Genomic DNA, 121,896 nt, shown 5'->3' with positions numbered 1-121,896 from the left:
TTTGATATATATAACCCTATATCAACTCTTTTATTTCTGGGTGACACAAACAACCGTTATGTGATCAAAACTATTATACTCTCTTTAGCAACTTTGTTGCGAGAGTGTAAAAATATAAAAATAGTAATGTATGTACATCACATAGTTGAAAATTAAAATACATTAATTGTTATGGCTACCGTTGTTATTGGAAACCTGAGTGGACTACTGTGTGTGGTACAATGATATCAACATTTAACGAAGAAATTTGTGTAGAATCAGTATTGACTCTGCAGCTATAAAAATAAAGTGAATGTACTAATTCTAACAAAATAATATGTCTAAGATAAATCCGCCTTGTGTGCCCGAAGGACTCCGCGATATTATGAAAAATCTTACAAAAGAAATGTTGAAGAAAAAACCTTCAAATATTTATGAGTTTTCGGCGAATTATTTTGAGTCTATTAATGAAGAAACTATATTTAAACAAAGAAACTTTGAAATAACACCAAATTATGAAACTATAATTAAAAATAGCAACGTGTCACTACAAACGCAGATTCCTATATCTTTGATTTACGGAATTATTCCTGAAGAGTTAATTGTGCTTATAAAAGAGTTTATTAAAGCTGTGTTACGTTCAAGTCCAGATAATATTTGTGAATTTGCTGTACAATATTTCAATAATTTACAAGAAAAATATTACAGCACCAATCGATTAGTAGAATATGCCTCTTACGAAAACTATCTTAAAACGACTCAGAGATTTTCATTCAACGCAGTTGAAAAGTGTAGTTGTGGTCGAATTCTTACTCAAAGTCGGAGGAAGGAAAAAACAGCTTCCGAATTTGATTCCTCAAATGAGTCCACCGAGATAAGTCGTTTAGATTTATTAACTTTGAATCAAACCAATAATCAGCAATTGAAAACTGTAAAGATAGAATCTAAGAATATTTCTAAAATTCTTTGCGTGTCAAATAAATATTTTCAACGAAACTACTTGTCGGCTATTGTTATTATTCAACGTTACTTCCGTCGTATTTTAAAAAAGCGAAGAAATGAAAAAAAATTTCATAAAGGAAAAGCTATTAAAGCCGAATCATACAAAAATAAAGTTTCAACAGAACTGGTCAGTAAAGTATACAGAGAAACAAAGCCTACCCACAACGAGTGTTTGGGAGATACAAGTTTTACAACGGCAAATGATGGTATTTATTTATATACATATACTTCTACTCAGTATAAAACCTCTGGTTTGTTTGCATTATTTTTCATCATTTTACACACCACCGAGGCGTACTTGGGTTGTGTGCATCGATTTTTTTGCTACAATTGTGCTAGCATTTATTCTTCACAAAAATTTTAAAGTCCTATAAACAGTATTTCAATAATTGTTATACAGAATAAATGTTTTCATTATTATTGGGATTATTTTAATTTATTTAGCATATTTATTAAATTTTATGGTTGTATTAAATGATATTGATAAGTTAGTTATATTATATGTACAAGTGTATAACGCGTTTCAACTAATTTCAAATATTGTATTAAAATAAATACATCCCTGGTTGGTGACACTGCATTTGGAACTTTCAAATTTTAAAACATTTAAAATTGCTATGAAACAATTTAAATAATTTTCAATAAATAACCTTGAAAGAGTATGTCTGGTTCAAGATAGTTCTGGCAATCTTTTCAAGCCTTGGCAATGTTTTTGATAAAATTGAAAGCGATTTCTTTCAGCGAAAAACTTTAAAATGCACTTTTTTTTCTGTCTTTAACACTACATTAAATCAATTTTTTTTAATATAATATGGCACACATTGACGTTAAAAACTTCTATATGTGAAATATAGCTTAAATAAATAATTTCGCATTATTTAAGACATACATATATATAATATTTGGTATTTTATGATTTAAGTTTTACTAAATTTAAGTACTCAATATATACAGCACTGTGGTTTTCACCAAGATGGCGGCTATCTTATCACCGAGACTTTCCCACGAAAAGGTTTTCTACTGTATGTACTGTCTACTTCTACGTAAAAATTTAAATAAGTTAGAGCCTAGAATTCGTGTGTACACTTTTACTTTTTTATATCTCACAACATGTTGCACAGAGTATAATAGTTTTGTTCACATAACGGTTGGTTGTAACACTTAAAACTAAATTAGTAATATCATGTTCCAATAGAAAATTTTAAGTGATTAGATTACATTTAAACGCTTCACAAAACTACCCTGTTCTCACTGCCGTTGGAGATTTAGTTGGAGTGTTTCTGTTCTGTTAGCTAGCAAAGTTTCCGCTGTGAAACTATGAAAATACAAATTATTAGTTATTTTAAAAATTAATTAATTTTTTATTGTCATTCATTGACTTTAGTTTAAAATATCTTCCCAAGTAATTTATTCAATATTATATTGATAAATTTAAAAAATATAATATGGTTGGTACTTGAAAAATCTCAAGCGTTTTTGAGATGCGAAAACACTAATACTGGGATGCGCGAATAATTAAAAGACTAATTGCGTGTTACGAAAAAGTAAGATTCCGATTAAATGAAAATCACATCCGTACGTTTTCACAGTTCAACTACAAGAGAAATCTTTATTTCGTTTTATGGAATCGCTTAGCCTAAATCTTAAAGAGACGGCTTAAAGTAGTGGTAATTGTATGTATATATTACAAAAGGGGTAAGTATAATTATTTTTCGAACTTCCGTTAAACATTGTAATAGATTAATTTAAGGTAAGTAATAGATTAGTTTAGTGCATTATTTAGGTAAGTATTTTATATGTAATAACATTTATTAATTCAATGTTTAATAATTAAATTTTTTAATATATTTTCAAATTCATTTACTTATTATAAGTTTCAGGTGTAAAATATATATACTTGTCGCTTGACGCAACACCACCACCTTAACAGGATCAGATTCCTTCAACATCCATTGGAAGCAAGGCCAGTTTGTGGATGGGGCGCTAAATTGTGCCCGTCTTGGTCGCTACGTCTGCGACTCACACCTTGCCGTCTTGCCCTTCGACGGTTGCGACGACACGTCCTAGTACCCACTGCCGCGGCGGCACGTTGTCCTCGTGGACGAGAATGAGGTCGTTGAGCTGCATATTGCGTGTGGGGTGCAGCCACTTGTTGCGCTGCTGAAGGCCCGTCAGGTATACTTTGGACTACATTAACAGATGCGCTGGTGTTAACGCCTCGCCGTTGTTGGGGTCTTGTCTCAGACGCCTCCTTCAGTTGACGCAGCTTGCGGTATTAGACCACAAAAATCTACGCCACATATAAGAAAGCGTCATATGCGTTCTCGAAGGAGCGCAACCAACGCTTTAGCCCCAACGTGGTGATTTCGAATGTGCAGGTACCTAAATATGTTATAACGAAGTGCGGTTTTTTATTTAGTAATAGCGTATGGGAGAGGTGGATTTAATAGGCGACCTCCTACTCGCATTAATTTAAACGAAAGCGATATAACCGAGTATTCATGCAAAAACGGATTGAGTTTTTGCGGGTTGGGTGGTACCTTTCTGCAATTTTTGAATAACATCCGAAAACTCTGAATGTTGGACCACCTGTGCAATTTTTAAGAAACTCAAGTTTAATTCATCCGAAGTCAGATCCTGGCCCATGGAGGATTTTGATGGTCGTCTGATCCATCGAAATATTTATGCGACCACACGAAGCAATTTTTTATGAGAAGAGACTTTTTCAAAAAGATCCAATATTGAATTTTTCTCAGTGGTCGAAATTAGTGTGAATGTATATTTCTTCTTCTCTAATGCTTCGTGTTCTGGTGAGAGCTGGAAGTGGGTATTGCTTGGCCATAATGCAGGGTCTTCTAGGAGGAACTGTGGACCGCCAAATTATATCGAATTATTGAATTCGTCCACGTTACAACTCCGAGACACTTGATCCGCAGGATTTTGCTTTGTTGGCACATGCCGCCAATGTACTTTGTCAATCAACTCTTGGATTTCGGACACTCTATTTGTGACAAAGGTTTGTAATGAGGATGGATGCGTTTTGATCCAATGTAAAACGATTTCAGATTCTGTCCAAAATGTAATATTTTCGAAATGTCGACTCAACATAGGCGCTACTCTTGACCATAATTTTGAAAGAAGATGTGCTGCCGGGAGCTCGAGACGCGGAAGAGGCTTGGTTTTCAGCGGAGCATCTCTAGACTTTGCAGTAAGCATCATACATTTAATACCACTAGCAGATTGGCTTCGTATATATATTCAGCATCCATACGCCCTTATTGAGGCATTCGCGAAGCCATGTATTTGGCAGATGGCACTCGTCTCTACTTTTACATAACGAGGAATGCTGATTCCTGAGAGCTGCAGTAGGTTGGCTTTGAAGTTCTGCCAGATAGTGTCAATGGAATCGACTCATCCTAATCCAGTTTTTGGAGCCAAAGCTCTTGCAATAAGATTTTCGTAACTAGAGGGCTAGTAATCCAAGAGGTCCAAAAGGGCGAGCAGAAACTGATAATATATTTCGTTTAGTGGCTCGGAGATCATTAAAATTGTCATCTAAGACAAATCGAAACAAGTCCTCTTTCGGCAACCAATGGATTCCTAAAGTTTTAGTGGTATTGTTGTCATTGAAGTTTAATGACATTTCAGTGTAATCACTGTCGAAAAATTTAGGGTGGTTCGAAAACCATTTCGTTAAGGTGAGAGTAATATTTTAATTACCTCACTTCTTAAAAGATCTAGAGACTCAAAAGTTTCGGATCCTGTTAATAAATCACCAACGTAAAAGTCTCTTTTAATGGCCAATGAACCGAGTGGATATTTAATTGTATTGGCATCACTGAGCATTTGCAAACCCCGTGTTGCGAGAAATGGAGCAGGCGCAGTGCCGTAAGTTACGGTGCTAAGTCGAAAAATTTGTATTTGCTCTGAAGGATGCTCTCTCCACACTATGAGTTGACAATTCCTGTCTTCTTCATGCATAATAATTTGTCGGTATATTTTAGTAGTGTCCGCCGTTAGTGCATACTTGTGTAAGCGAAAACGTACAAGAGTTGAGTATAACTCTTCTTGGATGGTTGGACCTACCATCAAAAGTTCTTAAGATGAAGATCGGCTCGAAGCGTCAAAGACAACACGTAATTTGAATGTAGTGCTTTCGGGCCTTAAAACGCATTGATGTGGAATGAAATAGTGTGGCTCACTCGGGATCTTATTGTTCGTTGGGCTCATATGACCCAGTGCTTTATATTCATTCATAAAGTCCAGATACATTCTACGAAGTTCTGGATCTTTCAATATCCTTTTCTCCATGGCCTGAAACCGCCGAACTGCGGTTTCATATGAGTGACCGAGTAATTTACGGTCAGCTTTAAAGGGCATTCTGACTTGAAGCCGTCCTGATGGTAATACTTGAGTTGTATTAACGAAAAAAAATTTCACACTCTTGTTGCTCTGGTGTTAATTTAATGCCATTTGATTCAGAAGGTAACTCTTCTAGAGCCTAAAATTTTTAGACTACTGAATCTATTGACGTTAAGTCTTCTTCAGCTTGGCATAATGTGCTATGTATTCTGGGAGGAGAACTTATATTGCTGGCGTATTTGCCAGATATAATTCCACTCTAAAAGGGTCTTTTGTAATATTGGTTGATTAGGACCATTTTTAATTTGGCCAACAGCTAAAAGATCAAAAAATTTTTATACACCCAATAGGATGTCAACTTTTTTACATTTGTGGAATTCTGGATCCGCCAATTCAATATTGTGCGGAATTTTCCAACCATTAACATTGATATTATGGTCTTGATGATTAGTCGATTAGTTACGCAAACGCTGAACGCGATTAATTTTTCCCCACTTTTGTATTGGAATTGCCAATTCCTATTACGTATAATGTTTTGTGTTGGCGTCGAATTAACAACTTCTCCGCCAAGTCCTCCGTCATGAAGTTGACCTGGAAAACTGAGTCCAGCAACGCTCTCGCAGGCAGGTATTCTCCACATCTGGTCCTCACTTGAATAACTGCCTGATCGACCTTTGTCATTAGTAAATGAATAATTATTGCATTTGTAATTAGTGTTTCGTCGCCCAATGATAGCAATGAATCATATACCGCTGATACTTCGTCAATCATCGATTGCAATGAAAGCGCGGATGGCTTTGGGATGGTTGGCAGCTCAAAAAGTTTAGATATTGTATTGAAAAATATCAAACATTTATTCTCATAAACTTTTTTGAGACTTGTCAACGCTTTCGGATAATTTTCATTCGACATTTGGAACGCTTTAACTGTTCCCAAAGGCTCACCAGATAAACAATTTATCAAATGGTTAAATTTTTCAATATCTGGGATATTTGGATCATTATGAACCAAACTCTCAAACAAACTCATAAAATTTTTAAATTCCGAATATTCTTCCCTGAATTTCGATAAATTCTTTCGAGAAGATCTTAACGATTTTAAGTCCGTCAATTCCTTACTTGGATACAGGTTTGCGATAGTTAGCTTTGGCTTGCTCATTGGGCTTTAATTTGAATTTAAAATTCACGAAAAAATTATTAGGCATAGAAGAATTTAATAGTAGGAATCAAATGGCGAAAACGAAAACGAATTTAATGAATTTAAAATTCACGAAAAAATTATTTGGCACAGAAGAATTTAATAGTGGGAATCAAATGGCGAAAACGAATACGAAAAATATCGATTCCCAAATAACAAAGGCCAAATCGAAAAATACACAAATGAGCAATAGCATAATTGATTAATTTAATCGAAAAATGTTCGAACGAAAATGGAAAAAAATTGCAAAAAACCGACCGATAAATTGCAAAAATTGAAACGAAAAAATTGCGAAAAACGAAAAAAATTAGGTAGTATCACCTTTATTTAAATTAAAGGGCTACCGCAAACCCAAAAATCCCCTTTTCACTTTTACGAAGGTAAATTTATACGTAGTTAAAGTACATATATGTATGTATAACAAATATGTATGTATGTATAATATATATGTAAAGTGAAAAAAAGGGAGAGCCAACAACTGAAAGTGAGCGCTTTCTTTTTTTTTTGTTTGCTTAACTTGAGTTTGCACTGATTTCAGTAATTCGCACTCGTTACCTGGTGCTTAGGCAGTTTGCCTGCGCTTACTTCCCTTCGTCAGCGGTGGTTGCAGCAGAGATGTTAATGTTGCAGCGGCGTCCATGGTGTTGCAGCAGCGTTGATTCCAACGCAGCAGCGAGTATTCCGACGTGGCAGCGATGTAACTGTTCTTGACGTAACAGGACTGGACACTTAGCGGCACTACTTAGTTACAACGTTGTTACCTACTACGTAGGTCTGAAGCGGCACTGGAAGCGGTAGTAGAGGCACTTTCCTAAAATTTTAATTTTTGTAATACGGCACTTTTATACACTTATTGTACTTTTCTATAATTTTTGTGTTTTTAAACACTTTGCACCGATTTAAACAACTTGGTTCAATTTTTGTTTGACCCACTGTACCCGTTGCTTCTGTACCGCTTTCTCCCAAAACTTTGTTCGCTCACCCTCTCCTTATGTATTTCGCTTGTGTATATCTTCTAATATCGTAAGTAAGAACTTTAAAGTGACAATTAGCACATATTTAATTGTTGTTCTTATTTATTTTCTTTTCTTTTTCAGGTATTAGGTAAACGCCGGTAAGTATGTAGAGTACACGTACATATGTTTGTACGTATATTCAACGAAATTTACACTCCACGTCGCGTATATATGTATGTATATAGCTGCAATTTATTGCTAATTATTTAAAAATCTCAAGCGTTTTTGAGATGCGAAAACACTAATACTGGGATGCGCGAATAATTAAAAACCCTAATTGCCTGTTACGAAAAAGTAAGATTCAGATTTAATGAAAATCATGTGCGTACGGTCTCACAGTTCAATTACAAGAGAATTCTTTATTCCCTTTTATGGAATCGCTTAGCCTAAATCTTAAAGTAACGGCTTAAACTAGTAACGGCTTTCGAACTTTCGTTAAACATTGTAATAGATTTATTTAAGGTAAGTAATACATTAGTGTTATAAATGCATTATTTAGGTAAGCAATTTAAATGTAATAACACTTCTTAATTCAATGTTTAATAATTCAATTTTTTAATATATTTACAAATTCATTTAATTATTTTAAGTTTCAGGTGTAAAAAAGATATACATGTCGCTTCACGCAATAGTACTCTACTTCTGAAAGCCAACATCAGCCAGCAGGGATAAAGGGATGTCCAACTTATTTCAGTGTGAGAGCGCCTCAAAATTCGCGTTTTTTATAACATTTCGCATTATCACCAGATCAGACAAAATACTAATATTTGAGCATTTAAATGTATACCCAACATGTATTACGGCTCATAATTATTGTAATACAATTTGATTAATACAAATAATAACTATTTAAATCTCGGTTAGCGATGTTTTGGTATATTAAAACAACAGGTTTTCGAAGTTTCAGTGGTCAATAAAGTGAATTAATACGTATCAACTGGCAAACAATACTTTTTTTTATTTTTTTCCATAGAAAATTAAAATCCCCCTGCTGCGGATCACAAAACATTTCTTCAAATACCTTAAAATTTCGCGTTTCCATTTATATTTATTGTTTTAAGTTCTTATAAGTGATCTTGCACGGCGGTTATAAAGGTCTCCGTCGCATTATATTTTGGCAACATTTCAATCTGGCCTTCCCTCTTTTTCCAATTGCGAAACATCAAAACCTCATCTCGACAAACTGTCTAAGTTTAGGTGGTTACAATCTGTCAAAAAAATGTCACAGCTTCGGTGAACAGCTGCGAAGAATGTTTATTTACAGCTAGTAGGTGCTGGCTGACAGAGATAAGCTATTAAACCTCGCGGATTAGTGTCTGTGGGTATTATGTTAAGATTGTCAGGATGATGAGACGAAAAAATGAGATCGGGTTGGATCAAGCGATAACTTGAGTAAAATTAAGATATCTTAATAAAACTTGGGACCGTGGAAGAGGGTTACACGTGCAAATTGCGAAATCGGACCATCGCACAAATGACTATAAAGTGCAATAACTAAGCTATAAAAGTTAAAAGGAGATCACTACAAGGAAGAGCATGTTCAACCAAATTTTTTGTAGAAAGTGTCTATGGCCCGCTCCCAAAAGCTATATAAAACAATCTTACAGAACACATTTGCTTTTAGTACCCTATCATTCAGCATGGAAATTGATGAAATCGAATATAAAGCATCCCTACCCATACGAATGTTATGTTGAAAACTAATAAGCGTTAACTCACTAACGAAAAACTCCAGAAACACCTACATTTTTTGGTAAAGATGATACGGAAGGGATCCAGAGATGAAGTGGGCAGGAGGAATCCGTGAACTTCAGTTTTTTGCGACAAACTTTAAGTACACTTGTTACTAATGATTAAACTGAATAAAAAGGTTGTGCAAAATCTGATAGACAGATATTAGTAGTTATACATAGGTGCAGTCGCATATTCACATATATTTATAATATATAGTGGAACTTCCATAACTCGAACTTTTGGAGTGGCAATAGCGTTTACAAGCCAAATTTCATACACATTTCCTTCCCTAACTCGAATTTCTATAACTCGAAGTTCTCCATAACTCGAACACTTGAAGTGGCAATAGAAGGCAAGTTTCATACAAATTTCTTTCCAAAACTCGAATTTTTCGACCAGGGCATAACACAAAATTTAAAATTTTACTATCGGAATTTAAAAATAGTCCCTATATATTTTACCTATATATTTTACAGAATTTTTGAAAATTGTATGTTTTAATGAAAATTCTATAACTCGAAGTCTCTTTTTTGTGTATTATGGTGATACGAGTTAGAGAAGTTCCACTGTATGTACATAACTATACCTTCCATAATATCAGTCCCTTCATAGAAAATTGTGTTTGATATTTACATATATTCTATATTTGAACTTGGCGTAAGCCAAAATATGTTTCTTATTTCTAAATCCAATTGAAATTGTCTTGAATTGTCAAAAATAAACATTTTTAGTGGATGCTGATTGATTTCAATCAATATGTCCGAATAATTGAAATCGAAAAATTTTTTAGGCGTATTTAGTTTCTTAAATCAAGTTTCTTTCAATTCCGACATAAAATTGTTTTTATTAATTCGCTCTTATTAACTCCACTTATATGTATGTACAGTAAGCCCCCTTTAAGAGCCACTGCTACAAATTTAACACTTTTGAGGCACCAAAGCTGGGAAGGCACTTAGATGGAAAATGTGCGTGGCGTCGCCCACTTATGGGTCAAAAATCATATCTCAGGAACTACTCGACCGATTTCAATGAAACTTGGTTTGTAATAGTTTCCTAACATCCCAATGATATGTTGTGAAAATAGGCCAAATCGGTTCACAACCACGCATACTTCCTATATACCAGAACTTTGAAGACGATCTGAATCGTTCACTTTACAATATATAAAGTAAGCACTAGTGAAGATATCGGTGCAGAACTTTGCACAAATACTATGTTTATAGTGTGGCAGCCCCATTCTAAAAATCGCCGAATCGACCCCATATATCGAACACGAGGACCTCGGTGCTTCTAACCTAATATTATGGTTTCCAACTTTCAATGGACTTAATACAATATATATGACGAATATGTGGTTCAAATTGTGTATTATATAATGTTAATTAAGTTAAATAAATAAATTGCGAGAGTATAAAATGTACGGTTACACCCGAACTTAGCCCTTCCTTATTTGTTTCTTTTAGAATGAAAATCACGTTTATTTCATAGTAATAACATACATATGTACATGTTTTCCTTCTCAGCGCATTCAATACTAAAAAGACTAAAAGCCACTTAAAAGAGGAAAATTAAAAAAAAATGTTATTTGTGGCTTAAATGTTAAAGGCATTTAAACGGGAGGGGATCATAAGAACGAACACATCTCCTTTGAAGTACTTAAGAATATCTGAGAGCTTTACCGATCCTTTCAATTAAAATGTATTCGTAAACTTCGAGGCCCTTATGTTGCCTTAAATAAATTTACTAAAACACTTGTAAGGTATTGTTAGCTCTTATTACCAAAAAGGACTTAAAATAGAAATAATTTCAAAACTCTATAAACACGTGGTTTATTTCAAAAATCTTTTCCAACCATCGCGTAGTGACAGAAATTACCAATCTGACGCCGCTTTGCCAATAATTCCAAACAAGAAAAGTTTCTGTGTATTATTATTTATTAAAGTAATTATTATTTTTATAATTGAATAACTAATATTTTTAATTTCGTAGAAGATGGTTCATCGGCTGACAAAGAAGACGTATACACGTTAGATAAAAATAAAACCAATTCTGAATCAATTAGTGATGAGAATAAAAACCAGTCAGTACCAATTGATGATACACGAGAAGCTTTCACACCTGAAGTCAAAAACGAAACTGCATCTGACTCTATTGACTATATAACAGAAATTTCTAAGATCCCAACGAATGAAGATTCGCGTACCAATTTAATCAACAAAGAAGATGTAACCAAAGATAATGATGATGTATTTCGTGACATTTCAGCTCACAAAAAAGACGTAACCACATTACATAATAAAAAAAAAAATTTTGAATCAGTTAGTGATGAGAATAAAAACCCGTCTGTACCAATTGATGATGCACGAGAAGTTTGCTCACCTAAAGTCAAAAACGAAACCTCATCTGACTCTGTTGATGATATAACAGAAATTTCAAAGACCACAACGGGTGGAGAATACCGTACCAATTTGGTCCACAAAGAAGATGTAACCAAAAATAATGATGATTCATTTCGTAACATTCCGGCTCACAAAGAAGACGTAACCACATTACATAAGAATAAAACCAATTCTGAATCTGTTAGTAAGGAGAAGAAACACCAGTCTGTACCAATTGATGATGCAAGAGAAGCTGTCTCACCTGAAGTCAAAAACGAAACTGCATCTGACTCTGTTGATATAATAGAAATTTCAAAGATCTCAATGGATGGAGAACGCCGTACCAATTTGATCCACAAAGAACATTTAACCAAAATTAATGAAGATGTATTTCGTGACATTTCGGCTCACAAAAAAGACGTAACCGCATTAGATAATAATAAAACTAATTTGGAATCAGTTAGTGATGAGAATAAAAACTCGTCTGTACCAATTGATGAGACACGAGAAGCTTTCACAATTGAAGTCAAAAACGAAACTGCATCTGACTCTTTGGATGATATAACAGAAATTTCAAAGACCACAATTGGTGGAGAATCCCATACCAATTTGGTCCACAAAGAAGACGTAACCAAAAATAATGATGATGCATTTCGTAAAATTTCGGCTCACAAAGAAGACGTAACCACATTACATAAGAATAAAACCAATTCTGAATCTGTTAGTAAGGAGAAGAAACACCAGTCCGTACCAATTGATGATGCAAGAGAAGCTGTCACACCTGAAGTCAAAAACGAAACTGCATCTGACTCTGTTGATATCATAGAAATTTCAAAGATCTCAATGGATGGAGAACGCCGTACCAATTTGATCCACAAAGAACATTTAACCAAAATTAATGATGATGTATTTCGTGACATTTCGGCTCACAAAAAAGACGTAAGCACATTAGATAAGAGTAAAACCAATTCTGAATCTATTAGTGATGAGATTAAAAACCAGTTTATACCAATTGATGATGCACGAGAAGTTTTCACACATGAAGTCAAAAACGAAACTGCATCTGACTCTATCGATGATATAACAGAAATTTCAAAGACTACAACAGGTGGAGAATCCCGTACCAATTTGGTCAACAAAGAAGATGTAACCAAAAATAATGATGATTCATTTCGTAACATTTCGGCTCACAAAGAAGACGTAACCACATTAGATAAGAATAAAACCAATTCTGAATCCATTAGTGATGAGAATAAACACCAGCCCGTACCAATTGATTATGCACTTGAAGCTTTCACACCTGAAGTCAAAAACGAAACTGCATCTGAGTCTATTTATGATATAACAAAAATTTCAGAGACTACAACAAGTAAAGAATCCCGTACCAATCTGGTCAACAAAGAAGATGTAACCAAAAATTATGATGATTCATTTCGTAACATTTTGGCTCACAAAGAAGACGTAACCAGATTAGATAAGAATAAAACCAGTTCTGAATCTGTTAGTAAGGAGAATAAAAACAAATCTGTACCAATTGATTATACACGTGAAGTTTTTACACCTGAAGTCAAAAACGAAGCTTCAACTGACTCTGTTGATGATATAACAGAAATTTCAAAGAAGTCAATGGATGGAGAACCCCGTACCAATTTAATCAACAAAGAAGATGTAACCATAGATAATGGTGATGTATTTCGTGACATTCCGGCTCACAAAAAAGACGTAACCGCATTAGATAATAATAAAACTAATTTGGGATCAGTTATTGATGAGAAGAAACACCCGTCTGTACCAATTGATGAGACACGAGAAGCTTTCACAATTGAAGTCAAAAACGATACTGCATCTGACTCTTTGGATGATATAACAGAAATTTCAAAGACCACAATGGGTGGAGAATCCCATACCAATTTGGTCCACAAAGAAGATGTAACCAAAAATAATGTTGATGCATTTCGTAAAATTTCGGCTCACAAAGAAGACATAACCACATTACATAAGAATAAAACCAATTCTGAATCTGTTAGTAAGGAGAAGAAATACCAGTCTTCACCAATTGATAATGCACGAGAAGCTGTCACACCTGAAGTCAAAAACGAAACTGCATCTGACTCTGTTGATATAATAGAAATTTCAAAGATCTCAATGGATGGAGAACGTCCTACCAATTTGATCCACAAAGAACATTTAACCAAAATTAATGATGATTCATTTCGTAACATATCGGCTCACAAAGAAGACGTAACCACATTAGATAAGAATAAAACCAATTCTAAATCTGTTAGTAATGAGAAGAAACACCAGTCCGTACCAATTGATGATGCACTTGAAGCTTTCACGCCTGAAGTCAAAAACGAAACTGCATCTGACTCTGTTGATGATATAACCGAAATTTCAAAGATCTCAATGGATGGAGAATCCCGTACCAATTTCATCCACAAAGAAGATGCAACCAAAACCAATGATGATGTATTTCATGACATTTCGGCTCACAAAAACTATGTAACCACATTAGGTAAGACTAAAAACATTTCTGAATCAGTTAGTAATGAGAAGAAAAACCAGTCCATACCACATGAAGCTTTCACACCTGAAGTCAAAAACGAAACTGCATCTGACTCTGTTGATGATATAAACGAAATTTCAAAGATCTCAACGGATGGAGAATCCCGTACCAATTTCATACACAAAGAAGATGCAACAAAAACTAATGATGATGTATTTCTTGACATTTCGGCTCACAAAAACTATGTAACCACATTAGGTAAGACTAAAAACATTTCTGAATCAGTTAGTAATGAGAAGAAACACCAGTCCGTACCACTTGAAGCTTTCACACCTGAAGTCAAAAACGAAACTACATCTGACTATGTTGATGATATAACCGAAATTTCTAAGATCTCAATGGATGGAAAATCCCGTACCGATTTGATCCACAAAGAAGATGAAACCAAAAATATTGATGATTCATTTCGTAACGTTACGGCTTACAAAGAAGACGTAACCACATTAGATAAGAATAAAACCAATTCTGAATCTGTTAGTAAGGAGAATAAAAACCAATCTGTACCAATTCGTTATGCACGAGAAGTTTTTACACCTGAAGTCAAAAACGAAACTACAACTGACTCTGTTGAACTTTCAAAGACCACAACGGATGGAAAATCCTGTACCAATTTGATCCACAAAGAAGATGTTACCAAAAGTAATGATGATGTATTTCGTGACATTTCGGCTCACAAAATATATGTAACCACATTAGGTAAGAATAAAAACATTTCTGAATTGGTTAGTAATGAGAAGAAACACCAGTCTGTACCGATTGATGATGCACTTGAAGCTTTCACACCTGAAGTCAAAAATGAAACTGCATCTGACTCTATTGACGATATAACAAAAATTTCAAAGACCTCAACGAATGAAGAATCCCGTACCAATTTAATCAACAAAGATGATGTAACCAAAGGTAAGGATGATGTATTTCGTGACATTTCGGCTCACAAAGAAGACGTAATTACATTAGATAAGAATAAAAGCAATTCAAAATCGGTTAGTGATGCCATTGAAAACCAGCCTGTACAAATTGATGATGCACGAGAAACTTACACTCCTGAGGTCAAAAACGAAACTGAAACTGACTCTTTTGACGATATAACAGAAATTTCAGAGACTACAACGGATGGAGATTCTCGTACCAATTTGGTTCACAAAGAAGATGTTACCAAACATAATGAGAATGCCAACCATTCTGATTTAAATGAGGATGTGAAAGAAGTTACATCTGGAATTAAAAATGAAATTGACGGTAAACATGTTGCTGGCATAAATGTTATTTTCAAACCCGTAACACAGGAATCATCGCCTAACAGTGGGGCTCACAAAGAAAATTTAACCACTATGTATGTGAATAAAAATTATTCTGTGGAAATTGGTGGTGAAAATAAAAGCAATCCTAAGCCAATTGGTAATATAAATGAAGATTTCCCAGCTGCAAATAAAAATGAAAATAGATTTGTGCTTGTTGATGGCAAAATACATATTTCAAACTCCATATCAGATGCAGCATTACTTAAAAATTTTTATCACGAAGAAAGCGTAACCAAAGATCATGAGTATACCAACCATTCTATTCGAATTGGTGATGCAAAAGAAGATATTACATCTAGATTTGGCAATGAACTTCAATGTGAACCTGTTGTTTGCATAACTGGTATTTCCAAAACCGCAGAAGAGGAAGCATCGTGGAACAATGTGGCTCACAAAGAAGACTTAATCACGAGTTATATGATTAGAAACCATTATGAGACAATTGGTTGTGAAAATAAAAACAGTCCTAAGCCGATTGATAATATAAAAGATGTTTTTACAGCTTCAACTAAGCACGAAACTGAATGTGGATCTGTTGAAGGCATATCTGATATGCCACATTCTTTAACTCATGGAACTTCACATGCTTATTTGGTTCACAAAGAAGATGTAATCCTAATATATGAGAATAAAAACGATTCTGCTCCAATAAATGATTTAATAGAAGCACAAGCTGTGAAATCTGAAATCAAAAAAGAAATTGAATCTGAGGATGTTGCCACCCATTCTAATGTAATCAAAGATGTAAAAGAACAGCTTACATCTGGTATCAAAAAGTATATTGAATGTGGACCTGTTGTTTGCTTAACTTGTGTAACTGCAAGGAGTGAAGAAGTCTCACAGCAGGAGTTACTTAATGAAGACGATGAATGGCGCACAATTGAAAGCGAAAAGGATTTTGGAATGCATTTGGATATGAATCATAGAGAAGCCGTAGAATTGCAATCAGTCGTTACTTCGCAAAAACAAGGTGTGTATGGTACATGATTATGTTAACTAATTTTCATACCTTAATTTTATTATATTTCGTTTTTTATTAAGCTAAGTATAGTTAGTTAAAGTATAGATAATATAATTTTTATATAGGAGAGGGCGCTCCGTGATAATTTTCTAAAACAAAAAGAAAATACATCATAAACAAATCAAAATAAAAAGTGCTTTAAGCCAATCTTAGTTAATAACGCTGAAAGTGTCAAGCAAAACAAAAAAAATCACAAAAATAAAAGTGTGCAATTTATTGTTTTTATTGTATTAAAAAAAAAAAAAAACAAATTATAAGTGAGAAAAATAAGTAATAATATAAGCGCTGCGCAGCCTCACCAACAAAGCCATAGGCATTCTCTGGCAGGTACCTGCAAGCGAGCAAACAGCGAAGAAAAGCATAACGCAAGGTGAGAATGTACAAATCAAAAAAGGTCCATCTGTTCAGATTGGTATTGACCGCTATGTCAATATTAAAAGGAAATTAAGTCCTGTGAAATCTGCGGTCAATCCTAAAAAAATTCAAGGCGGCACTCCAACCAAGAATAAACCTGATGTTTTAAATGGTAACAGATTTGCCGTACTGAGCAATGGTTCTGATGATAATGCGAAGGGTCGCTATGCCAAACCGTATATATTTGCGCGAGCGTAGCTCAAATACTCTTGTTGCTAAATTAAGCGAAATTGTAGGTACAAAAAACTTCCACATAGTGCCTTTAAAAAAAGACGATATAGATGAAACGCAAATACAGACATACATTGAGAAAAGTTTTATGGATGTTGTAAAGTTTTTGTCGGATAAAAACAAAAATTATTATTCCTATCAGTTGAAGAGCTCAAAGGGCCTAGATGTAGTAATTAAAGGTATAGAGTCATCTGTAGACTCTAGTGAAATTAAAGAAGCTCTTGAAGAATGTGGCTTTGAAGTTAAAACTGTCGTAAACATCTTTAACAGAAACAAAGTACCACAACCAATGTTTAGAATTGAATTGATGCCGAATTCTAACCAGCTTAAAAAGAACGAAGTGCATCCAATATATAATTTAAAATATTTGCTGCACCGTAGAGTAACCGTAGAAGAACCACACAAAAGAAACGGTCCGGTACAATGCACCAACTGCCAAGAGTATGGGCATACCAAATCATATTGCACTCTACGCAGTGTTTGTGTGGTATGTGGTGATTTACATCCCACTTCAAAATGTACCCTCAAGAAAGAGGATTTAAATAAAAAATGCAGCAATTGTGGAGAAAGTCACACTGCCAACTACAGGGGTTGTCCTGTTTATAAAGATTTGAAATCGAAGTTGTCACAGGGAATTCAAGCACGACGTAGCCAAATATTACAAACTACAAACTCCCCGTAATGACATTATAGATATCACAGACCATATTCCAAAATCTAGTAATATTAAAAATAATACTGTGCAAGGGAGCTATGCCAATGTTGTAAAAGGCAACAATGTACAAATGCAACCACTGCAAAATCCTCCAAATGGTGGTATTGAAACTATGATTATAAATCTTACGCAATGTATGACGCAATGTATGACACAATTTATGTCTTCAATGCAAAACATGATCCAAGATTTAATAAAATCACAAAACCAAATGCTGCAAACTTTATTAAGTAAAAAATTAGCATACTAAACATTTGTATATGGAATGCTAACGGTGTTAACCAACATAAACTAGAGATTATTAAATTTCTGTCTGAAAAAAATATAGATGTAATGCTAATATCAGAGACTCATCTGACAAACAAAAACAATTTTAAAATACCGGGACTAAGACTGTATGTTACAAATCACCCGTATGGAAAAGCACATGGCGGAACGGCAGTGTTGGTTAGAAATCGGTTAAACCACTATACTCTGGAATCTCATGCTGGTGGTTGTAGCTTGTAACATGCTACCCCAGTTACAAGCTACAACAATATCGTTAAAAAATCGGGGTTGTGATTTAAATCTATCGGCTATATACTGCCCACCTCGTTTTAAACTTACGAACTTAAAGACTTTTTTGGAACGCTAGGTCATAGATTTCTAGCAGGTGGTGATTATAATGCAAAACACATGTACTGGGGGTCACGTCTTATTAATCCGAAAGGACGCCAGCTGTACCAAACCATTATGAACCACAATAACTTTGATATAATATCTCCTGGCAAGCCCACATACTGGCCCAGTGATCGCAACAAAATACCAGATTTAATTGATTTCGCTGTAACCAAAAATTTAGATAGATCGCTTGTGACAGCTGATACATGTACAGACTTATCTTCTGATCATTCACCTGTACTAATAACGTTGTGTGAACAACCCATATTCGTTGAGCCAAAAGTGGGTCAATCATCTCACAAAACGAACTGGTTATAATATAAAAAATATGTGAGTAGTTACATTAATATTGATGTAAAAATAGATACAGAAAGAGATATTGATGAAGGTATAAGAGAATTTAATGATGTAATATCAAATGCAGCTGTCATAGCAACACCAAAAAGAAACAATAAACCGATTAGCCGAAGAAAAGTCACTAATAATGAAATAGAAAAGCTTGTAAATGAAAAAAGGCGAGCTAGACGTGAATGACAGTTAAATCGCTCCCCTTCTACTCAGCTGCAACTAAAATATGCTGTACGAAAACTAAAAACAGCGCTTAAACGTGAGGAAGAATACCACACTCACAATTATATAAAGGAACTTTGTCCAAATTCAAACAAACGAAATTCTCTTTGGAAAGCCCCCAGTCGACTCCAACCTGCCTATAAGAGGCTTGGGTGGAAACTAGGCACGAAGTGACGAGGATAAGGCAAATTGTTTTGCAAATCACCTAGAAAAGGTATTTTAACCTAATTGGCCAAAGAACAGCTTTAAGCTGCCATTCATCTCCAATAGCGCTAACGAGTCGCTTGGGTCTATTCAAACGTTATCTTCTGAAATTATTAAAATCATAAAAGTGCTGAATCCAAAAATGTCGGCAGGACACGATAAAATTAATCCAAAAATGCTAATTGAGTTACCAAATATTGCTTTAACAGTGCTCTCCTTGCTCTTTAACGCTATTTTCAGTTTCGGGTACTATCCAATTTCATGGAAAAAGTCGCAGATCATCATGATAGAGAAACCAGGTAAAGACTTGACACAGCCGTCTTCATACAGACCAATCAGTCTTCTACCCTGTCTTTCTAAAATATTTGAAAAAGTGTTACTATCAAAGATGTCTCCTTTCCTCCATGAAAATAATGTAATACCAACGCACCAATTCGGTTTTCGTGCAAAACATGGCACTGTAGAACAAGTAAATAGAATTACTAACGAAATCAGAAGGGCGTTCGAGTATAGAGATTACTGTTCTGCTATATTTCTAGATGGGGCTCAGGCGTTCGATAAAGTGTGGCATGACGAGCTTTTATATAAGATTAAAAAAAGCTTACCTCTCGAAATGCGTAAAACCTTGGAGTCTTATTTAAAAATAGAAAGTTTACTGTCAAAGTAGGAGACTTCATATCTGAAGAACGACCAATAAGAGCTGGTGTACCTCAGGGCAATAACAAATGCTTAGAACAATCATGTGTTCACCATGGTACATGCGTAATGAAAATATCCATAAAGATCTTGGTATTCTCATGGTAAAGAAAGAAGTAAAGAAAACCAGAAATAAATATTTATCCAAACTCCGAGATCACCCAAACCCATTGGCTAATGCTTTATTACATTCTTGTAATCAATCACGTCTAAAAAGAAGAGATACAGCACACTGAGGAGCAACGTTTCACCAAAACAACTCAATCAATTGGTTGAGCTTGTCTAGTTTTAATTAGAATTAAGATTTTATAACTTATTGTTAGGCTTCAAAGAGCAGATTCAATAAATAAAGAAATATATGAAAAAAAAGTTCTTATATATTTCGCCTAATTATCACCTGCATAGAAGAACAGAAGAAGATAAAAACATGCATGCATAAAAAATATACCAACGACAATGGCAATAGATTTGACAGTTAGTTGCAAACCACCGAAAAATTCATACGGTTCGGTTCACCGGCTCAAGAACAGATTTATGAGAATCTAGAAACCGCGATTTGGTTCGGTTCAATGGGGTTCAGTTCTTATGCTTAGTGATATGAAAAAACACATGTATTGGGTCCTGCGGTTATTGCAAAATTTTAATGATACCATGTTCTGATGTGAACCGTATTTCACTGAGGGCATTCTGCGTCAACCCCAACAAATGGTAGTCAGAAAGGGCAAGAAGTGAGTAATAAGGAGTGCAAGGCAAAACTTCATAGCCGTTGTTTTCAAAATAGTTATGAACCGGTATTGCAACATGATACCAAGCTTTGTGATGATATTTCCCCTGGTTTAATAGCAAATTCCGGTCATTTTTCGGCAACCGCAAGATCCAATTTCTATCACCAAACACCAATGCAAATACGACTTCTTTTCCTAGCGTTCAAGCAGCATTTCATGCAAAATCGTCGTTCAGTCTCAGTGTATCTTATTTCGGCAGTTTCTCCGGGCTTTTCTTGTGTTTGGCAATAAGATTTATCGAGTAATGCTTTCAACTTCTCTTCTTTAGACTTTTTTGGCCTTCCAGGACGTTCTTCGTTTTCCAAGTCAAAACGTTGCCATCAAAAATTCGTAACAGTTTACTATAAGGTTTTGTATTTTTAACAAGTCGTGTATTATTTAACTTCAAAATGCTTACCAGGGACTTACATTTTCAACCAGGGGTAAATAATGATTATCGTTCCGATTTTTAAGTAAAAAAATCAATCACTTAGAATCGTCACACAAACAAAAGGTTAACGTCATTGTAATCCTTTTTGGATGATCTATCAATTTCCACAATGATTTTTTAAATTCAGATTTTTATGATTTTCATCACCATGAATGATTAGTTTTGAGTAATTTTGTAAAAATTCATAAATAATCATCATTTTTTATCAAAAAAATAAATATCATAAATAATCATTATATATGATTTTTTTACTCTCGCAACAAATGTTGCTAAAGAGAGTATTATAGTTTTGTTCACATAACGGTTGTTTGTAACACCCAAAACTAAACGAGTTAGATATATGGTTATATATACCAAAGTGATCAGGGTGAAGAGTGGAGTTCAAATCCGAATGTCTGTCTGTCCGTCCGTCCGTCCGTCCGTCCGCCTGTGCAAGCTGTAATCTATCTTGATGAAACTTGGCATACTTATTTCTTGGCATCATAGGAAGGTTGCTTTCGAAAATGAGCAAAATCGGACCACTGCCACGCCCACAAAATGGCGAAAACCGAAAACACATAAAGTGCCACAACTAAGCCATAAATAAAGCTATGGAAATAAAATTTGGTATGAAGGATTGCACTATGAAGGGGCATATTTGGATGTAATTTTTTTCTTGAAGTGGGCGTGGCCCCACCTCCTACTAAGTTTTTTGTACATATCTCGCAAACCAATAGAGCTATATAAACCAAACTTTCTGCAGTCGTTTTTTTAGCTCCTTCCTAATACAGTCCAAAAATGAAAGAAATCGGATCATAACCACGCCCACCTCCTATACAAAAGTTAGGTTGAAAATTAGTAAAAGTGGGTAAACTCACTAACGAAAAACGTCAGAAACACTTAATTTCACATAAGAAATGGCAGATGAAAGCTGCACTCTGATTTTTTTACAAAATGGAAAATAGGCGTGGCGTCGCCCACTTATGGGTCAAAAACCATATCTCAGGAACTACTCGACCGTTTTCAATGAAACTTGGTTTGTAATAGTTTCCTTACATCCCAATGATATGTTGTGAAAATAGGCCAAATCGCTTCACAACCACGGCTACTTCCTATATACCAGAACTTTGAAGACGATCTGAATCGTTTACTTTACATTATATAAAGTAAGCACATATCGGTGCAGAACTTTGCACAAATACTATGTTAATAGTGTGACAGCCCCATTCTAAAAATCGCCGAAATCGGACCATAGCTTTACAAGGCCCCATATAACGAACATGAGGACCTCGGTGCTTCTAACCTAATATTAAGGTTTCCAACTTTCAATGGACTTTATACAATATATATGACGAATATGTGGGTCAAATTGTGTATTATATAATATAAATAAAGTTAAATAAATAAATTGCGAGAGTATAAAATGTTCGGTTTCACCCGAACTTAGCCCTTCCTTACTTGTTTCATGACCTTTTAGAATGACATGAAAATATTGGAATGGCATCCAAATATCATGAACCGAATTTCATTAAAATTGGTCCATTAGTTCCTGAGGTATGGTTTTTGAGTCATTTAGGCTGTCGCAAAATCATATCTTAAATTTTATCCTTCAGCTATGTTCTAAAAGCACATGAAAAAATAGTACCAAAAAACTTAATAACAATCATGTAATCCAAAAGTGAGTTTTATTTTGAGCAAAAAAAAAAAAAAATAAAAATCATATATAAAGATTGTTTATGATTTTTATTTTTTTGCTCAAAAATAATGATTATTTATGTTTTTTTACAAATTACTAAAAATTAATCATTAACGGTGAAGAAAATCATAAAAATCAATATATAATCATTAATTTGTGATTTTTATAACAAAACTTATAATGATTACGGTCCCTGTTTTCAACCGAACAAAAACATTTTTTAAGTGATTCGAAAGTTAAACTATTTATGTTTTGGAAATGAAAATAAGCAGAGTCCGTTTTCGCTTGTGCAAAAATGCTGCACGGGAAGTATTTAATATTTGAATAGTTATGTATGTACATACATATATATTTAGGGAATGGAAGGTTTTAAAATTTAAAACAAAGCAAAAAATGTACACAGCAAGTCCTAGCTAGATCAAGAGGAGGAGGAGTTAATAAACAGATATCACAGTCTCATTTGGAAGCTGTTACGAATTAGATGTAGTTTCGTAATCAGCTCGATTTAGACAACGGGAGTGGGGCCGAATAGTAAAATAATAAGTAAAAAGTGGCAGAAAGTTTGGAAAAAAGATTCATATGAAGTGAGCCGGCTGAAGCCGAGATAATAGAGTTGGGGCGAGAAAAAATATCTTGTTTTAGAAATCTCCAACTGCAGGGAGGACATTCTTGATTAGTGAATAGATTAAATATAATCCAATCACTTTTTGGTAGGAATATAATATAAGGTTTTTCTAATAAGGCTTTTCTTATCGAATTAAGCTTAAAAAAATACAACCCGTACGTGTACGTTGATACTGATACTTGAAGAAAAAATATTTTACTAATCTAAAATTTAACTTTCGTAATCGCGAATGATATTTATTAAGTTGCTTAGAAATAACAACAAACATTTTTTCACAAAAAAAAAAGAAAACAAACTATTAGTAAAAATACTAAAATGTCGCTATTTTAATAGGTCAGCATAAAGATGAAGTGAATGCTGTGGATGCTGGTGAGGAATGGAAAGAACACAAAGGTAAAATTCTCGTTATTTTAAATTGAAGGGAAAACACGATCTGTTTTTTTTAAATAGTATGTTCTATGAATATACTCGCATACACCGAATTAAAAGAGCGTTGGTTTCTTATACTCTCTTTTACACAGGAAAAAATTACCTTTTATGCACGAATTTTGTAGTTTACTCTTACATTTCATAAATATAAAGGACAAACAGACGATGAAATAATATAAAATACTTGTTCGGCTGCGCTTTAGCAATGTAAACTCCTTGAAAATAGTATTCTTATAGTTTTATGAACAGCTAATTTTATTTAGTTGCATTGATAAATGTGGTTACTATAAGGACATATGTATGTATGCAAATTTTCTTACTACAACTACTTTTCTTATGGCTCTATTTTAAATTGCATCAGATTTGATACACTTAATGAAAGTCACATAAAAATAGCCTAGCCCTTACAGCTCCTGGTGAAACAGTACTTTATGTTTAATGCCTTTTAAATCTGTCTTCAATCAAGATATCACACAAAAAGTACATCTAACGTGTGCCAACTCTAATCTTAAAATTGCGAAAATCTACATCTTTACTAGCCCCTAAATACCTAAAAAATTTAAAAGTTTTCTTTTTCCGAGAAAGAGGAAAATGCTGCCAAATCTCTCGGTGTTGTTCTTGAAAAATTTCTGGAGTGAACACATGAAATCCAATGCTTCAAAGCATTTTCATGTAGACGACCCATTACCTGAAAATTTACAGTAAATTAATAAATAGGTCAAACCCTGAACTACGTAAACCCGTAGACGAAGAAAGCCGATAAGACCTATCTTTTGAGATTTCAATGTAAATGAACATACATAACCGCTTCTACCACCCGCTTCTGCGTACGCTTCCGTAGATATCAATGCCATTCGGATTTTTCCCCTAGAGACGAGTCGGCCACTTCTCACTCTGGAGCAAAAATAATAGAATACAAGAATACGAAATTCGTTTACAGTTAGCTTTTTTTGGTTTTAACTTCCTATGACGTGGCGTAATAAATACCCCCTTGAACGGTAGTACAAATCAATAAAACAAAGCCAAAAGGTGGAAGTGAGCGATAGTGCTTTATTATTATTTAAAATTCTATGTGAAAACAAGTAAAGAAGGGCTAAGTTCGGGCGTAACCAAATATTTTATACTCTCGCATGGTAAAGTGATATACGAGATTTCGTATATATATTATAATATTAGGTCTACAACTTTGCTTCCACCGTTTTCCAATATACATATGTCTCTAGGGTCAAGCACTGGTCGATTAAATCGGTTTTTTTTTATCGATATCGATCTTAGACATTTGTGTCAACATTAACCCAACAAAATATTTTTAGAGATCTGTTTGCATATCAAACTTATTCTCAACTGAAAATGTCACTTTTTGAGCCGAATTCTCGACATTTGCGGGAAATTTTGCTTTTCTTTTTTAATTCCAAGTGGTGAGGCTCATCAACATTTGTAACCGTTTTTATACAAAAAAAAGGCGGAAGCAAAATTGTAGACCTAATAATTAAAAGTATTAAGTTTTACATCCGTTATTTATAATCGAAATATATTAGAGCAAATTTGTTATAATTTTTTTCGAGTTTCGCTTTATACGCTCATAAAATCCTAGTCGCTCATAATTAAAATGTTTATATAAAGTTGATTGTAACTATATTGAGGAATATGAAAAAAAAGCAATCCTTTATTCACATTGAATTCAAATTTTAGTTCTTAAATGAACTTAAAAGTAAGAAATAATATAATTAATTTATTAAGGAAATATAATGTTTTTAAATTTTAAGACAGTCTTATCAACATTTTCCCTAAGCAGGGAACTAAATCCTGTCCTATTTACAGCTTCCTTGGCTGTCTAAGCCAGCGTTTACACGTATATTGGCAATATTATACACAATACTATTTAAACTATTATATGTGTGTAGTTTTGAAATAAAACATAAACTCTACTCAAGTTATTACTGCACAGCTGAAGTTATCTCACGTAACTGTTTGTGACAACGTGGCTTGCTTATACTTGTTTTATAAATATATAAGTATGTGTATACAATACTATATATATTATTAAAATATTCTTTTTCTTTAAACGTAATTAGATATATTTTTACATTTCATATGATTGCAACTAGTAAAACAAAACAAAATTGTACTAAAAATCAATATTTTTCTAATTTTAAAAGATAAATACAATATAAGCGTTTTTTCAGAAACTAAATATTACGTATAATACTTTTTATTTTCGTATAAGTTCGTAGCGAACAACAGCTTTAGTCTACGCCTATTATTTCTAATCTCTCCTAGTCATCGGGCTTCAGCGTTTACGTGATTTTGCAACCGTTTCATTGCCGTTTCGTGAATAACTTCCCGGACCATTTTTATATGAAGATCACGGTGTAGATCTGAATTACATATATACCACGGCTCATCCCCACATCCCCACATTGAATTCCGTATGTCCAAATAGGTTTCAACGTTTGATTATATACGAGGATTTTGTTTGATGTTGTTAGCCGCGATTTGTTACCGATTAACCAGCTTATTTTGTTATATCTTAGATTTAGTTCTGCGACTTGTTTTTGTATGTGCTCTTATTTCAGCTTTGCATCTAGCGTTATGCCTAGATATTTCGCAGAGGTGGAGTATGGGATTACCACATTACCAATATGTAAAGGAATATATCTAGCACTTTTGTTCGTGTAGTTTAAGCGTATTGATTTCGTCTCGTTTAAAGTAATGCACCATCTCTGTGCCCATTCCACTATTTTGTTAATTGAGGATTGCATTCTGTTGGCCGATTCCACTTCATTTTTGCCTGTCGTTATGATGCAGGTATCATCAGCAAATGTGGCAATTGTAGAGTTTGTCGGCGTAGGCATATCGCAAGTGAACAAGATATATAAAAGTGGTCCCAGGATACTTCTTTGGGGTACTCCTGTTTTTATTGCTTGCAATCTGGTATACGATTGTCCCTGCTTGATTCTGAAGTAACGGTTGCTCAAGTAAGATTCAAGTAAGTCAGTCAGATATTGTGGTAAGAAACGTCTTAATTTATAAAGTAAACAATGGTGTCATACTATATCGAATGCCTGAGATACGTCTAGAAAGACAGCTGTGCAAATTAGTTTATTTTCCATCGCATCTTCTATTATGTTTGTTATGCGATGTACTAGATCGATTGTGGAATGTTGAGTCCTAAAACCGAATTGATGAATTGGTATGATACCTTTTTCTTCAATTATATTCTCAAGTCTTTTGATAAGACAGCTTCGAGTAACTTAGACAATATAGGCAACATGTGCACTTTTCCCAGGTTTTTGTACCATAATGATTTCGGATACCTTCCATGACATTGGGACGTATTTAAGATTTAAGCAGGCGTTTATTATCGATGTAAGCTTTGTTAATACTCTGGGTGTTAAATGTTTCAATACATCACTTGTAATTAAGTCGAAGCCGGGAGCCTTTTTAGGCTTTAATCTAATAGTTGGTTGAATTTCGCTTACTTATTGCGTTGCTTCTAGCTGCGGTAAGGTATCATGGAACGAAAATAGACTAAACGTTTTAGTTAGTTTCTCTTTGGGCTTTCTGAGAGGAGTATTAGACAATATCGGTTTCCTGGCATTTTTTACAGCTTTCCGAAGAAAATAGTCTGTATTTTTGTTTTGCGTTAATTTCTTAATATAGCTCGAAATGTTTTGATTTTTAATTTGTTTTATTTTGATACTGAGAAGCTTGGTTAAATTGTTCAGCTCTTTTTTATATTGAGAAAATCGCGTGTTTTTGCCATTTTTTACGCATTTTTTCTTTTTTTACTTATGAGATCCAAAATATCTGCCGGGTATTTAGTATAAAAGTTTTTTTGCTTTAGAACAGGAGTGCTTTTCCATGCCGATTCTTGAATAACTTTCGTAAATTCATAGACTTCATATTCCAGGTGTTGTTATATTTTCTGTAAAATCAATATGTTTGTCAAGCTTTAAAATACTCCCAATCCGTATGTTTATTAGAGAGATATGGTGGTAGCTCGATTCCTTTAAGATGGTCATTTAGAATGAAATACACTGGTGAGTGGTCCGAATTTAAGTCTAAGCCATTGTCTACGGTAATGAAGTCCTTCGATATTTGAGGAATGATAAAAAAGTCGATCAAGTCAGGTAATTTTCTTATATCGGTAGGCCAGTAGGTCGGTTTACCAGTAGACACGAAATCACATCCAGTGTTCATAGCGGCTTTAAAGAGCTCTCTACTCTTTGATGTCGTAATTCTTGAGCCCCTTTGCGATAGTTTTGAGATAAAGTCACCACCCATAATGAATTTTCCATGATGCTTTAAAATAAGCTCTGTATATAAATCATATTTAATATTATGCCTAGGTGGGCTATATATTTCGGTAATAGGTACTTTTCCAATCCCAGAGTCAACCGATATAGTCGTAGTTTGTAATTCAGGAATGCTTATATTCATTTCTCCGAAGTGGTGAATGTTATCTCGAACAATTATTGCACTCCCCCCTCTAGTGTTATTATTTGGGTGATTTGAGCAATACGTCCTGTAGTTTTTACACAATAACAAAAGTCTGATTTGTGAAATGAGTTTCAGATATTAGACATATATCAATATTTTCAAGATGGAGCAATGTCTCTAATTCGTCCCTAAGTTTGAGTAAGTCATTAGCATTCCTGGTCATAATTTTTAGAGGTTTCACTTTTGCTGCCGAACGAAGGAAAAAAGAACAGATTAATCCGCCAGTTGGCAAAGTATCGGCCGATGCCGATTCTTTCATGAACAAATTTATTTAGTAATCAAGTATAGTAACAAAAGAAAAACAAAAACAAATAACATCACAAAATAAGTAAAAAATCAGTTCATATGTAAATATGACGGTGTTTATTAATTCAATTAATATTCAAAACTAAATAACTTATTTTTATAAAATATAGATAGAAAAACAAAGTTTTTCTTTTCACAAAACAAGTTGATACGTCAGCAATATAGCTTTCTTTCATTAAGAACTGAAATATAGCTTTTTTGGGAGGTTCTTTTACATGCACCTCATAGTCCAAACCAGCACCAAATGATTATTACCTGTTCCTGTCTATGGAGAATGATGTTCATTATTTGTCTCAAGAGAAACTTTTAAAAATAGACTCTCCCAGTTTTTGCCAATAGCAACAAGGGTTTCTCTAAGATTGATATTGTGAAATTATCTTTAAAATCTCAACAAGTTGTTGAAAAAAATTTTGTATATTTGAAATAAATCGGATCATACTAATTAATGTAATTATAAATTTAAAACAAAACAAGTAAGGAAGGGCTAAGTTCGGGTGTAACCGAACATTTTATACTCTCTCAATTTATTTATTTAACTTTATTTATATTATATAGTACAGAATTTGACCCACATATTCGTCATATATATTGTATAAAGTCCATTGAAAGTTGGAAACCATAATATTAGGTTAGAAGCACCGAGTTCCTCATGTTCGATACATGGGGCCTTGAAAACCTATGGTCCGATATCGGCGATTTTTAGAAATGGGCTGCCACACTATAAATACAGTATTTGTGCAAAGTTTTGCGCCGATATCTTCACTAGTGCTTACTATATATATTGTAAAGTAAACGATTCAGATCATCTTCTAAGTTCTGGTATATAGGAAGTAGGCGTGGTTGTAAAGCGATTTGGCCAATTTTCACAACATATTATTGGGAGGTAAGGAAACTATTACAAACCAAGTTTCATTGAAATCGGTCGAGTAGTTCCTGAGATATGGTTTTTGACCCATAAGTGGGCGACGCCACGCCCACTTCCCATTTTCCAAAAAAATCAGAGTGCAGCTTTCATCTGCCATTTCTTATGTGAAATTTAGTGTTTCTGACGTTTTTCCTTAGTGAGTTAACCCACTTTTAGTAATTTTCAACCTAACTTTTGTATGGGAGGTGGGCGTGGTTATGATCCGATTTCTTTCATTTTTGGACTGTATTCGGAAGTGGCTAAAAAAAACGACTACAGAAAGTTTGGTTTATAATAGCTCTATTGGTTTGCGAGATATGTACAAAAAACTTAGTAGGGGGCGGGGCCACGCCCACTTCCCCAAAAAAAATTACATCCAAATATGCCCCTTCATAGTGCGATCCATCATACTAAATTTTATTTCCATAGCTTTATTTATGGCTTAGTTATGGCACTTTACGTGTTTTCGGTTTTCGCCATTTAGTGGGCGTGGCAGTGGTCCGATTTTGCTCATTTTCGAAAGCAACCTTCCTATATTGCCAAGAAATAAGTGTGCCAAGTTTCATCAAGATATCTTAATTTTTACTCAAGTTACAGCTTGCACAGACGGACGGTTACCATTATGTGAACCATTACTAAAAAAACTATAATACTCTCTTTAGCAACATTTGTTGCGAGAGTATAAAAAAAGTTCTTTATACTAGGCTTAATATTATCCTCGTGGAGAATGATTGGTTCAGGCAAATATGAATCAAACTGTGTTTTATGAGGCCGATTAATCGGTCGTACTCTAATGATTTATGCGATCCATAACTGTAATATCATATTTGTTCTTTGCTTCCATAGGATAGAGCGACTCTTTTAAAATTGTGCCCCGATAGTAAAATTTTCAATTTGATTTCTAAACGCTATTGCCAATTCAAAAGTTCGAGTTATTGAGATCTTCGAGTTATAGAAGTTCGAGTTACTGTATATAAACTACGGCGGGCCGAATTTTTTTTGCATAAAGCGAAAACTGCAGAAAATTCTAAACAGGACAACCCCTGTAGTTGGCAGTGTGACTTCCTCCACAAATGCTGCATTTTTTATTTAAATCCTCTTTCTTGAAGGTACATTTTGAAGTGGGATGTAAATCACCACATACCACACAAACACTGCGTAGAGTGCAATATGATTTGGTATGCCCATACTCTTGGCAGTTGGTACATTGTACCGGACCGTTTCTTTTGTGTGGTTCTTCTACGGTTACACTACGGTGCAGCAAATATTTTAAATTATATATTGGATGCACTTCGTTCTTTTTAAGCTGGTAAGAATTCGGCATCAATTCAATTCTAAACATGGGTTGTGGTACTTTATTTCTGTTAAAGATGTTTACGACAGTTTTAACTTCAAAGCCACATTCTTCAAGAGTTTCTTTGATTTCACCAGAGTCTACGGAAGACTCTATTCCTTTAATTACTACAGCTAGGCCCTTTGAGCTCTTCAACTGATAGGAATAATAATTTTTGTTTTTATCCGACAAAAACTTTACAACATCCATAAAACTCTTCTCAGTGTATGTCTGTATTTTCGTTTCATCTAAATTGCCTTTTTTAAAGGCACTATGTGGAAATTTTTTGTACCTACCATTTCGCTTAATTTAGCAACAAGAGTATTTGAGCTACGCTCGCGCAGATATATTGGGGGCGGTTTGGCATATGCGACTGTGGTGGTACCCATCGCTTTATCTTCAGAACCATTGCTTAGTACGGCAAATCTGTTGCCATTTAAAACATCAGGTTTATTCTTGATTGGCGTGCCGCCTTGAAATTTTTTAGGATTGACCGCTGATTTCACAGGACTTAATTTCCTTTTAATATTGACATAGCGGTCAATGCCAATCTGTACAGATGGACCTTTTTTGATTTGTACATTCTCACCTTGCGTTATGCTTTTCTTCGCTGTTTGCTCGCTTGCAAACACCTGCTTACTTGTTGGTGCGTTCATGTTTGTTGCTGGCCGTTGTTGACTGTCATTCTTTGCTGTTTTTGTTGTTTCTAAGCTCTGCTTCGGGTGCTGCTCAGTTGATCGCTGTGATGTCTCATCCTTCTCGCCTTTGCCTTGTTTGTTGGTAGGAGCTGGTTTTGCAGGCTCGAAAAAGCTAAATAATTCTCTGAATGCCTACTGCTTTGTTGGTGAGGCTGCGCAGCGCTCATGTTATTACTTATTTTTCTCACTTATAATTTGTTTTTTTTTTTTTATATTTGTTTATTGTTTGCACACTTTTATTTTTTGTGATTTTTTTTGTTTTGCTTGACACTTTCGGCGTTATTGACTAAGCTTGGCTTAATGCACTATTTAAATTGATTTGTTTATTGGGTATTTTCATGTTGTTTTAGAGAATTATCACGGAGCGCATCAAAAACACGTCCGTGTATGTTGAAAGCTATCTGTATAAATGGAACATATATTCCAAGTTTCATTAAGATATCTTAATTTTTACTTAAGTTATCGCTTGCACAGACAGACGGACAGACGAACGGACAGACATCCGGATTTCAAATCCACTCGTCATCCTGATCATTTATGTATATATAACCTCATATCTAACTCTTCTATTTCTTGGTGACACAAACAACCTTTATGTGAACAAAACTATAATACTCTGTGCAACAGGTTGCGAGAGTATAAAAATTGTTTGCTGAAAAAATTTTTGGAATTTGTAAACAAATGTTTTTCATAATATAATTTTATATAAAATAAGCATCGACTGTGAAACACAAATGACTACTACAGTCAATAACAATACTAAGCTAAGATTTTATTTGGGCACAACTTAAGTACGAACTGTGAAACCGGGCATAAATGTTTGAAAAACCATCTAGACAAGTTGGGTCATGGTAACATTCATTTTTCATTTATTCTTTGTTTCTACGGGCATAACTATTGACACATTTTGGTTGCTACGGGCGGGCGGAACGTTTTTCAGTGTTTGAACTATAAAGCGTTATGCAGCGCTCACAGCTTTTCTTTTCAAAGTTTTAGATCATTGAACTCAGACTCAGCACCACTATGGACATGGCATCAGGCTAGATCTTGGTACACGTGTTTCTTGCCCTCATAAGAAGGTTAAGTTCGAAGATAGGCGGAATAGACGCCCACAAAACGGCGAAAACCGAAAACGTATAAAGTGTCATAACTAAGCCATAAAAAAAGCTATTAAAGTAAAATTTGGTACAAACGATTGTTCTAGGAAGGGGCATATTTGGATGTAATATTTTTGGGAAATTGGGCGTGGCCCCGCCCCACTAAGTTTTTTGTATATATGTCGTAAACGACTAAAGCTATATTAACGAAATTTTCAGAGTCGTTTTTTCAGGCATTTCCTTATATAGTCCAAAAATGGAAAGAAATTGGATTATAACCACGCCCACCTCCCATACAAAGGTTATGTTGAAAACTACTAAAAATGTTTTAATTCAGTAAGGAAAACCAACAGAAACCTTAAATTTCATTATAGAGAAGGTACAGAGGAGCTGCACTCAAAATGGTATACAAAATTTTCCGCCCACTTATGGGTCAAAAACCATATCTCCGAAACTACTCGACCAATTTCAATGAAATTCGGTTTGTAATATTTCCCTTGCACCCCAATTATATGTTGTGAAAATAGTCCAAATCGGTTCACAACCACGCTTACTTCCTATATACCAGAACTTTGAACCGTTTACTTTACAATATGGACATGGCATCAGGAAATATAGGTAAGTCTCTCAGATATTTTAAAGAAATTCATAGGGAATATCTTTAATTTAATAATATGTCTCCGTGCCTAAAATACGGGTCATAACTTCACCTAACTTCCATATACCTAATATTAGGGTTTCCAACTTTCAATGTACTTTATACCATATATATGACGTATATGTGTGTCAAATTGTGTGTTATATTAATACAATTAAATAAATAAATTGCAAGAGTATAAAATGTTCGGTTAGACACGAACTTAGTCTTCCTTACTTAATTGTCCTAAATTAGTAAAAATATTATTTTGTACTTACAATAATTATCATCGCGTTTCTATATATGTTATATAATATATATATGTATAACCATATAACAGATCGTGATTTAGCCTTGAATACAATAAGTACAAGCATGTCATTCATAAGCAAATATGTATCTGCATTTTTTCATACTGAAATATTGAAGTTCTTATATAAACTAATAGTTCTGATAGCATAATATATTTAGTTTGCCTAACATCTTTATACGCTAACATTTTAACTTCAGCCGATTGTAGTACAACATCTAATAGAAATATTGATATACAAACCTCGTATGGACGTTGCTATCGAAGAAAAAATTTTGAAATTTGTAATGATAGAAATAAGTCAAAACCACAAAACAAGGATGATGCTCTTATAAGATACTATAATATTGAAAGGCCTGTGAATGAGCGTTTCGCAGAAATTCACTTAAAGTCTTTTAGAAGAGATATTACAATACCATGGTATCTCAATGACGTCTTCCTTGAAGAGATTTCGCATTACGAAGATAGTAATAATAAATGCATGAAGGATATAGAGACAATATCTGGAAGTTATCATATAAATAATACATTACTAATAAATGGAATAGTTGGAGATGAACGTGAAGAAATTGATTTTTCCGATAGTTTAGAAGAACGAAATTTTGAGAAAGACTCTTTAGAAATTAATTCACCGAAAGAGACCGATGTTGATGAGGACTCATTAGAAATCAGTTCAGTAATAGAAGACAAATCTTCGGAGAGACTGAAAAATATTGCAGAAGAAAGGATGGCTACATATTTTTATGGAGTTCATATCCCGTCCAAAAATATTGTTCAAACACAGCCACCTTATAAGAAGTCGACTGCTTTTATCATACCTTTTGAATCCGATGAACCTATTTATTTATGTAAGAACGGAAATTCTAACGATAATCTATCGAATATTTCTCATAATACGGGATGTCCCGAAGATCTATTAGAAAAGATAAAAGATTCCACTATGATTAAAAAAAATACAAATAATTCAACTGAAAAAACAGAAGCTTTTGATTTGTATTCAATTTTTAAACGTGTACCAACATTGCGTGATATTGTACGCTTATATTTATCTAAGACGAATAGAACTAGAATTCCTTGTAATTCAAATTCTACCGATAGAAAGCAAACCGAATTATTGGCATCTGAATATATGGATACAATTATAGAAGTAAATGAGGGAGATATTAAAGAGAACAATGAAAATAATCCCGAAAATTGCTTTTCATCTGAAAATGAAAGTGACTTATCTAGCAGCTGGGCTACATCAAAAGAATCAGAAGAACTAATTCCACGAGAAGAATTTGAGGATATCTTTGAATCATCTACAACCAACCTCAATAATTATGCCGCCACAAGCACAGAACATCAAGGTGGAATATATGAGATTTGCTCATCCGAAATATGTCTAACATATGGCGAATTCCCGTATTTGACAGATAAAGATAAATCAGGTGAAGTAAATAATATATCTGAAAATTACTCAACTCTGAAATAAGGAATGAAAGTATATCTGTAGTCTGTAATAATCGAATAAATAATAAAAAATAAAAACAAATAAATGTAGGGAAGCATGTAATAACATATCTAACAACAAGTTTCATATTAAAACGCAAAACTTATTTCTGATGAGAGATATAAGTGAAGACTATTTTCAAAGGGAAAGAAGTCGCCGATGTAATGCAGTTCAGAGATCATAACCATTTAAAGGCTGATCAAAGAAAAAACAAAAAAACAATGTTAATCAAAATAATTGCAAATTAAAAAAAAGTTCAAAAAACTCAGTAACAGTAAAATGATCTAAGTTAAGGGTAACCACTGTGGTTCAAAGGACTTATCGGCACAACTTGCATAGATATCTTAAAACCCCAAATTAAAAAAAAACTTTGCTTTGGAAATAGGACAAGCATTAAATAAAAATGCTTTCTGTTTTTATATAGGAAATAAAAAATTGTGTGATGGATCTTATACTGCAAAAGAAAATAAACTAAATTGGTTCGTGGGTACAGAACCAATTGAAACATCGGTGGAGCTATATAAAAATGATACACCTTTAGGTTTTACTGCTTTATCTACCAATCAGTCGATGATCAGTAGTTATAATGTAATAGTACCCACTTTAGAAGACTCTGTTAGTACTACTAATGTTACAGCTGCAGGTGAAGTATATAAAAACATAATATTAATTTTTGAAACTGAAATCATTATTAAACTTAATCAATTTTACTCCACAGTAACTCTTTCCATGGATGAGTCACAAAGAGAAGTTCATCAAGTTTCTAATCATGTTTTCACAGGATTGGATAATTCAGGTAAGAGATATTTATATTTTCATTCATTATTAAGTGTGCCAATATTCATAGTATAGTTTTAAAACAGCAATCAAATATGAGCTGCAATATTCTAAAATGTTTCATAGCTGAATTTGTGATAATCACAATCTCTATTTGAATATGTGGATATTCTTTATATTACACAATATTTTGAAAGATTTGACATCGTTTAAAAATTTAACTATAAAAGTTATCAAATCAATGAGTTCTTCGTTAGAATTAATCAGATTGTCCCGGTGCGACATTTTAGTCGAGACTTTAGGCTTTAGAAGATTAAAGAGAATGAATCAAAGGGATTAGGGTGTCGAGTGGAGTTAAAATCCGGATATCTGTCTATCCGTCGGTCTTTGCAAGCTGTAACTTGAGTAAAAACTTGAGATATCTTGATGAAACTTAGTATACGGGTTTCTTGGCACTATAAGAAATTTGCTTTCGTAGATTGGCGAAATCGTACTACTGCTACGACCACAAAATGGCGAAAAGATAAAATGCTATAAGTGTCATGTTGAAAACTGCTGAAAGTGTTTAATTCACTACAAACACCAGAGACCGAAAAATTTATGATACAAATAATATAAATATGTTCATATATACATTTATATATTGGAATTGTATATATGAGTGTAATATATAAATATCTCCTGTCATCAAACAAACAGTCAGCGCACTCGCGTCTTGGCTCCCACGTCATTGTTGACAGCCATAACTTTGAAGTAGTAGATAGTTTCGTATATCTGGGAACCAGCATCAACAACACGAACAATTTCAGCATCGAAATCCAGCGCAGAATCACTCTTGCCAACGGGTGCTACTTTGGACTGAGTAGGCAATTGAACAGTAAAGTCCTCTCTCGACAAACCAAAATCAAACTCTACAAGTCGCTTATCATTCCCGTCCTGCTTTATGGTGCAGTAGCTTGGACGATGTCAAACATCAGATGAGACGACACTAGAAGTTTTCGAGAGAAAATTTTGCGCAAGATTTATGGTCCTCAGAACATTGGCAACGGCTGTACGAGTTATACGACAACATTGACATAGTTCAGCGAATAAAAAGACAGCGGCTACGCTGGCTAGGTCATGTTGTCCGAATGGACGAAAACACTCCAGCCCTGAAAGTGTTCGATGCAGTACCCGCCGGAGGAAGCCGAGGAAGGGGAAGGCCTCCACTCCGTTGGAGGGGCCAGGTGGAGAGCAACCTGGTTACACTTGGGATCTCCAACTGGCGCCGAACTGCGAAGGAGAGAGAGAGAAGTGGCGCACTATCGTGGAATCGGCTATAAAAAAAAATGGAAATTGAGCGGGCTCCGTCCACTTACGGGTGAAAAACCATACCTCAGGAACTACTTGACCACCGAACTCGGTTCGCAACCTCTCTACTACCCTTGTCTTTCATCTCTATCGTTTAGATTGTAAACTATAAATTAAGCATTTCTTAAGATATCAGAACAAAACTTTGCCCAAATACTGCATTTATAGTGCACATCTAAAAATCGCCGAAATCGGACCAGTTTTTAAGGTCCCTGATATCGAACATGAAGACCTTATTACAAGTGACCAATATTTTACCAAAAATATCAGTAAATCTCTCAGATATTCATAGGAGATGTTTTCCAACCGTTGCAATGAGCAGAATCAGGTCAATACTTCTTCTAGTTCTCATATATCTGATATAAGGCTTTTCATACTTCCGATGGACTTTATATAGATATAAAGTGGCTCTTTATTCGGTCAATTCCAAATAAGAACTACATTACAGTTACATGAAAAGCTTACATACTAGATCTTACAAGCGAATGGAGGATGGAGTAGGAGAGAAATTAAGTGTAGAGTTAAGGATTCAGTGTTGTAAAGCATAGGAGTATGATAATAGGATGTATAAACGTAAGGAATATAGTAATAAGATGTGGTGAATATCTTGATACGTAACACCTCCACCCTCAAGAAATTTGCGTATCTGCAAATTCTTAATATAACAATTTTCAATTTATAATCGTATTTAACATTTCTAATAAATTTCTCTGAAATTAATTTATAATCGTGTTTAACATTTTAAATAGTTTTTTCATACATTTCTTAAATTAACTTCTAATCGTTTTTAACATTTGTGATTGGTTTTACATAAGATTCTTAAATAAGTTCTAATCATTTTTGACATTTTTAATTCATCTTTCAGTAATTTATGTTTTTAATGAATTTATAATTGTATTTGAAAATTTCAATTTCATTTTATTTCTTTGTACATTTTTCTTTTTTCATTCGTTTTGAAACTTGTATTTGCGCTTTAATTGTGTTTTATAATATTTTGTTCTTCTTTTATTTGAAGTATCTACCACATAGTTACCATTACGCTCATATTTATTTAATTGTTTGTATTTAGGTTTATTTTTTGCAATTTCTCTGTTAACTACTACATTATCCAACTGATTTGATTCATGGTGTCTTTTTAGATTAATCTGATTAATTTTTTTAATTGTTTCTTCTTCGAATTTTCTAGATAATTTTTGTATCGATTGTTTATCATAATTTTTAATTATAAAATCAATTGGTCTTATTTTTGTTGTTGAGTGTATTGTATTGTTATATGAAGTAAATATTTTTGAAGAGTTTGCCATTTATGTCTTCTGCATTATTGCTTTTAAATTTGAGTTTTCTGTTACAACGATATGTGATTGACACTTTTTGTGTACAACTTTTATAAAAAACTTTTCGTTTTGACCATAACTAAGATAGATTTGATTTTTGTAATAATTAACCAATTTTTCTGTAATAAAAATTTATGTTAAGTTATCTTCTTGTATACTGTGAACTGTCCCGTCTGTGGACCAAGTTTCTTCCTGTTCTTCACTAATATCGTTTTGGATATTTTCATTAATAAATACGATTGCGGTTTTGCAATTTTCACTTCTTGAATTCAAATATTTTGCAAATGTGCCATTAAGTGCACTGTCGGATAATTCGTTTTTACAACAAAATACCTGCAAATTTTCATTTTTGAAATATTTCTTTACTTCATATTATTCTTCTTCACAAAAACAAATCGGTAGTGTTGCATTTTCTGTAACAAGCTTCCGAGTTCTATAATTAACTATAGCGTTTAAGCTAAACAGTACATTGTTTCCCAATATACCGTCGAAGTAATACGATAGAATCGATAAATTGATTTTCTTTTCGAAATGTTTTAAAAAAAAGTATACGCTATATCGTACGTTTGTTGAGACATTCCCGTTTTAAAGTTTAATATTGAAAGTAGGTGATATTATTCTCCATTTTGGATTACAAAGTTTACGATTTATTATGCTACTCATTCATTCAGCACCAGTATCAACAATAAATTTTAGTTTTTCTCAATTTTGTATTTATGACTATATAGGGTAGTTTCCCTGATCTTCAAATTAAATTAAATTTTGATTGTTTTTATTCATGCCTATATCCATTGGCTCAAGTCCAGGTTCTCTATTATAAGAATTTGGTTGAAAATGGTTATGATCTTGTGTCTTATACATATGTCTGGTTGTTAATATTGTGAGTTTCTAAATTTCCACTCATTAGGAAAGATCTTCTTGCATTACCCGTAATTTTGTCTTTAATGTTGCCCATTAACAATACTTTATATTCAGCCGGAAATGGTTCTAAAATAGGCACCATTAAATCGATTCGTTCAATAAAATTAAGAAGAGCGCCTCTATTACCTTCATAATATGGAAGAGAATTTAAATTATTTGAAATAAGCTTTAATTTGTTATTTATGTGTAATTCCTCCATGTTTATAAAATTTTTCTTTTAGTAAATTGTTATGAATTAATCAGAAAATATAGGTATGTACGTAGCAATTGAATTGTTAATAGAACATAGTATTAATACTAATAAAGATTACAATATTTTTAAATTATTAATTATTTTAATAGGTAATACCAATCTTAGAAATAAATAGATGTATACTAATCCTTTTCTGTGGGTGTATTACTGCTGCCGTTTTTCTAAAGTTTTCCTTTCTTTCGTTGCGTTACTTGCTAGCACTAATCGTTTTCGTTGTGTGTATTCCTGCTGCTCTCTTGTCTTAGCTATTTCTTGGCGTCACCTGCTTGCTTTGTCGCTCATATTACCGTTTTGATATTTTTGCTTCTTTATTTCCAGCGTTGGTTGTTGTTTGTAGATTTGTTTCTCCTTTTTTCTTTAGTATTGATTGATTGGTTGGTTATTTTACGTTGTTGTATTTTTTTTCTCTTTTTCTTGAGAATTTTTTTTCAGTTATAATTTAGCGTTATGTACATTTTTGCATGTACAGTGTACAGTTTTACATTATGTTCTGTTTTCTATTTCTGTTCAAGTCTAACTTCTTTGTTATGTACAGTGGTACAGTTTCGCACTTTTTAGTTTATAATTTTTACTCTTTTACGGTATATGTTCTTTTTCTATCTTCACTTATTATTTTACTTTTCTGTACAGTCACCTCGGCTTTAATTTAGTTTTCACATTAACACTAATTGTCATATATGTTTTTTGAGTGTCACTTATGTTTTGTACAGTCACATCGATTTTAGTATAGTTAGTTTTTTATTTTAAATGAACACAATTTTTCGAATATGTTTTTAATTATGATTTTTCCTGTTTTTTACAGTCACATCATTTTTAATCCAGTATTTTATTTGAAATGAACACTGGCCATACCACTTATAATTTTGTATTAGTTTTTTGTTTGATTTTTAATTTACAACATCACTACTTTTTTTCGTATGTTTTCTTTGATTTCCACTAATTATTTCTTTTTATTTGGTACAGTCATATTATTTTTTATTGAATTTTGATTCAAAATTAGCCATATCTTTCGTAAACGTTTTTTAATTACCACTTTTTTTTACAACGATTTATAACAATTTTTTCCGTATATTTTGGTTTTTCAATTTTCATTTATGATTTTTCACTTGTACAGTCTTATCAGTTTATAAGTTTTAGTAGATTCTTATTTTCTTTCCGAATATGTTTCTTTTCTCACACAAATTGTTTTTCTTTTAATTTTCAATTTAAATTTGCAATTTTCGAACTTTATTTGAATTTTTTGTATTTTTGCTTTTTGTTGGCATTGGCACTTTTATTTTTTCGAATTATGTTTGTAATTTCCACTTTTAAAAATTTATGTTCCGTTTTTTCTTTATCGAATTAATTAAAAAAAAATCATAATTGTCAAAATTTACTTTTGATTTCGCGAGACGAGACGTTTACCGACTTTTATTAAAAAAAAAAGTTTATCAAAATTTACTTTTGATGTGCTAATTTTCCATTAGCAAGCGCTTCAAAATTTACTTTTGAATTCGCAAGACGAGACGTTTACCGACTTCGTTAAAAAAAAAAAAATGATTATCAAAATTTTCTTTTGATTTGCTAATTTTCCATTAGCAAGCGCTTCAAAATTTTCTTTTGAAGCCACGAGGCAGGACGTTTACCGACCGCATCCTACCGACTGCGCCAGATATAAAGTGGCTCTTTATTCGGTCAACTCCAAATAAGAACTACATTACAGTTACATGAAAAGCTTACATATAAGATCTTACAAGCGAATGGAGGATGGAGTAGGAGAGAAATTAAGTGTAGAGTTAAGGATTCAGTGTTGTAAAGCGTAGGAGTATGATAATAGGATGTATAAACGTAAGGAATATAGTAATAAGATGTGGTGAATATCTTGATACGTAACAATATAATATTGGATATAATGTCACACGAGTTTACGCAAACCTTTATTGACGGAATTTCCATCTACGAATAACTGCAAAATCGATAAATTTCTTAAGTGGAATGTTACTGTTGATGAAAAGTGGTTCGGCAACGAAAACATCTGGCAGAGAATCATTTATTTTGAGCTACCCCCTACGTCCAAACACAATTTCAACTTGCACTATCAACAATGGGACCGTCTGAAGGAAGCAGTAGCCCAGAAGCGGTCCGCCAATAGGAGAAGAGTTGTGTTCCATTTTGCATAAGTGATCCCGTTCTACGATAACGCTTATATTTGCCCTTATTGGTCAAGCTTTGACAACTAACAGTCTGTTAATGGCAACATTTGTTTTCATATTACCTCTGCTAAAACATATGTTAGCACATATGTTACTCAGAACAAATGTATTTTTTACCATACGGGTCATTATTTGTGTTAGCAGTGTGTTACCCGTAACATAACATCTTTTTCCGCTAACAGATAAAAAAATATTTTCTTTTATTTTTTTGTATTTATTTACTTTATAATACAAATTCAAATACTTATGTAGATAGATACACATATATATCGCATAAACTTAAACAGGTTAAGCTTATTATAAAATTGTTACAATTATAACTAATCATTTAATTTTTAGTAAACTAAACTATACAATTTATATTCTAATTTAACAATTCAAATATAATCTTATTCTATTTTTAACCTAAATATACATATGTAAGTCCATTGCTAACATAGACACGCTTATGTTTTCGCATAGAGGCATTGTTTAACCAGGATTGGCGACAGGATGCCCAACAAATGCTTCAGAGGTCTGTGAAATAATGCATATAGGAAAAACGAAATGTGCTTTAAGTTTTTACTGCTTTTTCAATATTTTATATACATACTTATCATTGGATTTAATGCCGAAAATAAAGTTGTAACTATTGCAAGCATTTTGCAAATCAATGTTGTCAAAGCACATTTGTCACAACAGATTTAATTGCCGAATGTACATATATAAAACTTGACCTTAAGCTTCCAAGCCAACAATCCAATAGACCGCATAAATGTTCCAATCATTTTTATAGTTTACCAAGTGGTGAGCTGATTATAGCGCCGATATGTTGCATTTTGGTTGAATATAATTGTTGTACCACCTAGTCTGTTGCCAATGGAATATTCTGTAAATAATTTCAAATAGACGTCCTAATATACATATACGTACAATTGTTCTTAAATACACTAAATATTGCACTCTTTATTGTATTCAGAACAAGATTCATATTAAATATGTTACTAACCTGAATATATTAATGGGGTTCGCTCCTCAATATTAGTTTGCCTGCAATTATATTAATTGTAGTTATAACAAGTAAGGAAGGGCTAAGTTCGCGTGCAACCGAACATTTTATACTCTCGCAATTTATTGCTATATTTTTATCAAGATAACACACAATTTGATCCATATATTCGGTATAAAGTTCAATAGAAAAACGAAAAGAAAGAAATTTCATATATTAACCGATTTATAAGCTATTAAGCCCATCGTATTTTTGAAAATCCTATAATTAGCTATATGAGAGCTAAGGGAAGTTATGACCTGATTTTAACCATTTCTGATACAGAGACACACTATTAGAAGAACAAGATTTCCTCTGAATTAAATTAAGATATCTGAGAGATTTACCGATATTTTCGGTGTAAAATTACCATAAGGCACTAAGTTCTTCAAATTCGTTATCCGGGGCCTTAAAAAGTTATAATCCGATTTCGACAATTTTTTCACAAGTGATGCCACAGATCATATACAGTATTTATGTAAATTTTTATTTCGCTATCTTCATTGGTTCCTTATGTATATCTTATAAAGTGAAGGAATAAGATGGAGTTCAAAATTGAGTTACATGGGAAGTTGCCGTGGTTGTGAACCGATTTCATCCATTTTCCACACGTGTCATCAATATTATATACCGAATTTCATTCGAATCGGTCGAGTAGTTCCAGAGATATGGTTTTTGACCCATAAGCTTCTCCCTTCTATTTGTTATGTAAAATTGAGTGTTTCTGACGTGTTTCGTTAGTGAGTTAACGCACTTTTAGTAATTTTCAACCTAACCTTTGTATGGGAGGTGGACATGGTGTATTAAGAAGTGGTTAAAAAAAACGACTGCAGAAAGTTTGGTTTATATAGCTCTATTGGTTTGCGAAATATGTACAAAAAACCTATTTGGGGGCGAGGCCACGCCTACTTCCACAAAAAAATTACATCCAAATATGCCCCTTCATAGTGCGATCCCATGTTCCAAATTTTATTTTCATAGCTTAATTTATGGCTTAGTTATGGCACTTTATGTGTTTTCGGTTTTCGCCATTTTGTGGGCGTGGCAGTGGTCCGATTCCGCCCATCTTTCATTAAGATATCTCAATTTTTACTCAAGTTACAGCTATCACGGACGGACAGACGGACAGACAGACATCCGGATTTGAACTTTACTCGTCACCCTGATCACTTTGGTATATATAACTTTGGTATGTATAACCTTATATCTAACTCGTTTAATTTTAGGACTTACAAACAACCGTTATGTGGACAAAACTATAATACTCTCTTAGCAACTTTTGTTGCGAGAGTATAAAAATATTACAAATACAAAACAAATCTACGTATCTACTTACATTTTAAACTGTTTCCTTCGTAGTTATTCTATAAATAGAAAAAATAAGTTAATTTTTATAATAAATAAGTAAGGAAAAGCTAAGTTCGGGTGCGACCGAATATTTTATACTCTCGCAATTTATTGATATAGTTTTTTTTTTAAATAAATAAATACAATTGACCCATATATTCGACATAAAGTACAATGAAGTAAAAAAATCTGAGTGCAGCTTCTTTCTGCTCTTTCTTCTGTAAAATTTTGAGTTTCTGACGTTTGTATGGTAGGTGGGCGTGGTTATTATCCGATTGTATCAATTTTTATGGTGTGTGATGGTGTACGTAAGGAAAACTATTAAACAAAACTGGGCATATTTTACATAATTCAGAACATTCTAACTATACTAAATACAAAAATAATGAAATTTTTTATACTAGACTACTTATTGCGAGGAATGAATGATTAAGTCAAATATAGATCAAAATGTGTTTCATAAGGTGAACCTAAAAAACATGAATTCATATTTTAAACATAACTTAAATCAAAAAGAAAAACCAAATAATTGACATTCGAAACATGCCTATGCTGAATTATAATAAATATTCTCGAAATATTCTCAATTAATTATATTTACTCAATATTAATGCGATTACCCGGACAAACTTGTCTCACAATTTTATTAAGTAAACTCACAATTTTAACCAATAAATCAACGATTTCACGCGTTTTCAGCACCACGACTATGATTTCATTAAAATGACCATTTCGAAGATACGAGAGCACTAATTTTGCAAAGTTTTATTGTGATATCTCTATATACGAGGGCTGCTATATATATTTCTGGCCTAGGCAACACTAAGTGTTGCCAGGTGCAATCTGACATTTCCATTGGAAAGTTTGACATTTTTTAGTATAACATCACTCAGAACGTTTTGTCAGTTAATCGTGAATTGTTTTATTTACAGGGAATTAAAAAATTCATCTAGGCCAAAAAATGGAATTAACTCGTGAACATTTTCGTGCGATCATTTTTCACAACTTTCCACGTGGATTATCGCGACAAGAGTGCATCGCTGAAAAACTGGTACAACGAATTCAATCGTGGCCGACACTCGCTCAAAGACAAATTCCGTGAAGGTCGTCCAAAAACTGCCGTTGTGCCAGAAAACATCGATGCCATACGTGAACTGATAATGCAAGACCGTCATGTAACATACCTTCAGATAGAGGCATGCCTATGCATTTCTCCCACCAGCATACATTCGATATTGCATGAACACCTGGCCGTAAACACGGTTTGTTCTCGTTTGATTTGACAATCGCTTAAAAAAACGCTCAAAAAAGTGCTTCGAAAATTGGTTTGAGCGCATGCAAAAGTGTATAAATCTTGATGGAGAATATTTTGAAAAACAATAAAACCATTTTCGTTGATAAATATTCCAATTTTCATTATTAGGCCAGAAATATATATAGCAGCCCTCGTACATTTGATTTCTATACACTAACAGCCGTTTTCACGAAACAAATTTAAGTGAAAAATAACAAATTTCAGTTTCACCATTTGATTTAATTTTTATTTAAACGGTCACGCTTTGCCATTTAAATATTATTTAAATAGTGTCATATGTAACCATGGTTACGCTTTTCTATCAGCTGAATTCCCATTTGATTACCATTTTGACAAAGAAATACAATTTATTTGTTTACATAAATCAGCTGGTATTCTTACTAACATCCCTGCCTTTTAATTTTTTGGATGCCAAATGTCAATAATGGTGAAACGCAGGAAATTCAAGTGCAAAGTTAAATAAAAATTAAAACTTAAATTAAATGGAACTTAATTTTCAATTAAAAACTTTCGTGAAACCGGCTGTAAATTGAACGAATTTAAATTGTGATACATAAGTAGGTAGCAGGCCTTTTTGTTTTTACTTTCAGCGAGTTTAGTTGATTTATTTTTAACATTGTCCGAGATAGTATGTTTGTACATTAAAACGATCATTTGGAGTGTCCACCCATACTTTTTGCAATTCACAGATCCCACTAGGGAGGGTCATCCTAGTGGGATCTGCTGTATCTAATTATTCTTTTATAACTTTATTTGAGGCTTAGTTAGGGGAAAAAACTATTTTACCCTAAACAACTTGTTGCGAGAGTGTGATATACCCGCTTTATTTATACCATTTTCAGCCACTAAACCAATAATAATAACTGGTATTATATAAATATAATTCCTAGCCTTAGAGGTTCTATGGCAAAATGTCAATAAGTGATGGTGCTTTTTGCAAAAAGTTTTAGTAATTATTTTGAAGTCTGTGTTTCTTAAAAAAATCATTTTTAACATTTTACTTCGCATATCAGTCTACATAATAGGGCAATTTAGAATCTTGTGCATCTGAGTTTGCAAATTATGCAATTGCTAATATTTCCCAACAACTGTGTGGTTTCTTTGCAGCCTTGATTGCAAAACATAAATTCGCAGCTGATTGGTGAAAGAGAACATTGTTTATAAATAAAAGTTTCACATTTTCAATGTAAACATGCCGAACAAAGTTTTAGGGAAAAATTAACTAATAAATAGTTAGTATTGACTCCAGTCTACTTTTAATTTAACATTATTTTTCATTCTTGATAACAGCTGACAATTTGCAAACAGTGTTGCAAACAATACAATGGTGTTTTAGTGTTGCTTATTTACAAGGGTGTAGCAGGAGCATCCTCGTATATTTTGTTAGTGTAAAAGCAAAATTATGCTAGCTATTTTACAATTGCAAGGATGAAGACCATTTGCAACAGATTCTGAATAGCCATAATAATATAACTAATGCAATATTAAACATTTTTTTAAAGGCGAAACGGTTTTGTTGGATAACGAAGACGGTAAACCAGAGCTTTTGACATCAATTGAAACTCGTGTTCCTTTTGAACACTTACAAGAATTTGCAATGGAACAAGGCTCTATATCAATTAAGGAGCAAGAGAAAAATGATAATAATGGAGTGAATTCCTTTTTTCAAGTACCTAAAACTGACGAGATAGTTGAACAAATGCAACAACAACTACTGTATAAGGAGAATTCCTTTGATTTAGACAACAACAAAGAAAGGAAATATTTCGAAGAACATGCTATTTCGTTACTGGAAAACCTGTTAGAAAGTAAACAAAGTACTCCTGATTCAGAAGACGAAATGATTGTAGTTAACCATACTGATAACGATGAGACCCGCGGAAGTTCGGCACTAAGTGATTTTTTAATCATTGGCCAAATGTCATATGAAGAGTTTGATAACGCATTAAAACCTGATATCCCAGACAGTCTTTTAGAACATGAAATCTCTCAATATGATTTACTACAAAGCCATAAAAGTAATAATATAAAAGACCACAGCAGCCTACATTTAGACGAAATTACGGCCGAAAATATTAGACTCAAAATGCTTGCATCTTCACTATCAGAAGCTGAACCAAGAATATCCAAAGCTGATATGTGGAACCAAAATAATACCCATAATAGGGGAACTAAGCTATGGAGCTCCAACGTAAGCACAACACTAACCGATACAAATGGCACCTCGACTGACACTGATACAACAATAATTGTCGATACAACTAAATTACCGAAGGAAAATGAAATACTAGAAATCGCTACAGCACTGCCTGATCACGTGGGAATCAATGAAATGGATCAAGACGAAGCTGCTGCGCGTCGCATGGCTTTCCAAAGAGGTAATGCTCTGCAGAATGATTCGATACCAGACGAAACCCATTATTTTTATTCAGCAGATGAACAACAGAACATATGTAAACGAAAATCTGATTTCTATGCAAAAGGTTGGTATATTATTTAATTTATTAAACGTTTGATCTCGATAATCCCTTCTTTTATTTAAGAGAATCGTACCGAATGTATTACTTTTTTATTATGATTGTTCATAAAGATATGATTGTTAGTTAGGCTTGGATATAGAATCTGGAATGTTGTGTGTGGGCCATGGTGGGTTCATGTTAAGGCTCATTCGTCAGATTAGTACATAGATTTGTACTGCTTTTGTCGTGAAACAGACAAATACAGCCACGTAGCCTTTCATTAGGGTGGGAGACCTTAGCATGGACGCCTTTATTTGAAAAGGTCCAGCATAATCGACACCTGTAGAGGTGAAAGGCAGAGCGCAATTGCAGCGTTCAGGTGGAAGTGCTGCCATAATCAGCGTCCGCTGCTTCTGTTTATGCATAGTGCAGATTTTGCACATGAAAGTGTACTTTTTGGTGGAGGGGAGCATATTGCAAAACAGGAAATAAAACGAAGTATACTCACGATGCCTGTGACCGCTGAAACAACGCCAAAGAGCCCCCGAGATGAAAAACAGCCGAAGCGAAGAACACATCCTAAAAAAAACTAAACCACACATAAGGAAGTGATGAATATTATAGAAGCTAAGTTTCTATAATAAATAAAGATGCAAAAGGAAACAACCCAGTTAAAGGAAACGAAACGGAGATGGGAAAGAAAGATGAATGGATTGACATTAAACGAAAGCCAAAAAAGAAGGAATCTCATAAACCGCCGCCTCGTCTCGATACTATAATTATAGAGCGGACTGGTGAAATGTCGTACAGTGACAACTTAAGGGCAGTGAAGAAAGACGATGCCCTGCAGAAACTCGGTGAAAATGTGGCAAGGATTAGAAAGACGCCCATAGGTGAAATCTTGTTAGCGTTAAAAGAAGCACAAATGAAGAGCACGAGTGAGTTCAAGACCGAAATAGGTGCTAGGAATCGAGGCAAACGAGATCTGGACGAGATCACAACTTAGGAGGATATCGCCAAGGCTATTCGCACCTAAATAACAGAGATACCCAATATTGATAAAAACTCGATCAAGAGCATTAGACCGGCGTATCTAGGAACGCGGACAGCTGTAGTACGCCTACCCGCTCTCGAGGCAAGGGCATTGTTGCTGGGTAGTGAGTAGAATAAGAGCAAAGCAAGACCTAAAGCGGTGTTATAGGTGTCTTGAATATGGACACATAATAGAAAAATTCACCAACACCGAGGATAGGAGTCAGTGTTGTGTCAAGTGTGGAGAAAAAAGCCGTCATATAACGCATGTAAAAAGAAGGGTAGAGAAGAAATGTCCCCTATACCAAAAGGCGTGTAAAAGTACTCAAGTACACAAAAACTCCTCTCATATGAGAGCAATATAAAAATGCAAGTACCACGATATGGATCTCCGACAGCACAACCAAAGCTGTGGGCCTGTGGAGGGAAAACCTTCCAAGACATACTATATCGGGCGAAAATCGATGACATTAATTTTTACAGCTGCTTTATCCCCCAAGTGTACCTCAAAATGACTTTGTAAAAATTTTAGATGACTTGGTTAGAGAAGTCCTGACAACTACGATGAATGTGGTGGCCGGAGATTTCAATGCGTGGGCAATGGAGTGTGGTAGCACCTGCACAAACAGGCGCGGAGACGCTCTAATCAAAGCGTTTTCGTTGATAGACGTTGTATTTCTAAACACCAGAAACCAAAACACATTTGAATATAATGGTCGCGGTTCTGTGAATGATATCACTTTCGTCAGCTGAACTTTAGCGCGGACAACAAATTGGTGAATGTGTGACCTCTATACGCACAGTGACCATCAGGCCATCTTGCTGGAAATTGGAAATTCAACGCGGATTCCGAAGGATCCCACACCTTAGGACGGAAAGTTGGATGAGTTCTTCAAACTCTCGCTAGGGGATAATCTAAGCTGTGTAGGAGATATAGATCGACAGGCTGAGATGCTGGTGAAGCACAATAGTACAGCATGTGATGTTTCTATGTGTAGAAGGAAAAGTGGAACCTACAGAAACCCGTACACTGGTAGAACCAAGAAATTGAAATCTTAAGACGTGAATGCCACCGGGCGAGGAGGACTTACCTGCGAAGTCGAGGATCGTCGGACCACGGCACATTGGCCCCATATACTAAGTGTCCTCGAACGTAAGGCAACTCCGGCTTATTTATTGAGGTTATTTATTGTTTCCAGCTATCTCTCGGATCGGCTGTTCCTGTACGATACAGATGATGGGCAGAGAAAATACACTATAACAGGTTGAGTCCCACAAGGCTCTGTGCTTGGGCCACTGCTGTATGTGTCTTACGATGGGGTTCTATGCCTCCTGAAAGCATGTGCAACGACACAGTATTAAAAATCAAGAATTACGGTGTTGATTACGAGCAGGAAAAAACTCGAAAACATTACGCTAAACATTGACGGCTACAACATCACGACACAGCAGTCGTTGAAATACCTAGGAGTGCTGATAGACACTAGACTTAATTACAAGAATCACATCGATAAAAGTTGTGTGAAAGCGGCACGTGTGATCTGAGCACCACCCCTACAGCACAAAACATTTGCCAAGAAAGCGAAGTCGGTAATTCGTCTTAGCGCTATCAGAGTTTCTTGCGGTTTTCGTACGGGATCACACTAGGCGGCTGATGTGGTAGAGTGTATCATCCCACCAGATCTAATGGCGATGGAACAGAAAAGAGTATTTGACAGATCGAAAATTATAGGCAGACGACTTACAGATAACGAGCGGAAAGACGAAAGACAAAAGAGTCTTAACGAATGGCAGAGACGATAAGACGCGGCAGCAACTTTGAGGTGAACTCATAGGCTTATTAAAAGTGTGCAAGAGTGGGTAGAGAGAGAAGCATGTTGAAACCTATTTCTATCTGACACAATTATTGACGGGTCAGGGCTTCTTTAGAGAGTATCTCTATAAATATGGACCCGACGACGGGACAATCTGGAGAGAGCTGACATAGGGAAACTGACAACGGATAGTGTGACTCCTGATTATATTGTACAATACATGATCCAATCAAAATCTGTTTGGGATAGGATGAAAATGTGGTCTGCGTCAGCTCTACAAGAGCTAAGAAGAAAAGAGTGGCAACGCTGCGAAGGCAGGAGAAGGAACGAAGAGTAGACCAGAAAAGTATGTTTGACGAGCCTAATGGCTAAGCTTGGACCCATGATGCAATGCCTAACGGCAGTTCCGACGAAGTTAAGGGTTTAGTACGTAGGCGTAGTGTTCCGCAAGCCTGAACGACCGTGGGCCCGAATGAGGTGTACCATAGCGAGCATTACGAATCGTGCATTCTGTCCTGTAAAAATGACGGTATCTTTGGAAGATTCTCTTCTTCTTGACTGGCGTAGACACCGCTTACGCGGTTATAGCCGAGTCCAAAACAGCGCGCCAAGTATCCCTCCTTCTGGCAGTTTGGCGCCAATTGGTTATTCCAAGCGAAGCCAGGTCCCTCTCCACCTGGTCCTTCCATCGGAGTGGAGGTCTCCCTCTTCCTCGGCTTCCACCAGCGGGTACTGCATCGAATACTTTCAGAGTTGGAGCACTTTCATCCATTCGAACAACATGACCTAGCCAGCGTAGCCGCTGTTTTTTTATTCGCTGGATTATGTCTTTGGAAGATTACCCCTTTGAAATAAAAAAAAAAACACATTTATATTCACAATTCGTTCTTAGGTTCACTTGCAAAAAATTAAACTTGCGTCATATATATATTCTAATTAGAACATTTCATACTGCAACAAAACCAATTTCATTCATAAGGAACGCACGTCTCCGACAATGCAAAATGCGTGGATTCACCACTCAGCCCCGCACTCCTTTTCTGGGCGCCTGATTATCCAAAAGTCGTTTCAGTATGATGATGACGCGAAATCTTCTAACGAGGATGACAATATTACAATTTTAGAATATTGAAGAGCCATTGAAAATGAATCTTCATCCATCCCGTATATTCAGTCAATTCCATGGAGGCTTGCAAATCAATGTTCAGATGAATGTAAAATTCCCCGCTTAAGAGCCTCCTAAAAATTGAGATATCTTAATGAAACTTAGTACACATATTCCTTGGCACCCTGAGGAGGTTGGTATTGAAAACCGAAAACTTATAAAGAGTCATAACTAAGCCATAAATAAAGTTATGATTTCGTACTTTAATTTCGTACAGAGGATCACATTAGGGGGGTGCATATTTGGGTGTAATTTTTTGGGGGAAGTGGGCGTGGCCCCGCCCCCAAATAGGTCCAAAAATGATAGAAATCGGATAATAACCACGTCCACCTCCCATACAACGGTTATGTTGAAAATTACTAAAAATGAGTTAACTCACTGAAGAAAACACTAAATTTTACAGCAGGAATGGCAGAAAGGAGTTGCACTGGGATTTTTACAAAATGGAAAATGAGCGTGGCGTCGCGCACTTATAGGTCAAAAACCATATCTCAGGAACTACTCCACCGATTTCAATGAAATTCGGTATATGGACATTTCCGAAACAAGGTCCACCACAAAAAAAAATATTAAACATTATTAGAATTACAAAGTTTTTGCATATTTTCATAGGAAAATATTTAAATTTATTTATATTAAATTAATTCATAACTAATTACGAGATATAAGAGAGCCAAGTCGCATATGAGCTACTTTTCTCATTTCGATTTTTCTACTGCATTTGTTTTTCCTCAAAATTGTTAAAGAAACATATCATGTATTAATTTTTGCTTTGTGTAAATCCTTTATATGGGTACAAAGAGCAAAATAAAATGCATAAGAACGCATACGATTGCAAATAACTGTAAGTTTTTGCTCTCCTATTATCATATATTTAATGTCCCGTGCGACATCAAAAAACAACACTTGTTCCCACTGAAAGCAGAAAACTCGCAAATTTTTGGGTATAAACAATAACTTTTTATACAATTGAAATAAAAAAACCTTTTTCAAAAATCGGAAGATTTGTGATTTTGGCAACTACTTTAAATTGGTCACGTGCGACATCGTAGGTGTGGAATTAAAAAAAAAATTATTTTTTGTGTTGTAAAATTTACTTAAGTATGTACATACAAAGATATATTTACATTAATTATTTACATATGAACAAAACCCTCAATGAACAATTCCTCTGAACTAGCTATTTAAACAGATTTTGGCGAAAATTATAGGCTTACAAATCAAAATAAGAGTGCTCATTATAACAAGGTTGTCAGGAGAAAATTATTTGCTGTTATAAGTGATAAGCTAGCACATAACATTTTTATTTTTTGATTAATCTCTTAACTAAAATAAAGCAATCCTTTAGTTGCTTTTCTAAAATATTTATTTTCTCTGATGGTAATTTCTCTCAGATTAAAAACACATTTATATTATCAAGCCGGGTTGATTTTACAAAAAAATTAAAATTCTCTTCAAAAACAAAATAGTACAACTGTGCTTAAAATTAATTTTATGTCATCAGATTGAAAATCATTCCATAATATATAATTTAGATAAAAATGGTTAAATACATTCCAGGTATAGCCCAGTTGCATTTCTTTTGTTCTGATAATCAAGAAGTAAAAACTGCTTCATATTCATAATTCTATTATCATTTCATACTATAGAACATTTTTGTTGTGTTTCTCGTTTGATGATATTTAAGAATTAATACAGTTACTACTTTTTTAAACAATTTTACTGCCCTTGTTGTTAAATAATTCCGTATTATAACAAAATAAACAATAAATATTATGATGAAAAAAAAAATGTCCCGTGCGACATGTCCCGTGCGAATGTGATTACTATTTAATTAAAAAAACTATAAATTATTTTTGGGAGAAATTCATACCAGTTTTAAAGGCATCAATGCACAACATTCTTCAATCAAAAGAATTTAAATATTGCCTCACAATTCACAATTCGCTGAAATAGCCGTTTGAATCGTTGTCCCCCAAAATCGTTGGCGGAAATGCTCATATAATATTTTCTGGACACCCTGATAACACGGATGAAAAATGGGCGAAATTGGTTCACAAGAACCTCTACTTCCCATATAACTCATATTTTTCCATCTGATTCGTTCACTTTATAATATATACATTAGGAACCAATGAAGATCGGGGAATAAAACTTTACACAAATAAATCCTTCGTTTTCGATTTAGCCTATTTTAGCTGAAACTTGGCGGAATGAAACGCAGGCAAATCGAACATTGCATTACTATGAAAGTAGCATATGTCCTAATTCAAGAACAAAACACTGCGAAAGAAATAAATTTAACAACATAGCCGACATTGTCGCTATATTGTGGAATTGAAACATTTTTGTCAACTCTGCGACGATTTGCACAATTCGACGTCAATATGTATGCGAGCTCGTTTGTATATTCTGGGCAAAGTTGTCAGGAGTAAGAGAAGCGGTCATTTACTTATTTGCAACATTTTGCTACAACTCAACAACACACATTGTAGTGTCCGCCGTCTTCGCGCAAAATCACCTTCGACACAATACCATGGGCAGAGGCGTTTCAACTTAGGATTACTTCTTAATGATAGATATTTATTTGTATTGCGAAATATTGGCAAATTAAGGGGTTATTTAATTAAGAATGTATGAGTTCATACTAATTCTTAAATTTTGTTCAATTCTATATAATTTAATGCAATAAAAAATATCATTCATATATCACGGGGCCACTGCGCCCCGATCCTCCTTGCGAGCGATCATCCCACTTGCTTCTTCAACTGTACTCCCATAAAAGCAAAAGTGATGACAAGCGTATGTGTATAGATGAATGTGTGCGTGAATCTGATTTGCATTCATAGGCATAATTCATTCATTTTTAATTTGTAAAAAATTGAAATTTATCAAGCATTTCGTATTCTGTGTCTAAAATAAAAAGCTCTTTTCTTTATAAGTTGTTAAGAAGTAAAATGCTCTTGACAAATAAAATATCTCGCTGTGGATAGTTGTGAAAGTGAATTTGTTGTAATGGATATTTTACGTTTGTCGTTAGTTTTATACAAAGAGGAAAAATATGAACATGTGGATGGCTCGCGTTATTGAGCCGTTTTTATAATATATTAAGAAGTTTATTTTTCCGTTTTTTGTATAAAAAATGAGGGTAATGAGGGTTACATTGACAAATTGTTTTCTATATATTGCATGCTTAGCAAATTTTTGCCAACAAAGAACAAAGTTTAGATTTCGTAGTCCCCAAGGAACTTTTCTGAAGCTAAACATAACAACCAACTAAAGGACATATGTATATAAAGTATTCTACGGCTTTGCGGGGGAGCAGAAGACTATGGACGAACTGGGATGGAAAAGTGAATATATCAATCAAGCAAGCTTCGGAGCATGGAATATTTGCGCACCCTAAGAAAAGTCAAGACCAAAAGCAATGGATTTATTTTGAAATTGAAGTTAAATTATTAACTATTTCGCAACAAATATTGAAATGTATTTGAAAACTTACGTTAAAAAATAATTAAAATCAATTTTTCAATTCAATTCGAATATAATTAGACAGAATCAGCTGTTTCTGTTAACATTATTTTGTTTCCCACACGTGTGGGGAAAAGCTATGCGTATTGAAGCATTTTATTTTATCAAAATTGTCACAGAATACCAAAAAAGTTCTTACATGATAAAAATCTGAAAAAATTTTAAACTTTTTTGTTATTTTGTCAAGTGCACAGAATAGGGCTGTATATGTACGTAAATCTTTTAAAAAAAGATTATTATAAAAGTTTCACCATTACAGAATTCGAACGTAAATGTTCGGGACCGCATTTCTTTAACTCCTTCGCGCTTACAATTTGCGCTATAAGGAAAATGGAAATGCGCGCGCCTTAAGTAGCACGTAGACGATCAATATTATTGATCAATACGTATTGAAGGGCATATTGAACGTGTACGAGGGCTTCAAACATATTGATGGCCCTATATGATTATTGAAGCATATTGATAGGATTTTATATTGAAGCATATTGACGGCGACTATATTGAGGATGGGATCATGTGTAGAAGTTCACGCAAGTGAGGAAAGTTTTTGATTGTTATTCACTTGGGAGTGGCCAGAAACGATTCTTCTCCACATGGTTCAAGCAGCTCACGACTTCCGGTTTTAGACCAAGTATCCTCTGGGTACCCAACAGACATCCGTTTGAAGGCGAGCTAAAGTGAGAAGGCGAAGCCCGCTTATGCGGTTGTGCGTAGGGCTTGGGACCCACCACATAAAAACGAAGTACCAATGAAATATCTACGAAAGCCTCGGATGAGACACCCCCCTTTTGATGACGACCCCTGCAAACGTTTTAAGGATAATGATATAAGGGCATGTACCTGTAATGTCCGGACCCTTAATTGGCAAGGTGCCTCTGCCCAGCTGGTTGATGTCCTCATACGACTCAAGGCTGACATCACCGCCATCCAAGAAGTGCGATGGACGGGACAAGGACGGAAGAAGTTGGGTCCTTGTGACATTTACTACAGCGGCCATATAAAGGAGCGCAAATTTGGTGTTGGATTTGTGGTGGGAGAGAGACTACGTCGCAGAGTCCTGGCATTCACCCCGGTGGATGAACGTCTAGCCACAATCCGCATCAAAGCGAGGTTCTTCAACATTTCGCTGATTTGCGACCACGCCCCAACGGAAGAGAAGGACGATGTGACCAAAGATGCTTTCTATGAGCGCCTAGAACGCACCTATGAGCGCTGCCCCCGCCACGATGTAAAAGTCGTGCTTGGCGATTTTAACGCCAGGGTGGGTAAAGAAGGTGTCTTTGGCACAACAGTCGGAAAATTCAGCCTCCATGACGAAACATCGCCAAACGGCCTGAGGCTGATCGACTTCGCTGGGGCCCGAAATATGGTCGTCTCTAGTGCCAGATTCCAGCATAAGAAAATACATCAAGCTACTTGGCTGTCTCCTGATCGAAACACGCGGAACCAAATCGATCACATTGTGATAGACGGAAGACATGTCTCCTGTGTTTTAGACGTGCGTACGCTCCGAGGACTTAATATAGACTCGGACCATTATCTGGTCGCAGCGAAGATACGCACCCGCCTCTGGGCAGCAAAGAATGCCACAGCCACGAAATACTCTAATCGACTTGTACTCCTGCTCTCTGAGAGCACTCATCAGCATCTCGGTATAAGGGAACTGTGGAACGGCATCTCAAACTCACTGCGTACCGCTGCAGCCGAAACAATTGGTTTTCGGCAACGACAAAAAACAAGCTGGTACGATGAGGAGTGCCGTCTCGCAGCGGAGAGAAAACAGACTGCCTACCTCGCAACGTTGCAAACGACCACAACACGTGCGGGATGGGATAGATACCGAGAGCTGAAGAGGGAAGCGAGACGCATCTGCAGACAAAAAAAGAAAGAGGCCGAAATGCGTGAGTACGAAGAGGTTGAGAAGCTGGCAGACATAAGGAATGCTCGAAAATTTTATGAAAAAATGAAGCGACTTAACGAAGGTTTCAAGACCGGAGCATCCTCATGTAGAGACCAAGGTGGTAATCTGGTAACCGATGTCCAGGGCATACTGGGATTATGGAGGGAACACTTCTCCGACCTGCTGAATGGCAGTGAGAGTACAACACCAGGAGATGGCGAACCCGATCTACCAATCGATGACGATGGAACAGATGTTCCTCTTTCTTTTTTCTTGCGCATTCGCGTCTTGCCTCCCACGTCACTGTTGACAGTCATAACTTCGAGGTCGTAGATAATTTAGTATACCTGGGAACCAGCATCAACAACACGAACAATGTCAGCCTCGAAATCCGGCGCAGAATAACTCTTGCCAACAGGTGCTACTTTGGACTGAGTAGGCAATTGAACAGTAAAGTCCTCTCTCGACGAACCAAAATCAAGCTCTACAAGTCGCTTATCATTCCCGTCCTGCTTTACGGTGCAGAAGCTTGGACGATTTCAACATCAGATGAGACGACACTAGGAGTTTTCGAGAGGAGAAAATTTTGCGCAAGATTTATGGTCCTCAGAACATTGGCAACGGCTGTACGAGTTATACGACAACATTGACATAGTTCAGCGAATAAAAAGACAGCGGCTACGCTGGCTAGGTCATGTTGTCCGAATGGACGAAAACACTCCAGCCCTGAAAGTGTTCGATGCAGTACCCGCCGGAGGAAGCCGAGGAAGGGGAAGGCCTCCACTCCGTTGGAGGTACCAGGTGGAGAGCGACCTGGTTAAACTTGGGATCTCCAACTGGCGCCGAACAACGAAGGAGAGAGAGAGGTGGCGCACTATCGTCGATTCGGCTATAACCGGCTAAACGGTTGCAACGCCAATCACATACATATTGATGCGCATATTTACGTCTACAACGTTTATTGATCAATATGAGCTCATTTATGTGTATAATTTTGTCCCGTTAAGTAGTCTCGACAAGTGCGCAATGGCAGAAACAAGTGAAAGTGAACGTGAATTTATTTCTATGATAATAAATCTTTATCGTGATTTGCCCGAGTTGTGGAAAGTGAAATCTAAAGATTATTTCAATCAAACAAAAAAACAATTAGCATTTAAAAAAATCCATGCAGCACTTGTTGTTTACAAACCTGACTTCACTATAGAAAAAATTAAAAAGAAAATAAACATCTTGCGCACAAATTTTAATAAAGACTACAAAGCAATTGAAAGTGCGAAGCGATCAGGGGCATCAACGGATGCTATTCCAACTCCAAAAGCATGGTACTTTGAAGAGATGATGTTCATCAATGTAATGGTGAGAAAAGCTAAATCTTTATTGGACACCATTGTTTTGATTTGGAGAAACAATCACCAAATATTTTCAAACTCTTGTAAAATTTATAAACTTGCGCGAAAAAAGGCAACCTACCCATGCAACGAACAGTCTCACACTAAAACATCGTATTGACAGAGCTCGTATTGAAGCAATATTGAAGCGTATTGATGCACCTTCATACTGGTACAACCCGCTAGTTTGCTGTTAAGTTCACAGAAAATTTGCTCATTTCGCTGTTAACTTTACAGAAAATTCGCTCATTTCGCCGTTAACTTTACAGAAAATTCAATGCACAGAAGCCATAACTGTAGCCGAATGACTCCTCGTTTCCTTGCTTCGTTTCTCACATTTTTACACGTAAAACAAAAAAAAATCATAACAAGTAAGGAAACGCTAAGTTCGGGTGCAACCGAACATTTTATATTCTCGCAATTTATTTGAATTTGAAGAAATTTAGCCAATACATATATGCGGAATAAAGCTCACCGTATTTTTGAAAAACCTATAATTAGGTATATGGGAGCTAGGAGAAGATACTTTTGAAAAACATACAATGAGGTATATGGAAATGTTACGACCCGATTTTAATAATTTTTGGAACAGAGACACACTATTAGAAAAAAACAATTTCCTCTGAATTAAATTGAGATATCTGAGAGATTTACCCATATTTTCGGTTAAAAATTTATCCATAGGCGCTGAGTTCAACATGTTCGATATCTGGGGCCTTGAAAAGTTATGGTCCGTTTTCGACAATTTTTTCACAAGTGAACCCAGAGATGATATGCACTAATATAAGATGGGTTTCAAAATTGAGTTATAAGGAAAGTAGTAGTGGTTGTGAACCGTTATGTGAACAAAACTATAATACTCTCTTTAGCAACTTTTGTTGCGAGAGTATAAAAATGATGGACATGAGGGAATATAAATAAACGTACATATGTATGTATGTGTTATGATTTATATGTCAGCTGTAAAATTAAATTTATACATAAATACGTATTAATAGTTATAATCATAATTTTTTAGTCATTGCGACAAAAACGAAAACAAACATATAGTTTATTATAAATTTTATATAAATTAATTAATTGTTTCAATCTATAATATAAAAATGAATCGCAAAATGTGTTGCTAAGCGCATAACTCGAGAACCGCTGAAAAGATTTCGCAAATTTTTTTATTAGAATGTTTCTAGAGGTACCGGGATGGTTCTTACGCAGAGAAAAATTAGAAAAATTGCCTGAAAAAGTCTTAAATCCACAATTTACTAATCACCCATTCACACAATTTGTGTCGTTAGTCTCTAAAAAAAGTCGAGAAGGGCTAAACCGATCTGGCTAATTTTAGTTTTGAAATATTTATGGAAGGCCAGGGAAGGATTAGAAAGTATGTAAATATGGAAAAATTGTGAGGAAGATAACAAGAAGATGATTTTATTTTAATTGACAACAAAATTATAAAAAAAAGAAAACAAAAAATAGTAATATTTTGAAAGTTGTCATTGTTGCTTTGTTAAAATATTTTTATCATTGTTCAATTGTATAAGGCTGTGTCGATAGCCCAAAGTAGGGAAAGGCAACCGAACATTTTATACTCTCGCAATTTATTGATGTAATTTTTTTACACACAATTTGAAATAAAGTCTAATAGAATAACAGAAATCAGCATATATAGTACATGAGGGTTGAGGTAATTCCTGAACCGATTTCACTTATTTTCAACACCCAGTTATAATGGGAATAGGGGCAACTTGCCACCTGTTAGTAGGCAGACGGCAATTCGGCCTTGAAATTACTCGTAAATTGCAAATCAACGAAACACCAGTCTGCAAAATCGCCAAAAAAAAGAGCTGTAAAGAAGATTTTCCAGATATTCAAGTCGCTGGAGGTAGTGCACAGGACTTTAAAAGATTTACGCGACAACGAAAATATTTTTGGTGAAGCCATGATTCTGTTGGCAGGTGATTTTCGCAAGACTATTCTTGGATCAACTGTTGCTGACTTTCCCAAATCATTTCCTAAAATCATCTAATTTGTGGCGACATATAAAGAATCGCCAATTAACAAATAACATACGAGTGTTTTTCCAACAATATCATACAGCGATTATAGAAATAGTTGGAAATGGTAGCGACGCAGTTGACATCTCGATGGATTAATAACATTTTTAACAGGTTTCTGTCACTTCATGGCCTCGAAAGAGGAGCTTATTCATCGTGTTTTTCCTGACATGAAACCACAATATAATAAACATAAATGGCTGATTGAATGACCTATGTGGTATTAAAAACCAAAGATGGCAATGATCTCAATGCGACAATTTAGGATTATGTTCCAGGACAGTTGACACAGCTACAAACCAGGATGACGTAGTCAATTATCTCACAGAATATTTAAAATTGACTTGACTATACCCTCCCACTTTGCAATTAAAATTCGTGTAAGTTGGCATCATGCTGCGTAACATAAATCAACCTCGACTTTGTAATAGAACAAAACTGGCTATGAATACGGTGATCAATATCGTCATCGAAGCAATCTTGGCTTCGCCAACTTGCAAATTTGCTAATTTTCTAAATACTTCAATATACGACAAAAAAATTCAAAGTTTAACAAATTATTATGATTAATTTCAAATATATATAGCTATATTGAAAAAATTACTAATGTAATGTATATCTTAGCCACAAAAACGTGTGGCTGGGTCTGCTAGTTTTAAATAAAAAATAAAATATTAACATCTATTGACCAGCAATAATTTTTAATTTTCTTTGTTTCGAACTTCCTTTTTGCACAGCCCAAATGCAGTGTTTTCTTAAAAGTATTAATAACATAAAATCTAAAATTTCTAGTCTATGGTTACAGCACTCCCCACTGAACCATTCGGGAGTAGAATTTTTGCATGATTCTAACATGAAAGCCTTTATGCCTAATTTCTCAGGCTCTAATTTAAAAATTTGTTGAAAAATTATGACATGTTTTACACTAGCACTCATAAGGGCTTCCGATGGAGCAACGAGATTACCGAAATCTGTAAGTGATTGATAGTTTTTGTGAAAAATGAACAGTTCACTAGGAGCAGTTAAAACTTCATCTTTTTTCCTTAATTCCTCGCAACATTTTTCACATTGTAACCTTGGAATGATTTTGTATGCCACATATCCAACAAAATATCTAATTGATACCAGCTCTAAACTAATATCTGACTGGTTACAAAATGAGTCTTCCAAAAAGTAATTCTCATGCAATTGGTCGTTAAAATCGAAATCATATAGCCGGCTGTTATCTTCTTCCTCATTTACAAGCAACTCCGGTTCATTGTCAGAAACGCTAGTAATTACCTGATCCATTGAATCCTGCGTCTCTTCACAGTTGCTAAATGAACTATTTTTTTATAATTTTGAAAGCCAATAACCTGGCTAAAATATTATTCAGCTCAGCTACAGAGGGGTTGGTATTATTACCGCCTTTTTGTCTTAATACAGCAAACATATTTTCTAATTTGTCTTGGTTTAAAGATTTTGTCATAATGAAAAATTTGTCTGAATTATCTTTTAATACTTCTTCGACGATTAGAAGAGCAGATTTTAATGATAATTTCATTCCTTCTAAAAAATATACTCTTTTTTTTCGTCGACAAATTTAACTCCCTCCAAGTAGCATAAGAATAATTGAATAAATTTATGTGGTTCTTTGTTGAGTTGAGTAGCAGACCGATAACAATTATCTGAGTATAATGATCCACTATTCATGCAGTCAAAGATTTTGTCAATTTTTGAAATAAATTCAGCCGTTGATAAAGCTACCGCTTGTGGACTTTGCTTGAAACCCGATGTATCGAAAATAGTTTTAATAGCAGCTTCAACTGTTTTGCTAAACACTTGCGTTGCAAATTTAACTCGCATTTTTTTCAAATGAGTTTGGAAATATGTGTTGTCTAGTCAACTTTGGGCACATCTTGATATTGCAGTTTTCCTCTCGTTCCCACAACTCTTGTATGACTTTAAAACTTACAATGCCATCGGGCGTTTTTAGGTCACATTTCAGCAATCCATTCCGTAACGACTTAATCAAATGTGAGAAATCAAACATACAGTAAATGTTTTTCCCTTCAAAATTAAAATAAGGCTTTTCTGTACTAACCCCAAAATTAGAAAAGCATTCTCGATTAGACGATCCCTGATCGCAAACTAGTACATTTATATTTATGCCAAAGCTACTTATCATTCTCAGAATTTCTTTAATAATTCCACATAAAATATTTGAGGTTAATCCGTTCTCAGAAACAAAATAATTTAAAATTGAACTCCAATTAGAAAACATTGATTTCAGCATAAAAACGCATACCTGCTTACCAATTTTATTTGTTCTCTCGAAGCCTGTACATTCAAATCCGTCAATCAAATCCAGTTTTGAATTATATCTTAATTCCTTTCGAATTGCCATTTCGTCCATCAGAAGTACTAAGTGATTTTCATTTTTTTCTTTTAATTCTAAACACATACTCTTGATGGAATCGAAGGCGAAATTTTTGATACCAGGTTGAAGAAATTTTATTGGAGCCCACCGATTTAAAGTGCTTATGTGTGGCAAATTTAAATTTAATTTATTCCTTAGAAAGGAATAAGTTGACTGTGAAATATAAAATATATTTTGTGCCAAATATTTCACATCATCAGAATATTCCTTTGGCCTCGTGCTTACCAACAGCTTGCAAAATGTTTTGGACTGAGAACTTATATTTTTTAAAGAGTCAATTAAGTTTTGCAACATCCTTAAATTTGCCTTTCTAGATTTCAAAACAGGGAGTTCCTTTGTTCTCAGCTTTGCTTTGATTTTTTTAAAATTCTTTAATAAATCGCTGTATTTTTTTCTATAAAAATTAGATATTCTTGTATTTTTTTCACAGTTATTGCACATAACATCATCGCAGTGGGGTCGCTTCGATGGAATATCTGGTTCCACAAGGTCTTCTTCAGAAAATAAATGATCTTCATCCAACTTTAATGTTGGAATTGCATCATTTTTTATAAAAATTTTCCCAATGAACGTGCTGCTGAAGTGATTATGACAAATATAAAGTTTTTTGACCGAAATAAGATCGGCAGGGGGAAATTTAAATAATTTTAAATTGGGCCAGTGTCTTTTTGATTTTTGGCAACTGCGCACACAACATTTAATTCCAGACCTTGCACTATATTTATTTGTCCATGTAGTATTTTGAATTGCGGCCATACCGTTGCAATTTCAATATAAATACAAAAACAATTAAAAATTTGGAGTATGTATACAAATAAGTTTATTTGGAACAAGCCACGTAAAAACATTTGTAAAAATTTTAAATTGGGATCAACCACGTCAAAATATAGATATGTATACAAACAAAAATCAGAATTTGTTTCAAGCGCAAGGGAGCATACATCCATTCACGTAGAAAATCAATCGCATATTAACATATGCACACATGCTCTAACCAGAGCATATTCAAAACCAAAAGTCAATTCAATGTTAAAATTCTTTTGAAATATACACTGCAAAGCGTCATTGCTTCTGCATTTTTGTTTTTACTCGTAAATACAAAAACACTCTTGATCGCAAATACAAACCATTGCTTCTTTCAAAAAACCAACAACAAAAAACACGACATATTACGAATAGGCAACAAGAATTTACGAATAGGCGCGACGTCGGCGCAATGTAAAGAATATGAAATTTAACATTATTCCGTTGTTCAAGTTCTGCTAACCAAATTCCCCCTGTTGCTTACCGCCCGCACCCGAAACTGAAATTTTGTCATTTGCCATGATGCGCATTCTATATTACTTCATATTCTCTGTCAATACGTATTGATCAATATATTGATCGTCTACGGGCTACTTTAGCCAGTGTTTTGTTCTGATCATTTGCGTCTGTTTGTAAGCATTGTTTCCAGTTCCCTCATGCTGTGATGCACTTTTTTTTCGAAGTGGCGAGTTTTCGATGTTCCCTTTCCCTGTAATTTCGCACTCAAAAAGTTGTTAACAAAAAGAGAGAGTTAACATTTTCTCATTCTTATTATTATACGTTCTTTGGTGTTTGGGCGCTTGCTGTCATGGTGGGTGCATGTTAAGGCTCATTTAGCCAAATTCCTTTACAACATTTTAAAATATAAAGGTGAAAATACTTCCTCACTTTGAGTGAACCCAAAGTTCTCTATTCCTTACTTGTTGACCTTGCAATTGTATTATTAATATTGTATTCTTTAATGTTTGGTATAAAATATTGATAAAATGGATTTCATATTTTCCCTAGTCCCATATTCTTAATGTCAGGCTTCTAGAACTTCTGGTAGCCTCTATATCGTATACATCGAACATCTACGAGTACTCTTACTATAGGACATAATACAATTATCGGTCAATGTGTGTGATATTTTAATGAAATAAGGTGAATATGTTCTTGACTTGTCTGCCATATCATATCGCTCGAATAGTGTCACAACTCAAAAAAGTCGATTTGTCTATAGTCGAAACTTAAAACACGTTTTTCTCGAAACGACTTTTCGCAAAATTACTGACATCATAACTCAACGAGATATTGACCGATCAACTTCAAATTTAAACTGAATGTTATTGAATATATCTACTATACAATGACCTACGATCTTTTTGATTTGTTGAATATTGTCAATTTGGCATTTAAAAAACGACCATTTTTTACCTAAAAAATCGAAATTTTTTTCAGAACTACGCCATTTTGTTAATGTTTGATATCTTCCAATAATCGTAGGTCATTGTATAGGGAATATATATAACTTCAATAACCTTTTTAAATTTTTGTGTATCAGTTACTCATTCGGCCGGAATCATGTCAGCAGTTGGGGAACTTTTTTTTAAATTAATTTAATAATTTTCATGGGTTACACTGGGTTACTCCTTAAGGACAAATATAAGCTTTAAGGCCAATATTCGAAAATAGTAGGTCTAGTAAAAAGAATCCGTTATTTTCAAAGAGATGACTTTTGTCATTTATATCTCACATTGTGAAAGGCGGCAAATAGTGATAGTGACTCAATAGAAACTTCGGAGAAACTTTTTCCATGCACCTTATTATAGTCCAGGCAAGCACCAAGTGATTATTACGTGACCCTGTCTATGGCAAACTTTTAAAAATAAATTAACCTAGTTACGAATGCTTCTATAATAGTGACTTTATGACATTATCTTCAAAATCTCAACAACTTTAAACAAAACTGTACATATTTGACATAAATCGAATGTTTCTAGCAGTACTAAATAAAAGCTTTCATTAATGCAAAATTGTTGAATTTCTTTATACTAGAATTAAATTATCACCATGATGAATTGTTAGTTTAGTCAAATGTGATTCACTGTATTTTATATGATAAACAGAAGAATTCAAATTTTATGTTCCAAAGAAATCAAAAAAGAAAAAATTTTATTTTAGTATAATCCGAAAGAAGTGGAAAGAATCGGCTAAGAATCGGCCAAATATGGCCGATGCCGATACCGATGCCGATGCTTAAATTTGTGGCCGATACCAAGGCCGATTAATCGGTCGGTCTCTAATTTAAAGTTTTAAATTGTCTCTTATTTAGCAAATATAGAAAAATTCCATCAGTTTATTGACAAATCTAGTGACCTGTAATTTATTAAATATAATTTTGAACATAAATGGACCAAATAGAGTTTACTAATGCTTTTTATTGGGCATATTTTTCAGCAATATCGTTGCAATACAAAATGTGTCGTTCTTTCTGAAAAGAAAATAAAATTCACCTTTTCACAATATGTGTTGGACCACAAAAGATGTCAAAATATTTCGTAAAAAAAATTATAACTAACAGCCCTATTTTCATGCCCTCACAGAAATCACCACACTCACTACTGTGAGGTTTTTGAATTTTGTGATGATTACCTTATTCTGGCGACAATTCAAAAGCTCACATTTGATTTGTCAAACGTTTGTCACGTGTGAAAGCAGCCATCACAATTCAAAACCATCTGTAATTGTTTTGTTTTGCATCAATATTTGAAAACATATATGTATGTAAATATTTGAGTATTATAACTAGCATAGATGAACTATTTTTTTTTGTTTGTGCTGCTATTGTTGAAGAGCAGGAAAAATTAGGGAGGGGGTAGGAGGAAAATTCTGAAGGGTCTGTGAGCAAGGTGACCAAGAATATCCATTGGAACCATGGCTGTCAACCCCTGTCGCAGATCCTTCAAATGCATGGGAAGTGCGTTGGAATAAGTTGCACGTCAAAGCACCCAACACCATTGAGAGAGACCTCTCAAAACACCGCATTTTTCATTACAGCTCTGAATCCATTATCAAATTTGTATCTGTTTATTATTTTAAACAGCTGTTTGACCCCAAAATGCTTTTCACCTCAATAGAAATCTCTCAAAATTTTCCTCTCATCTCAGTTATGAGGTTTTTACAGAACAGGGCTGAAATTCTAGCACAACTGAGAAGTGTCGTTTTTGTGGGAAAAACTAATGTAACATAACAAGTTTAAGAATGGCAGATTCTTATATCACGGTTCATTTTCCTACGCATAGGAATGAAATTTTTATACAATATGGACGATGAAATTGCGCACATTACTGCATACTCAACTCAAAAATCGTGTTTTTTGAGTTCTGACACCATTCAAGTAAATGAGCGATATCATTCTATCTATAATAGTTTGATTGTATTTTAAATATTTAGTATATAAAACAAAATATAACGTTGAAGCTAAGTAAATATAATTACTTAAATTTTATTTTAATAATAATAACGAATACTCAACCCGTACACAACATTGTTTAAAACGAAGACTTTCTAGCAACTGAAAATATTCTCCCGTTTTGGCCATTGCAAATTTGGAAAATATAATACATGGTCCTCATATTATTCCTTGTTTGTTAATTAACTATCACTTTATTTATTCTTTTCAGAGTATATATTAAAGTGGCTTTCAAGAAGGCAAAATTCAATGCCAGTACAGATTGACTCAGAAATATTTCGAGTAATTCCAAAGCATATGCGTAAGCGAATCAAAAGTGCGGAAGGATGTAAAACCCATAACCAAGAGTTCCAGGATTAAGAAATAGATTGTTTGTATAGTAAAAATCTAATGGGTGACTTAAATATTTTATTACAATGTATTAATGTAGACATATTGTGAATTAAAAATTTTGTTTGCACTTATACATAAATTAAAGCTTATGAAAATATGTATTCGCATTACCATTAATTGCATACTGTATATGTTGCTTACATACAGTCAAACTTCCATAACTCGAGCTTCTATAACTCGAAATTCTCCATTACTTGAACTCTTGAAATGGCAATAAAAGTAAAATCTCATACAAATTTCCTTCCATAAATCGAACTTTTCGACATAATACAAAATGTAAAATTTTACAAACGAGGCAGAATTTAAAAGAGTCCCTCTTATCGTAAATAGGCGAACAAAAAATATGATATTCGACTTATGGGATGCAAAAACAAAGGCTAGCATACAGAAATCAGGACATGTTTTAACGTATAGATATAAACATGTAAGCGAAGTAAATAAATACACATGTGTATTAAGACTGTATATTTTATAGCTTTTTGAAAAATTGGATGTTTGAATGAAAATTCTATAATTCGAAGTCTCTCTAACTCTAAGTTTTTTGTGGATTATGGTGATTCAAATTAGGAAATTTCAACTGTACTTTTAAAATAAAAATTGTTCTCATCACTCAATTAATCGTTAATATCACCAAGTAAACGAAATTCAAGAAAAAGAGTTTCCCTTTGCTGCCTCACTACCGAACACCGCTACACTTTATTCATGCTAATTATCTTGTTTATTTCGGCTTATGTAACAAATATATTCATAGAAAACACCCCTATTGCGAGTGTCGACTGGCAGTAGATAATCGAATACTGAGCGATTGTCGACTACCGGTGCTGTTGTAATAGCTAATTGATCAATTAACCGGCTTCTGCTCGAAAACCCTTATTAAGATCGATTTACCAAACAAATCAAAAATCTACATTAGTGTTTAATTGAATTTTAATAGACTTGAAATGCAACTCTGCGACAAAGACCGTATTTGTAATTATATATACGTTCTTTGTCTGCGATTGGTAGATCTCGCTGCTAAAAAATATCAATTATATATATATATATATATGGCGTAGAAACCACTTAAGCGATTATAGCCGAATCAATTCGCTGATGAAACTTACCAACTTCTTATGAAAAGCAAAAACAAAAATGTATAACAGTTGATCGGTTAACTTGGAGATAAACTCAACTAGAGATTCAAATGATGCTGTGGATATACATACTTATAAACAAAATACACAAAGCTGCTTCTTTAGCTTCAAGCAACTATAACAATAAAACTTCTCGAACTCAAAGAAACAGGCAACCATATTCTGATGCAGTCTGTGGATTGCTTAAAAACAAGAGGCGACTTCGAAAGGTTTGGCACAACCGTAGGAGTCCAAATGATAAAACAGCATCTAACAAAGCAATCAATGAAAAACATTGAATCAAACAAAGTTGACGTATATAACATCTGGAAGGCTTCCAAATACGTAAAATAGCCTACCGTAAGACAGGATCCGGTTAAAGGTTATTGATGCAGAATTTTAGCAAAGCCAACCATCTTAAAGGAATATTTGAACCAATTAATTTTAACAGTACGATGCAACGCGAAGATGTCGAAGCATGTATCGACTGCCCATGTCCAATGGATAATCCTTTAACGTACGTAAAACTATCAGAGGTCCAGTAAAAAAAGATTCAAAATTCGCATGGACAATCAAAAACCTTAAGATATGCATATTATTTTTGGTCTTGCTTTTAAGAGTAGCTTCAGATTGAGTCATTTCCCCACGCAGTGGAAATGTGCTGAAAGTATAATGATATTATATTAAAGCCAAACTTTCACTCGGATTGCAGAACCTGCCTGTATGAAATTTTCTTCAAAATCTCAACATGTTGTTGAACAAAACTGTACATATTTGAAATAAATCGGATAATTCTAAATAATACAATAATAAATTTATAACGAAAATGATGAAGTTCTTTATATTAGACTTATTATTAACATCGTGAGGAATTATTGGTTCTGGCAAATATGAATCACAGAACAGACCACTTAATATTTTAGGCTTTTAAGAAATCAAGAAAGTAAAAGAAAAATTAATGTTAGTGTAATTTAAAAGAATTAGAAAGAATCGGGAAAATATGGCCGATTAATCGGTCGGCCTCTAGTAAGTAGCCTTTGAGGTTCAACAGGACCCAGAATAGTTTTTAAGTACACATTCAGCCCTAATCTGTGCACTTGACAAATTTTAAAATTTTTACCAAGAAATAAAGTTATTGGTATTATGTGACTATCTTTATAAAATAAAAAGCTCCAGTACGCATAGTTTTCCCCACACAAAATAATGTAAACAGAAACAGTTGATTTCTGTCCAATTATATTAGAATTGATGTGAAAAATTTAATTGAATTAGTCTATAACGTAAGTTTTCACATGTTAGTTAATAATTTTCCTTCTATTTCACAATTCAATCCGTTGCTCATGGGCTAGACGTGAAATTTCTGAGAGTGCGCTAATATTTTATGCTCTGAATCTGGCCCTCTATTTCATGCTAACTATTGTTATTTGGATGAGTGTTTGTTTTAACCTAGCCTTCTTTATTGTGGCATCGTTGATAAGTATTGTTTAAGATTGACCGGTTATCCGCCTTTCTAACCGATTTTGATGTCGAGATATTGACAATTTTACAATTTACTGCATAATTATAACATTTTTTTCTGAAATTCCTTACAAAGTCTAAAAAAGCCTCTTCCCTGACTTGTCCCCTTGCTAATTTTTATTATACTCTCGCAACAAAGTTGCTAGAGAGTATTATAGTTTTGTTCACATAACGGTTGTATGTAACACCCAAAACTAAACGAGTTAGATATAGGGTTATATATACCAAAGTGATCAGGTTGAAGAGTGGAGTTCAAATGCGAATGTCTGTCTGTCGGTCCGTCCATCCGTCCGTCTGTGCAAGCTGTAACTTGAGTAAAAATTAAAATATCTTGATGAAACTGGGCACCATAGGAAGGTTGCTTTCGAAAATGAGCAAAATCGGAATACACAAAGCTGCTGTTAACAGCGATTTCAGTTTTAGCATTGGGAATTCTGTAAAACGAGAAATCGCTGGCACATGAAATAATCATGTGATATTATTATTCAATTTTAATTAAATTTTTATTTCTTTTTATTTTTAATTTTTTTATACTACTTTCTAAATTAATATAATTACTATTTAAAATCTTATTTTTACAAAATTATTAATAAAATGAATGAAAAATTATGTTTATGATGAGCGTCGAACCTGTTGCCCTTTCTCAACTAGGGAATTGATGGCTGGGCAAAATAGGAAAATATGTTTGAATAAAATATGCGAGAATTTATCAATTCATGGTAGACAATTCTGAAAGTCATGTTTTATTAAATTTATATATTATTCAATAATATTTTTATTTCATTTAATTTTCTATCTATTTTTCATTTAATTTTTATTAGATATTTTTTATTTATTTTAAGTTAATTTTTATTTATATCTGATTAAAAAGTTTGTCTTATTCTTAATTATTTAAATAAAATATATAATAATCTATAATACCATTATGAACTCGAACAATCATTGATTTGCCGTCGGCAAATTTCATAACAATGTGTATGTTCAAATATTTTTGCTACCATACGCGTGCAGAAATATATATGTATGTACATACATACGTATAAATGTGAACATACAAATCTACATTCCTCACATTTGTCACTTCGACACATCTTCAAAGAAAACAACTCGCCTACAACAAAAAATTACAACAGCATTTTCATTCATAAACGCAAGCGTCGCGCACATCTCCGCGCATGCCTTGCCCGAAAGCGATTTGTCTGTAGGATGCTAAAAATCACAAATTGAACAATTTCTGATATTTCCTTCAGAAGAGAAAACTGGCAGTGGCCGAGAATCATATTCATATTTCTATTAGAGCTAGCATCTTGTGCTATGGGTTATAAAATATCAATTAAGCCGATCGATTTTCAGCAGCTTTCGTGGTGCGTGTGGTACGCACACATTCGCTTTTTAGAAGGTGCTCGGGTTCGAATCCTGATCGCAGTCTTATTTTTCGCATATTTTTATATTTCTGCCACAATTGATGGCAAATATGAAAATTGATTCTTTTGTGAATTTTGTCAAGCTGCTTGCACTGTTGCCACATTTCACTAGACTTCAGCACCAGCAACGAAATATGATTTCTAATTTTTGCCATCGTCGCGAGGAAGCAGTTTGTCGACACCGACGTGTGCAGCGGGGAAAAGAGTTGACATATTGTTGTTTCTGCTTCTTGATGTTCATAGTTTTTTGTAATGAGTTACTCATGTATGTAAGTTTGTATATGCGTATATGTGCTTTGACGGTCATTCACATTCACATATTCTAATTGGTGCGTTTGCTGTTGCGCATATGAAGGAATGGTGTTGTTGTTCGTATGACGATTGCCAATTCGTAATATTCTACATACATACATATGTACGTACACTTGTAAGTTTGTAGGTCATTCGCGAATATTTGGGCGTTGGTGATTGCTCATACGCAGGAATTCCCTTTTTATGCTTACATACAAATATATTTATGAATGAATGTAGTAGATACATACATATGTAGAAATATCGTGTACGTGCTAGGTTTTTTTGTGATCGCGCATATGACAGATAATATATACATGTGTATATGCATATCTATACATACAAATGCTCATTTATACCTATAATTTTTTTAAAATGTAGCAATTTTTTAAATTTTAACACATTTAATTTATAAAACCGAAATATTTTTTTAATTTCCTGCAAATTCTATTAAATATTTTTCACATTTCATTTATAAATGAAACCGAAATATTGACATAAATTTTTATTTATTTTTCTACAAATTCTTTTAAATATTATTTATGAGCTGAAAAAATTCTATTGATCAGTTAAAATTTATAAAAAGTCAAAATAGTTTATCATATCAAAGCATGGGCATATCACATCAAAATGCCAATCATCACAAATGTTCATTCCCCGGCTGTCAATTCTGTTAAATAATAACGAGTAACGAGCGAATGGTGAATTCCCTACTAGCCAATTATAAGCTCTGTAAATGACCGTATCGAGCATCATACAAAAATCAAAATGCACCTTCTCTATGTTGTAAGTTCTCTGGCACAACCGTAGGAGTCCAAATGATAAAACAGCATCTAACAAAGCAATCAATGAAAAACATTGAATCAAACAAAGTTGACGTGTATAACATCTGGAAGTCTTCCAAATATGTAAAATGGCCTACCGTAAGACAGGATCCCGTTAAAGATTCTTGATACAGATTTTTAGCAAAGCTAACCATCTTAAAGGAATATTTGAACCATTTAATTTTAACAGTACTATGCAACGCCAAGATGTCGAAGCATATATCGACTGCCCATGTCCAATGGATAATCCTTTAACGTACGTAAAACTATCAGAGGTCCAGTAAAAAAAGATTCAAAATTCGCATGAACAATCAAAAACCTTAAGATATGCATATTATTTTTGGTTTTGTTTTTAAGAGTAGCTTCAGATTGAGTCATTTCCCCACGCAGTGGAAATGTGCTGAAAGTATAATGATATTATATTAAAGCCAAACAAATCGGAAAATAAATACCATCATATAGACCAATAAGCTAACTGGCAATATTCTCAATAATACTCGAAAGAATATTTCTGCAAAGAATACTGCCAAAGCTAGAAAGATAATCGATCATTCCAGACTTTCAATTTGATTTCAAACATATGCACGGTACACCAGAACAATGTCATCGTGTTGTGACAACTAACTTAGTAGTCTGTAGGATAAGAAGTATTGTTGTGCAATTTTCCTAGACATTCAGCAAGCCTTTTACAGATAGTTCAATCATTGAACGACGCAAGCCCGACTCATCTGAAATTTGTTTGTGCGATGAGTATGGATGATGAAATCGTTGGTACAAGCAAGAATGTAGATGTACAATAAAAGTAGCCCCAACTATAAATTTGCAATCCAGGAAGTAAAATTTATGGGAAGAAATCGGCAATGGGATGAACACAAGTGTTTAGTTTGTAACAATAGAAGTGCTATCGAAACCACATGCTTACGGAGTGTCATCTCTATTTTTAACATCATTTCCATTAAGCCCTATAACGATATCGTTACCATCTCCTTCGCCTCCTTATAATAAATCGCATCGCATATTCCAGATTCTGACACCTTGAATTACAATCTGCGGGAAAATATATGAAAAAATGCCTTCGCCATCGTGCCCTCACAATTAACAACTCAAAAGGGTGGAAAACGAGGAACACAAACTAGCGAAGTGGATAAGCAAATGAGCGAAGCCATTGAATTATTCAAGAACAGATTGACCAGCAAAGATCAAGATATTATAATAGAAACAATGCTATATAGTCGTTTAGAATAATTCTGATTAATCAGCCAGATGGCAAAATATCGGCCATGTTGCAACGTCAGCAATATAGCTTTTTTCCTTTAAAGACAGAAAGGAAACTTTTTTGAGAGGTTCTTTTATATGCACCTCATAGTCCAAACCAGCGCCAAATGATTATTACCTGTTCCTGTCTATGGCGAATGATATTGATTATGAAAATTTGTCTCAAGATAAATTTAAAAAAATAGACTCTCCCAATTTTTTACCAATAGCAACAATGGTATCTATACGAGTGACATTATCAGGCAGGTTCTGTAATTCTCTTCCGGGTGAAATTCAAGGAAATTCACTTTCAATCCGATATTTGGTGTACTGAATTCCGATTTTGCTTTTCAAATTTCATTTTTATTTTTTAATTTTCACTTTCACTCGGATTGCCTGTATGAAATTTTCTTCAAAATCTCAACATGTTGTTGAATTGAAAATTGTCGAAAATTTAACAAAACTGTGCATATTTGAAATAAATCGGATAATTCTAAATAATGCAATAATAAATGTATAACGAAAATGATGAAGTTCTTTATATTAGACTTATTATTAACATCGTGAGGAATGATTGGTTCTGGCAAATATGAATCAAACTGGGTTTTATAAGGTGAACAGACCACTTAATATTTTAGGCTTTTAAGAAATCAAAAAATTGTGTAAAGTGTAATTTAAAAGAATTAGAAAGAATCGGGAAAATATGGCCGATTAATCGGTCGACCTCTAGTAAGTAGCCTTTGAAGTTCAACAGGACCCAGAGTAGTTTTTAAGTACACATTCAGCCCTATTCTGTGCACTTGACAAATTTTAAAAATTTTACCAAGAAATTAAGTTTTTGGTATTATAAAAGCTCCAGTACGCATAGCTTTATGTGCAATTATATTCGAATTGATGTGAAAAAATTAATTGAATTAGTCTATAACGTAAGTTTTCACATGCATTTCAATATTTGTTGCAAAATAGTTAATAATTTTACTTCTATTTCACAATTTAATCCGTTGCTCATGGGCTAGACGTGAAGTTTCTGAGAGTGCGCAAATATTTGATGCTCTGAATCTGGCCCTATTTTTATACTCTCGCAACAAAAGTTGCTAAGAGAGTATTATAGTTTTGTCCACATAACGGTTGTTTGTAAGTCCTAAAACTAAACGAGTTAGACATAGGGTTATATATACCAAAGGGATCAGGGTGACGAGTAAAGTTCAAATCCGGATGTCTGTCTGTCCGTCTGTCGATCCGTCCGTCTGTCCGTCCCTGCAAGCTGTAACTTGAGTAAAAATTGATATATCTTAATGAAACTTGGAACACGTGTTCGTTCGAAGATGAGCTATAACTAAGCCATAAATAAAGTTATGAAAATAAAATTTGGAACATAGGATCGCCCCCAAATAGGTTTTTTGTATATATCTTGCAAACCAATAAAGCTATATAAACCAAACTTTCTGCAGTCGTTACTTTTCTCCGTTTCCTTATACAGCCGTTTCCTCTTTCCAATGAAAGAAATCGGATAACAACCACGCCCACCTCCCATACAAAGTTTAGGTTGAAAATTACTAAAAGTGGGTTACCTCACTAACGAGAAACGTCAGAAGAAATAGCAGAAGGAAGGAATCTGCACTCAGATTTTTTACAAAATGAAAAATGGGCGTGGCGTCGCCCACTTATGGGTCAAAAACCATATCTCAGGAACTACTCGACCGATTTCAATGAAACTTGGTTTGTAATAGTTTCCTTACATCCCAATAATAGGTTATGAAAATAGGCCAAATCGGTTCACAACCACGCCTACCTGCTGTATACCAGAACTTTGAAGACGATCTGAATCATTTACATTACAATATATGAAGTAAGCACTAGTGAAGATATCGGTGCAGACCTTTGTTCAAAAACTATAATCTGACCATAGGTTTTTAAGGCCCCATATATCGAACACGTGGACCTCAGTGCTTCTAACCTAATATTATGATTTCCAACTTTCAATGGACTTTATACAATATATATGACGAATATGTGGGTCAAATTGTGTATTATATAATATAAATAAAGTTAAATAAATAAATTGCGAGAGTATTAAATGTTCGGTTACACCCGAACTTAGCCCTTCCTTACTTGTTTAACTTTCGGACAATACATATATTTTTTGTATGAGATGCTAAACCTAAACTAAGTTCAATCGGAAGTAAGATAATTAAAATTAAGTATTGTTAAATAAAAAACTGAATTATTTTATATAATTTTTATACTCTCGCAACAAAAGTTGCTAAAGAGAGTATTATAGTTTTGTTCACATAACGGTTGTTTGTAACACCCAAAACTAAACGAGTTAGATATAGGGTTATATATACCAAAGTGATCAGAGTGGAGTTCAAATCCAAATGTCTGTCTGTCCGTCCGTCCGTCTGTGCAAGCTGTAACTTGAGTAAAAATTAAGATATCTTGATGAAACTTGGCACACTTATTTCTTGGCACCATAGAAAAAAAATCGCCGAAATCGGACCATAGGTTTTTAAGTCCACATATATCGGACACGAGGTCCTCGATGCTTCTAACCTAATATTATGGTTTCCAACTTTCAATGGGCTTTATACAATATATATGACGAATATGGGGGTCAAATTTTGTATTATATAATATAAATAAAGTTAAATAAATAAATTGCGAGAGTATAAAATGTTCGGTTACACCCGAACTTAGCCCTTCCTTACTTGTTAAAATAACTTTTGTCCCGATATTTTTATGTATCTACCCTGCCAAATGTTGTTCCGTTTGTACGAACATAAATGTAAAGACGGTCGCATTGAAAAATGTGCTCTAGAGCATATATCAGCTTGGCACAATTCCGATTACTACGGCGCCGCGATCTGAGGGCACCATTGGAGGACGTCCTCCCGATTAAAGAATATATAGGGTTATAGGTACCGCAGACGCCTAGTTTTTGAGAAATTCCGCTTTAAAGATCAAAAAATCAAAATTTTCAACAAGCAATTTCACACACTTTAACACATTTTACGCTCTTTTTTCACTTCAAATATTTGAAATTACATTACTAACATTCAATAAAATTTAAATTTTACATTTATTTAAAGTTTTTTTAAACAAAAATTACTTATTTTAAAAATCACTTTTCACTCTAAGATTTATGTGTACATTTATGTGCACATTGTAGATCCATATATAAATTCATCCATAAATTCCTCTTTTTGCGAAAATTCCTCTTTTTTTGCCAAAATTCCTCTTCTTTTATTTAACAAAATAAATGTTAAAAATCATATCGAGGGCAGTCTCTTATTTTGCTAACACTTGTATTGGCTTGACCAGAAAAGAGTTCTACGCGAAAAAACTTCGAGCACACCTGGTTTTGGCTCGACCAGGGTAATTTTTTTAAAGCGCGGCCGAAGGCCTCCAGTACACAAAGGGGTTCTACGCGAAAAAAAAAACTTTGGACACCCTGGTTTTGGCTCGACCAGGGTTATTTTTTTAAAGCGCGGTCGAAGGCTGCCAGTACTGAAAGGGGTTCTACGTGAAAAAAAATTTGGACACCCCCGTTTTGGCTCGACCAGGGATATTTTTTTAAAGCGCGGCCGAAGGCCGCCAATACAGAAAGGGGTTCTACGCGAAAAAAAACTTTGGACACCCTGGCTTTGGCTCGACCAGGGTTATTTTTTTAAAGTGCGGCCGAAGGCCGCCAGTGCAGAAAGGAGTTCTACGCGAAAAAAAAGTTTAGACACCCCGGTTTTGGCTTGACCAGGGTTATTCTTTTAAAGCGCGGCCGAAGGCCTCCAGTACACAAAGGGGTTCTACGCGAAAAAAAAACTTTGGACACCCTGGTTTTGGCTCGACCAGGGTTATTTTTTTAAAGCGCGGCCGAAGGCTGCCAGTGTAGAAAGGAGTACTACACGAAAAAAACTTCGGACATCCCTGGAATGATTTTTTATATACATACTTGATGCAGAAGAAAGTTCTACGACAAAAAACTATGATATGCAAATAAATAAAACACAGTCATTAAAAAATCTATCATCTATGGTTTCTAACATGTGACAACGCTCGGTTTCCACATAATTGTAATCATAGAAACCTTTTCAACTATTAGTGTGCTAAGTGATTTTAAAAATAAGTAATTTTGCATTAAAGACCTTACAAAAGTTTATATTTTGAATTAAATTGAATGTTAATAGTGTAATTTTCAATATGTGAAATGAAAAATGTGAAAAAATAGTATTACAGTGTGTGAAATACCATGTGTTATTTATAGAAAAAATTATTTTAAACATGAATATTTCAAAAACTATAAGTCCAATAAAGAATATTTATATATTCTTCTGCTCTGGAGAGCGTCCTCTTTCACCCGATACCCAATTTATAGTTGTCAAACCCTGACCGCCAAAGTAATCGGAATCGTGCCATCAGCTTGAAGTTAATTATACTAATCGCGAATTCCGTTTGAGCGCTGTAGTTTTTTAGTTATTGCGGCCCGATCGTGCGGTGTACTGGATTCGCAAACTGATTTTGTCTCTCCCCTGGCAATTCATATAACGTATACTATTAATTTAATTTATTTGCCTTTATTGTCCTCAATTACTAATACTGTGATAATTAAGTGAAATAAATAATTAACCCAGAAAATAATTCAGTCAATTACAACAATTAAATTTTTCATGAAAACGTCTCTCCCCTGTCGTATTTCTCCTGGCAAAATAACTGCCAGGTTTCATGGAAAAAATCAAAGTTTTTTTTGGCCGTTTTCTCTATGCAATTGAAACCTCTTATCGAAGAATCACCCATATAGATGATATAGAATACTATATAATATTGTAACGGATTTCCAAAATCTGTCGTTTACGCTGAAACTCTAGGATTGTCAAATAAAAGTCACACTTTAATGGCTATACACTAATCTTTATTTGTAAATCCTTACAACTTAACACTTTAGTACTCAATACTCTACTTTACAACTCTAACTTATAACTTGTTTACACTTTACTCGACTTCTCTCTCCTTAGAATTGTCCTCACTCGATAAAAGAGTTCTTTTATTAGAACATCTGGCAAGTTATTAATTTCGATTGTCAATTCTAGTTTGTTCTAGCAGAGAACGTTAAATATAGAGAAGGTCCAATTGCGGACCAGCGTGTGAATTGTAACAAAACACGATGAGCGTGTTTCACCTCAACCAGCTCGGAAGGAGAAATTTTAACAGCGTCACGTTAACATTGCTGAGCATTAAATGAAAAATGTGCTCATAGATTTACATTTCTATTATATCGGAATGTTAGCCCGTTTGCTTATATATTGATACATTTATATGCAATCATATGTGCTAATATGATATTTATTTATGACTGCATGCAAAATTTATTCAATTCAAATAAATTATGCGATTTCAGAGGCATATTTGTCGGCATGTTTAAACGGACCTACATATGTATGTAATGTTTTAAAATAATGTTCATACTTAATGTTTATATTTTTATATTAAATGCATTTCTTACAATACTAAAATTAACTACATATTTCATTATGTGAGTCTTGTATATATCTACATGTAAACAAAAGCGCTTACGTAAGTACATATGTAGATGCATATGTATAGACATCTTCCAAAATTCGAATTGTCTCGTTATCACTTATCAGTGAAGGGCATATGCACGCATTGCTACATATGCATATTCATAAATATGTTTGTATGTCATCGACGAAGAGGTAATGCATACACAAACTTACAATCGCATATGCGTACACGTAAGTTTGTCACCATCGCAAAAAATCAAAAGCATTTGCTGTATGAAATTTTCTTCAAAATCTCAACATGTTGTTGAATTGAAAATTGTCGAAAATTTAACAAAACTGTGCATATTTGAAATAAATCGGATAATTCTAAATAATGCAATAATAAATGTATAACGAAAATGATGAAGTTCTTTATATTAGACTTATTATTAACATCGTGAGGAATGATTGGTTCTGGCAAATATGAATCAAACTGGGTTTTATAAGGTGAACAGACCACTTAATATTTTAGGCTTTTAAGAAATCAAAAAAGTAAAAGAAAAATTAATGTAAGTGTAATTTAAAAGAATTAGAAAGAATCGGGAAAATATGGCCGATTAATCGGTCGACCTCTAGTAAGTAGCCTTTGAAGTTCAACAGGACCCAGAGTAGTTTTTAAGTACACATTCAGCCCTATTCTGTGCACTTGACAAATTTTAAAAATTTTACCAAGAAATTAAGTTTTTGGTATTATAAAAGCTCCAGTACGCATAGCTTTATGTGCAATTATATTCGAATTGATGTGAAAAAATTAATTGAATTAGTCTATAACGTAAGTTTTCACATGCATTTCAATATTTGTTGCAAAATAGTTAATAATTTTACTTCTATTTCACAATTTAATCCGTTGCTCATGGGCTAGACGTGAAGTTTCTGAGAGTGCGCAAATATTTGATGCTCTGAATCTGGCCCTATTTTTATACTCTCGCAACAAAAGTTGCTAAGAGAGTATTATAGTTTTGTCCACATAACGGTTGTTTGTAAGTCCTAAAACTAAACGAGTTAGACATAGGGTCATATATACCAAAGGGATCAGGGTGACGAGTAAAGTTCAAATCCGGATGTCTGTCTGTCCGTCTGTCGATCCGTCCGTCTGTCCGTCCCTGCAAGCTGTAACTTGAGTAAAAATTGATATATCTTAATGAAACTTGGAACACGTGTTCGTTCGAAGATGAGCTATAACTAAGCCATAAATAAAGTTATGAAAATAAAATTTGGAACATAGGATCGCCCCCAAATAGGTTTTTTGTATATATCTTGCAAACCAATAAAGCTATATAAACCAAACTTTCTGCAGTCGTTACTTTTCTCCGTTTCCTTATACAGCCGTTTCCTCTTTCCAATGAAAGAAATCGGATAACAACCACGCCCACCTCCCATACAAAGTTTAGGTTGAAAATTACTAAAAGTGGGTTACCTCACTAACGAGAAACGTCAGAAGAAATAGCAGAAGGAAGGAATCTGCACTCAGATTTTTTACAAAATGAAAAATGGGCGTGGCGTCGCCCACTTATGGGTCAAAAACCATATCTCAGGAACTACTCGACCGATTTCAATGAAACTTGGTTTGTAATAGTTTCCTTACATCCCAATAATATGTTATGAAAATAGGCCAAATCGGTTCACAACCACGCCTACCTGCTGTATACCAGAACTTTGAAGACGATCTGAATCATTTACATTACAATATATGAAGTAAGCACTAGTGAAGATATCGGTGCAGACCTTTGTTCAAATACTATAATCTGACCATAGGTTTTTAAGGCCCCATATATCGAACACGTGGACCTCAGTGCTTCTAACCTAATATTATGATTTCCAACTTTCAATGGACTTTATACAATATATATGACGAATATGTGGGTCAAATTGTGTATTATATAATATAAATAAAGTTAAATAAATAAATTGCGAGAGTATTAAATGTTCGGTTACACCCGAACTTAGCCCTTCCTTACTTGTTTAACTTTCGGACAATACATATATTTTTTGTATGAGATGCTAAACCTAAACTAAGTTCAATCGGAAGTAAGATAATTAAAATTAAGTATTGTTAAATAAAAAACTGAATTATTTTATATAATTTTTATACTCTCGCAACAAAAGTTGCTAAAGAGAGTATTATAGTTTTGTTCACATAACGGTTGTTTGTAACACCCAAAACTAAACGAGTTAGATATAGGGTTATATATACCAAAGTGATCAGAGTGGAGTTCAAATCCAAATGTCTGTCTGTCCGTCCGTCCGTCTGTGCAAGCTGTAACTTGAGTAAAAATTAAGATATCTTGATGAAACTTGGCACACTTATTTCTTGGCACCATAGAAAAAAAATCGCCGAAATCGGACCATAGGTTTTTAAGTCCACATATATCGGACACGAGGACCTCGATGCTTCTAACCTAATATTATGGTTTCCAACTTTCAATGGGCTTTATACAATATATATGACGAATATGGGGGTCAAATTTTGTATTATATAATATAAATAAAGTTAAATAAATAAATTGCGAGAATATAAAATGTTCGGTTACACCCGAACTTAGCCCTTCCTTACTTGTTAAAATAACTTTTGTCCCGATATTTTTATGTATCTACCCTGCCAAATGTTGTTCCGTTTGTACGAACATAAATGTAAAGACGGTCGCATTGAAAAATGTGCTCTAGAGCATATATCAGCTTGGCACAATTCCGATTACTACGGCGCCGCGATCTGAGGGCACCATTGGAGGACGTCCTCCCGATTAAAGAATATATAGGGTTATAGGTACCGCAGACGCCTAGTTTTTGAGAAATTCCGCTTTAAAGATCAAAAAATCAAAATTTTCAACAAGCAATTTCACACACTTTAACACATTTTACGCTCTTTTTTCACTTCAAATATTTGAAATTACATTACTAACATTCAATAAAATTTAAATTTTACATTTATTTAAAGTTTTTTTAAACAAAAATTACTTATTTTAAAAATCACTTTTCACTCTAAGATTTATGTGTACATTTATGTGCACATTGTAGATCCATATATAAATTCATCCATAAATTCCTCTTTTTGCGAAAATTCCTCTTTTTTTGCCAAAATTCCTCTTCTTTTATTTAACAAAATAAATGTTAAAAATCATATCGAGGGCAGTCTCTTATTTTGCTAACACTTGTATTGGCTTGACCAGAAAAGAGTTCTACGCGAAAAAACTTCGAGCACACCTGGTTTTGGCTCGACCAGGGTAATTTTTTTAAAGCGCGGCCGAAGGCCTCCAGTACACAAAGGGGTTCTACGCGAAAAAAAAACTTTGGACACCCTGGTTTTGGCTCGACCAGGGTTATTTTTTTAAAGCGCGGCCGAAGGCTGCCAGTACTGAAAGGGGTTCTACGTGAAAAAAAATTTGGACACCCCCGTTTTGGCTCGACCAGGGATATTTTTTTAAAGCGCGGCCGAAGGCCGCCAATACAGAAAGGGGTTCTACGCGAAAAAAAACTTTGGACACCCTGGCTTTGGCTCGACCAGGGTTATTTTTTTAAAGTGCGGCCGAAGGCCGCCAGTGCAGAAAGGAGTTCTACGCGAAAAAAAAGTTTAGACACCCCGGTTTTGGCTTGACCAGGGTTATTCTTTTAAAGCGCGGCCGAAGGCCTCCAGTACACAAAGGGGTTCTACGCGAAAAAAAAACTTTGGACACCCTGGTTTTGGCTCGACCAGGGTTATTTTTTTAAAGCGCGGCCGAAGGCTGCCAGTGTAGAAAGGAGTACTACACGAAAAAAACTTCGGACATCCCTGGAATGATTTTTTATATACATACTTGATGCAGAAGAAAGTTCTACGACAAAAAACTATGATATGCAAATAAATAAAACACAGTCATTAAAAAATCTATCATCTATGGTTTCTAACATGTGACAACGCTCGGTTTCCACATAATTGTAATCATAGAAACCTTTTCAACTATTAGTGTGCTAAGTGATTTTAAAAATAAGTAATTTTGCATTAAAGACCTTACAAAAGTTTATATTTTGAATTAAATTGAATGTTAATAGTGTAATTTTCAATATGTGAAATGAAAAATGTGAAAAAATAGTATTACAGTGTGTGAAATACCATGTGTTATTTATAGAAAAAATTATTTTAAACATGAATATTTCAAAAACTATTCTTCTGCTCTGGAGAGCGTCCTCTTTCACCCGATACCCAATTTATAGTTGTCAAACCCTGACCGCCAAAGTAATCGGAATCGTGCCATCAGCTTGAAGTTAATTATACTAATCGCGAATTCCGTTTGAGCGCTGTAGTTTTTTAGTTATTGCGGCCCGATCGTGCGGTGTACTGGATTCGCAAACTGATTTTGTCTCTCCCCTGGCAATTCATATAACGTATACTATTAATTTAATTTATTTGCCTTTATTGTCCTCAATTACTAATACTGTGATAATTAAGTGAAATAAATAATTAACCCAGAAAATAATTCAGTCAATTACAACAATTAAATTTTTCATGAAAACGTCTCTCCCCTGTCGTATTTCTCCTGGCAAAATAACTGCCAGGTTTCATGGAAAAAATCAAAGTTTTTTTTGGCCGTTTTCTCTATGCAATTGAAACCTCTTATCGAAGAATCACCCATATAGATGATATAGAATACTATATAATATTGTAACGGATTTCCAAAATCTGTCGTTTACGCTGAAACTCTAGGATTGTCAAATAAAAGTCACACTTTAATGGCTATACACTAATCTTTATTTGTAAATCCTTACAACTTAACACTTTAGTACTCAATACTCTACTTTACAACTCTAACTTATAACTTGTTTACACTTTACTCGACTTCTCTCTCCTTAGAATTGTCCTCACTCGACAACTCTTTTATTAGAACATCTGGCAAGTTATTAATTTCGATTGTCAATTCTAGTTTGTTCTAGCAGAGAACGTTAAATATAGAGAAGGTCCAATTGCGGACCAGCGTGTGAATTGTAACAAAACACGATGAGCGTGTTTCACCTCAACCAGCTCGGAAGGAGAAATTTTAACAGCGTCACGTTAACATTGCTGAGCATTAAATGAAAAATGTGCTCATAGATTTACATTTCTATTATATCGGAATGTTAGCCCGTTTGCTTATATATTGATACATTTATATGCAATCATATGTGCTAATATGATATTTATTTATGACTGCATGCAAAATTTATTCAATTCAAATAAATTATGCGATTTCAGAGGCATATTTGTCGGCATGTTTAAACGGACCTACATATGTATGTAATGTTTTAAAATAATGTTCATACTTAATGTTTATATTTTTATATTAAATGCATTTCTTACAATACTAAAATTAACTACATATTTCATTATGTGAGTCTTGTATATATCTACATGTAAACAAAAGCGCTTACGTAAGTACATATGTAGATGCATATGTATAGACATCTTCCAAAATTCGAATTGTCTCGTTATCACTTATCAGTGAAGGGCATATGCACGCATTGCTACATATGCATATTCATAAATATGTTTGTATGTCATCGACGAAGAGGTAATGCATACACAAACTTACAATCGCATATGCGTACACGTAAGTTTGTCACCATCGCAAAAAATCAAAAGCATTTGCTGTATGAAATTTTCTTCAAAATCTCAACATGTTGTTGAATTGAAAATTGTCGAAAATTTAACAAAACTGTGCATATTTGAAATAAATCGGATAATTCTAAATAATGCAATAATAAATGTATAACGAAAATGATGAAGTTCTTTATATTAGACTTATTATTAACATCGTGAGGAATGATTGGTTCTGGCAAATATGAATCAAACTGGGTTTTATAAGGTGAACAGACCACTTAATATTTTAGGCTTTTAAGAAATCAAAAAAGTAAAAGAAAAATTAATGTAAGTGTAATTTAAAAGAATTAGAAAGAATCGGGAAAATATGGCCGATTAATCGGTCGACCTCTAGTACGTAGCCTTTGAAGTTCAACAGGACCCAGAGTAGTTTTTAAGTACACATTCAGCCCTATTCTGTGCACTTGACAAATTTTAAAAATTTTACCAAGAAATTAAGTTTTTGGTATTATAAAAGCTCCAGTACGCATGGCTTTATGTGCAATTATATTCGAATTGATGTGAAAAAATTAATTGAATTAGTCTATAACGTAAGTTTTCACATGCATTTCAATATTTGTTGCAAAATAGTTAATAATTTTACTTCTATTTCACAATTTAATCTGTTGCTCATGGGCTAGACGTGAAGTTTCTGAGAGTGCGCAAATATTTGATGCTCTGAATCTGGCCCTATTTTTATACTCTCGCAACAAAAGTTGCTAAGAGAGTATTATAGTTTTGTCCACATAACGGTTGTTTGTAAGTCCTAAAACTAAACGAGTTAGACATAGGGTTATATATACCAAAGGGATCAGGGTGACGAGTAAAGTTCAAATCCGGATGTCTGTCTGTCCGTCTGTCGATCCGTCCGTCTGTCCGTCCCTGCAAGCTGTAACTTGAGTAAAAATTGATATATCTTAATGAAACTTGGAACACGTGTTCGTTCGAAGATGAGCTATAACTAAGCCATAAATAAAGTTATGAAAATAAAATTTGGAACATAGGATCGCCCCCAAATAGGTTTTTTGTATATATCTTGCAAGCCAATAAAGCTATATAAACCAAACTTTCTGCAGTCGTTACTTTTCTCCGTTTCCTTATACAGCCGTTTCCTCTTTCCAATGAAAGAAATCGGATAACAACCACGCCCACCTCCCATACTAAGTTTAGGTTGAAAATTACTAAAAGTGGGTTACCTCACTAACGAGAAACGTCAGAAGAAATAGCAGAAGGAAGGAATCTGCACTCAGATTTTTTACAAAATGAAAAATGGGCGTGGCGTCGCCCACTTATGGGTCAAAAACCATATCTCAGGAACTACTCGACCGATTTCAATGAAACTTGGTTTGTAATAGTTTCCTTACATCCCAATAATATCTTGTGAAAATAGGCCAAATCGGTTCACAACCACGCCTACCTGCTGTATACCAGAACTTTGAAGACGATCTGAATCATTTACATTACAATATATGAAGTAAGCACTAGTGAAGATATCGGTGCAGACCTTTGTTCAAATACTATAATCTGACCATAGGTTTTTAAGGCCCCATATATCGAACACGTGGACCTCAGTGCTTATAACCTAATATTATGATTTCCAACTTTCAATGGACTTTATACAATATATATGACGAATATGTGGGTCAAATTGTGTATTATATAATATAAATAAAGTTAAATAAATAAATTGCGAGAGTATTAAATGTTCGGTTACACCCGAACTTAGCCCTTCCTTACTTGTTTAACTTTCGGGCAATACATATATTTTTTGTATGAGATGCTAAACCTAAACTAAGTTCAATCGGAAGTAAGATAATTAAAATTAAGTATTGTTAAATAAAAAACTGAATTATTTTATATAATTTTTATACTCTCGCAACAAAAGTTGCTAAAGAGAGTATTATAGTTTTGTTCACATAACGGTTGTTTGTAACACCCAAAACTAAACGAGTTAGATATAGGGTTATATATACCAAAGTGATCAGAGTGGAGTTCAAATCCAAATGTCTGTCTGTCCGTCCGTCCGTCTGTGCAAGCTGTAACTTGAGTAAAAATTAAGATATCTTGATGAAACTTGGCACACTTATTTCTTGGCACTATAGAAAAAAAATCGCCGAAATCGGACCATAGGTTTTTAAGTCCACATATATCGGACACGAGGACCTCGATGCTTCTAGCCTAATATTATGGTTTCCAACTTTCAATGGGCTTTATACAATATATATGACGAATATGGGGGTCAAATTTTGTATTATATAATATAAATAAAGTTAAATAAATAAATTGCGAGAGTATAAAATGTTCGGTTACACCCGAACTTAGCCCTTCCTTACTTGTTAAAATAACTTTTGTCCCGATATTTTTATGTATCTACCCTGCCAAATGTTGTTCCGTTTGTACGAACATAAATGTAAAGACGGTCGCATTGAAAAATGTGCTCTAGAGCATATATCAGCTTGGCACAATTCCGATTACTACGGCGCCGCGATCTGAGGGCACCATTGGAGGACGTCCTCCCGATTAAAGAATATATAGGGTTATAGGTACCGCAGACGCCTAGTTTTTGAGAAATTCCGCTTTAAAGATCAAAAAATCAAAATTTTCAACAAGCAATTTCACACACTTTAACACATTTTACGCTCTTTTTTCACTTCAAATATTTGAAATTACATTACTAACATTCAATAAAATTTAAATTTTACATTTATTTAAAGTTTTTTTAAACAAAAATTACTTATTTTAAAAATCACTTTTCACTCTAAGATTTATGTGTACATTTATGTGCACATTGTAGATCCATATATAAATTCATCCATAAATTCCTCTTTTTGCGAAAATTCCTCTTTTTTTGCCAAAATTCCTCTTCTTTTATTTAACAAAATAAATGTTAAAAATCATATCGAGGACAGTCTCTTATTTTGCTAACACTTGTATTGGCTTGACCAGAAAAGAGTTCTACGCGAAAAAACTTCGAGCACACCTGGTTTTGGCTCGACCAGGGTAATTTTTTTAAAGCGCGGCCGAAGGCCTCCAGTACACAAAGGGGTTCTACGCGAAAAAAAAACTTTGGACACCCTGGTTTTGGCTCGACCAGGGTTATTTTTTTAAAGCGCGGCCGAAGGCTGCCAGTACTGAAAGGGGTTCTACGTGAAAAAAAATTTGGACACCCCCGTTTTGGCTCGACCAGGGATATTTTTTTAAAGCGCGGCCGAAGGCCGCCAATACAGAAAGGGGTTCTACGCGAAAAAAAACTTTGGACACCCTGGCTTTGGCTCGACCAGGGTTATTTTTTTAAAGTGCGGCCGAAGGCCGCCAGTGCAGAAAGGAGTTCTACGCGAAAAAAAAGTTTAGACACCCCGGTTTTGGCTTGACCAGGGTTATTCTTTTAAAGCGCGGCCGAAGGCCTCCAGTACACAAAGGGGTTCTACGCGAAAAAAAAACTTTGGACACCCTGGTTTTGGCTCGACCAGGGTTATTTTTTTAAAGCGCGGCCGAAGGCTGCCAGTGTAGAAAGGAGTACTACACGAAAAAAACTTCGGACATCCCTGGAATGATTTTTTATATACATACTTGATGCAGAAGAAAGTTCTACGACAAAAAACTATGATATGCAAATAAATAAAACACAGTCATTAAAAAATCTATCATCTATGGTTTCTAACATGTGACAACGCTCGGTTTCCACATAATTGTAATCATAGAAACCTTTTCAACTATTAGTGTGCTAAGTGATTTTAAAAATAAGTAATTTTGCATTAAAGACCTTACAAAAGTTTATATTTTGAATTAAATTGAATGTTAATAGTGTAATTTTCAATATGTGAAATGAAAAATGTGAAAAAATAGTATTACAGTGTGTGAAATACCATGTGTTATTTATAGAAAAAATTATTTTAAACATGAATATTTCAAAAACTATTCTTCTGCTCTGGAGAGCGTCCTCTTTCACCCGATACCCAATTTATAGTTGTCAAACCCTGACCGCCAAAGTAATCGGAATCGTGCCATCAGCTTGAAGTTAATTATACTAATCGCGAATTCCGTTTGAGCGCTGTAGTTTTTTAGTTATTGCGGCCCGATCGTGCGGTGTACTGGATTCGCAAACTGATTTTGTCTCTCCCCTGGCAATTCATATAACGTATACTATTAATTTAATTTATTTGCCTTTATTGTCCTCAATTACTAATACTGTGATAATTAAGTGAAATAAATAATTAACCCAGAAAATAATTCAGTCAATTACAACAATTAAATTTTTCATGAAAACGTCTCTCCCCTGTCGTATTTCTCCTGGCAAAATAACTGCCAGGTTTCATGGAAAAAATCAAAGTTTTTTTTGGCCGTTTTCTCTATGCAATTGAAACCTCTTATCGAAGAATCACCCATATAGATGATATAGAATACTATATAATATTGTAACGGATTTCCAAAATCTGTCGTTTACGCTGAAACTCTAGGATTGTCAAATAAAAGTCACACTTTAATGGCTATACACTAATCTTTATTTGTAAATCCTTACAACTTAACACTTTAGTACTCAATACTCTACTTTACAACTCTAACTTATAACTTGTTTACACTTTACTCGACTTCTCTCTCCTTAGAATTGTCCTCACTCGACAACTCTTTTATTAGAACATCTGGCAAGTTATTAATTTCGATTGTCAATTCTAGTTTGTTCTAGCAGAGAACGGTAAATATAGAGAAGGTCCAATTGCGGACCAGCGTGTGAATTGTAACAAAACACGATGAGCGTGTTTCACCTCAACCAGCTCGGAAGGAGAAATTTTAACAGCGTCACGTTAACATTGCTGAGCATTAAATGAAAAATGTGCTCATAGATTTACATTTCTATTATATCGGAATGTTAGCCCGTTTGCTTATATATTGATACATTTATATGCAATCATATGTGCTAATATGATATTTATTTATGACTGCATGCAAAATTTATTCAATTCAAATAAATTATGCGATTTCAGAGGCATATTTGTCGGCATGTTTAAACGGACCTACATATGTATGTAATGTTTTAAAATAATGTTCATACTTAATGTTTATATTTTTATATTAAATGCATTTCTTACAATACTAAAATTAACTACATATTTCATTATGTGAGTCTTGTATATATCTACATGTAAACAAAAGCGCTTACGTAAGTACATATGTAGATGCATATGTATAGACATCTTCCAAAATTCGAATTGTCTCGTTATCACTTATCAGTGAAGGGCATATGCACGCATTGCTACATATGCATATTCATAAATATGTTTGTATGTCATCGACGAAGAGGTAATGCATACACAAACTTACAATCGCATATGCGTACACGTAAGTTTGTCACCATCGCAAAAAATCAAAAGCATTTTCTACAAAAACAACAAGCGCCTCAAACGCATAAGCAGCATCACAAGTCAATATGGCAGCCAATCAACGAAGCCAAATTTTGTAGTAAATACAACAAAAACATTTTCATTCATGAACGCAAGCGCACATTCACTTGGCAAAGTTGCTTCATTCATAAAAGCAACGCCATACACACCTCCCTGCGCATGCCATGTCTACAAACGGCTTTTCGCGACGATGACAAAAATCATAAATTGAAGATTTTTCTAATGTTCCCTCCAGAAGGAAAATTTGCAACATCGCAAAAACCTAGGTACAAAAATGGCAACATAGCCCTTGAGTCGATTTTAAATTTTCAGCAAAAATTCTGTGGCTCGCAAAAATTTATGTCGATATGTTTGCATGCAAATACATATTCATACATATTTACGACAAGCCGATTTTCTACCAGCAACGCAATGTTGCGTCGACGTCGCGCAGGCGGCCATCAATCTTTCGACACATCGAACTTTACAGAGCCGTTTCAAGTGATCCCTCCTAATTATAAATGCGTTAATTATGTATTGTATAGTATTGACCTAGAATTAGCAAATACAAATAATTAAATGTATTTAAATATTCCACCAATATAAAATGGCCTATTTCAATGTACTACAATTGAGTTATGTAAGAAGAATCAAGACATAAAAATATAACGATAATATGAGTTGGGGACCTGGACCTCTTCCCTTCGAACGTGCGACACTGCTTTGATTTGAGAACAAAAAATCACAATTTGCGGCCATTCGTTGTCCGTGGCAACGAAGATTTTACAACAAACCATGAGGCACATATTTACGCACATATGCATGTAAACAAATTTACAAACATTATGCGTATGATTCTTTTGATTTTGTTTACAATTTCAAATTATGCGCGAAAGTTTATTCTTTTGGTATATTATAGAAAATTTTAATAACCAAAGAAAATAAATATACATATGTACATATATAGTATATAATTACATTGTATTTTAGCATATGAATAAAATAATTAATTTATTAGATACTTCAAAGCATTTTAAATAACAATTCATGCATTTTTGCATATGTACGTATATATTTTGATATCAAATATAAACGAAATCATATACAGAGTCGTTTGCGCATTGTATATAGGCGAAACTGTAAGCGTACAGTAATTAGCATTGAAATTAACTTAACTTTTCTCATTTAACACTGAAACCGCTCAATTCTGCTATTTTCGAGCGCGCCGATGTTAAACCTGTGGTGAAACACGCTAATAATTTTCTGTGGTGAAACACGCTCATCTTGGCGAGTACCCCTGCGAAAAGAGGACCACTTTGACAATCGGCACACCATGAACCTTCTCTATATTTAACGTTCTCTGGTTCTAGTGCCATTTTCGTCACAATATAATAATCAATACATATGTACATATATTATGTGTGTACTTTATAATATATGTATTTAAAAATATTTGGAATACAATTTTGATTTAGTTGGTTGTTATGTTTAGCTTCAGAAAAGTTCCTTGGGGACTACGAAATCTGAACTGTCATTTATTGGCAAAATTTTGCTAAGCTGTAAACGTATGCTATATATATTTTTTTTATATTACATCCATTTATTTACAATCTGTCGAATGACAATAAGTAAATACAATTATATCTAAAGATTGACACTGATGCTAAATTGCAATTTGTCCATTAAATACATTAAAGGCATGTGATTTGTACTATGTGTTACTATTATCAATAACATAGTTTTCTATTATATTTTACAACTTATTGAGTAAAGTTAAACTTAAGATCTAAATGGTAAGTCTAGGGGATGCAGCCTTTGCAGCCGTCGAGTATCTTCACTGTTGTCTAGTAGGTTAATGGCGTGTATGCTAGGGTGACAGTCCAATCGGTTAACATATCCAGAACTGAGTTTTTGAATCATCTCGCACTTTATCATATCTAGTATGCTATATATAGAAAACAATTTCGTCAAAGTTACCCTCATTACCTTAAATTTCTCTTATACAAAAAAGGGATAAATAAACTTCTTAATACAACAAAAGGCACAATAACGTGAGCCACAAAAGTAAAATATCCTCATAACAACAAATTATCTTTCACAACTATCCACAACGATTTTATAGATACATATCCATATTTTATAGATTAGATTCGGGATAGGGGCGCATTAAATTACTTCGTAACGGGAATGCAGCCTCTCCAACGAAAAAGTGTGGAAAAGTTTCCGGTGACCTGTCCGACAATGGCACCGGAGGTTCCAAATGGAGTATGTTGAAAAATTTCTAAATATTTACATATTAATAGAAATTCATTATACTCGTATATGAATTGATTAGTGTCCGACCGATACCAAAATTTTGGCCGATGCCGATGCCGATTAATCGGCCAGTTGGCAAAGAATCGGCCGATGCCGATTCTTTCATCAACAACATTATTTAGTAAATTAGCATAGTAACAAAATAAAAACAATGACAAACAACATCACAAAATAGGTAAACAACTCAATTCATATGTAAATATGAAGTTGTTTAGTGATTTAATTAATATTCAAAACTAAATAAATTATTATTATAAGATATATGTTGATAGAACAAATAAGTTATTCGCGTTTTCTCAAAGCGAGTCTGCAATCAGCAATATAGCTTTTTTCCTTTAAGGGGGAATACCGGTGTGACATTTTCAAAAAATCGATTTTTTATTTTTTGCTTATTCGAAAGTTTATAATTTCAAAAATATCCCGTGGAAGGCAAGGTCGTATCTTGAATAGTTTTTGAATGGCAGCGTTCTAAAGAGCAATCGCTCACATGTATTAGCCGCTACAGTCGAAACTTTAATCGCGTTTTTCTCGAAACGACTTTTCAAAATTACTGACATCATAACTCAACGAGATATTGACTGATCAACTTAAAATTTGAACTGAATGTTCTTGAATATATCTACTATACAATGACCTACGATCTTTTTGATTTGTTGAATATTGTCAATTTGGCATTTAAAAAACGACCATTTTTTACCTAAAAAATCGAAATTTTTTTCAGAACTACGCCTTTTTGTTAATGTTTGATATCTTTCAATAATCGTAGGTCATAGGGAATATATTCAACTTTAATAACCTTTTTAAATTTTTGTGTTTCAGTTACTCATTCGGCCGGAATCTTGTCAGCAGTTGGGGTAATTTTTTTTTGGCACCTCCCAAGATAACCCATAACTCCTTTATTATACTCTCGCAACAAATGTTGCTAAAGAGAGTATTATAGTTTTGTTCACATAACGGTTGTTTGTAACACTCAAAACTAAACGAGTTAGATATAGGGTTATATACTGGAGTGGAGTTCAAATCCGAATGTCTGTCTGTCCGTCCGTCTGTGCAAGCTGTAACTTGAGTAAAAATTAAGATATCTTGATGAAACTTGGCACACTTATTTCTTGGCACCATAGGAAGGTTGCTTTCGAGCAAAATCGGACCACTGCCACGCCCACAAAATGGCGAAAACCGAAAACACATAAAGTGCCATAACTAAGCCATAAATAAAGCTATGGAAATAAAATTTAGTATGAAGGATCGCACTATGAAGGGGCATATATGGATGTAATTTTTTTGGGGAAGTGGGCGTGGCTCCGCCCCTACTAAGTTTTTTGCACATATCTCGCAAACCAATAAAGCTATGTAAACCAAACTTTCGGCAGTCGTTTTTTTAAGGCACTTCCTTATACAGTCCAAAAATGAAAGAAATTGGATCATAACCACGCCCACCTCCCATACAAAAGTTAGGTTGAAAATTACTAAAAGTGGGTTAACTCACTAACGAAAAACGTCAGAAACACTAAATTTCACATAAGAAATGGCAGAAGGAAGCTGCACTCAGATTTTTTTACAAAATGGAAAATGGGCGTGGCATCGCCCACTTATGGGTCAAAAACCATATCTCAGGAACTACTCGACTGATTTCAATGAAACTTGGTTTGTAATAGTTTCCTTACAATGATATGTTGTGAAAATAGGCCAAATCGCTTCACAACCACGCCTACTTCCTATATACCAGAACTTTGAAGACAATCTGAATCGTTTACTTTACAATATATAAAGTAAGTACTAGTGAAGATATCGATGCAGAACTTTGCACAAATACTATGTTAATAGTGTGGCAGCCCCATTTTAAAAATTGCCGAAATCGGACCATAGGTTTTTAAGGCCCCATATATCGAACAGGAGGACCTCGGTGCTTCTAACCTAATATTATGGTTTCCAACTTTCAATGGACTTTATACAATATATATGACGAATATGTGGGTCAAATTGTGTATTATATAATATAAATGAAGTTAAATAAATAAATTGCGAGAGTATAAAATGTTCGGTTACAGCCGAACTTCGCCCTTCCTTACTTGTTTTTCAAAATTTTATTAAAATAAAAACTTTAAAATATAGTTGAAAGTACACCTTATAATTCACTAAAATCGCCTAATTTTTAATCGATTATTTTATTTTTTGCTTATTCGATAGTTTATAATTTCAAAAATATCCTGTGAAAGCGGTAAGGTCGTATATTGAATAGATTTTGAATGGCAGCGTTCTAAAGAGCAGTCGCTCAGAGGTATAAGCCGCTATAGTCGAAACTGTAAACGCGTTTTTCTCGAAACGACTTTTCACAAACTTCAAATTTAAACCGAATGTTGAATATATTTTCAATACAATTTTTTCAGAACTACACCATTTTGTTAATATTTGATATTTTTCAATAATCGTAGGTCATTGTATAGGGAATATATTCAACTTTAATAACCTTTTTAAATTTTTGTGTTTCAGTTACTCGTTCGGCCGGAATCATGTCAGCAGTTGGGAAACATTTTTTTTGGCACCTCCCAACACAACCCATAACTCCTTTATTTTTCAAAATTTTTATAAAATACAAATCTTAAAATATAGTTGAAAGTACACTATATTTCCAAAAAACTTCGAAACATTCGACAGGGTACTTTCTTAAAAAAAAATTTACTAAAATCGTCTAATTTTTCATGGGTTACACTAGGTTATCCCTTAAGGACAAATATGAGCATTAAGGCCAATATTCGAAAATAGTAGGTCTAGTAAAAAGAATCCGTTATTTTCAAAGAGATGACTTTTGTCATTTATATCTCGCATTGTGAAAGGCGTCACATAGTAATAGTGACTCAATAGAAACTTCGGAAGCTTGTTTGGGAGGTTCTTTTCCATGGACTTATCTTAAAAACATTAACTTTTAATAATAGATTAACCTAGTTACGAATGCTTCTATAATAGTGGCTTTATGACATTATCTTTAAAATCTCAACAACTTTAAACAAAACTGTACATATTTGACATAAATCGAATGTTTCAGGCAGTGCTAAATAAAACCTTTCATTAATGCAAAATTATTGAATTTCCTTATAGTAGACTTAAATTATCACCATGCTGAATTGTTAGTTTAGTCAAATGTGATTTACTGTGTTTTATATGGTAAACAGAAGAATTCTAATTTTATGCTCTAAAGAAATCAAAAAAGTAAAAAAAATTATTTTAGAATAATCCGAAAGAAGAAGAAAGAATCGGCCAAATATGGCCGATGCCGATACCGATGCCGATGCCGATGCTTAATTTTGTGGCCGATACTGGCCGATGCCGATACCAAGGCCGATTAATCGGTCGGTCTCTAGTAGAAAGAATCGGCTAAGATCGGCCAAATATGGCCGATGCTTAATTTTGTGGCCGATGCCGATACCAAGGCCGATTAATCGGTCGGTCTCTAGAATTGATTTTATATACTGTACCTGTCTTCTATAGCAATCAATACTAACAACTATGAACGAGTATTTCGCATCACATACTGTCGTTCACTAAAACAAACTTTGCACAAACTTAAAGCAGTTCATCAATATTGTCTACTTATTGCTTCCGATTTAATGAATAAAATTGTATGAAATGTTAAATGTATACAAAAAGAACAGCTGATGTTTATATTGTCACTACGGGCTTTGACAAATTTTATTTGCTACGGGCTGGCGGAACGTTTGTCACTGTTTGATCTGAGTCTGTGTCTATGGTGACTGATGAAATAAAAAGATACAGCTCAAACTTATTAGACAACAGCGAGGATACACGAAGACTGGAAACATCAAGTGAAGCCAGGTCACTTTCCACTTGGCCCTTCCAACGTAGAGGAGGTCGTCCCCTTCCGTGGCTTCCTCCAGCAGGTACTGCGTCGAACACTTTTAGAGCAGGAGTGGTTTCATCCATTCGTACAACAGACCTAGCGAGCGTAGCCGCTTAGCCATTGCAAATTTGGAAAATAAAATACATGGTTCCCATATTATTCCTTGTTTATTAAAGGGTTGTATACAGTTAGACGGCGCAAAAAAAAGTGAATTTTTCAGAATTTTTTCTGAGAAAACTTTTTAATTTATTGATCCAAAAATTTATACACATATTATGGTATCTTTTAACTGTATTTTAAGACTTAGTACTAGTAAAAATATTTATTTGAAAAAGAGCTACAGCTGATTTCCAGGAGCTCCTCTCAAATAAGACGTTTTGCGGTGACCACTATATCTCGGAACTGGATCATTTGAAATTAAAAAACCAAACAGATTTCGTTAAAATAATGTTAAATCTAGTAATTAATCGAAGGAATAAGCAAAATAAATTTTTTTGACAAAATGGCGGTTTCTCAAAAAAAAAAATCGATTCTTCACCGAAATTTCGGCCTTAAATTGTTTATAAAAAAAAATATTTATCGGAGAGAAAAAATCTTCGATTAATTGTATGTGTATGTATGTGATTGGCGTTGCAACCGTTTAGCCGGTTATAGCCGAATCGACGATAGTGCGCCACCTGTCTCTCTCCTTCGCAGTTCGGCGCCAGTTGGAGATCCCAAGTGTAACCAGGTCGCTCTCCACCTGGTCCCTCCAACGGAGTGGAGGCCTTCCCCTTCCTCGGCTTCCTCCGGCGGGTACTGCATCGAACACTTTCAGGGCTGGAGTGTTTTCGTCCATTCGGACAACATGACCTAGCCAGCGTAGCCGCTGTCTTTTTATTCGCTGAACTATGTCAATGTCGTCGTATAACTCGTACAGCTCATCGTTCCATCGTCTGCGGTATTCGCCGTTGCCAATGTTCTGAGGACCATAAATCTTGCGCAAAATTTTCCTCTCGAAAACTCCTAGTGTCGTCTCATCTGATGTTGACATCGTCCAAGCTTCTGCACCGTAGAGCAGGACGGGAATGATAAGCGACTTGTAGAGCTTGATTTTGGTTCGTCAAGAGAGGACTTTACTGTTCAATTGCCCACTCAGTCCAAAGTAGCACCTGTTGGCAAGAGTTATTCTGCGCTGGATTTCGAGGCTGACATTGTTCGTGTTGTTGATGCTGGTTCCCAGGTATACGAAATTATCTACGACCTCGAAGTTATGACTGTCAACAGTGACGTGGGAGCCAAGACGCGAATGCGCCGACTGTTTGTTTGATGACAGGAGATATTTCGTCTTGTCCTCATTCACCTCCAGACCCATTCGCTTCGCCTCCTTATCCATGCGGGAAAAAGCAGAACAAACGGCGCGGTTGTTGCTTCCGTTGATATCAATATCATCGGCGTACGCCAGGAGCTGTACACTCTTGTAGAAGATTGTACCTTCTCGGTTTAGCTCTGCAGCTCTTATAATTTTTTCCAGCATCAGGTTAAAGAATTCGGACGATAGTGAGTCACCTTGTCTGAAACCTCGTTTGGTATCGAACGGCTCGGAGAGGTCCTTCCCAATCATGACGGAGCTTTTGGTGTTGCTCAACGTCAATTTACACAGCCGTATTAGTTTTGCGGGGATACCAAATTCAGACATCGCGGCGTAAAGGCAACTCCTTTTCGTGCTGTCGAAAGCAGCTTTAAAATCGACAAAAAGGTGATGTGTGTCGATCCTCTTTTCTCGGGTCTTTTCCAAGATTTGGCGCATGGTGAATATCTGGTCAGTTGTCGATTTTCCAGGTCTAAAGCCACACTGATAAGGTCCAATCAGTTTGTTGACGGTGGGCTTTAGTCTTTCACACAATACGCTCGATAGAACCTTGTATGCGATATTTAGGAGGCTGATCCCACGGTAATTGGCGCAGATTGTGGGATCTCCCTTTTTATGGATTGGGCAGAGCACACTGAGATTCCAATCGTCAGGCATGCTTTCTTCCGACCATATTCTGCAGAGAAGCTGATGCATGCACCTTATCAGTTCTTCGCCGCCGTATTTGAATAGTTCTGCCGGTAATCTATCGGCCCCCGCTGCTTTGTTGTTCTTCAAGCGGGTAATTGCTATTCGAATTTCTTCATGGTCGGGTAATGGAACATCTGTTCCATCGTCATCGATTGGGGGATCGGGTTCGCCATCTCCTGGTGTTGTACTCTCACTGCCATTCAGCAGGTCGGAGAAGTGTTCCCTCCATAATCCTAGTATGCCCTGGACATCAGTTACCAGATTACCACCTTGGTCTCTACATGAGGATGCTCCGGTCTTGAAACCTTCGTTAAGTCGCTTCATTTTTTCATAAAATTTTCGAGCATTCCCTCTGTCTGCCAGCTTCTCAAGCTCTTCGTACTCACGCATTTCGGCCTCTTTCTTTTTTTGTCTGCAAATGCGTCTCGCTTCCCTCTTCAGCTCTCGGTATCTATCCCATCCCGCACGTGTTGTGGTCGTTTGCAATGTTGCGAGGTAGGCAGTCTGTTTTCTCTCCGCTGCGAGACGGCACTCCTCATCGTACCAGCTTGTTTTTTGTCGTTGCCGAAAACCAATTGCTTCGGCTGCAGCGGTACGCAGTGAGTTTGAGATGCCGTTCCACAGTTCCCTTATACCGAGATGCTGATGAGTGCTCTCAGAGAGCAGGAGTGCAAGTCGAGTAGAGTAAAATTATTAATTACTAAAAAATATATTTAAGAAGGTGCTAAAATTTGAGACTAATCGGTCTAGCCGTTTTCGAGTAATGTTGGTCACCGACTTTGAAAACACCATTTTGAGAAAAACGCGTTTAAAGTTTGGATCTTGTACTTCCAAGCACTCTGAAACAACTTTTCAAATTTTTCATTTGCTTGTAACTTTGAAAATATTCACCGGAACGATATGAAATTTTCTATGTGTATTCATAAACATATGTACATTAAGAAAATGAAATAAAAAAAAATCGATTTTTTGAAAATTCTAACTGTATATAACCCCTTAATTAAGTATCACTTTATTTATTCTTTTCAGAGTATATATTAAAGTGGCTTTCAAGAAGACAAAATTCAATGCCAGTACAGATTGACTCAGAAATATTTCGAGTAATTCCAAAGCATATGCGTAAGCGAATCAAAAGTGCGGAAGGATGTAAAACCCATAACCATGAGTTCCAGGATTAAGAAATAGTTTGTTTGTTTAGTAAAAATCTAATGAGTGAATTAAATATTTTATTACAATGTATTACTGTAGACATATTGTGAATTAAAAATTTTGTTTGCACTTATACATAAATTAAAGCTTATGAAAATATGTATTCGCATTACCATTAATTGCATACTGTATATGTTGCTTACATACAGTCAAACTTCCATAACTCGAGCTTCTATAACTCGAAATTCTCCATTACTTGTACTCTCGAATTGGCAATAAAAGTAAAATGTCATACAAATTTCCTTCCATAAATCGAACTTTTTGACCATAATACAAAATGTAAAATTTTACATACAGAAATCAGGATCCAACAAAACAGAAAATTGCAAAACACATGTTTTAACGTATAGATATAAAAATGTATGCGAAGTAAATAAATACACATGTGTATTAAGACTATATATTTTATAGCTTTTTGAAAAATTGGATGTTTGAATGAAAATTCTATAATTCGAAGTCTCTCTAACTCTAAGTTTTTTGTGGATTATGGTGATTCAAATTAGGAAAGTTCAACTGTACTTTTAAAATAAAAATTGTTCTCATCACTCAATTAATCGTTAATATCACCAAGTAAACGAAATTCAAGAAAAAGAGTTTCCCTTTGCTGCCTCACTAGCGAAGACCGCCACACTTTATTCATGCTAATTATCTTGTTTATTTCGGCTTATGTAACAAATATATTCATAGAAAACACCCCTATTGCGAGTGTCGACTGGCAGTAGATAATCGAATACTGAGCGATTGTCGACTACCGGTGCTGTTGTAATAGCTAATTAATCAATTAACCGGCTTCTGCTCGAAAACCCTTATTAAGATCGATTTACCAAACAAATCAAAAATCTACATTAGTTTTTAATTGAATTTTAATAGACTTGAAATGCAACTCTGCGACAAAGACCGTATTTGTAATTATATATACGTTCTTTGTCTGCGATTGGTAGATGTCGCTGCTAAAAAATATCAATTAGCTGATCAAACTTACCAACTTCTTATGAAAAGCAAAAACAACAAGTAAGGAAGGGCTAAGTTCGGGTGTAACCGAACATTTTATACTCTCGCAATTTATTGATGTAATTTTATAAAGACAACACAATTCGACCCATATATTCGGCATAAAGTTCAATAGAATAACGAAAATCATCATAAATAGTATGTGGGGACTGAGGTAATTCCTAAACCGATTTCACTCGTTTTCACCACCAAGATACAACGTATCGAAGACTATACGCTCACTTAATTTAATATTACTTATAATTAGGTATATGGGATCTGGGGGAAGTTATGACCCAATTTTTACCATTTCAGGTACAGAGAGAAACTGTTATAAGAAAAAAAATTCAGAGGGAATGAATTACATTAAAATATCTGAGGGATTTACCTATATTTTCGGTGAAAAATTAACCTTAGGCACTGAGTTCTTCATGTTTGATATCAGGGGCCTTGAAAAGTCATGGTTCGATTTTGACAATTTTTCCACAAGTGATGTCACAGCTCAAATACAGTATTTGTGTAAAGTTTTATTCCGCTAGCTTCATTGGTTCCTTATGAATACATTATAAAGTGAACGAATCAGATGGAATTCAAAATTGGGTTATATGGGAAGTAGACGTAGTTGTGAACCGATTTCGCCCATATTCCACCCGTCATCAGGGTGTCAAGAAAGTGTTATGTACCGAATTTCATTGAAATCGGTCGAATAGTTCTTGAGATATGGTTTTTGACCCATAAGTGGGCGACGCCACGCCCATTTTCCATTTTGTAAAAAAATCTCAGTGCAGCTTTCTTCTGCCTTTTCTTATGTAAAATTTGGTGTTTCTGACGTTTTTCGTTAGGGAGTTAACCCACTTTTAGTAATTTTCAACCTAACCTTTGTATGGGAGGTGGGCGTGGTTATTATCCGATTTCTTTCATTTTTGGACTGTATAAGGAAATGGCTAAAAGAAACGACTGCAGAAAGTTTGGCTTATATAGCTTTATTGGTTTGCGAGTTATATACAAAAAACCTATTTGGGGGCGGGGTCACGCCCACTTTTCCAAAAAAATTACATCCAAATGTGCCCCTCCCTAATGGGATCCTATGTACCAAATTTTATTTTCATAACTTTATTTATGGCTTAGTTATGACACTGTATAGGTTTTCGGTTTCCTCCATTTTGTGGGCGTGGCAGTGGACCGATTTTGCCCATTTTCGAAAGCAACCTCCTCAGGGTGCCAAGGAACATGTGTTCCAAGTTTCATTAAGATATCTTAATTTTTACTCAAGTTATCGCTTGCACGGACAGACGGACAGACGGACGGACAGACATCCGGATTTCAAATCTACTCGTCATCCTGATCATTTATGTATATATAACCCCATATCTAACTCTTATATTTCTTGGTGACACAAACAACCGTTATGTGAACAAAACTATGATACTCTGTGCAACAGGTTGCGAGAGTATAAAAACGTATAACAGTTGATCGATTAACATGGAGATAAATTTAACTAGAGATTCAAATGATGCTGTGGATATACATACTTACAAACAAAATACACAAAGCTGCTTCTTTAGCTTCAAGCAGCTATAACAATAAAACTTCTCGAACACAAAGAAACAGGCAACCGTATTCTGATGCAGTCAGTGGATTTTTTAAAAACAAGAGGCGAGTTCGAAAGGTTTGGCACAACCGTGATAAAATAACACCTAACAAAGCAATCAATGAAAAACATTGAATCAAACAAAGTTGACGTGTATAACATCTGGAAGTCTTCCAAATACGTAAAATGGCCTATCGTAAGACAGGATCCGGTTAAAGAGTCTTGATGCAGATTTTTAGCAAAGCCAACCATCTTAAAGGAATATTTGAACCATTTAATTTTAACAGTACTATGCAACGCCAAGATGTCGAAGCATATATCGACTGACCATGTCCAATGGATAATCCTTTAACGTACGTAAAACTATCAGAGGTCCAGTAACAATGATTCACAATTCGCATGGACAATCAAAAACCTTAAGATATGCATATTATTATACTCTCGCAACAAAAGTTGCTAAGAGAGTATTATAGTTTTGTTCACATAACGGTTGTATGTAAGTCATAAAACTAAACGAGTTAGATATAGGGTTATGTACATCAAAATGATCAGGGTGACGAGACGAGTCAAAATCCGAATGTGTGTCTGTCCGTCCGTCCGTCCGTGCAACGGATAACTTGAGGAAAAATTGAGATATCTTGATGAAACTTGGAACACACGTTCCTTGGGACCGTGAAAATGGGCAAAATCGGACCACTGCTACGCCCACAAAATGGCGAAAACCTATAACACAAAATGTGTCATAACTAAGCCATAAATAAATTTATAAAAGTAAAATTTGGAACAGAGGATCGCACTAGGAAGGGGCATATTTGGATGTAATTTTTTGTGGGGAAGTGGGCGTGGCCCGGCCCACAAATCGCTTATTTGTATATATCTCGCAAACCAATGATGCTATGTAAACCAAACTTTCTGCAGTTTCTTACGTACCTTACCACACACCATGAAAATAGTTAAAATCGGATAATAACCTCGCCCACCTCCCATACAAAGGTTAGGTTGAAAATTGCTACAAGTGAGTTAACTCAGTAACGAAAAAGGTCAGAAACACTAAATTTCACACAAGAAATGGCAGATGGAAGCTGCACTCAGATTTTTTTACAAAATGGAAAATGGGCGTGGCATCGCCCACTTATGGGTCATAAACCATATCTCAGGAACTACTCGACGGATTTCAATGAAACTTGGTTTGTAATAGTTTCCTTACATCCCAATGATATGTTGTGAAAATAGGCCAAATCGCTTTACAACCACGCCTACTTCCTATATACCAGAACTTTGAAGACGATCTGAATCGTTTACATTACAATATATAAAGTAAGCACTAGTAAAGGTATCGGTGCAGAACTTTGCACAAATACTATGTTTATGGTGTAGCAGCCCCATTCTAAAAATCACCGAAATCGGACCATAGGTTTTTAAGGCCCCATATATCGAACACGAGGACCTCGGTGCTTCTAACTTAATATTATGGTTTCCAACTTTCAATGGACTTTATACAATATATATGACGAATATGGGGGTCAAATTTTGTATTATATAATATAAATAAAGTTAAATAAATAAATTGCGAGAGTATAAAATGTTCGGTTACACCCGAACTTAGCCCTTCCTTACTTGTTTTTGGTCTTGCTTTTAAGAGTAGCTTCAGATTGAGTCATTTCCCCACGCAGTGGAAATGTGCTGAAAGTATAATGATATTATATTAAAGCCAAACTTTCACTCGGATTGCAGAACCTGCCTGTATGAAATTTTCTTCAAAATCTCAACATGTTGTTGAACAAAACTGTGCATATTTGAAATAAATCGGATAATTCTAAATAATGCAATAATAAATTTAAGAATGATTGGTTCTGGCAAATATGAATCAAACTGTCTGTCCGTCTGTGCAAGCTGTAACTTGAGTAAAAATTAAGATATTTTGATGAAACTGGGCACCATAGGAAGGTTGCTTTCGAAAATGAGCAAAAACTGACACGCCCACAAAATGGCGAAAACCGAAAACACAAAGTGTTATAACTAAGCCATAAATAAAGCTATGGAAATAAAATTTGGTATGAAGGATCGCACTATGAAGGGGCATATTTGGATGTAATTTTTTTGGGGAGGTGGGGGTGGCCCCGATCAGACGCACTAAATTTCACATAAGAAATGGCAGATGGAAGCTGCACTCAGATTTTTTACAAAATGAAAAATGGGCGTGGTGTCGCCCACTTATGGGTCAAAAACCATATCTCAGGAACTACTCGACCGATTTCAATGAAACTTGGTTTGTAATAGTTTCCTTCCATCCCAATAATATGTTGTGAAAATAGGTCAAATCGGTTCACAACCACGCCTACCTCCTGTATACCAGAACTTTGAAGACGATCTGAATCGTTTACATTACAATAAATAAAGTAAGCACTAGTGAAGATATCGGTGCAGATCTTTGTACAAATACTATGTTTATAGTGTGGCAGCCCCATTCTTAATATCGCAGAAATCGGACCATAGGTTTTTAAGGCCCCATATATCGAACACGAGGACCTCGGTGCTTCTAACATAACATTATGGTTTCCAACTTTCAATGGACTTTATGCAATATATATGACGAATATGTGGGTTAAATTGTGTAATCTTCTTCTTCTTGACTGGCATAGACACCGCTTACCCGGTTATAGCCGAGTCCAAAACAGCGCGCCACGTATCCCTCCTTCTGGCAGTTTGGCGCCAATTGGTTATACCAAGCGAAGCCAGGTCCCTCTCCACCTGGTCCTTCCATCGGAGTGGAGGTTTCCCTCTTCCTCGGCTTCCACCAGCGGATACTGCATCGAATACTTTCAGAGCTGGAGCACTTTCATCCATTCGATCAACATGACTTAGCCAGCGTAGCCGCTGTTTTTTATTCGCTGGACTATGTCTATGTCGTCGAATAACACATCGTCTGCGGTATTCGCCGTTGCCAATGTTTAAGGGACCATAAATCTTCCGCAAAACCTTTCTCTCGAAAACTCCTAGTGCGTCTCATCGGATGTTGACATCGTCCACGCTTCTGCACCGTAAAGTAGGACGGGAATGATGAGGGACTTGTAGAGTTTGGTTTTTGTCGAGAGAGGACTTTACTTTTCAATTGCCTACTTAGTCCATAGTAGCACCTGTTGGCAAGTGATTCTGCGTTAGATTTCCAGGCTGACATTGTTATTGCTATTAATGCTGGTTCCCAGGTAGACGAAATTATCTACAACTTCAAAGTTATGACTGTCAACAGTGACGTGGGAGCCAAGACGAGAATGCGCTGACTGTTTGTTTGATGACAGGAGATATTTCGTCTTGTCCTCGTTCACCACCAGACCCATACGCTTCGCTTCCTTATCCAGTCTGGAAAAAGCAGAACTAACGGCGCGGGTGTTGTTTCCAATGATATCGATATTATCGGCGTACGCCAGTAGCTGTACACTCTTGTAGAAGATTGTACCTTCTCTATTTAGCTCTGCAGCTCGTATAATTTTTTCCAGCATCAAGTTAAAGAAGTCGCACGATAGTGAGTCACCTTGTCTGAAACCTCGTCTGGTATCGAACGGCTCGGAGAGCTCCTTCCCGATCCTGACGGAGCTTTTGGTGTTGCTCAACGTCAGCTAACACAGCCGTATTAGTTTTGCGGTGATACCAAATTCAGACATCGCGGCAAAAAGGCAACTCCTTTTCGTGATGTCGAAAGCAGCTTTAAAATCGACAAAAAGGTGATGTGTGTCGATCTTATTTTCACGGGTCTTTTCCAAGATTTGGCGCATGGTGAATATCTGGTCGGTTGTTGATTTTCCAGGTCTAAAGCCACACTGATAAGGTCCAATCAGTTTGTTGACGGTGGGTTTTAGTCTTTCACACAATACGCTCGACAGAGCCTTATACGCGATGTTGAGGAGGCTTATCCCTCGATAATTGGCGAAAATTGTGGGGTCTCCCTTTTTGTGTATTGGGCAGAGTACACTGAGATTCCAATCGTCAGGCATGCTTTCTTCCGACCATATTCTGCAAAGAAGCTGATGCAAGCACCTTATCAGCTCTTCGCCGCCGTATTTGAATAGCTCGGCCGGTAATCCATCGGCCCCCGCCGCCTTATTGTTCTTCAAGCGGGTAATTGCTATTCGAATTTCTTCACGGTCGGGCAATGGAACATCTGCTCCATTGTCGTCAATTGAGGAATCGGGTTCGCCATCTCCTGTTGTTGTACTTTCACTGCCATTCAGCAGGCTGGAGAAGTGTTCCCTCCACAAACTCAGTATACTCTGGTCATCAATAACTAGATCCCCTCTGGGGGTCCTACAGGAGTGTGCTCCGGTCTTGAAACCTTCAGTAGTCGCCGGATCTTTTCGTAAAATTTTCGAGCATTACCCCTGTCGGCCAGCTTGTCAAGCTCTTCATACTCACGCATTTCGGCTTCTTTCTTTTTTGTCTGCAAATGCGTCTCGCTTCCCTCTTCAGCTCCCGGTATCTTTCCCATCCCGCTCGTGTTGCGGTCGATCGCAACATTGCGAGGTAGGCAGTCTGTTTTCTCTCCACTACGAGACGACAATCCTCATCATACCAGCTGTTTTTTTGGCTTTTCCGAAAACCAATGGTTTCGGCTGCAGCTGTACGTAAGGAGTTTGATATGCCGTCCCACAGCTCCCTTATACCGAGATGCTGATGAGTGCTCTCAGAGAGTAGGTGTGCAAGTCGAGTAGAAAATCGTTCGACTGTCGGTTGTGATTGCAGCTTCTCGATGTCGAACCTTCCTTGTGTTTGTTGACGTGTGCGCTTTTCTACACAGAGACGGGTGCGTATTTTAGCTGCTACAAGATAGTGGTCCGAGTCGATGTTGGGACCCCGAAGCGTACGCACATCAGAAACACTGGAAACATGTCGTCCATCTATCACAACATGATCGATCTGGTTGCGAGTGACTCGATCCGGGGACAGCCAAGTAGCTTGATGGATTTTCTTATACTGGAATCTAGTACTACATACAAATTGTGTATTATATAATATAAATAAAGTTCAATAAATAAATTGGGAGAGTATAAAATGTTCGGTTACACCCGAACTTAGCCCTTCCTTACTTGTTTAACTATCGACAATACATATATTTTTTGTAAGAGATGCTAAACCTAAACTAAATTCAATCAGAAGTAAGACTATTAAAACTAAGTATTGTTAAATAAAAAACTAAATTATTTTGTTTATTTTATATAATTTTTAAAATTAACTTTTGTCCCGATATTTTTATGTATCTACCCTGCCAAATGTTGTTCCGTTTGTACGAACATAAATTTAAAGACGGCCGCATTGAAAAAAGTGCTCTCGAGCTTATATCAGCTTGAAGTTAATTATACTAATCTCGAATTCCGTTTGAGCGCTGTAGTTTTTTAGTTATTGCGGCCCGATCGTGCGGTGTACTGGATTCGCAAACTGATTTTGTCTCTCCCCTGGCAATTCATATAACGTATTCTATTAATTTAATTTATTTGCCTTTATTGTCCTAAATTACTAATACTGTGATAATTAAGTGAAATAAATAATTAACCCAGAAAATAATTCAGTCAATTACAACAATTAAATTTTTCATGAAAACGTCTCTCCCCTGTCGTATTTCTCCTGGCAAAATAACTGCCAGGTTTCATGGAAAAAATCAAAGTTTTTTTTGGCCGTTTTCTCTATGCAATTGAAACCTCTTATCGAAGAATCACCCATATAGATGATATAGAATACTATATAATATTGTAACGGATTTCCAAAATCTGTCGTTTACGCTGAAACTCTAGGATTGTCAAATAAAAGTCACACTTTAATGGCTATACACTAATCTTTATTTGTAAATCCTTACAACTTAACACTTTAGTACTCAATACTCTACTTTACAACTTTAACTTATAACTTGTTTACACTTTACTCGACTTCTCTCTCCTTAGAATTGTCCTCACTCGACAACTCTTTTATTAGAACATCTGGCAAGTTATTGATTTCGATTGTCAATTCTAGTATGTTCTAGTGCCATTTTCGTTACAATATAATAATCAATACATATGTACATATATTATGTCTGTACTTTATAATATATGTATTTAAAAATATTTGGAATACAATTTTGATTTAGTTGGTTGTTATGTTTAGCTTCAGAAAAGTTCCTTGGGGACTACGAAATCTGAACTGTCATTTATTGGCAAAATTTTGCTAAGCTGTAACCGTATGCTATATATAGAAAACAATTTCGTCAAAGTTACCCTCATTACCCCAAATTTCTCTTATACAAAAAAGGGTCAAATAAACTTCTTAATACAACAAAAGGCACAATAACGTGAGCCACAAAAATAAAATATCTTCATAACAACAAATTATCTTTCACAACTATTCACTACGATTTTATAGATCCATATCCATATTTTATAGATTAGATTCGGCATAGGGGCGCATTAAATTACTGTGTTAAAGTGTGGAAAAGTTTCCGGTGACATGTCCGACAATGGCACCGGATGTTCCAAATGGAGTAAGTTGAAAAATTCCTAAATAATTACATATTAATAGAAATGCATTATACTCGTATATGAATTGATTAGTGTCGATCGGCCGATGCCGATTCTTTCATCAACAACATTATTTAGTAAATTAGTATGGTAACAAAATAAAAACAATGACAAATAACATCCATATCCATATTTTATAGATTAGATTCGGGATAGGGGCGCATTAAATTACTTCGTAACGGGACTGTAGCCTCTCCAACGAAAAAGTGTGGAAAAGTTTCCGGTGACATGTCCGACAATGGCACCGGATGTTCCAAATGGAGTAAGTTGAAAAATTCCTAAATATTTACATATTAATAGAAATTCATTATACTCGTATATGAATTGATTAGTGTCCGACCGATACCAAAATTTTGGCCGATGCCGATGCCGATTAATCGGCCAGTTGGCAAAGAATCGGCCGATGCCGATTCTTTCATCAACAACATTTTTTAGTAAATTAGCATAGTAACAAAATAAAAACAATGACAAACAACATCACAAAATAGGTAAACAACTCAATTCATATGTAAATATGAAGTTGTTTAGTGATTTAATTAATATTCAAAACTAAATAAATTATTATTATAAGATACATATATGTTGATAGAACAAATAAGTTATTCGCGTTTTCTCAAAGCGAATCTGCAATCAGCAATATAGCTTTTTTCCTTTAAGGGGGAATACCGGTGTGACATTTTCAAAAAATCGATTTTTTATTTTTTGCTTATTCGAAAGTTTATAATTTCAAAAATATCCCGTGGAAGGCAAGGTCGTATCTTGAATAGTTTTTGAATGGCAGCGTTCTAAAGAGCAATCGCTCACATGTATTAGCCGCTACAGTCGAAACTTTAATCGCGTTTTTCTCGAAACGACTTTTCACAAAATTACTGACATCATAACTCAACGAGATATTGACTGATCAACTTAAAATTTGAACTGAATGTTCTTGAATATATCTACTATACAATGACCTACGATCTTTTTGATTTGTTGAATATTGTCAATTTGGCATTTAAAAAACGACCATTTTTTACCTAAAAAATCGAAATTTTTTTCAGAACTACGCCTTTTTGTTAATGTTTGATATCTTTCAATAATCGTAGGTCATAGGGAATATATTCAACTTTAATAACCTTTTTAAATTTTTGTGTTTCAGTTACTCATTCGGCCGGAATCTTGTCAGCAGTTGGGGTAATTTTTTTTTGGCACCTCCCAAGATAACCCATAACTCCTTTATTATACTCTCGCAACAAATGTTGCTAAAGAGAGTATTATAGTTTTGTTCACATAATGGTTGTTTGTAACACCCAAAACTAAACGAGTTAGATATAGGGTTATATACTGGAGTGGAGTTCAAATCCGAATGTCTGTCTGTCCGTCCGTCTGTGCAAGCTGTAACTTGAGTAAAAATTAAGATATCTTGATGAAACTTGGCACACTTATTTCTTGGCACCATAGGAAGGTTGCTTTCGAGCAAAATCGGACCACTGCCACGCCCACAAAATGGCGAAAACCGAAAACACATAAAGTGCCATAACTAAGCCATAAATAAAGCTATGGAAATAAAATTTAGTATGAAGGATCGCACTATGAAGGGGCATATATGGATGTAATTTTTTTGGGGAAGTGGGCGTGGCTCCGCCCCTACTAAGTTTTTTGCACATATCTCGCAAACCAATAAAGCTATGTAAACCAAACTTTCGGCAGTCGTTTTTTTAAGGCACTTCCTTATACAGTCCAAAAATGAAAGAAATTGGATCATAACCACGCCCACCTCCCATACAAAAGTTAGGTTGAAAATTACTAAAAGTGGGTTAACTCACTAACGAAAAACGTCAGAAACACTAAATTTCACATAAGAAATGGCAGAAGGAAGCTGCACTCAGATTTTTTTACAAAATGGAAAATGGGCGTGGCATCGCCCACTTATGGGTCAAAAACCATATCTCAGGAACTACTCGACTGATTTCAATGAAACTTGGTTTGTAATAGTTTCCTTACAATGATATGTTGTGAAAATAGGCCAAATCGCTTCACAACCACGCCTACTTCCTATATACCAGAACTTTGAAGACAATCTGAATCGTTTACTTTACAATATATAAAGTAAGTACTAGTGAAGATATCGATGCAGAACTTTGCACAAATACTATGTTAATAGTGTGGCAGCCCCATTTTAAAAATTGCCGAAATCGGACCATAGGTTTTTAAGGCCCCATATATCGAACAGGAGGACCTCGGTGCTTCTAACCTAATATTATGGTTTCCAACTTTCAATGGACTTTATACAATATATATGACGAATATGTGGGTCAAATTGTGTATTATATAATATAAATGAAGTTAAATAAATAAATTGCGAGAGTATAAAATGTTCGGTTACAGCCGAACTTCGCCCTTCCTTACTTGTTTTTCAAAATTTTATTAAAATAAAAACTTTAAAATATAGTTGAAAGTACACCTTATAATTCACTAAAATCGCCTAATTTTTAATCGATTATTTTATTTGTTGCTTATTTGATAGTTTATAATTTCAAAAATATCCTGTGAAAGCGGTAAGGTCGTATATTGAATAGATTTTGAATGGCAGCGTTCTAAAGAGCAGTCGCTCAGAGGTATAAGCCGCTATAGTCGAAACTGTAAACGCGTTTTTCTCGAAACGACTTTTCACAAACTTCAAATTTAAACTGAATGTTGAATATATTTTCAATACAATTTTTTCAGAACTACACCATTTTGTTAATATTTGATATTTTTCAATAATCGTAGGTCATTGTATAGGGAATATATTCAACTTTAATAACCTTTTTAAATTTTTGTGTTTCAGTTACTCGTTCGGCCGGAATCATGTCAGCAGTTGGGAAACATTTTTTTTGGCACCTCCCAACACAACCCATAACTCCTTTATTTTTCAAAATTTTTATAAAATACAAATCTTAAAATATAGTTGAAAGTACACTATATTTCCAAAAAACTTCGAAACATTCGACAGGGTACTTTCTTAAAAAAAAATTTACTAAAATCGTCTAATTTTTCATGGGTTACACTAGGTTATCCCTTAAGGACAAATATGAGCATTAAGGCCAATATTCGAAAATAGTAGGTCTAGTAAAAAGAATCCGTTATTTTCAAAGAGATGACTTTTGTCATTTATATCTCGCATTGTGAAAGGCGTCACATAGTAATAGTGACTCAATAGAAACTTCGGAAGCTTGTTTGGGAGGTTCTTTTCCATGGACTTATCTTAAAAACATTAACTTTTAATAATAGATTAACCTAGTTACGAATGCTTCTATAATAGTGGCTTTATGACATTATCTTTAAAATCTCAACAACTTTAAACAAAACTGTACATATTTGACATAAATCGAATGTTTCAGGCAGTGCTAAATAAAACCTTTCATTAATGCAAAATTATTGAATTTCCTTATAGTAGACTTAAATTATCACCATGCTGAATTGTTAGTTTAGTCAAATGTGATTAACTGTGTTTTATATGGTAAACAGAAGAATTCTAATTTTATGCTCTAAAGAAATCAAAAAAGTAAAAAAAAATTATTTTAGAATAATCCGAAAGAAGTAGAAAGAATCGGCCAAATATGGCCGATGCCGATGCTTAATTTTGTGGCCGATACTGGCCGATGCCGATACCAAGGCCGATTAATCGGTCGGTCTCTAGTAGAAAGAATCGGCTAAGAATCGGACAAATATGGCCGATGCTTAATTTTGTGGCCGATGCCGATACCAAGGCCGATTAATCGGTCGGTCTCTAGAATTGATTTTATATACTGTACCTGTCTTCCATAGCAATCAATACTAACAACTATGAACGAGTATTTCGCATCACATACTGTCGTTCACCAAAACAAACTTTGCACACACTTAAAGCAGTTCATCAATATTGTCTACTTATTGCTTCCGATTTAATGAATAAAATTGTATGAGATGTTAAATGTATACAAAAAGAACAGCTGATGTTTATATTGTCACTACGGGCTTTGACAAATTTTATTTGCTACGGGCTGGCGGAACGTTTCTCACTGTTTGATCTGAGTCTGTGTCTATGGTGACTGATGAAATAAAAAGATACAGCTCAAACTTATTAGACAACAGCGAGGATACACGAAGACTAGAAACACCAAGTGAAGCCAGGTCACTTTCCACTTGGCCCTTCCAACGTAGAGGAGGTCGTCCCATTCCGTGGCTTCCTCCAGCAGGTACTGTGTCGAACACTTTTAGAGCAGGAGTGGTTTCATCCATTCGTACAACAGACCTAGCGATCGTAGCCGCTTAGCCATTGTAAATTTGGAAAATAAAATACATGGTCCCCATATTATTCCTTGTTTATTAATTAACTATCACTTTATTTATTCTTTTCAGATTATATCGAGCCTTTACCGCCATTTTAGCGTAAGCGACAAAAACCAAACTTTACAGGAGAAGGTTTTTTTAAATACTTTTATCCATCAATGTGGTAGTAATTTAAAATTTCTCATACATTAATTCTTTTCAGACATTTACATATATAATTGAAAAAAAAAAAATTAATTACTACCATATTAATGGTTAAAAGTATTTAAAAAAAACCTTCTCCTGTAAAGTTTGGTTTTTGTCGCTTACGCTAAAATGGCGGTAAAGGCTCGATATATTAAACTGGCTTTCAAGAAGACAAAATTCAATGCCAGTACAGATTGACTCAGAAATATTTCGAGTAATTCCAAAATTAATGTAGACATATTGTGAATTAAAAATTTTGTTTGCACTTATACATAAATTAAAGCTTATGAAAATATGTATACGCAATACCATTAATTGCAGACTGTATATGTTGCTTACATACAGTCAAACATCCATAACTCGAGCTTCTATAACTCGAAATTCTCCATTATTGAACTCTTGAATTGGCAATAAAAGTAAAATGTCATACAAATTTCCTTCCATAAATCGAACTTTTCGACCATAATACAAAATGTAAAATTTTACAAACGAGGCAGAATTTAAAAGAGTCCCTCTTATCGTAAGGAGGCGAACAAAAAATATGATATTAGACTTATGGGATGCAAAAACAAAGTCTAGCATACAGAAATCAGGACCCAACAACAATAAAATTCAAAACAGAAAATTGCAAAACACATGTTTTAACGTATAGATATAAAAATGTATGCGAAGTAAATAAATACAACTGCGTATTAAGACTATATATTTTATAGCTTTTTGAAAAATTGGATGTTTGAATGAAAATTCTATAATTCGAAGTCTCTCTAACTCTAAGTTTTTTGTGGATTATGGTGATTCAAATTAGGAAAGTTCAACTGTACTTTTAAAATAATAATTGTTCTCATCACTCAATTAATCGTTAATATCACCAAGTAAACGAAATTCAAGAAAAAGAGTTTCCCTTTGCTGCCTCACTAGCGAAGACCGCCACACTTTATTATTATGCTAATTATCTTGTTTATTTCGGCTTATGTAACAAATATATTCATAGAAAACACCCCTATTGCGAGTGTCGACTGGCAGTAGATAATCGAATACTGAGCGATTGTCGACTACCGGTGCTGTTGTAATAGCTAATTAATCAATTAACCGGCTTCTGCTCGAAAACCCTTATTAAGATCGATTTACCAAACAAATCAAAAATCTACATTAGTTTTTAATTGAATTTTAATAGACTTGAAATGCAACTCTGCGACAAAGACCGTATTTGTAATTATATATACGTTCTTTGTCTGCGATTGGTAGATGTCGCTGCTAAAAAATATCAATTAGCTGATGAAACTTACCAACTTTTTATGAAAAGCAAAAACAAAAATGTATAACTGTTGATCGGTTAACATGGAGATAAACTCAACTAGAGATTCAGATGATGCTGTGGATATACATACTTACAAACAAAATACACAAAGCTGCTTCTTTAGCTTCAAGCAACTATAACAATAAAACTTCTCGAACTCAAAGAAACAGGCAACCATATTCTGATGCAGTCTGTGGATTGCTTAAAAACAAGAGGCGACTTCGAAAGGTTTGGCACAACCGTAGGAGTCCAAATGATAAAACAGCACCTAACAAAGCAATCAATGAAAAACATTGAATCAAACAAAGTTGACGTATATAACATCTGGAAGGCTTCCAAATACGTAAAATAGCCTACCGTAAGACAGGATCCGGTTAAAGGTTATTGATGCAGAATTTTAGCAAAGCCAACCATCTTAAAGGAATATTTGAACCAATTAATTTTAACAGTACGATGCAACGCGAAGATGTCGAAGCATGTATCGACTGCCCATGTCCAATGGATAATCCTTTAACGTACGTAAAACTATCAGAGGTCCAGTAAAAAAAGATTCAAAATTCGCATGGACAATCAAAAACCTTAAGATATGCATATTATTTTTGGTCTTGCTTTTAAGAGTAGCTTCAGATTGAGTCATTTCCCCACGCAGTGGAAATGTGCTGAAAGTATAATGATATTATATTAAAGCCAAACTTTCACTCGGATTGCAGAACCTGCCTGTATGAAATTTTCTTCAAAATCTCAACATGTTGTTGAACAAAACTGTACATATTTGAAATAAATCGGATAATTCTAAATAATACAATAATAAATTTATAACGAAAATGATGAAGTTCTTTATATTAGACTTATTATTAACATCGTGAGGAATTATTGGTTCTGGCAAATATGAATCACAGAACAGACCACTTAATATTTTAGGCTTTTAAGAAATCAAGAAAGTAAAAGAAAAATTAATGTTAGTGTAATTTAAAAGAATTAGAAAGAATCGGTCGGCCTCTAGTAAGTAGCCTTTGAGGTTCAACAGGACCCAGAATAGTTTTTAAGTACACATTCAGCCCTAATCTGTGCACTTGACAAATTTTAAAATTTTTACCAAGAAATAAAGTTATTGGTATTATGTGACTATCTTTATAAAATAAAAAGCTCCAGTACGCATAGTTTTCCCCACACAAAATAATGTAAACAGAAACAGTTGATTTCTGTCCAATTATATTAGAATTGATGTGAAAAATTTAATTGAATTAGTCTATAACGTAAGTTTTCACATGTTAGTTAATAATTTTCCTTCTATTTCACAATTCAATCCGTTGCTCATGGGCTAGACGTGAAATTTCTGAGAGTGCGCTAATATTTTATGCTCTGAATCTGGCCCTCTATTTCATGCTAACTATTGTTATTTGGATGAGTGTTTGTTTTAACCTAGCCTTCTTTATTGTGGCATCGTTGATAAGTATTGTTTAAGATTGACCGGTTATCCGCCTTTCTAACCGATTTTGATGTCGAGATATTGACAATTTTACAATTTACTGCATAATTATAACATTTTTTTCTGAAATTCCTTACAAAGTCTAAAAAAGCCTCTTCCCTGACTTGTCCCCTTGCTAATTTTTATTATACTCTCGCAACAAAGTTGCTAGAGAGTATTATAGTTTTGTTCACATAACGGTTGTTTGTAACACCCAAAACTAAACGAGTTAGATATAGGGTTATATATACCAAAGTGATCAGGTTGAAGAGTGGAGTTCAAATGCGAATGTCTGTCTGTCGGTCCGTCCATCCGTCCGTCTGTGCAAGCTGTAACTTGAGTAAAAATTAAAATATCTTGATGAAACTGGACACCATAGGAAGGTTGCTTTCGAAAATGAGCAAAATCGGACCACTGCCACAAAATGGCGAAAACCGAAAACACATAAAGTGCCATGACTAAGCCATAAATAAAGCTATGGAAATAAAATTTGGTATGAAGGATTGCACTATGAAGGGGCATATATGGATGTAATTTTTTTGGGGAAGTGGGCGTGGCTCCGCCCCTACTAAGTTTTTTGCACATATCTCGCAAACCAATAAAGCTATATAAACCAAACTTTCTGCAGTCGTTTTTTTAAGCCACTTCCTTATACAGTCCAAAAATGAAAGAAATTGGATCATAACCATGCCCACCTCCCATACAAAAGTTATTAAATTACTAAAAGTGGGTTAACTCACTAACGAAAAACGTCAGAAACACTAAATTTCACATAAGAAATGGCAGATGAAAACTGCTCTGAGATTTTTTTACAAAATGGAAAATGGGCGTGCCGTCGCCCACTTATGGGTCAAAAACCATATCTCAGGAACTACTCTACCGATTTTAATGAAACTTGGTTTGTAATAGTTTCCTTACATCCCAATGATATGTTGTGAAAATAGGCCAAACCGCTTTACAACCACGCCTACTTTCTATATACCAGAACTTTGAAGACGATCTGAATCGTTTACATTACAATATAACGGGTGATTTTTTTGAGGTTAGGATTTTCATGCATTAGTATTTGACAGATCACGTGGGATTTCAGACATGGTGTCAAAGAGAAAGATGCTCAGTATGCTTTGACATTTCATCATGAATAGACTTACTAACGAGCAACGCTTGCAAATCATTGGATTTTATTACCAAAATCAGTGTTCGGTTCGAAATGTGTTTCGCGCTTTACGTCCGATTTATGGTCTACATAATCGACCAAGTGAGCAAACAATTAATGCGATTGTGACCAAGTTTCGCACTCAGTTTACTTTATTGGACATTAAACCAACCACACGAATGCGTACAGTGCGTACAGAAGAGAATATTGCGTCTGTTTCTGAGAGTGTGGCTGAAGACCGTGAAATGTCGATTCGTCGCCGTTCGCAGCAATTGGGTTTGTGTTATTCGACCACATGGAAGATTTTACGCAAAGATCTTGGTGTAAAACCGTATAAAATACAGCTCGTGCAAGAACTGAAGCCGAACGATCTGCCACAACGTCGAATTTTCAGTGAATGGGCCCTAGAAAAGTTGGCAGAAAATCCGCTTTTTTATCGACAAATTTTGTTCAGCGATGAGGCTCATTTCTGGTTGAATGGCTACGTAAATAAGCAAAATTGCCGCATTTGGGGTGAAGAGCAACCAGAAGCCGTTCAAGAACTGCCCATGCATCCCGAAAAATGCACTGTTTGGTGTGGTTTGTACGCTGGTGGAATCATTGGACCGTATTTTTTCAAAGATGCTGTATGACGCAACGTTACGGTGAATGGCGATCGCTATCGTTCGATGCTAACAAACTTTTTGTTGCCAAAAATGGAAGAACTGAACTTGGTTGACATGTGGTTTCAACAAGATGGCGCTACATGCCACACAGCTCGCGATTCTATGGCCATTTTGAGGGAAAACTTCGGAGAACAATTCATCTCAAGAAATGGACCCGTAAGTTGGCCACCAAGATCATGCGATTTAACGCCTTTAGACTATTTTTTGTGGGGCTACGTCAAGTCTAAAGTCTACAGAAATAAGCCAGCAACTATTCCAGCTTTGGAAGACAACATTTCCGAAGAAATTCGGGCTATTCCGGCCGAAATGCTCGAAAAAGTTGCCCAAAATTGGACTTTCCGAATGGACCACCTAAGACGCAGCCGCGGTCAACATTTAAATGAAATTATCTTCAAAAAGTAAATGTCATGAACCAATCTAACGTTTCAAATAAAGAACCGATGAGATTTTGCAAATTTTATGCGTTTTTTTTTTTAAAGTTATCAAGCTCTTAAAAAATCACCCTTTATAAAGTAAGCACTAGTGAAGATATCGGTGCAGATCTTTGTACAAATACTATGTTTATAGTGTGGCAGCCCCATTCTAAAAATCGCTGAAATCGGACCATAGGTTTTTAAGGCCCCATATATCGAACTCGAGGACCTCGGTGCTTCTAACCTAATATTATGGTTTCCAACTTTCAATGGACTTTATACAATATATATGACGAATATGTGGGTCAAATTGTGTATTATATAATATAAATAAAGTTAAATAAATAAATTGCGAGAGTATAAAATGTTCGGTTACAACCGAACTTAGCCCTTCCTTACTTGTTTAACTTTCGGACAATACATATATTTTTTGTATGAGATGCTAAACCTAAACTATGTTCAATCGGAAGTAAGATAATTAAAATTAAGTATTGTTAAATAAAAAACTAAATTATATTTTTTATTTTATATAATTTTTAAAATTAACTTTTGTCCCGATATTTTTATGTATCTACCCTGCCAAATGTTGTCCCGTGTTTACGAACATAAATTTAAAGACGCTCGCATTGAAAAAAGTGCTCTAGAGCATATATCAGCTTGAAGTTAATTATACTAATCGCGAATTCCGTTTGAGCGCTGTAGTTTTTTAGTTATTGCGGCCCCATCGTGCGGTGTACTGGATTCGCAAACTGATTTTGTCTCTCCCCTGGCAATTCATATAACGTATACTATTAATTTAATTTATTTGCCTTTATTGTCCTCAATTAGTAATACTATGATAATTAAGTGAAATAAATAATTAACCCAGAATATATTTCAGTCATTTACAACAATTAAATTTTTCATGAAAACGTCTCTCCCCTGCCGTATTTCCCCTGGCAAAATAACTGCCAGGTTTCATGGAAAAAATCAAAGTTTTTCTTTGGCCGTTTTCTCTATGCAATTGAAACCTCTTATCGAAGAATCACCCATATAGATGATATAGAATACTATATAATATTGTAACGGATTTCCAAAATCTGTCGTTTACGCTGAAACTCTAGGATTGTCAAATAAAAGTCACACTTTAATGGCTATCTTTATTTGTAAATCCTTATAACTTAACACTTTATTACTCAATACTCTACTTTACAACTATAACTTATAACTTGTTTACTCTTTACTCGACAACTCTCTCCTTAGAATTGTCCTCACTCGACAATTCTCTTATTAGAACATCTGGCAAGTTATTGATTTCGATTGTCAATTCTAGTTTGTTCTAGTGCCATTTTCGTCACAATATAATAATCAATACATATGTACATATATTATGTGTGTACTTTATAATATATGTATTTAAAAATATTTGGAATACAATTTTGATTTAGTTGGTTGTTATGTTTAGCTTTAGAAAAGTTTCTTGGCGACTACGAAATCTGAACTGTCATTTATTGGCAAAATTTTGCTCAGCTGTAACCGTATGCTTTATATAGAAAACAATTTCGTCAAAGTTACCCTCATTACCTTAAATTTCTCTTATACAAAAAAGGGACAAATAAACTTCTTAATACAACAAGAGGCACAATAACGTGAGTCACAAAAGAAAAATATCTTCATAACAACGAATTATCTTTCACAACTATCCACAACGATTTTATAGATCCATATCCATATTTTATAGATTTTATTCGGGATAGGGGCGCATTTAATTACTTCGTAACGGGAATGCAGCATCTCCAACGAAAAAGTGTTTAAAAGTTTCCGGTGACATGTCCGACAATGGCACCGGAGGTTCCAAATGAAGTAAGTTGAAAAATTCCTAAATAATTACATATTAATAGAAATTCATTATACTCGTATATGAATTTATTTTATATACTGTACCTGTCTTCCATAGCAGTCAATACTAACAACTATGAACGAATATTTCGCATCACATACTGTCGTTCACCAAAACAAACTTTGCACAAACTTAAAGCAGTTCATCAATATTGTCTACTTATTGCTTCCGATTTGATGAATAAAATTGTATGAAATGTTAAATGTATACAAAAGAGAACAGCTGATGTTTATATTGTCACTACGGGCTTTGACAAATTTTATTTGCTACGGAAACACCAAGTGAAGCCAGGTCACTTTCCACTTGGCCCTTCCAACGGAGAGGAGGTCGTCCTCTTCCGCGGCTTCCTCCAGCAGGTACTGCGTCGAACACTTTTAGAGCAGGAGTGGTTTCATCCATTCGTACAACAGACCTAGCGAGTGTAGCCGCTGTCTTTTTATTCGCTGAACTTTGTTATTGCCGTTGTGTAAATCATACAGCACATTGTTCCATCGTCTGCGGTATTCGCCGTTGCCAACATTTAGAAGACCATAAATCTGGCGCAAAACCTTTCTCGAAAACCCCAAGAGTCGTTTCATCGGATGTTGTCATCGTCCATGCTTCAGCGCCATACATCAGGACGCGAGTGCGCTGACTATTGGTTTGATGACAGGAGATATTTCGTCTTGTCCTCATTCACCACCAGACCCATATGCTTCGCTTCCTTAGCCAGTCTGGAAAAAGCAGAACAAACAGCACGGTTGTTGCATCCGATGATATCAATATCATCGGCGTACGCCAGCAGCTGTACACTCTTATAAAAGACAGCTCGTATTATTTTTTCCAACAATAGATTGAAGAAGTCTAATGATAGTGAGT

At 34.7% G+C, this 121,896-nt stretch overlaps 2 protein-coding genes and 1 long non-coding RNA gene across 7 annotated transcripts in view; 2 read left to right on the top strand and 1 right to left on the bottom strand.

The window, feature by feature from the left end:
* Positions 1-226: 226 nt before the first annotated feature.
* Positions 227-68,506, top strand: LOC105220164 (MATH and LRR domain-containing protein PFE0570w). Of its 5 annotated transcripts, none has more exons than XM_054233184.1 (9): positions 227-1,187; positions 11,280-16,505; positions 23,895-23,954; positions 33,979-35,208; positions 35,695-35,913; positions 35,989-36,066; positions 47,289-48,164; positions 48,222-48,269; positions 55,454-56,594. In XM_054233184.1, the coding sequence occupies exons 1-9, from the start codon at positions 317-319 to the stop codon at positions 55,534-55,536; spliced, it is 8,691 nt and encodes a 2,896-aa protein (XP_054089159.1). In that variant the 5' UTR covers positions 227-316; the 3' UTR covers positions 55,537-56,594. The 5 variants fall into 5 exon arrangements, with proteins under 5 accessions (XP_054089159.1, XP_054089157.1, XP_054089161.1 ...); XM_054233179.1 differs by lacking the exon at positions 55,454-56,594 and adding an exon at positions 68,015-68,506 and having other exon boundaries at positions 228-1,187; XM_054233182.1 differs by having other exon boundaries at positions 47,289-48,269.
* On the bottom strand, positions 42,327-44,479 carry LOC105220163 (uncharacterized). The gene is made up of 4 exons (XR_852286.3): positions 44,461-44,479; positions 43,086-43,126; positions 42,690-42,965; positions 42,327-42,613 (listed from the first exon to the last, which is right to left on the bottom strand). It is a non-coding gene; the product is annotated as an uncharacterized LOC105220163 (long non-coding RNA).
* Positions 68,507-117,945: 49,439 nt separating the features above from the next.
* The window catches only part of LOC128921993 (uncharacterized), a 4,567-nt gene continuing 616 nt past the window's right edge, over positions 117,946-121,896 (top strand). Inside the window, exons 1-2 of the mRNA XM_054231157.1 lie at positions 117,946-119,628; positions 120,880-121,896. The exon at positions 120,880-121,896 is cut by the window's right edge and continues 616 nt beyond it. Coding sequence (XP_054087132.1) covers positions 118,063-118,713 — 651 coding nt within the window. The 5' untranslated portion in view covers positions 117,946-118,062 and the 3' untranslated portion in view covers positions 118,714-119,628; positions 120,880-121,896. The remainder of the gene's footprint in view (positions 119,629-120,879) is intronic.

The sequence above is a fragment of the Zeugodacus cucurbitae genome, chromosome 2, assembly GCF_028554725.1.
Source record: "Zeugodacus cucurbitae isolate PBARC_wt_2022May chromosome 2, idZeuCucr1.2, whole genome shotgun sequence".
Classification (NCBI taxonomy): Eukaryota; Metazoa; Arthropoda; class Insecta; order Diptera; family Tephritidae; genus Zeugodacus; species Zeugodacus cucurbitae.
Note: the sequence above shows the minus strand (reverse complement) of the source record. Positions and strands in the feature narration are given on the sequence as shown.

Bases quoted from the DNA above. Each gene is read 5' to 3' on its own strand.
- LOC105220164 (XM_054233175.1), top strand. From the start codon at position 317: ATGTCTAAGATAAATCCGCCTTGTGTGCCCGAAGGACTCCGCGATATT. The intron at 1,188-11,279 runs GTATTTATTTAT...TTAATTTCGTAG, and splicing joins TTTTACAACGGCAAATGATG to AAGATGGTTCATCGGCTGAC. The intron at 35,914-35,988 runs GTGAAGTATATA...TTTACTCCACAG, and splicing joins TACTAATGTTACAGCTGCAG to TAACTCTTTCCATGGATGAG.